This window comes from Motacilla alba, chromosome 3 (genome assembly GCF_015832195.1).
Source record: "Motacilla alba alba isolate MOTALB_02 chromosome 3, Motacilla_alba_V1.0_pri, whole genome shotgun sequence".
Taxonomy (NCBI): domain Eukaryota; kingdom Metazoa; phylum Chordata; class Aves; order Passeriformes; family Motacillidae; genus Motacilla; species Motacilla alba.
In genome coordinates, this window is record NC_052018.1 from 10273655 (window position 1) to 10417833 (window position 144179).

Below are 144179 nucleotides of genomic sequence, written 5' to 3' on the forward strand. Positions count from 1 at the left end.
TCTGAGAATAAACATACACCTTGTACTGCAAGGGTGCAAATGAACACATTTCAAGTTAATGGTTTGCAAAGTGGTTGAGAACTTGGTGGGAGGCATCCCAGTAATGCAGAGTATTTTGGTTTGCTTTTACTAAGTGACAGAGCTCTTCTTGTCTGGTTTAGCTATTTGTAGTGTATTCTTCTTTAAATTGCAAATGACACTGTAAGGCAATGCGGGAATCCTTTAGGAGTCCAAAGGTCTGGGTTTTTTTCCTGCACTACTGACACTCCTGTGTGCATCAACACATGTATTATGTATACGAATCCTTATTGAAAACAAAGGCGCAAAATATAGTTAAATCAACGTTAAAGGACAATTTCATATGACTACATCTAGTTAAGTATCCTTCTAGTAAAGCTATACATGTATTTCTCTAACTCTTCTCCTGTTTTAATGAAGGAACTTCTGAAGTGTAAATGCAAGGTTTTTGGAAGGGATTTTTTCAAACCTTTACTGTTCTTGCTCCTAGGAACGAATAATTTTTCATCTAATGTTGTAGGGAAAAAAAATTTAGAATGTCTTCCAACTTGATCATGTAAAAAAAAATTTTGTAAGGCACCTCATATAATGAGAATTAATTAACTGGTATGTCAATAGCCTCAGTCAATTCCTAGAGGAAAGTCTATTTCCAATCCCAGATTCATTGTTACTGAGTTCTAACTGATTCCACCTAAAGTAATAAGGAATCTAATTAATAATGATAAGAACTGGAGGTTATTCCTGTGGAAGCTAAGGTAGTCTGATTGCTTTGGATTTTTTTTCCCATTGTCTTGTTATGTTTTGACTGATATTAGCAGTAAGGAGCAGCCTCAGATAGGAGCAGCAGCAGATAGTTTAGTCAAATGAATTTTCACAATTATAATTTGTCAAAACTGAGTATGGAAAAGGGCAACTCACTGCTCCCTTCCCAAAGGGAGAGGTCAAAGAAGGAGTAAAAAATACAAGTTCTGCCTTCTCCTCATTTGGAGTAGCAGAGCTTTGCTGCTCAAGCTGTCACCTAATATATTCCCTACCCGAACAATTCGCACTTACCTTTGACACGGCAATGGGTGGTTGCCATCTACTGGTCCCGAGCAATAATGCAACATGGCTCAGTCCGCATTTGGGTTTGGTATTTTGCATTCCTGCCTGAAAAGAAAGCCCACTGTAAGTCAACATTAAGATAGCACAAATAGCTATATTCGAGCTGGGAATGAACAGTCTCCTTAATGTCTTTATGGTTTGTTTTTTTTTTGGTTTTTTTTTTTTTTTTTTTTTTTTACCTCAGGAGTAACTGTGAGGACTAGAGAAAACTAATTTAAAGTAAAGGTCAAAGTCAGTGGTAAAAACTAGGCAAAACATGTGGGCAAATATTTTGCAATATTTAATTTTAGGTCCCAGGAGTGATATTTGGAACACAGTTATGGGCTTGGTTTCCCTGTCCCACGCTTGGAAAAGAGTTACAAATCTCTAGATGGGATTCAAAATAACCTGTAATCTGAGGGTGGAGTGGCAAAAACCATTGCCCATAACATTCTTTGGAGGTAGACACCAATACTATACTTATAAATTTGTGCAGGGATCAAGATTTTTTCTTTTTTAATTAAAAAAAACCCACCAAACAACAAACATCAAGTTGGATGAGAGGTACTAAAGGTTAGAGAATTCATCCAGGGCATAAGATGTGGGTTTGCTGGCCTTCTCTACTTAAGAACATGGAAACCCACAAATTCAGCTTGAATACTCTCACCTCAAGATCTGAGCTGCAGTTGCAGGCAGATCTTGATGCCTGCGCTTGCCATATAAGTAGAGATGCCTGACTGAAAACAGAGAGGAAATAAAGGCCAGGAAAGTGGAGCTCTGAAATACATCTCGAGCCCAGAAGAAAAATTGGGGCAGACAGACAACATACGCCAGATATCCCGTGTGAAAACAGACAAAGGAAAGAGGGCTCATTGAGATGTATCTGCCTGGGGAACGGGTGCCCCACGTGTTTGACTCTAATGCTCTATGTCCCCAGTGCATCCTGGCTCTTCTCACATCTGAGCCTTGAAAGAGTGCAGCTTTGGGCCTCCACCCCACTGGAGATGGCCTGGACCCACCAGCTTTTTTCATGATGTGCCCAGGGGCCAGCAGTGTGTGGGTGCCTCAAAGGCAGCATTGCCTCTGGCATCAAACCAGGGCTCCTTGTGCAGTAGAGCTCTGGCTGGGATTTTAAAAATGCCAATGGGATCTGCAACTAGCAAAACAAAAACACAGCTTGGGCTACTGGGAGTAGGATGGTGGGGTAGAAATGACATTTCTGAGGATGCAGGACAGCCCTAGGGTTCACAAGAAACATCACTAAAACTGAGCTTGTTTATGTTTAGAGTAACTGCCTTTCCCTGTCATGTTACAATAGCGGATCTGAAGTTGGGGGTTAAGAGTGAATCTTAAACCCAATAATTTATCATGAGCTGAGTTAGTACTCCCTCTCTGGGTCTGCTGACAGCCTGTAGCTGAGCTTGAGCCTCCCTGCTCCTGCTGAGCAAGGGCTCAGCATATTCTGGTTCTGCAACTATTAAACTTTGAAATACTTGCTTTTGTTTTATAGATATTCTTTATTAAAATGTATTTTGCCCATGTTTCCAATTAGGCACTGAATATTTTGTGTTCGAGAGGAAGCTGATAGTGCCATACTAAACCCCTTAAAAACAATGGGATCCAGGTAGAAAGAAATCTCAAAGGTTCGGGAGCAGGCTGTCCCTATGTGCCAAAAGATGAGTCAGTGGGAAAGAAAACCAGCCTGACTGAATAGGGAGGTTTTGCTGAAATTCAGGGGGAAAAAAAGAGAGTTTATGACCTTTGGAAGAAGGGGCAGGCAACTCAGGAAGAATACAAAGAAGTCATTGGGTCACGTAGAGAGAAAATTCGAAAGGTGAAAGCTCAGCTAGAACTCAATCTAGCCACCACTGTGAAAGATAATAAAAGAGTGTTGAGGATGAGAGGAAATGGCCACAAGCTGCATCAAAGAAAGTCCACGTTGGATATCACGAAGAATTTTTTCACCCTTTTTTTTGAAAACGTGGTTAAGCATTGGACTGGGCTGTAGAGGGAAGTGGTGGAATCACCATCCCTGGTGGTGACTAAGAACAACAGGTCATGGCACTTAGTGCTAGGTGACATGGTGGTGTTTGGTCAAAGGTTGGACTTGATGGTCTTGGAGGTCCAACCTTAATGATTCTATGATTTTATGATACTAGCTGCTCTAAAAGATACTGATGGAGTGAGATGAAACATTGATGAAATGAGAACCACAGGTGAAAAGAAATAATTACAACTTGGGAAAACTACTGATCCCACTGTTGCTTGCGTGGGTCGAGTTCATCTATCAAGGGCTCTTGGTACTCTTTCTTCCAGCAACTAAGGGAAATTATACAAATTTCTTCCTTCATTCTTTATTTCCTGGGTTTATAGCTATATATGTATACAATGTGTGTATGTATGTGTGTGAGCGCGCACACACAATCTGTCCTGTTTTCTTTTCCAAGCAATTCAGCCTTAATAATTTATTTGCATTAGTTTGTACTCTTAAGAACTCCTTTTAAATGTTAGAATTAAGTTTAATTAATTTATTAAGTTTAATTCAAGATTAGATTATCTTGTCCTATACAAAGTCTTTATCAGATGAATGTTATCATTACCAAAATACAAATAAACATTTTCATGAAAACGTACTAGCAAACAAGATTAAAAATAGAACTTAAACATGCCAAAATTCTATTTAATCACTGAAATGCATTCCTATGTTTTTGAGTAGATGCACAATAATACCTTCACTAACACAAGATAGTTTTATTATTTTTAAGATAAACTTTTACAACACGTGCTTAGATTTTAACCTGTAAATCTATATTCATTCTGTTGGGTAGCATTCTATAATAGATTAGTTTTCTCTGTACAATTCCTGTCAGAAACAGCATAATAACACTGACCCAAGTAATTCCAGTTTTCCTCACAGTAACTGCAGGTACTAAACCGAATTCCTTAAAAACTTCATGAAAACTGATTCCTCTTTTTGAATGAAACTTTGGACCAGAAGTGACATTTAGGGCACACAGAAGCAGCTCCCTTCCCCAGCCTGCCCCACTGCTGCCATGTCTTCCCAATGACCCCGAGGCCTGAAGGGCTGCTTGCCCACCTGCCTCTTTTCTTCTTAATCACAGAAGTGAGGGAAGCCCCAGCTTTGGTAGCGTGGCACGGCAGAGGACCTGCCCTACTACTAGGGGACTAGGAAAAGCACATGGAAAACAACAGCCAGGAAGGAAAATAGAGTAAGGTTGCTTGCAGCAGCTGGTGAAAGTTTTGTGAGTTGCCTCCACCTGTTTGCTTTCCCTGGGCCGGAGTCGGGAGTGCAGGGTGGGGCTGGGTGGCTTATCCCTGCCTGGCACTGCTGCTGTCAACACGTGTGAGGCAGATCACCCTTCCACTGCTCTCCCCCCACGCAGGGGTGGGATGTGCTTCAGCTCGCAGTCAGGGCCAGCATGAGGGCAGGGTTTGCCCCTACATGCCCAAAACACTTTCTTTGTGGAGTGGCTATAAGCTGTGCGATGGGCTCTGGGCCGTCCATGCTTCCAGCCCTATGAAGTGATCTCCTGGGATAAGCTTAGCCAGGGTCAAGGGGGCTCAGTCAGTGTCCCTACCAGTAACTGCCTAGCTTCTCAAAGAGCTAGGACAAGGGGGTAATTTTAATTTTAATGCTGTTTCACTAAAACAGCTCTTAGACTGTCAAATATAAAGGAAAAAACAGTGTTTGCCTGGAAAAGTCAAGTAAGTTATGACACTCTTTAACATCTCTGGCTGCTGCTTTATGAAGTTGCAACAAACATGTATTTTCCAACTAATGCTTCATCTTGTGCATTTTTACCAACAGAAAAACTAATGATCTTGGGAAGATAGTGATGTGTTGAGACTAATTCCTCCCATCTGTATGCTTTGGTTAAAGCTAAAAATGGATATAAATAAAAGGAAGGATGAAATGGATTAAGCATCTTTTCTTGGCCTTCCAGGGGAAGTTTATATGCATGGGAGATGGGAACCAGGTTTTCATTCCACTCGGTAAATTTTCACTCAAGATCTTAGGAAGGAAAGAACTGTGCTAAAAGGTTTGGAGGACTCTTCCTGGTCTAGAGATCACAGATCCTTAATCACCCTTGTCAAAGATGCAGTCAGCATGATGTAACATGGATGTACAGGAATCACTCTTAAGTAGTATTGTTCTCTTGAATGAAAATTGGATGCATCTACAGATTATGTCCTCTAATTCTTAGTCCTTAGCCAAAATGAGTGGAAAGGCACCTCTTATTTACACATAAAAAACTTCCTGATTTGCAATCCACTAACAGGATGTATTACAAGGGAAGAAGTTTTCCAGACAAACTGGATTTCCGTCTGGAGCCAGCTCAAGCCAGTAGGCAAAGCAAGCTGCAGGGTGTGGTCTCGTGCCTACTTTTCCTGTGCCAGGGAAATGGGAATTGATTATTCCAATTTGAGGAGCTAATCTCTGCTTTCTACTTGCAAGGCTCTTCATTTCAGGTGTCACAGAGACAGCAAAGGTATAGCTGGCTGGGTGGTGGAGTCCTCCCCCAGCAGCTCCCACAGGAAAACAAAGAAATTCTCTTCCCTCTCGCCCTGCCTTTTCCATTTTCTGCTCCAGATGCTGCCTCACCCTTGGGTCCCCACCCCAGCACTCGGGGTGCAGATGCACAAACAGCTGTTGGGCCCTGATAATAGATTAGCTGAAGACAAGGGTCCCGTACTACAAGAGAGGGAGAGCTGACTCACAAAAAGAACTTCAATTTTGTAATATTTAAAAACACACTGTTCCAGCTCAATGAATTTCTTGTTTTGTTCTGTATTTGACTAACTGCCTAGGAAGAAGGATGCATCAGAAATAAGAGAAGTACTTTAGAAGTCTGTAAAAGCTGCAGATATAATTAAAGGTAAGCCCACAGAGGTATGAAAACACTGTTATTATTTATGTAATATGTGCATAACATTGGCACCTACTTTTCAGTATTACAGTGCTCAACCATTTGTTTATGCTCAGGAAGCAAGATGGAATTTCCCTTCCTCAGTCTGTGTCTGGCATTCTATACTCACTGTGCTGTGTTTTGCTGCTCTGAAGTCATGTTTGGCATAGAAGGAGGTTTGGGTTCTCTGTGTGGAAATGGGGGCCAGTGGGTATGTCTTCATGCTATAATGATGAGTCAGAACAGAGGTCTGAACTAGCTCTGAGCTGATACATCTGTGCTCCATTTTGGTATTTAAATGATGTGTCCAGTCATCTTGTTGCTTGTGGTTGGGCCCCCTTGACACTGTATAAGAACAGGAAATTCTTGTGAGCTTCAGGTGCAGTTAAGATAGAAGAAAAAATTATAGCCTAGTGATTACTCCAGAAGAGCAGAGATGACTGCAGATGTCCAAATGTTACCCTAAGCAAAGTCCACTTGGTGTTAAGGCTGCTGGTTCAGAGCCCTGTCAGAAGAACCTTTGCAATTGGGAGGATCAGTATTTGATATGGCAAGAGGTAGAATGGTGTTAATGAACCTAAGACATGAAATTATGTAAGTCAAAGTACTGTTGCAGATCTTTCTTCTTTGTTTATCCTTTGCACTACAGCTTTGCATTTTTGAAGATACAGAGAAGTTCTAGTTTATGTAAGTTAAGGTGGTGAAACTTGATGCAAAAAAAATCAAAATTTTTGGATATGCTCTTAGGAATCTTAAAATATATTTCCCTAGGAGAAAAAAAAAAAAAAAGCATTCTTCCCACTCTTCCTTTTTCTTATATGGCTGAATTGTCATCCTAAGTGTGCAAAAAAACCACTCCTCCCTATTATTCAGAGTTCTCGTGCTTGCTTCCATTGCCTCGGATATTTCTTTGAACTTTTCTCCCCCTTTTAGAAATTAGAATGTTTACTCATTACTGCTTAATACATGAAAGGATTGACAATTAATTTGATGCCCAATTCTGAGGTTTCATTCTTTGTACTGGGTATCATATTCAATCTTGAGCTCTAACAGCCACTGCCTGCCTCTGTCATGGAGAGTTCCTGTTACTTAATTCTCCACTGGAAAGAAAAATATACTTCTATTGGGACATGCAGGCTCTTTTTTTAAAGATAAGCATTGATGCCACTCTGTTGTGAATGAAGTGAATGTGAATATAAAACCCAGCTGGCATTATTTCTGGCTTTGCTCTCCACAGCTATTCACATTCATTCATGTATGTGAGGTGATGCCATCAGTGAATCTTGTTGTCTTACAATGGCAGTCTCTGGTGGCTGTGAATCTGAGGCATCTTTATGAAGTTTGTTCAGACCTCAGCCAATTATGAAAGGATGAATGACTTGGGGACCAAAGCCATCCTGCAAGAGGAACAAGTTTCTTCCATCATTATAGCATAGACTTTCTTAGCAAAGTATTTCCAAGAGAGATATTTCTTTCCTGGGACAAGTTCAGGATGATCTGTTCTGCGGGGCTGTGCATGCCACTCGCTGACACCTCCTCTCATGCATTTCTTTTAAACATCTTGTTCTTGTTCTTGCAGAATTATAATCTTGCTAATAATGTCTACAGGAGCAATGGCCATGTGTGCAACTGAATGTCAAGGCAGCATTTTAGAACAGTAGTATAGTAATGAGTCATTCAAAAATGGGATTTGTGACAAAATTTACTATAATACAATTGTGAAATTTCTGTAGGTGCTAAACTAATGTACACTAGCTCAGTATGTTATGCCAGTTGCTATCTAGTCCATAAAAAAAAAAAAAAACCAGATTATGTGGCTTTCCTTCAAGAAATTTAGAGGTGCACATACAGGTAGGGGGAAACAAATGGAAATAATACCACAATTTTGAGGAATAGAGCAGACTGGCCTTTTCAGCATACTTAGAGGCTGGCTGTCATCAAATGTGTTTATGGAAATAATACTAGGGGAAGGCCTTTTTGTACCAGTTTTTGTGTTAAATGGAAAATTTGAAGGATAAGTAACTCAGAAGAGTTCTTCCCACACATGGGATTAAAAGCTTAAAACCTGTAGTTTTAAACATTAAAACTAGACAATGGATGCAATTGCATAATGTGGGTCAAATGTTTCCATATCAGAAGAGAGGGTTGAGACGGGCTGTGAAGGTTGAGGGAATTCAGATGACAGTATCAGTACAAGGAGAAACTGCAGAGGCTGAACAGGTTAGTGGTCAACAGCAACAGAGCAGAAGATCGGCCCTGACTTAGCACATGAATGGCTGTGGCAGGGACAGGCTGTGCTTGTGAAGCAATGGTGGGGCAAAACCATGCATGAATGGGAAAGTCCCGCTGTGAAAAGAGTCTGCAGCTCCTAAGCCTGTTTCTCTGCAGCTACAGATTAGCCAAGGGTGAGCCTTGGCTCACTGGGACAGAGTTCTTACTGCAGTAAACCCTCCTATGTGTTATGGTAAAACATGAAATACAAATTCCTACACCAATACATCTAGCAGCACGTCTAGTGACTGTACCATTTCAGATTCATTGATTTTATTAATTAATTTTAAGTCTCTTGACAAAATGGAATGCAGAACCCAATGCATTAGGTGCCTAGATTTGGTACGCAGCGGGGATGTGGGAAAGTTAACCTCAGGATGGGATCTGCTCCTGCAAATGCATGAAATGTACATCCAGATCATCATATTTTACCAAGATGTAGCTTACAAGGGGCATGCTAAGGATATAAAGCACCATTCCAAGGCCCTGCTCTGGAACTTGGACAGATAACTCCAATGGCTCCCGAGCTGCAGGGCTGTCCCTCAGTGAAGGTGTAGGTCATTAACTGCAGCTGCTGCTGCTGTTTCATAGAACTCAGAGGTTCACACACCCATGACTGCTCCTCTTAAGATGTAGGATGGCAACCAGACTGGGGATTAGACAGGGGATAGTTAGACTTGGGTTTGGACTAGAGGGTCATTAAATCCCTTCCAACCCAAACAACTCGAGGCTTCTCTGACTGTAAGGCCAGCCAGCAGAAGATCTGAGATGACGATATAGACTTCTTCCCTGAAGAACAGACCAGCTGCAGCAGAGGGCAGCCAAAGTAGGCTGCTGATCTGGGGACTCTTTCCAAGGAAGTCATGCCTGTAAATCTTGAGCAAAGGAATCAAATCTGGGTGCTCCCCCATGCTGGGAGTGGAGGATGTCACACACCCTGCTTTAAAAGAGTAAAAGCTTTTGCAGGGACCTGGATTTTTTGTGGAGATGGTTTGAGAGTGTCTGCTGCATCTAGTTGTTTCATTTTCATGGCAGAATACCTTTGTTTTAATTAACACAGGTTAAATATTTGCTGCCCTGATAGATCCAACAGCGCTGTTTGTCAAAACTGCCGGGGGACATGAATGTCATGGCACAGCAGGATAAATTCTGTTTATGTCCAGAGTTTTAGGTCCTGAAGTTTGTGACTTTAGAGAATGTAGACCTCTTCATGATTAGGCACTAGCTGAGCAGGGGTGGTTAGGGCTGCAGCTTTCAGTTTCTGTGAGTGCCCCTCAGTTAAGTGCCTTACCCAAGATGTCAGAGGAAGACTGTGGAGGAAGGCAAAGGTATGCAAGCTTTCCATATGCTTGGCTACTGTTTTAAACTGTAGACTGTGTATCTGCTTAGTATTTTTCACTGGAGACACTTATTCACCAAAGCATTACTGTGTTGGAGGAATTTATCTGAAACGTCTGGAGTGTAAGCAGAGCGCAGATAGCTGTTAATACATCCTTAGCAAAAGGAATAGCTACGAAAAACATTTTGTAATGGACTGATATCAAATAAAACTATCTAAAGCATTAAGTATTTTTAAAGTTTCCACTCTGAACAAAGTTAAAAGAGAAAGGCATTTCTTGAACTATTTTAGCATGAGTCAAAAACTTTAGTGCCATTATTAAATTGTGAGATGTGTGGTGGTGGAATTGTTTTATTCTTAAAAAAAAAAAAAAACTTTAGAAAATGATAAAATAATTGTATTTATCAGATCAAATCCCAAACTAATTGCACTTAAACATTTTTTCTGTTTCATGATCAGATTGGGTTTTTCTGAGAAAAAGCACACTGAGAAGCACACTGATCTGGAAATCATTCAAGCTTATGCTTATCAAATGCATGTTGAGTTCTTTGATTTGATGAAGATTTGATGCTTTATACAACTGATTATAATTATTGAGGACAAACAGGGTCCCCAGAAGGGTAAGAGCTAGAGAGCTGGTATAATGTAGACCAGCTGCTCTAAGTGTTCAGGATGCCAAGAGCATAACAGGGTTTCCTTCAGTCCCAGCTGGTCTGCATGAAGGGAAGGGCTGGCTTGGAGGCTGTGACTTAGAGGCCTTCCCTCCTCAGTAAGCACAGGAATTGGCTTTTCAGCCCTGCAGCCTCCCTGGAGACAGCCCCAGGTGGCAGTGGGACAGGACACTGGGGATCACAGAGATTAGCCAAATGAGTGGCAGCAGGCTGCAGACATCTGAGTATTTAGCTGACTAGTATTAGACTCAAGAAATCATTTTCATTTCTTGCAGAAATGTTTCTATCTTTATCAGGAGCTGGGAACTTTTATGTTCTTACCCATGTCTATAAATACTGAAAACAGTGAGGATTTTCTCCTTTGAGACATCTCTATTTTTAAGAACACAGTTGGTAGTCACAGACATCTCATCCACACAACTGCTGCGCCAGCAGAAGCACCAGTTCAGGTGCTATTCCTGCAGCCCCGCTCGCCTGGATCACTGCGGCAGGCAGGGCCTGGCTCCTCCCCGCCCGCACATCGAGGGGTCGGGTCAGCAGCAGCGACTGTGCAGCGCCCACGGGACCCAGAGCCAGGTTTTGGCTGAAGGTTTGGCCTGTGGATGGCATCTGTCACTGTTTCCTGCAATAGAGCATTCTCTAACCAGGCTCTTGAAGAATGGCTAAAAAGGCCAAATAGGGGATTTTCTTGTGAATTGTGTGTTTTAAAATGTCACTGACGTGCAGAGATCCCTCTATTTTCTAGGGGCTGTGGAATATGCAGAATTTATGCTCATATTGATTGAGGTTATCAAGACACAGTGCTGGCAATGCCTACCAGCACCAGAACTGTATTTACCAGCAGCACCTCCCTGCTGTACCAGTGATCCCATCTTTAACTCTCTCATGAGAAGGGAATAATTGGCTCTGCCCAAAATCACCACACAGTAACTATTGGCATAGAAGTTAATTAATGCATCAGTAACTGCTGAGATGTGTTTTTGTTTGGTGTAACACACACGTGCAAACACACATCCCATGGGTGGTGCAGGTGTGGGGACCTCGGGAGTCACCAGGGACCACTGGGGACCCCTCAAACAGGCCTCACCTCCCCTTTGTCTCCCAGGCCCTCAGGTGGGCACCACCTCCCACCGCCACACTTCTGGAAAGGCCTAAAATCACAGGATCACACAGCTGTTAGGGTTGGAAGGGACCTCTGGAGATCATCTAGTGCAGCCCTGCCAAGGCAGGGTCACAGGAATGTCTCTGGAGATGAAGATTTCATGGCCTCCCTGGGGAGCCTTTTCCAGTGCTCTGCCACCCTCGATGTAAATAAAGTTCTTCCTCATGTTGAGGTGGAACTTCTTGTGTTTTAGTTCTTATGTTTTAGTGGCACTGGGCACCCCTTAAAAGCCTGGCACCAGCCAGGCACTTCGGGCTGGAGGAGACTGAGGGGAGACCTCATTTCAGTCTTCAACATCCTCATGAGGGCAAGTGGAGGGGCAAGCAGCAATCTCTTCTCTCTGGTGACCAGTGACAGGATCCAAGGGAGTGGCTTGAAGCTGAGTTAGGGGATGTTTAAGTTACACATCAGGAAAAGGTTTTTCACTCAGAGGTTGGCTGGACACTGGGACAGGCTCCCCAAGACAGTGGTCAGAGCACAAAGCCTAAGAGAGTTCAAGAAGCACTCGGACAACATTTTAAGGCACATGGTGTGACTCTTGGGATGTCCTGTGCAGGGCCAAGAGTTGGACTTCTTGATCCTGATGGCTGCCTTCAAACTCAGCAAATTCTATGATTCTGTGATCCTCTTGACACCTGCCTTTGAAATACTTATGTGCATTAATGAGATCGCCTCTGTTTTCTCTTGACTGAAGAGGCCCAGCTCCCACAGTGTCTTACACAGGAGATGCTCCCGACCCCACATCATCTTTGTGGCCTCCGCTGGACCCTCTCCGGAAGTTCCTTGTCTTTCTGGCACTGAGGAGCCCAGACCTGGACACAGTGGGTGAAAGTGAGTACAAACACACACAGCCCAACACTACCGCTGTCGTGCGGCGGGAAGGGCAGGCACAGGGACATGCCGCTGCCGCGGTGCCCGCGCCGAGGGGCGGCGGGCGGCGCATGCGCGGCGGAAGGGGCCGGGGACCGCCGCCTCCTCCCTCCGCCTCCCCGCGGGCCGGGCCGGGGCGCGCAGGCGCGGCGGGGCCGGGGCGGGCAGGGGCGGCGGGGCCGAGCGGCGGCGGCGGCCGGGGGGAGCGGCCGGGGAGGTTCAGCCGCACTCTCGCTGTCCCTGTCCCTCCGCGCCATGTTGTTGTGAGTCCCGGGCGGGCGGGAGGGGAGGCAGGAAGGAGCGGCGCCCAGCGGGAGCGGCGGGAGGAGGAGGAGGAGGAAGAAGGGGCCGGCGGGCGGGCAGGCGTGTCCCAGCGGCCGCTCCGGCTCTATCGCCGCCAGCCAGCCCGTGAGTACCCCCGGGGGGCCGGCGCCGCGCTGGGAAGGCCGCAGGCGGGCGGAGCGGGCGGGCGGGCCCCCCTTCCTCCAGCCCCCTTTTGTCTGCGGGCTCGGCTGCGCGCCGAGGGAGGGGAGAGGGAGGGGAGGAGGAGGGAGGGGGCCATGTTGTGGCAGGTCACCGGGCGGCGCGGGGCCTGCGCGGCGGCCTCGCCGCCTTTGTGTCCGCCCGGGAGCGGCGCCGAGGTGGGGACGGAGCGAGCGCCGTGAGGGGCGGTGGCGCCGGGGGAGCGAGGGAGGGAGGGGCGGCATTGTGCGCTCGGAGGGGCTCGGGGGGAGCCGACCCCGGCCCGGCGGGATGTGCGGGGCCGGGTTGGTGCCCGGAGGAGCGGCGGGGGCCCGGGGCGGACGAGGGCGGACGCAGCAGCGGGGCTACAATGGGCTCCTGCTCGGGGGGAGCGGAGACGGGGGCGGCGCTCGGACCCCACGGGCCATTGCGTGGCTCGGATCACACGGGCTTTGTTCGAACGTACGAAAAACTTGTGTTATTTTTTAGTGCTCTTAAAGATAATAACCGCTTCCTGAGAGTGCAGTGAGAAGGCCAAATGCCTTTGGTGGATGGTGGCACACAATGAAGCGGTAGGGTTTGATTCGGCTTCAAACCAGCCCGTGCAGACCACAAAAACAAAAAGTTTAGGAAAATGCCTCCTGTCCTGAGTGGATCGTGCGTACAGCGGACAGTCTGGGGCTATCTCCGTGGCAGTTATTGTGCGAAGATTTTTGGTTTTTGTTTTGGCATTGTTTTCTTTCTTGTATTTCCTAAGCTCAGATCCTTATTGCTTTGAGAGAAAATATTTTTGGGACGATTTATATTCTTCTAGTTTACAGTTTTTAGCAAGATGGCTTAATACCAAAATGTGCAGCGTGTTTGAGATGTGATAAAGAGCTTCTTATCACCTGATTTCGGGATGCTTTTTTCTAAGCAATTAGATGTGCATGAGCAATGTGAATCAGTAAAACTCTTGATTCGCCTAATATTCCCTACATATGCTGCATGTCAACAAAATACTTTGAGGTTTATTTTACTTTCTCTTTGTTGCATCTCCAACTATGAGATCAGGCCTTCATAGTTTCAGTGAGTTGATGGAGTAGCTCTTCAGGTATGTGGGATATGAATTAATTCGAAATATAATTACTATGCCATGTTACCGTTTTTACACATAAAGCATAGTTTTGTGTTATATTTAGTCACGTCTAGGTTTAAAACCAGATGTTAACAACAGTCACAGTTTTGTTGAGAAGCTGAGGGAAATGTTGCCTGCTTTGCTCAACAGCTCTGTGTCAGCGCGAGTATAAATATGCTAGGGAAGTGGGAGAAGGAAACTCGCATTAAAAGGGAAATGCTAATTTAGTGATGGTGTAGTTTGGGTTATATGGGTGGAAATGACACCAAATCACCTGACAGTTTTCTGAAGTGTTCAGAGTTGAAAATTTGGAATTTGGCCCAGCAGAATGGTTAGTAGGCAAATGCATGTGAGAAACTGCTTGATAATGCACATTCTGCAGTTTATTACGTGGATGTTGTGCATAGGAAAGTCCATATTATTTGAATACTCTTTATTCTGCATTAATAACAATGGTTTGTTTTTTTTTTTTCCTGGAGTATCACTCTGTAGTAATAAATCTCCTGTGTTAGGGATGTTGGCACAGTGCTGAGGCAATTGTAATTGTATCTGGTATCGTGATTGAGCTAATAGTGCAAGCAGTTGGCTGAAAGAGCTGGACTCGCCTGCCTTTTTATGAGAAGATGCCTCTTGTTATGACAGTTTATATTAAATCTTCCAGTGGATTGTGGAGTACGCTGAAGGCTTTATGTAGCTGTTTTCCTTGGGTGTTTCTCTGCAGTGTTCTCAGTGGGCCAGATGTTGCAGATGTTTAGGGCAAGCGTGTTAACAGAATGTCAGCTTGCTGGAACTGTGAACTAGATCTGATTTTTAAACAGCACTTTCTAGTTCACTTGTAGATATTGCCCCCTCTCCTTCATTTAGTGATATTTGAGTGTGCACTGAATAATCAGCATGTGTAGAAGCATTCTCCTTGATAATTTCATCTTTTTCTTTGTACAGTGGTTTCCAAAATCCCCAAATTATTACACCAAGTTCTTATACACAGAGGCAAGTAAGACAGTAGAGGGTTTGAATTCCTGCTTTCATGTCTTCCTGCTTTTTTTTTTTTTCTGAATGTGGAATTATATGAAAATCAACTGTCTGTTGCACTAAGAAGAAACCTAAATTCTCTTGAATGTTAAATTCTGTGTTGAGAATCTCCTGTAAAATGAGCATTAGTACATTGTATTTTCTTTTTACAAAGTTTGATAGAAACTCTACAGAGGAAACAACATAATACAGTAGACATGGTGTATAAATGCTTCTCCTTGTGTGTATCAAAGTGTAGGCATGTAAGGGAGTTATCAATCTTCTTTCTCTTTGAGTAATTTAGGTGAAAATGTTTGCCTCATTTAATTGGGTTTTCCCCACCTGTAACATGTCTGTTGTCTTGCTTATTGCACATAAGCCAGTGCCCAGGCCTTTGTCTTGGCAATGAGGAAAGAAATCTTGCCTTTAAAAGCTCCCGGAACAAATAACACCAATTGTGTAGTGTTCCTAAGTAGAGAAGTTGGAGGCACTTCACAGTCATTTAGTGGAAAAACATTTTAAATTATATCAAAACGTGTAAAGGATTCAGTTCTAGCTGCTTCAGTGTCATTTCAAACAAGTTATATAGAATTTATTCAATGGCTTGCGTGCTGAAACTTTACAGCAAGATTTAGTTTGGATCTCACTCAGTGTACCTGCTGTGGCTTTTAGAATAGTAGGCAAGAGCTGATATGTGAAATGTTTAGCTTAGAAATAAAGACCAGTTACCTCTAAAGATTATATTTCATTATTTCTTAACAGATACTTTTTCTAAACATGGTTATGTAAGAGCCGCTGTAGGTATGTAGAAGAAGTACATCTGAGGAGGTTATGACAACCATCTTAGGAGTTAAAAAGGAAATGACTAACTCCATAGCAAAAGCATCTCAGTAGTAAGCCACACTTGACTTTTTTTGCCAGTTCTCTGTATATGCATCTATTTGCACTAAACTTGAGTGGTGATATGATCTGCTGTCCTCTGCAGGCTGTGCTAAAAACACATCTGCAACCTTTCTAGGCTGGCTTACTTTTTGACACCAAATATTTGTGTACCTTGGACTAAGTAATCTGGTTTATGTTTTGTAGTTGTGGTCATTTTTAATTTAACTTTTCATGCAACTCCAGGATGGGTTACCTCTTGTTTCATTGAGGTGTTGGCAAAAGTCTCAGTTACAGGTAATAAGTCTGTCTGTCTGTCTTGTCTTTCCATATAATGCTTTCAGTATGTAAATCCTAGTGGAAGTAAGTGGAGTCATGTCAGATCTATATGTTCATAACTTCGCTCTTAGATTTCATCCATGGTTTTTTTAGGAAGAACTTTGGGTGGTGGATTGAACTAGTCATATAGTCATTTTGCATGGCTGATAGGAAGTTTCATGTAGAATTAGATCATAAATCTTTTCAAAAAGGAAGTGAATTTTTAAAAGCTGCATTAAGTTCTGTGACTCTTCACATGTGTGTATTGATTAAATACAAAGCTAGACTTGCTGGAAATTACTTTGTGTAGTTGATCCAAAAATAAGGAGTCTAGCTTGACTCATATATTTCAAGTATCTTCTGTTTGTCTCCTCTCTGATATATATTGATTAAATTTTAGTTCTGGCATGGTACAGTGGTGAGTTAATCTCGTAATCTGAAGAAGTTGCAGAACTCATATTACTACAGTATTTTGACAATAGGCAAGTATCTCCTGTAACAGTACTGATAAGACAAAGTAGATTTAGATCTTGCATTACTCACAAAACCAAGATTGTTCAAGATGGAAAAAAAATACTACCATATAACTGTCTATATATTATATTTTTCCTTAAAGATGCGACATTTGGTAGTCTGTAAGACTCAGTGAATAAGGTAGAACTGTGTAGAGGGATTAAAGGTCTGATTTATTTTCTCTATATTTGAGATCTAAGTGTTGTAGTCTGATTAAATATCTATCCACATATGTTAGATTTTAATTGGACTCGCCACTTTCCTTTAGCATGAAAAATAAGACATTTCTTAGACTTGAGTATTTTTTTCTCTCTTAAGAAATGCTTATTTTAGATTGTAGGTGTTATTTTGTGCTTTATTTATGTCCGTTCAGATACGAAAAGACTGATAATACATCAGTTATGGTAGATCAGGAATGTGTGGAGATCATTAAGTGTGTGTGTTTAGGCAGGGACAGGTGTTTTTTCCTGAGGGGATTTTGTTGATACCAGAGTGTTTTGCTGTTGTCATTTGTAATTATTTTAAGCCAAGTCTTAAATGTTTCACAAGTGAGCTGATGAATTTAATTTTAATCTGAGTCTGAAATCTTTGTTTTGTGAAGACCCCCACATGTACTGTTGTGTGGATTAGAGACATTTAATGTCAGTTACTATATTAGAATGTTGTGTGGCTTAACACATCTGAAAGAACAATTGAGGCTGGGGTGTAAGAGTGAGATGTGGTTCCCATAGAAAAGTTAGTTTTCTGTGCTACGTTGATACATAGTCTCCTAATTATAGAATCAGACATAGCAGTATAACAGAATTAGTGGTTTTACACATCATGCTGAGTAATAATGTAAAAGAAACTGCTGCCTTTGTGATTGAAAATTGTATTTTGATTTCTTTTAGTAAGGAAATATGTGGGCAAGCATTTATAATGTATGGAGCTCTACCATTTTAATATACTATTTTGTAGAAACCTCTGTGGTGCTTTTTTTTCTTGTAGAATCCTAGTTTGGCAGTGGCATTTAAGATTTAAATTTTAAATCAGTAAACATATTTCCCAATAAGTATTGTTCTTGTATTGCTTGGGCTTCTTTTTTTTTCCCTAGTCCTAATTTATAAGAGCTATATATTTAGAGATATGTAGGAGAGCCTTTTCTGTTATCAAAAGTTTTTCTTTTTAGCTTTCTATGTGGAGTGAGCATTTCTTGTGTCCTCCTAGGCATGGATGAAGTGTCCTGGCTGGACATCAGAGGAATGATGCATTGGTGTGCAAGCCAGCGGGGTTGGAGTAGGGGGTGCCCCTCCTGGAGCAGTAGCTGCAGTAACATCAGGGCCCAGTTCAGGTGGAAACGCTCCTCACACCATCCCTGTAACTGTGGTGTCAGGTGCTTCCAGTATCCAGGTACCCCTCAGTGGATGTTCTCCATGCCACCGTTGGAATTTCTTCCAGGAGCAGGCTGGAGGGCAGCTGTGTCTGACAAACCCTGCTGGCCCACAGGAGATGGCGTTCACATAGGTCATCCAGTAGGTGGTAGATTTGTTTTTCATTGAAACAGTTACTGTGTTTTGTGTCAAATCCACGTCTTTAAGAACAACATGTGTGAGTTAAACTGATTTTTCAGTGCTGTAATAATACAACCTAAAACTTGCCATTCATTTTGTTAAAGCAGTTATACATGAAACTGCATAAAATAATTCTGAAATGTTCAGTTGAAACCATTTTTTAACTTGCATAAGCATATCATATTTCTCTGAGTGCCTGTTTTTTATCAGAATATGATAAAACAATTAGTTTTGAATTTATGCAAAACACTTGGTTCAGTTTGAAAAGGCACTCTGTCATGGTAGGCTTTATGAGAAATAATATGCATTTAGTACTGAGTCTTAGTTGTTACACTTAGAGATAAGAATGTTTTATTCAGGTGAATTAGAAATAGAATTAAGTGTTTAAACTAAGAAATAGTTTAAAATGTAACTCTCCTTTTGCATATGGTAACCTAGAAGAAAAACAAAATCCAGTTTTAAGCCTTTTGCCCTCAAATGTTTGATACAGCTTCCCAACTTTCTTTTAAAAACTTTTGTTTGGATTTGAAGGTAGGAATTGCTTTCTCCCCTAGGATTCTGGTAGCATGCCAAAGTTCAGGTCCACCAGGAACTTCTTGCACCTTCCCAAGCCCAAGGACAAAGGGACTGTACTCAAAAAATGTAGTAAGTATAAGAGCAAATGTAAATAAACAAAATTTGCTGACCTTACAAGCAGGAATGCCTTTTTTATCTTCTTCTTCACCTGTTCTTTTTCATTCTTTAATTTCTTTTGGCATTTTGTTTCTGGCTTTCCCTTTTACTATTTCCTTCCTCTTATATTGACCTACATAGCAGAATAGAAAACACTTTACCTGATATCCTGCTTCATGCTGTAGCCCATTCTTTATTACTTGCGCAGAGGCTATAAAGCAGTTTTGTAAATCTAAAATTCGACAATATTTTATTTGTCCATTTGGATACACTTCCTGAGAATGAAAATGATGAGTTTTTCCTCACTAGTGGAAGTTGCACAGGTAATGAATGGTGCTGATTTTCACTAGCATTTCTCATGGCTGATATGTTTGTAGGTAGAATTGTTCACGGATAAGTAAGTGCTGAATAACAGTTGCATCTCTCTTCTGCTATCTGGTTTCCATCCCTAGTGATCAGAGCCATGCCTTTATCAGCAGCTTTGTTCAGTTCAGTCAGGTCCATCAAAATACTTCTGGATTCCTCTTGCAGGGGAATGGCACCTCATAGGTGTTTTCTGGTAACTTGAATGGGGATGCAGAGGAGCTGCTCTTAAATTTTGAAGTGCTTCAGTGATTCTGTGCATGATGAAGATTTGGTGAAGGGGAAACTGCTCTTTGCTGTGCATTATCCATGTGGCAATAGTAGTTTTCAGCTTACTGTCGTCATCATCTTACTGTTGTGCCATTTTTTGACTCGTTTGCTCTCATTCTTCAGTAGCAATATAAACCAGCAGAAATCAAGGACAGATCAGGGGACTTCTCCATTTCAGTTCTTTGATTTGAGTTCTGTGTACCAGTGTTCTTTGGGATTTAGTTAAGATGGAGGTTACTGTTTTGTTGGAAGTGTATTTTTGTTTATTGGGGGGGGTTTGTTTGTTGGTTTTGTTGTTGTTTTGGGGATTTTATTTTTGAAAACTATAGAGTTAGATGTACTGAAGAAATGGGTTTTCTAAAATCTGTATTTATGCAAACAGTGGAAGGAGTTTAGCTGGGATTAATGTTCTGTGTCTACTACCCAGACTGTGTAGGTTAATATATTAAAAATAGAATTTTTTTGTGCAAAGAAGAAATGGAAGGAAAACTAATAGAAGCAAATATAGGAGATAAACATCTTGTAACATCTGATGTTCAAAGAATCACTGAATGGTTTGGGTTGGAAGGGACCTTAAAGATCATCCAGTTGCAACCCCCCCTACTCCGCCATGGGCAGGAACACATTCCCCTAAATCAATTTGCTCAAAGCCCCATCCAGCCTGGCCTCAAGCACTTCCAAGGATAGGGCAGCCACAGCTTCCCTGTGCAGCTGATGCCAGCACTGCCTCACCATCCTCACAGTAAAGAATTTCTTCCAAATACCTGCTATAAACCTGCCCTCTGCCAGTTTTTGCCCTGTCCCTCCATGCCTTGGTCCAGCTTTCCTGTAACCCGTCTGGGTACTGGAAGGTGCACTAAGGTCTCCTCAGAGCCTTTTCTTTTCCAGGCTGAACAACCCCAGCTCTCCACCAAAACCCCAAGAACTTCTCCCCAGCATTGTGCTCCACTGAGTTTCCCAGGGATTTGTTGCAGGGTGGTAGAAATGCTGCAGCCTTCTTTGAAGTGTCTCCTTCAGAAGCCACTTGGAGTAAGGCCACAAGAACAGCCGTTTCAAGTCCGTGCACACACACAGGCCACAGGTAGCTCAGCAGAGGAAAGACAGGAAGGATCCTTGTATGATGTATTCCAGTGAAGGTATATTGCATCCACCACACCAAAGGGAGCAGGGACAAAGACCAGAGCATTTGCTGTGCACAAGGTTAAGTAGGGGAGGGCACAGGGGCAGTGCAAAGGGCATTGGCTTACAGGAGAGACTGGGCTGGCCACCAGGGCTACCACAACCAGTGCGGGAACAGGGAAAGGAGAAACCGGGGGCACTTGGGACATATGGAGAAAGGAACTGGGATAGAACAGTGTTAAGCACGAGTCCATGGGGGAGTCCTTTCTGTCTGCCCAAGTGGGGAAGACTATGGTAAGTCTCTCCAAGGCAGTGCTCTGGGGATTTTCCTGAGGGGGAAGAATTCAGAGGATTCCACAGGGATAGTCTTCTGGCAAGTAAGTCCCATGAGCCTGAGGCCTTAACTGGTGATTTCAAGTTAATAGAGAATGTGGAAAAACCTTATATCCACTTTCATACCAGAAGATACCTGATACTTTTTGACTGACACTGGGTGATATGTAGAAGTTAGTTGAAATAGTTGTTGGGAGCCATAAGACAAACAGATCAAATTGGCTGGAGTCACTAATGGATTGTGAAGAATCTTCAAATTAGTTAAAGTGCTGGAGAATCTCTGTAGGAGAATAAGAAGTTGATAAATATACTTCATTAACTGCAAGAAATGAATTCCTGGGAAGACTAATGAAACATTATCTTGGTCTTCTGAAAGCCATCTGAAATATCTTCAGAAGAACCGAACATAAGGCATACAATGTCTTTAGTAAAGATAATTACTGGTCTGCTAGGATATTTAATTTTTACTGTGGTTAAAGACTGAGGAGTTACTTGTCAGTGTCCCTCATAAGGGATTATTGAGGAATGAACTGTGGGAATTATCACTGAAGTGTCAATAGTTGGAAGGCAGTTCATGCCATTAATAAGATGCTTTAACTTTTGGTCAGTCCTGAAGTGATCAAGTAGTTGGACTAGATTATTCCTTCCAGCTGAAATACTCTATTATAAGTAGCATTGGAGGCCTTTGGTAGCCCAGGCAAAGATCAAGTGGGTTATCCTAGAGATCCATGGTAGTATTGAGGATTAGTGTACCCTCATTTGGAAATTAACAAGACTAATGAAAGAACTCCAAGTGGCACAAACATAGAAGAGCAGGAAATTCAAACACACCACAAGTGGATTCAACACTTGGTTGAATTGGAAAATTCTTTTGCTAAGAGTACACTTGACACGTTGGTGTCCAAATTAACCAACCACTGGCTCAGAACAAACATCATTGTCTTACAGAACATTTCAGCATAAGAGGCAGAGAAACATGCCAGTTGTTACTATTCTCAGTCTGATATGTTCTATATCTGCTTCAGCTGCAGCAATAAAAATTGAAGTGGTGGACAACAGTTACTGATGGCCAACACTTCAGAGACTTGAGCTACTTTGCAGGCAGAGGGGGAGTCTCTAAACAATAATTTGCAGCATAGAAGAGGGCAGAGGCTAGAGGAACATGCTTTGCATGAGAGGTGATAGCCAGAAGTCTTTGGACACTCAGTTGAATAGTAGTGCATGCAGAACTCCTCAGTACAAGATGCCAAAGCCAGCACTGTTAATTTGAGTCAGGACACCACCACTGACACCTTCCATATAAAAACAGTTGTGACCATCCAGTCACTGACAAGGTTAAGTATAAACTTCTTTACCTAGAGATAATCATCCCTGACTGTCATTAATCTTTCTTTAAAATATTTAATAGTGAAAAGAGTTATAAGGGATAACAAACTAAGTATGAAAACTATTTCACTTGAGGCTTTGACATTTTTTTCTTTCCCTCAACATCAAAAAAGCATTTCAGTCTCTGGTAGCAGAGCATTTGAGGAAGACTGCTGTGTGCTGTGGCATCATCCTTTTGTTCACATCCCCTTGGGGCTGCAGATAGGTTAGTGATCTGTTTGTCGTTAATATATATCATTTCAGGAATGAAGAATTGTCTAGGATAGAAAGGTTTAGTGATCATCAATCAGTATGTAATATTTGGATTTACAGGGAAGAAGTTTTTTGTGAAGTCCGGATATATTTTCTAGGATGTTGGACTACTTGCAGATGTTCTTCCCACATGCTGAAGCAAGCAGCTACAGCAGCGTGATACTGCCCGAGCTACTTGTCCTGTCTTTTCCTAGTTCAACTCCATCTACTTCCCTCCCTCATGGCAAAGGTAGTTAAAGACTTCATTAGTTTAATCTAAATACTTTAGGTTGTGAATTTTAACATGACCTGGGTGTCTTTGTGTCTTGCTTTTGAGGAAGCAAGAGTTGATAGGCAAGACTGACAGAGAAAAGCTTTGGCTGTTGCAGCCTTTTTCAAAAATCCGAAGGGTAGTGGTGCTATTAACAAAAGAACATAAATTGTGTCTTTACCCAGAGTTTCAATTGAGCTGCAGTTGCTGCAACTTATTTGTGTTAGAATTGACAAACATCTCAAAGTTTTGTGAGTAGCTGCTGTAACAAAGAAAAACCCTTCCTTGGAGGGGAAGAGGAGAGAACAAAGGAAAGAGTCTTACTGAGTTCAAGAGCTTTTTGGCACTTTTGTGGTCTGGAGGAGAAGCTGTATGTCTCATTATTTGCAAGTATCCATCCTGACTTCCTTGGGGGTCTATTAGAACCAATATAGGCATGAGAAAATGTATAGATGCTATTAAACTAGCAAAATGTGCAAATACTTAACAGGATGAAATGGACAATTCCTAGCAAAAATTCTGCCTTGGTTTTAATAAGATTATTTTGTTTGTTGTTCAAATAAGATAGACTAATATGTTTGTGCAATAGGAATTGGGAAATCATTTTCCCATCTGAGACCTCACAGTCATGTAGCCATCCCTTGAAACAATTAACATAATCTCTTCATTCAAATTGAGAACAACATAATCTGTTTCCTGACCTTACAGTGGGAATTGCGTTTCCTCAATCATTAGTTCTTCCTTTTATAGATTTTACTTAAAACTGTCCCTAGAAATCTAAATATGCTTGCAGTCCATTTTTTTAATTTCCTATCTTTGTTTGCAACTTTTACTTCAGCTTAAAAGTGAAGTGTAATTGTGAAGTACCACTATTTTAAAGTGATTTCAAACAAATTTTCATCAACAGATTTTTAAGAGTTTTTCAAGTGTTAATCACCTATATAGCACATAAATACTTCGTTAGCTTTTCATTGTAATAGCTCAAGTTTTATCTTAGCTGATTGATGGGGTTATTCTCTCTGTAAAGTTAACATCCCTCTGAAGCTCTTCTGAAGATCATTTATTTCTGTTTCTGCAAGCAACGAGTTCTCTAACAACTTTTTTGTAAGTATTATCTTTCCATGCTTGGGTTTGCTCTGGTTTAATTTTGAGTTTGCCATTGTCATCAATTAGTTCCAGTAGCATTTAGCTCCACCAAACTAGAAACCCAGATTATGGTTGTTGAACGTATGATTTAAGCAGCTTCTCAAACTTGCAAATAACTAAAACTTTCCAAGCCTCACAAACTAGGAAAAGAAATCTTAGACTGGCAGGGTTTTCCGTTGTGCCTAGAGGAGAGCTGAAGGGGAGGGAATTTGATTCCTGTTTTGGAAAATCTGTTCCTTGTTAAAAAGTCTAGTTCAATAAGTTCCTGGTGAGATTTTTCTGTCATAGTAGTGCTGTATGAGATGGGGCAAAGACTGTGAGTTTCTTGAGTGAATTGTAAGTTGGGCCTTTTTTTCTATTAAAAAAATGAAATGTCTTGAAACTTCATTAGTGAGATGTCACCTTATTGCCTGCCTGCTTGTGACTGTCGGTTTTGGTAGCAGACATAGCTGGAAAGAGGAAATATGTTTGTCTTTCCCTTCTCTTTGATTTGAAGTAGCTGAAAAAGTAGTATTTTGTGATGTAGTGCAACGTGGTTTCATATACTTGGACTGAAAGAAAAGCACTGAGAAATTTTTGGTGATATGCATTAAAGCACTTCCCTGGATAGAGAGAGGAAAATTACAGCACTGAATTTTGCAGATACTTGGGTTGTATTTTTAGTATTTTCCAGCATGTAGTGCATGGAATAGGCAGCTTAATGTGAGCTGTCATCAGGGCAGGGAAAAGGAGAGTTATTGCAGTCACCTGACTGTGCAAGCAAGTTTGTTCTGTGTGACTTCTATTCTTTAGAGACTTTTTCTTAATCACTCCTTCCAGTCACATTTGCTGTGTCTGCACAGTTTCTGACCTTTTCAGCAGCATTTCGAGCTGCAGGTAATGGTTTTGGCTGTGAGGAGAGCTTGACTGGTTCCCCCCCACTGCTTATTGTCTCGTGTGGTGTCAAGTGCTGAGCTGCTACCTCGTGCATGTGGACTTTGTGTTAGTTGTGTCTTTATTGAATATCTTCACCAGTGTCCTTGTGCTGTCCAACATACTCCTTTATAGTTCCACCTGGAACTATAGGATGTCTCCCAAATACCTGGCAAGCATTGTCAAATGTCTTCATGTGAATGACTGCTTTATCTCCCTTTACCAATTTGGTTTCTTGTTGTATCAGTCTTTGTAATATGTCTTACACTTAAGGTTCTTTGAAGCAGAGTCCTTCATACTTTAGTGCTTATTCAGTAATTAGCATTGGGAGAGCCTGGTTTGATATTACAGCAAACAAATGGCATGTGGTCAACTGTGCATTATCTTATTTACATATAGATAAACTTTAATGTGTGCTTCTGCAGCAGTGGCTCTGCACAGAGTCCATTCAGGTCTTTGAGGAATTACTGGCAGGAGCATAAACCTGAGCAGTAGTGCTGCTTCCAGAGGGAGTGTGGGCTGGGGGCGGCCTTGGAGCACTAGGGCAGGGACCAGAGACCTCAGCTGGTGGTGTATGGAGCCAGCCGGAGTTTTTTTGCATTCATTCCCATGTGCTGCAGGTTCTAGATAAGATTGTGAGTGAGGCCTTGTTTAAGCATGGTTATTATGTAGTTGTGGAATTTTGTCCTAAAGTTAAAACTTGTTTTAGGCATTCTAGTTTTGCATGACATCCGGGTGGTGGGAGCCAGAAAACTTGGCTAAAAAAGGCTGCATTTAGGCTTTCAAGCCTTCTGCATTTGCAGCAAATTTCTTGATAAGTTCTTATTCATTCCCTTACATTATTCATGGTGTAAAGAAAATAAAAATATGGGTTAGGGTTAGTTCTTTTGCTTAATCTAAGTTCTTCTCTCTGGGTTTGGAATGCTGTTTTCCTTTTTCTTAAATGTGATTTAAAATTGGTGGATTTGAAAGTATGACACTGCTGTGTTGCACAGAGGAGCTACATTTAGCTTTCTGAACTACCTTGTCTTGGTACCAGTTACATTAAAGTCAGGGTGAAGAAGGCCCTTGTGTGTCTTTGTGAAGAGTTATGTGAAAGCTTTTTTCTCTTCAGTGTAAAGATGAAGAGAAAAGCAAAGTGGATAAATGGTGAAGGGAAGCCTGTAGTTGGGTAAATGATTTCAGGGAATACTTTATTTTGTGTGAAGATGAATAACCTGGAATTTAGACATCTAACCAGAGATTTTGCTCATAAAATCTGATGGTTTTTAGATGATAATTTAAATGTGGCTTGTTTCTATTCACAATTTCTGCTTTTGCCTGCCCTACGTACTGTGCCTGTTCGTATACTGACAGTGGATTTTACATGTAACTGCTTTTAAATTTTTGGCTTCTTAAATGAAAAAGCTGAAGTATTTGGCTTTAAGGCCAATGAAGCACAGATGTATCAATAGCAATCTTTGAACTAATTTTTGTTAAAAAGCTTTTTTTGCTTCAATTTCAATTCTAAATAGCCTGCTTAATTTAATTTTTTACTTTTGTTTACTGTCCTTGGTATAAAGTCTTTGATGTTATTTTAGACTGTCTTTTATTTCCTTTGGAGGACTATGCTAGCCAGCACTTAATGAGATAGTAATGTCCAAAGCTAGGCTGCAACTCTTAGTGAATTAGAAGTGACACTTACCGAGTTAAAAGTCTCTAGTTAGAGTTGACTGGTTTTTCCAGCTTTTAGGCAATTGTAGAAATCTACGGTTAGTTTAAATGCATGTTGTCCAAAGAGAACATCCTTAGAAAACGGCTGAATTCGTTGATAACAGCAATTTCTTTAAATGTCCGTTCACCTGCTGTAGATAGATAAGTAGAAAACACATATGCTTCCTTGTAGCAAAGGAGGAACTAAAAAAATACACTAAAAGAAGTTAGTTTTACTGTTCCCTGACTCTCCTTGAGGTTATACAGAGTTGAAAAGTGCAAAAAAAATCAGGGTAGATTTTGAAGCAGACTGGGTTTTTCACTGTTATTTTACGCTGGGGGTATAGAGAAGTTGTGTGTTGTGTCAGCACCTTTCTTTGCAAGAGCTAGTTATTTGTAGTGGAATGAGGAGTCATGAAGAGTCTAAAAATTCCCTTTTTTTTTTTTTTTTTTTTTTTTGTTTGGGGTGGTTTTTTTGTACTACAGTTGTTCAGTTCATTGCCTAAGAACTAGGTGGTTTCGTCTTTGGTTGTAGCACTCACTTTGGGAAGATCAGACTGTTGGTATCGCCTAGTTTCTTCTTGCCTGCTCAGGAGGGAAAAAAAAAAAGCAAAACTGAAAGGCCAACAGCTTGTTCAAATGATATTGGATGATGAGGGAGAAGAATTCATGATGCTGGAAACTTCTGAGCAGAATTACTGAGAGAACTTCAGTTTTTCCATGTAGTGTTACTGAAAACAAAATCCTTGAGAAATTAATATTTTGTGTGGCAAATGAATCTTCCAAATTCTGGAGGAAACAAAATGAAAGTAAATGCTCTGAAGAAGGGGATTGTTACTTATCAGTTGCTGGAGGTAGGAGGAACATTTGTGATATCAGCTCTACAATAACACAAAACTGTTTCCTGGAAATTCTGTTGGAGTGACTTCTGGAATTTCCTCAGCCTCAGTTTTAATAGGTGTGGTGTCCATGTGTATGTCCATGCATATGAAATAATTTTCTTTGTATAAACGATGCCATGTATAAATGAATGATGTTCCATGGGATTCCTTAGGGTCACATTAAGATGGTGTTAAAACCCCACAATTTGTCAAACAGAAATTTATAAGTCTGGGTTGCTTTTTTTTTTAGCTTTTCAGACATTTGCGTAGGGGAGGAGATGTTCTGTTTCAGATTCCTTGGTAATAAACAGAACAGTGTAGATAGTTGAGATTTCTAAAGAAAACGCATCAGCAAAAAGAATATTGTTTAAAATGTAGAAAATTAATGTATGGAAATTCTATTTGATTCGAAGCCTATGGCTCCAGTGTTCCAGTTCTTGTTAACACATTTAGAACAAGCTTGTTGACTCTATTAGAATGAAAGCTATGTTTCATTAATCATTACAAAATACAGCGAGATAAATTGTCCCTAGTTCCTGCTTGTGTGTAGATATCTTCAGAGTTTATACAGAGTTTTCATCTTCAGAAAAGGCAAAGTTTTAAGCCTTTTTTAATAGTATATTTCCTAGAAAGCACTCAAAGTTTTTTTAAACTTTTTTAATTTACTAAGTAAAGTTTTTGAATGAGAGCAAACGATGAATTAAAGAAAGCTGATGTCTCAGAACAGCAGCACATCAAATTAATGTCACACTTCTGGGTAGAAGTAGCTGGATTGTTATTACTCACTGACAGAGCCTTTCTGTGTAGAACAGGATAATAATGGTTAGAAATTTGGCTCTTAAATTCCTCTAAACTTCTGTTACACAACTTATTGTAGCACTTGCTACTGCTACCAGAAAGGGGATGCTGGCTAACCTGCTTAACAAGAAATGTAGATATTTAAAATTAGGAAAAGAAGAGTTTAGTCGTATGCGTATAAGTAATCAGCACCAATTAAATTAAGCATGTTTAGACAGAAACTGCAGCTCATATTTAATTTCACAACTTTGGTTCCAAATTTCTGAATATATTTTGTGTCTTCCTTTTTTGTTTCTGGTATATTTATGAAGGATCATTGGAGTGAGAGTTGCAGAATAATGTGTGCACTAAAGGAAGGTGAAGAGTCTTACCAGAAACTACATGGGATTGGTACCTAAACTATTTCATATTGATGATTAAACCTGTATGAAAAAATTTCTTGTATGAAAAATCGTTCTTCAGTTTGATTTCTGAGCAGTAAAGAACCAGTCAGCCACTTTTTTTAATAATTACTTTTTCTTGTAGCTCATTTAAATAATCTAAAAGGTGTATGGGAAATATTATTTCAATCACTTGTTCTAATTAAATTATTAAAAATAATTTCCTGTTTACAGAAGCTCTCACTGGACAAGTTTTTATGGGCTTTTTCTTCCATTTTGTGAAATTATATTACATACTTTTTATCACTTTTCTAGATTTTTATTTTGCGAACTTCTGTTACCCTCCCTGCTGTGCTGTACATTTCTTAGAAACTCTTTTGAATGGATAACTTCTTACACAATTAAAAAACTGAAAAACCTGTTAAGGTTATTTAGTCTAAACTATATGCCCTGTTTATTTAGGAATACATCACTTCAGCTTTTCAAATGGTGCAAACAGTGTAACTGTTAGGAATGGTTATGAAATCTGGTTTCAGTACAAATGCATTAATTTATGTGAGCCTGGTAGCTCTGGCAGTATTTGGCTGTACAGATTAAAATCCTGAGCTTGAGGACATTTGACAGTAGTTTAGGAAAACTTGCACAAACAGTTCTGCCGGTCTTAGGGCAAAGCTTGAACTGGTTGGGTGGGAAAGAGAATCATGAAAGCCTGTGCAAAGAAGAGGCAAGTTTCTTATGTGATGGAAGCGTTCATTTTTAGGGGAAGCAAGTGCAATTTCTTAGAATCCTTAGCTGGCTTTGAATGAATCATCATGTAGTTCTGAACCAGGGGGCAAGATGTCCATCATTTTCCTCTGCTTTTCTTTGTGGGTAGTGATGATATAATAATAATTTCTCTGTATCATCTCTTGGGAGAAGACTATGCAAGTAAATGAGTATTTTCCAAACTTGATGGTGACTTGTGAGATACTATCCAGCATAGTTTGACATATATATAACATACATGCATTTTTATACATGCTGTTGATAAAAACCTAGAGAATTCATTTCTCCTCTGTACAGGCTTCGAGGTTATTGATATTCCTGTTGAAAGCAAGCAAGCAAAGAATATGAGTTGGCTTTTTCAGCAGGCTGGACTCTGCTTTGGCTGGGGGTATTCCCCTGCCCCTTTAATGTGCTGCAGAAGCCCCACCTCAAAATCTGCTCTTTTCTGTCATGGACAACATTCTTAGTGCTGCTAGGATTGCTCCTCAAACTACAATGCAAAGCTCACAAGGAAATAAAGCACAAGAGCCTTAAGATCCAGGGTGATTGCTGGGCCAAGGCAACTAAATTGAGAAATTTGATCTTGTTAGAATATTTGGATGTACTGTGAGTCATAGAGTGCAGAAGTATAGTACTGCTCAGTCTGAGAATGAGTTAAGAAGCCAAAAATACTGCAGTTGAAGAATTATTCACTTCCCTGCAAAAGTTTTGGTTGGTTTTAGAACACTCTATTTTAACAGAGTGAAAATTGGAAGTGCTTACTGGATGAAGATGTACTTTTGAGATTGTAACCATAGAAATATTTGTTAGAACTCAAAATTTATTGCCTAAGTCTTGTGTCAGAAGTGCCTTACACCTTCATTGTTTGGACTGCTTAAGGAGCCTGGACATTTTGGAGTATTTTGTGAAATTTTTGGTTGTGTTACTGTTCTGTGTGGCCCTCAGAAAACCTTGCTTCTTATCAAAACATAGCACCTGTTGACTTTGAATTACTTGGGAGCAGCAACTTTCATTAACCAGTTTGGTAGTAAGTGAACCTCTGGTTCTCTGATGCTTCCAACAGGTATGAGAAGATGCATCTACTCAAAAGCAGCTTTAATCAAACAAATGTCTTGTTTTCTTTTAATGTTACAGAAAATAGTTGGTGCTTAGGGTACAGAAAGTTCAGTTGTGCTTCTCATAGTTTCCTGTTCAGCTGCTCAACAGCTTTTGTTGTCTGGGTGCACTGTGGGTTGGCCTCTTGATCAAAGTAAGGATGTTTTATGTCATTTTGGCAAAACTATTATAGAGTAGAAATCTCATAACAGGTTTGGAGATGTGCAGGTTAGGCTGGTGGTATAGTTATTCTTTCTTGTCCTTTGTTATGGATCTGTTCTAGATTTTTGTCTAATATTTGTATCAAAAATAGTATTTTTATTTAGTAATTTCAAGTTGGCCACCTGTCTGAACGGTTTTTGTTGAGCTGTCTTTTTGGGAGCTTTATAAATGTCTTGTCATGGCTTTTACAGCCAAGTATCTGACATGGCTTTACAATACAGTGTTCAGCTTCATGGAGGATTGGCAGAATTGCTATGTATTGGGTTTTCAAAATGGTTTAAGCTGATCATAATGTTAAGTCTCTGCCATAAGCATATATATTGCATAAGATAAATGCTACAGAAGAGCCACCTCCTGTAGAAAAATGCTGGAAGGGTATTTTGCATTGAAGACATTCAGTAAAATTAAGAAAAAAGCAGAAGCATTTGCAGTGTAAACAGGAGATTCCCTTTCTTTCCAGTCCCAGTGCTGTAATTACTAAGTGTTCTGTGTTGAATTTCTGGCCTGGGACACAACTTCAACTGCAAAATATTCTTCTTTGTCACAGTGGTTAGGGTATGCACCTGAGAGGGGAGGGATGGCATTTGGCATTTCTTATTGCAGAAAAAGTGGGTTTCCTACTTTCTGATAATCTGCTTTAACCACTTTTGATGTATAAAATAAAGTCATACTTTTCACTTTGATACTGTATTTTTCGTTACTGTTTTCCACAGGCCTTTTTTCAAAGAAGGGGCTGTTCTTTGCTTTTGCAAGAAAATGGTTACAAGTTTATTTCTGGCAAGATTCAGGGTTATTTGAGATAGTAGTTGTCCCAAGCTCTGGATGCTTGGATTTCAGAAATGGATATTACTGTAAGCAGTGTTTCCAGTCAAGAGTCTGCCTCCCAGACTCTGCCCTGAGCTACTGAGGGTGAGGTTTCATGTTTCTGGTTGAGTTACCGTGTAGGCAGCACTGAGTGGATGCTCCTGTCCCACCTTGCTCCACGCCAGGTTCTTCTTGTTGCTCTTCCCCAGTCAAATGTAGTGGCCTCTTCTCTGTGGTGTTTTAGTGTAGTGGTCTCTTCTCTGTGGTGTTTTAGTGTAGTGGCCTCTTCTCTGTGGTGTTTTTACCACAGTGGTCTCTCCTCTGGGTGATGTGGTGAAATTCTCGTGCATGGAAAAGGAGCAAAAAACCCTCCTGAATCAAACAGTTACCTCGATGGTTACTGAGTTCATTTATGGGGAGTGCTCAAAACTGTTGGGTGAAGGGTGGCAGGACTGTCCTCAACAGAGTCTCAACAGAGTAAAGGAACGGTTTTTGCATAGGCCTCTAGATTTATAAAAAAATATTTTTAATTTCAAGGAGAGAGAGGAAATGTAAACTTTAGGAAGAAAGAGTCTACTAAAACATAATTTTGTTTTTAAACAGATTTTGTGTTAAAATCTCATTGCTAATGCTGCAATGAAAAATGGACTAAGATGTGCTGGTATGCTCTATCTAGAGCCTGTAGAAGATGAGAATTTTCGCTTGATAATGTTAAGGGGGAAAAAAATAATGAATGCTTAAGCCATTTTACCTACTTCACAGCAGTATGTGAGGAACTGTTTTACCTAAAGGCAGCTCAGTGTGTAATATCTGTTTGTGCATAATCTGGGGGCCCTGCAGAATGATCTGCTGTGTATTGGAAGTTTGAAACCATTGTCCAACCCCTTGCCATGGGCAGGGACATCTTGTGCTAGACCAGGTTGCTCAGAGCCCCGTCCAGCCTGGCCTTTAGCAGCTCCAGGGATGAGGCCGTGATGTAATCAAACAAAACCAGAAAAAAAACCTTGTAAATGTTGAGCAGTATGTTCCACAGGCCTCTTTTTGACTTATGAATTATTCTGTATAACAGGGCATGAATAAAAATAGAATAAGGGTTGGGGTTTTTTTATGTTCTGAATTTGTGTTTAAAAAAGAACTAAAATGTTTATTTCTGGAACCTATGAGTTAGGTTAATGCTGGTATTGAATTAGAGAAAATAAAACTCCTTGTTAATACAGATAATCCAAACCAAAGTTTTTTCCTTTGGGGAAAGGACATGTCTTTATACATAGGAGATCCAGCTGGGTGTCCTTCTGGATGTTTCCTTCTGTTGTTGTAATGATAGGGCTGGGTTAGTCTTGAAGAAAGACGTGGAGATACTGGTGCTGCTTGTGCTTTCTCCAGGTTGTAAACGATCTGTGAAACACAAATTTATGATACAGGGCAGGATCTTGTGGGCTGTTGTTTTTGGTGGGAAAAAGGACTATTTTTTCTCTTGCTGCTGGTTAGCAATAGATAACGCTAACATAAATTACAGATTTTTTAGAAGGAGGCTGATGAGAAAAATTAATGCTCATTGTGCTAAAATGTATTTACAGTTTCATAAAACTCTTATAATGGTCTTGGAACTGCTTAGAGGAAAAAAGGAGCTAGCTGTGCTCTTACCCTGACTCTTGGATTGTCTTTTCTCAGAGACATGGAAGGAGGGGTGGTCATGGTTTTGGACTTCACTTAATTGTGAAAAATAAGCATTTATTATTAGGTCTTGCAACACTAGAAAAACACAAAAAAATAAAACCACCACCACTGAAAGTTAAAACCAACAAAAAAACCCAAACAACCCACCCAAAAACCACCACAACCAAAAAAAATGATGCCTCTTTCAAGCTTGGTTGTTTGCTATCAGTGGTTTGGGTAGTGTTTATGGTAAATATAGTTTGTGAAGCTTTACCTGCGTATTTGTTTAGAGATCATTAGATCAAAACTACCTATTGAGACAGAAGCACCTAAATTAATATTGGTTTGTAATTGCAACTAAAGTGCATGACCTCAGCATGAACAGTGGCCTAGGTAAGACTTCAAGGTTTGAGTTTCTGATTTTTCTTTTTAAGTAATTGCTCTTCTACCGTTATATTTTCTGTGTGCGTGCACAAATATATGATTATCCCTTGGAGCTAATAAAAGTTTTGCATAAAATATTAATCTATTTTTTAAAATACTCGTTTGAAGAAAATTAACTTTTTTAAGGATATGTTAAAATCTGCTTTCAGTTTTTAAAAAAACTAAAATCAACCTATTGGGTGTCAACATTACTGGAATAAGGCCAGTGTGCTGATGTGCCTACCCCATAATTCCATCTGAAACTAAATTTGCTCTTCAGTATCTCAATGAAATTGTTGGGAAGTGATTTCAGACTCCATCTTAACTAAAATATTGTTCTTCTTGAAGGAATATTTCTTTGAGCTGTGAAATTTCTTTGTCAAAAGCACAGAGACAATCTCAGAAGTTAATGGCTTAGAATGATTGAGGCAGTAACAATAGTTTGGGAGTAAAATTTTGAGAGTGGGGTATCTGTTGGCCACTTTTCCAATGCTAAGAAAGAGTTGTTTGTGCCAGAATGTTGAAAGCACCAGATTGTTTCTTTGCCTAGTATTTGAGCATCTGTTGAAAAGTGTTAGTTATGTGTTATCAGCTGTGTGGAGTAACTTCAGTTTGGTTTATTGGCTGGTGTAAACAGATGGATTTACTGGTGAAAGTAACTCCTCAAGAGAGTAGTGTTGGGAGGAAAACTATTTTTTCCTTTGAACTTGATTAACTTTGCCTGCTGGATGTCACTATAGGGAGAGAAGAGAAGGGAAAGAAACAACTCTGAATTTCCTTATTTTATTTTGTTTCTAAACTTATCCTGGCTTTGAAAAGTCCTTATGGAAACCATTTTCTCAGAAAAGAATGAACCCAGTGCATTGTGTCTGCGCCATGGAAAAAGGAGGTGGTTTGTTGCAGCAGCAACTCTTACTTTAGTAAAATACCTTTCATATTTACAACAATTAGAAAAACCCAAACTAAACACCTACCTTTGGAGAAGGAAAAATGTGATTTCCTGGAAGAAAACATGAGGAATTGTGATAATGCACTCAGTTACTAGATTTTAAAAGCACCACATTGCTAGTAGGTTTTGTGACCTGCCTTGTGAGCTTTTCTTTGTTTGCTGCCAGGTGTGCTCAGTAACAATGTGCAACAGTTCCTCTCCTTTCTAAAGGATTTTGTATGGCCAAATCTTTAATTTCACCTCTTTCTTTCACATTCATTACAAATGTGCTATTGGCTACCGTTCCTATAGTGAGCAATGTCTGTACAGATATGTGGAGATTAAACTGATTAAAAGTCTCTTGGAATTCCTTGCATGTTATTATATTAGCAGGGTACATTAAATTGGTCACTAGCTATATCTGGTAATGAAATCCAGACTCGTGTTCAGACTAAATTGGGAAGCACATTTTTTGTGTGCTTTCCATATTCAGAAATCTTCAGGAGTACTGAAAACTGTAACTTTTGTAAATATATTTGACTAACGGATTTTTCTTTTGGTTTTCCCTCTGCAGGTTCGATCTGTGGATGAGATGAATCATGAGTTTCAGGCTCTTGCCCTAGAATCTCGGGGAATGGGAGAGGTAATTATCGAGGGCAGAAAATCCAGTCAGTGGTTTGGAAATACTGGTACAGTTTAAAAAGTCTAAATAATACAACATGAAGCAAAGAGCTTCTCTTAAGAACAAGTTAATTGTTTTGGTCTTAGGAGAAGAGAAACTAATTACATTAAAAGAACATTTGGATTGTTATTGACTGGTTCTGCTGTGTCTGTGTCATTCTTGTTAGATGAGTGATAGTTCTAGGGAAGTGAAAGGGTAAGTTTTTGTAGGAGTGTACAGTTCTATGAAAGGGGGCGTGTTTTTAGTCTCACTGTATCTAAGCTAGTGGAACTTGCTACTCCTGAGAAGCCCAGGAGACTGGGATTTGGAAAAAAGGTTTGGCTCCAGAAAAATGAACTGGCATACCCTGCAGAAATGTGTGGTAATTTACTATTTTTTCACTGGTAATTACTCCTTAAAAGATTTTAACTAGGCTGAAGAGTGCTGTTATGTAATTTAGCTGGAGGGAAGAAGGACTGTTTCTTTTGACTGATTTAATTTGTTTGGGTTTCTTTAAGTCAGTGTACTTTAAGGTTGAGGGAAAGAATTTAAGAACATGAAGGATGACTTGGCTTCTTCAAAAGCAGTTCCCTGAACTGTTTAGAAGGTTATTGACAGGTATTATGGTTATTTGCCCTGACAGGAACCTGGTAGAGAAATTCACGTTGAACTAAGATTTCAAATGTGTATCCTTTTCTCTTGCTGGGTATTTACCTAATTCAGTTGATGGTTGAACCAGTGACAATATTGCAGCCTAACTTTCTTAAAATGATGGTAGGAGTCTTTATGGAAACCATAACTACTGATGAAAAATAAGTGCTGTGTTTTAGTTGCTGAATGTTTCTGAGCTGACACATGGCCATTCCTACTTGATTTTTTTTTTATTTTAATGGAGCATTCAAGCAATCACTTGGCTTTTCAGCAATTTTTGCTTCATCCAGGGTTGTCTTTAAACCATCTCCCATTTGAAAAAATAATAGATGGAGCACTGTTCATTAGAAACCTGAGTAGCCACACTGCTCCCATCCCAGTTCTTAAAACTTCTTTTGAAAAGTAAAAGTGTTAGTGAAGTATGTGTGATAGTACCAGCGGTGTGATAGAGTGGATGGTTAAAATTCAGGGTGGTATTTGGTCTTCTGATACCCACAAAGTGCTGTAAGAAGATTGAAAGCAGTGAAAGTGAAGGATGGCACAAATGCCTGGGAATTACAGTAAATATGACTGTTCATACCAATCTTCATTTTAGGTTATCTCAGATGGAGGGATGTATTTCTGCATGACTAGGATTCTGTTAGTTTGTTTTCATGGCATTCTGTAGATCTGTAAAGATGTTTAAGAAAACCACCCTCAAAGAGTCAGAGTTTTGATGCAGTACTGCAGCATCAGAAATTGATACTATATCATGACCCTGCTCTCACCAGGTTATTTCGTCTTTCGTTTCAATGGAGTCTTTCAGGTATCTTGAGGTAATACAGGTTCACATAGCTAGGTTGACTTACTCAGTAATTTTCTTGATATATTACACAACAGTAAAGTAGTTCTGGGATACATTCCATGGCTGTTTTAATCTTCCTTTTGATTATAGCCTTCTAGAATATTAAAGAACATGTCCTTATAAAGTAAGGTAGAATTGGTGGAGGCTCCTACATGCTTTCCTCCATATGCTTTGAAAGGTATGAAAGAGAGGTCATGTCAAGTGAACTCTTTCTGGCTATTGGGAAATGATGTTCCTTATTTTCTCTGTCTGCCAGGATTTTTCTCTGAACTGGAATTAATTTCTTTTTCAGAATTCTGATCCTTACTGATACTTTTCTTCACAACTGGGTATCAATACTTGGCATTAAGAGTTAATGCCAAAGAGTTAATGCCAACTGTTAAGTCTGTGTTGCAGACGTCTCTCTCTACATGTGTTTCACACTTTTAGCTTGGTCAAATTGTAACATTGGTTATTCACAGATGATGCTTCTGGCTCCAGCTCCCAAAATCCATGGTGATCTGTAAGGTCACTTTAGTAGTCTGAAGAAGTAAGATGAATGGTGCTGTTTCTCTCTAGGCATCTGTTTGGTATATCAGGGCAAGCCAGAATGGGCTGCAGGAGTTTAGTGCGACCCACTACAGCCACACAAAACTTAGTGCCAAACAGAACAGAAAACTAAATCTTCTTTTGATAATGTCTGTTGGTTTAGCTTCCAGGGTCGAAGCATACAGAGTTCATTTTAGGAACAAAGTGTTCATTTCTAGTGTCAAAACTTCTTTTGGAGAAATTCAGCTGAGATGTTCTTTGAGCTCTCTAGGAATAACTTCTGATCTTAAAGATAAATTTTTAAAAAATAATTTAAAAATCCTTCATTCGAGAGTCAGCAACGGAGACCGTGCAGTTTCATATCAGAGAGCTGGTTAAGAGGCAGCATTAGCATAACTGCTTGTTGTTATTTGCGTGTAGTAAAGAATTTTGTTTGTCTTTGTCTGGCAAACACCTAACAGGGATCGGTGCTGGTACTGAAAAGGACACATTTAGTGTACTTTTGGGAGAGTTTAGTTAGAAATATTACAACCTTCTCCGTTATTTTTACTTATAATTGGATGTATCATTGTAAAGTTTGTGTTTTATTGCACTAAATGCAGAAAATGTTGAGGAAAACATATACTATCAAAGAGTAAAGCACAATGATTTTAACTATCTGTATTGATTTGAGATGACTTCTAGATGAAGTCTTCTTCGGTAGAACTGATCAAACACATCGTTTTTCCTGTCTGTTTAGTTTTTCTGAAAAGTACTTCTTTTATTTGAATTCCACAATTAAAATAATTGACAACTCATAGGGCTGTTTATTTGACAATCCAAGAGCTAATACTTTAATTCAAAAAGAGCATAGTGTATGCCATACCCATCTGTCAAAATAAATAATAAATCTAAATCAGTGGCTCTCAGGGAGTTGCAATATTGTTAACTTCGTAAAATTGCATTATTTAAGTATTTGAGGGACTTTGTTGTGTAGAAATTTTGTGAAAATCATTTCAGTAAATCTGTTTAATCTTCAGTAGTTTAAATTTAGCCTCTCAGTATGGAACATGCATTATGTTTTGTGTTAAAGATACTTTTTATTCTTTGTGTACCAAAGTACATGAAGACTGAAAGCAGTTGAATTTGAGAGTAAGTAGTTAAAACAAAAAAAGGCAAACCTCGAAAAACCCAAACCAAGCCTTAAAAAACCCACATGAACAACAACAGCATCAAAATTTCCCCTAAAACAACTTGTACTTTTGCAATGAGTATTATTGCTTCTTTTTCCCAGGGGACAGTTTTCCCTCTCATGCAAATCATATGAATGAATTTTGGTATCAAAACCAGTATTGCAGTCTTCTGCTCTAAATTTGCTTATTGTTCTTAACACTGAGTTGTCTGAACATACCTGTCTGATAGTAGAATTTACTAATTTCTGAGTAAGTATACTTCAGGTAATCCTCATTTTATGGCACTTGAGGTATTACTAGATTTGTTTTATTCTGATAGGGTTGTGTTAGGTGGTGACACCTTCACTTAGGTGTTTCAAAGCTCTCAGCTGGACGCTTAATTGAAATTGGCTTAGACAACATTTAAAATAAAATTATTCCCAAAAGCAAGATTTTGTAGATAACATTGAATGCTTGCTTTCTGTTCTACTACTCTCCTACAAAATGAAAATTAGGTAGTATTGCAAACCTGTTACAAATAGAAAGCTGAAAAAGATGTGTATATTCCAAAGGCAGATCTGGATTTTGTTATCTTCTGCCTTTAGTTAAAATGCAACTGTAAGATTCCAGTAATCTGTTTCCCTGCCTTCAGATGGGTAACTTCAGCCCTTAAATTTGAGGTAAACTTAATATCCTGCTGCTTACAAATTATGTTTGGTTGACACCTGGTGGTGATTCTACAATGCATTTGAGAGCGGGCATCTCTGTCAGGACAGATCACAACAGTACAGCGCTTCTTGCAAGCATAACATTCTCCTGTAGTTTTGTTGAGCTTTGGCTGTTTATCGTCCTCCCACCTGAATCCTTGTCTGTTAATGAATTTCTGTAAGGAACCCAGGGATTTGAGGTTAACCAGTCAAACACCTTCATTTCTGGTAAGAGCTCTGGGCAGGACAGAAAAACAGCAATCCTTAATTTGTCCAGAGGAGTTCTTGTCACCTCTGTTGCACTGTTAATGCTGGGGCCTGCAAGTGGCAATCTTACCCACCTCCTCGTGAGGCTGTTTTTACAAGCACTTTCAGTACCACACTAAGAACACTGTTACATTAACTGTATTCTGAACTGACTCCTGTTAGTAGCTTCATAAAGGCTCATGCTAACCAGCTGTGAATTTCAGAAAGGTTTTTTAGTCACTTAAGTTACAGAAGAAGCAGATTTCCAGAATGTATTCATTTATTGCAGACAACTTTATCAGATTATGTTTTTTTTTCTAATTTCACAAAATTTAAAATTCTAAATACAGCATTACATTATGCAGAGTCTGATGGATTGTGCAGCTTTCTTCCCTACGTTTTGAAAGTTGTTTTCACTTTCTGTTGATGTACCTTGTAAAGTACCTATTCTGTCTAAGAATACATTTTTTTAGTTACATGTAGGGAAAATATGACATGTAGAGTTTGGCAGTTGTACTGTTACTGATGGGAAAAGGTACAGGAATAAACTAGTAAAATCAAAGTGAAAAGGATGCTAGTATTTGAGGAATTCTTGTTTGTGTGGTGCTTCTGTCATGTCACACTAAGTCTTTCTGTTGTTGAAGACAGTACAAGAAGTGATACTGATCTAACATGACACCTTCTGTTTTGCAAGTAGGAATGAAAAAAACCATACATCTAAATAACAGTGTTGGTATGTGGAACTTCACATATGAATGTCACAGATTTTTAACAGCCCTATGGTCTAAAGGAGCTGACTTGCTACCATATGTATTAGTCACTTTCTAAAATTTGGAACACGATGCATTTCCAAGTGAAGAGAACTTCACAATGAACTGCTGCTCTTTCTGGTTATCACAATATTAGTTAACAGCCAGACTTTTGCGTCTTTGGCAGGAAGGCACTGTTAGTTAAGGCTTCTGAGAAGATTATCTTGACTTAACACAGGGATTAATTTGATTTGCTTTTTTCACAGCTGCTTCTATATTTCTTCTTCATAACTTCAGAATCTCAGTACTGTTGGGGTTATTTTAGCAATTCCTTTTTTACAAAAAAAAAAAAGAGGCAGAGCAAATTTTTACAAGGGCGCGTAGTGGTAGAATGAGGGAAAGTGGCTTTAAATTAAAAGAGGAGAGGTTTTTTTATTAGCTATAAGGAAGAAATTCTTTACTGTGGGGGTGGTGAGGCCCTGGAATAGGCTGCACAGAGAAGCTGTGGCTGCCCTATCCATGGAATTGTTCAAGACCAGGTCAGATGAGGCCCTGAGTAACCTGCTCTAGTAAGTGACGATCCTGCCCGTGGCAGGGAAGTTGGAATTAGATGATCTTTAAGATCCCTTCCAACCTGAAGCATTTTGTGATTCCATGATGTAAAACTAATTACTTGCATATCCTCTTATATCCTCCTGCTATTTTTGCCCATCTATAAGCATATTTAAATAAAGCCATCTTCTTTTTTAACAGCTTTTACCTGCCAAAAAGTTTTGGGAACCTGATGATTCAGCAAAAGATGGACAAAAAGGGATATTCCTTGGTGACGAGTGGAGAGAGACTGCATGGGGAACTCCTCGTAAGTGATTGTTGTATATGTACTGAAAAATCAGTTGTGGTTACTGAATGTTATTCAAAGCAAAGTTTGTAACAGAATATTAAATTTTATTTTCATTTTAGTTGTGAAAATGTAAACTGCATGGTGATTGTATTTCAATAACACTTTTCGAAACTGTGATTTGGAGTTTTTTATTTAATTTTTGTCTTAATATTGCTGTTGTAATGACATGCACAAACATTGCAAGTTGTATTTTAAAAAATACTACAGTTTTATTTATTTATTTGTTTTTAACAGACCATTCTATGTCCCAGCCTATTATGGTACAGAGAAAGCCTGGACAGGGTTTTCATGGAAACAGTGAAGTAAATGCTGTATTGTCTCCACGATCAGAAAGTGGTGGCCTTGGAGTGAGCATGGTAGAATATGTGTTAAGTTCCTCTCCAGCTGATAAATTGGATTCCCGGTTTAGGAAAGGAGCTTTTGTAAGTAATACAGTGTGTTAAGCTTGCCTGGTTACATGCTATGGTCTTTGTTACATGGCTGTATTTTCAGTTCTCTTTGTCTGTTTTTAATTTTTAACTCTTTAGAAGGAAGTAGTTGCTATCTGTCTGTCTTCCTTGGTTGGAGGGGGCAGAAGAGGGAAGTGGTTTGGGAATCTTAACTAAATAGCTGTCTTAAAGTGCTTTCCTAAAATCTTTATTTAAAGGTAGGAAAAAGACTGCAAATCGCTTAATTTAAAATGTGTGATGAGCTTTATTCTAGATCTGTGTTTTCATGCGGGTGTGTTTTGTAACTGGATGCTTTAATTGTATAATACAAACTTTTCTCTTAATTCAAAGTGTTACTGCTTTAACAGCGCCGCTATAGTTAAGGTTGAGTTAGCTCTTCCATTATAAATCTTGGCATTCCTTTTCACATTTTGGCAGTTATTAATTGCATGTGGTTGAAACTTGATGATCAAGTGACCCACCAAATGCAATTTCATTGACAACAAACTGTTTGTGTTGTTTACGTGCACTGTAGTGTAGAATTAGGTCACCTTGTGGTGCTCCTATTGTGTTCTGTTCAATATTCAGAATCAAACAGATTCTTTTTCCTCAGGGCACTAGAGATGCTGAAACAGATGGACCTGAGAAAGGAGATCAGAAAGGCAAGGCTTCTCCATTTGAGGAGGACAAAAACAGAGATCTTAAACAAGGAGATGATGAGGATGTTACTAAAATAAATGGCAGAGGTTTGCCAAATGGAATGGATGCCGATTGCAAAGATTTTAAGTAAGCTTTTAACTGTTTCTCAAGAAGACAAGCATGTCTCTTAAGGGCATTATTACAGTTCTGGTTTGTGTGTCAGCTTTAAACATTACCCAGCTGCAGACTGATTCTTCCCCTCTCAAGTCCTCCCTTTCCCACCGTGCCACATGTTTCTTAGGATGTCATTAATGTGTGTGTCACTTCTCATGAGACAAATTCATCTTAACATAGTAACTATTAAAAGTAAATGGGTACCTTCTGAATGTGGTGCATTAAAGAGGGATGAAAACTTTAACCCTTTTAATGTCAAACTAAATTTCTTTCTCTCTCTGCTTCTTTTTAATGCTCTTTTGCATCTGAGTGTTGTAGAGAGTAAGTCCTACAGAATTTTAACTGTACTTCTGATTCTGCTAGTGGATACCACAGCCTAACACAACTAATCATTTCCCCATAAGTCTTTATAGAATCCATATCTTTGACTAAGGTCAAGCAATGTATTTTCCTATTCATATAATTAAATGTCACCCATGGAATGGTGTTGTGGTTTGGTTGTTTTTGTAGGGAAAAATAGATTGCACCAAGCTCAAGCTTTTGAACAGTGAACTCTTATATGACAGCACAGCCAGTCTGGTTTTTTTTTTTCCTAACACTAAACTGCATTTTAAATTGGGTATTTTTTAAGGGCTGATTCTTCTTTCTTGAATGACTGTGATGCATTTGTGTCATACAGAAGAATTAAAAAGATAGAGAACTAGAGTGCTGCTCATAAATTTGTATTAATGTGATGAACATGACCAGGTAGTTGTGGTTTCATTAGTTCATTACTGAACAAGTATATTAAAATGCATGTTTGAATCCCATATGTATTTCCCACTCTTTAAAAAATGTATTTACCTGAAGCTAAAGAGGGATTCTTCAGGTCTGTTTTTCAAGGCGTATCATTGAAAATAATACAATTCCAAGCATACCAGAGAGCTCACATTGGCTCCTTTCAGTTGTGTGCTGCAATATACACAATAAACAAAGTTACCTTCATTGTTACCCATAGCAAATACAGAATAACTTCTGTCCTGTTTTTCTTTACCAGTATCTACTTCAATTTTGAAATAGGTGTTTGTGAAGTACCTTTTGTATTATTGAAAGAGAGAAGTTATTGAAAAATACACAAATGCAAAAAAGCATCCAAAGCCAGTAAACCTCTCAAAAAAAATAAAAAAAATAAGGCCATCTAAATGAAATGGGCCATACAAAGTGGTGGTATAGAGCCCTCCAAACTGTGGTTTATAATTGAAGTATTGACACAACTTTAACTATAGCAACAGAACAGCACCAATGTAAGGAGCAACCTGTATTAGCTAACCATAAGTATTAACAAAGAAACTTCATCCTGTCCTCCTCATTGTATTTTTATTGTACTTGTAGCATTTTTAAACTAAGTATGTACTGAAATAACTGCCTTTTTTCCTTTTGTTCTTCACTTTGTTGATGCTGTATTTCACTTGGGAAAAATAGGGAATATTAAATGTCTTTAAATTCAAGTTTTCAGCAAGACATGGTTGCTTGCTAGGATACTTAGATGGTAAGCCAGCATGCTATATGCAATCCTCATGAGATTGCTTTTTACATTAAAAAAACCTCTTGTCAAAAACCTGTTCCTTACTTTGACATATTTTGTCCAGAGTAATAAATTATACAGTGTTGCTGCAATAAACTCCCTAAGAGGCTGATTTCTAGCTGTACAGACTTAAGTGTTGTTATCAGCCATTACCTAAGTGCTAGTAGGTTTCTTTGCATGTCATGGGCTTCAGTGAGGAACAGATACTTTGGCTCTGGAGCCCTGAAGAGGAAGCAGAACAGGTAGTACTGAGGCTGTGTCTCTGACCTAGAATTAGCAGTACAGCAGACTGGTCTGGCACTGTACTGCTGGAATAAACATAGGTTCTTCCTGCAAGATGGCATTTGGTATTTGAGACCAGTTTTCACAAATAAAGCAAACTAAACTTGAAGTTCTGCACTTCCTGAGAAACAATATATAATCGTAAAGTTCTCCCAACACAGTAATGTTAGTGGATCATAGATTTTCTCACACAACTCTTTACTAGAAGTTAACTTACATTTTTGCCAGTAAAAATTGATAGTCTAAACAATATGGCCTCCCACAGAAGGTAGGATACCACTAAAGGTATCCTAAATCTAACCAAATAGTGCTGGGAATCTCTTCAGGATGTTATTCTGACATCTCACCTCTTCAGTTTGCCTGTAGGTGTTTATAGGTGTACAAAGTCCCCTGTAGGCTGCCAGTCAGATGAGAGAGCAATTCAGCTTTTATGTATAATACTCTATCTTTGATGTTGTATATTCTGTTCAAGGTTATATTAGGAACACTTTTTTCCTCACCAGTCATCATTGTAGTATAGTCTATTAAATGAGTTGTGTAGGAAATTACATGTTTTAGTCACATGCTAAATTAAGTGGTTATTAGTTCATTTTACTCAAGGTGAAAATACACTGCTTGCTTTTCAGATGTAAAAAATAGTTACTATACTGTATGTTTGTCTTTTCCAGTTGAAATTTTGCTGTGTTTTTCTGTTCTTTGGCATGAAATGCCCTTAGCCATTTCTTTTTTTTTTTAATTTCTCTGCAGTACCTTTCACGTCACTACCAAAATACAATAAAGAGTCATCCCAAAATTTGCAGGTGACAACAGTTCACTCCATTTGACTCAAAACAGCCTCACAAATCAGTTTGCTTTCCTCACAAGTGTTTTGAAGAGCTCTGTAGTCAGTCTTAAACTTACAAAAAAAACAAAATTATGCTTTTAGAGTTAAACACATCCTTTATCTTGAGCCATCATTGCATGCTGGTTGAAAATGATAAAATTAGTCTGTCACTTCCCTTTGTAAAGTCTCTTAAGTTCAGAGCTGCTTTGAAAGTAGAAATACTGTACTCTGTCCATGGACAGCTTTATTTAAGACTGAAGAGTCTGTCTTAAATTTCTTCTGAACAGTCGTACCCCTGGAAGTCGACAGGCCTCCCCAACAGAAGTAGCTGAACGCCTGGGCCCCAATCCCAGCACCACAGAAGGATTAGGTCCACTTCCTAATCCTACAGCCCACAAGCCTCTGGTAGAAGAATTTTCAAATCCAGAAAATCAGAATCTAGATGCCATGGAACAAGTTGGTCTGGATTCTCTACAGTTTGACTATCCTGGCAATCAGGTACAAATGGACTCTTCAGGAGCTACTGTAGGACTTTTTGACTACAATTCTCAGCAGCAGGTTAGTAATGGACTGTGGAAAATTGATCCTGTACATTGTTGATTATCCTCTTGATAATCAGTCAGTTCAATATGCAGTGCATTGAATATTATTTTGTCTGTAACTTAGTCAAGGGCAAATAACTGTCTAATTAGTCTAGAAGAATATTGTTGCATAATTTTCTAGTTTAGTAACTTGCTATTACAGAAGCTTGGTTTGACATATTTTTTTCCGTAAGCAAATCCAAGTATGTTATAGCCCTGACTTGAAAACTGAAATGCATTTTTTTTTCCCCAATAGCTTTTCCAGAGGACTAATGCTCTGACTGTTCAGCAGTTGACAGCAGCCCAGCAGCAGCAATATGCACTGGCTGCAGCTCAGCAGCCACACATAGGTGAGGTTTCTGTACAATGCAGCAAGTGCCTGGCGAAAGTGGGTGTGTTGCTTTGATGGACTCCTTTCAATTTACCCAGTCTTCTCATTCCAATAGATAGTGATCACTTGGCCTGTTGCAATGGTTCTCATGAAAACTGCTCAGAATGACTGCCTATGACTGTACTGTCCTTAGTGGAGGTTTTCTGTTGTAAATTTTCCCATTTGGACAGTTGTATACAAATAAATAAAACTTACATTTGCTTCTGTAGCATAGTAATTGAATGTTGGTAGGAGTAAAAGTTAAAAATGCTTACTGCTATAAGCAGTAATAGAAACACTAGCTTTATATACTAAAAACCAGTATGCGACTCTAAGATTCTATTGCGGTTTAGTATTTTTAGTAATCCAGTTAAAAACCATTGTACAGTAGAATTTTGAAATTATACTGTTCAAGTTTCAATTTTTCCATGTTAATGGCACCATTTAAAGAGCTCTTTCTTCTTGCAGGTACCCTAATGAGCTAATTATTTAGCAGGCATTTTTTCAGTGTCTTTAGTTTAGTGAGTTAGTTAAATACATCAAGTTCTTCAAGGGCTGCAACTCAACAAGGAGCCTTCATTTCAGTGACAACAATTTTATGTTCCACTGTGGAGAAGCTGTTTGTGTTTAGGGGAGGGAGGTTGGAACACACATGGAAGCAAGTCCTTGTTTAAGGAAGGGAGGTAGTCGGGGTTTAAAGGTTTCTACCCTCTCCATTTCCATGGGACTGTTGAGGTCTGTGCACAAGCATATTTCCTCTGTGAGAAAAAAAGGATTCTCAGGATCAAAAGGGCAGGCAAAAGTAGGAAGCATCTCCAGTGACTTGTGTCCATGCTCTCCTGCAAATAAGTTTCCCCACCAGCTTGTTGTTTAGGTAGGTTGTGAGGTCTGCTCAGACCGGGATCAGCAGCCTATAGCTGGGATTGAAAAGTGGCAGCTCTTCACAAATACAGGCTGAGAGCTGGAAGCATGGCACATTGAGATGTTTGTGTAAGTCCGCAGGTCCTGCCTTTTGACTTCTAAACTTTGGAGAAGCCTCTACTGTATATGAAGTGCTGACTAAGTAGTCAGCTGAAATTTTTCTCTTTAAAATGCAGCCTCTTCTCATGTGCATATTGATACAAATTTATCAAATATTTGGAAGGGGGTACATAGTTCGGTGTGCCTTGCTTGCTGCAACAGTTGCTGATTCAGTGTTGGATAAAGTCTGTGAATCTGACTTACTGGGGAAACTCTGGGTAGTGATGCTTTGTTTGCTGGAGTTTCTGTAGTTGTCTCCTTGCATCACAATTCCTATATCAAATTAGGATTCTTGGGAAGTAAGATTAGCATCTCATATCTGGCCGTTTAAAAGCTAGGTATCTGGTTAAATTTTTTCCTGATTGTCAATGAAGAGAGATTTTTGTCTCTAGCAGGTAGTTTGTTTCATCTGGCTGATTCACTCCACACACTAGATGATTTGTCTGCTACAGATTTCCTTGCAAGATTAGTTTGACTTTCAGATAGGTTAAGTTGGGCAAGATAAATTCCACTTGGAATAATCCCTTCTGTGTAAAGATGGATAGACACATATGAGATAAATCTCCTTGGAGTCTTTAGTCCAACAAAACAAAGCTGTTAGGCCTTGGGATTAGTAAGAAAGGACTGATGAGAAGACACAGAAGTGTTGATTTCTCTAATTATGTACCTGGTCCAAAGTACAAGCAGTTCTGATTTTAACAGATAGGCTGTGTGATTTGGGTGGTGTGAATATGATGCTGCTTGCTAAGAATGTTGGCTGTAATGAAACTCTGTTTGTTACTGCAGCAGGCGTATTCTCCGCAGGCTTGGCCCCAGCTGCTTTTGTGCCAAACCCATATATTATCAGCGCTGCTCCTCCAGGGACTGACCCGTACACCGCAGCTGGATTAGCTGCAGCAGCTACCCTAGCAGGTAACTGAACACTGGGAAGTGTCTGTCTTGATAATTCAACAGAACAAAAAAAAAGGGAAAAAAAAAAAAGTGAAATCTATCCTGTTTATTCTCTGCAAATGTAGTTCTAGGAAGGAGAGACTTGTAAAAAAATGAATACTGCCATTTTGAAAATTCTTACTACAGTGGAAAATATTTCAGTTTGTTATATATGGATTCCAAGTTTCTCTTGCCACTGGACTTTCATATACAAAAATCAGGCCTTTTTTCTGTTCTAAAAGTGTTTATCCTTAATAAGGTGAATCTGACTTTGACAGTATTATTTTCAAAATGTGTGACAGCTATTGTATTTTTTTACTCAGTGCATTAATTTTCTAATTCCAGTTTTTCTCATTCCCAGTGGGCATGAGAATAAAGATGGTCTCCAGCATGCTGAAACACCCAGACAAGAGAGAAACACAGGAAAATCTCTTTAAAAGTTACTAGATATCACTGTGAAACAACATAACTAAGTATTCAAGTCCCAGCTAGTGCTCAGACTTGAGCATAATATTAAAAAATAAACCTTACCTTGTTTCCACATGGTGTTTCACAGGGAAGGCAGTAGAAAAAACTAAAAGACATGTGTACATAACGGTTTATATGTACAATCCCATGATACAGAGAGATTATTCTTCTACAGGTTCTTCATCAATAGACTGGAGGGGTTAAGTGTGCCCAGTTTGAAGAGCATCCTGTATATGTGGGGAGGCACAGGCATAGTGTTTATAAGCAAGGGTGTCATACAGAAAGGAGGAATCACAGATGATCAGTCTCAGTACATCACTATCAGGAGGATAAATTTTGTTCATACTGTGGTGTTCTGAAATGATCTTTTCTTCCAACCATGAAAACTGATTTTGAATGTTTTTTGGTACACAGACTCTGAATGCTTTAAGGTTTTTCTTTGTCATCTGAGTCTCCTAAGGATCTTCATTTTTTCATAGAGAAGACAGGACGTGGTGTGAATTTTTAAAACTAACCCATTTGTAGTCATGTGTCATTTTAGCTAATGTGGGAATTCTTTCTTTTTAATACTGATTTCTGAAACTGAGAAGATGGATCAATGGGGGATGCTACAAACAGTATTTTAAGCAGCTGCACTAGATGGAATAATCACGCTTTCTGGTTTTAGGTCCTGCTGTGGTTCCACCTCAGTATTATGGTGTTCCATGGGGGGTGTATCCAGCCAATTTATTCCAGCAGCAAGCTGCAGCAGCAAATACCACAGCAAATCAGCAAGCGGCTTCCCAGGCACAGCAGGGACAGCAACCGGTATGTTCAGCATGAAAAGCAGAGGTGCCTTACCTTAACATCCTAGTGTGTAAGGGTCAGCTGCTGGAAAATTTTACATAATTCAGATGTTGCATTTTATTGTATAACAAATGAGTGTTAAAAACTCTCAATTTCCTTATTCATGGTCACTGTCTCACACACCACGTTAAAGTTATTCTACAGTCTCATTTCTTACGACAATAAGCATTTTAAATGGTTCCTTTCTTCCAGTTGCTGTGCTACTATGTGTGTAGGTGATGCTTCCTGTGTAGTAAATTAATGTAAAGTTTAATCTAGAAAACTGACATAAGAGGATGAAAAGATAGATTCTGGCAATTTTTGGAGGATATTGTTTCTTTTAAGCTTTGGGAAAAACTGATCTGTGTTTTCATAAAGTAGCTGGAAGATTGAATGTTACACATTTTTCTGTCCCTTCAAAAAGTAGGGAAATAAAGGTGTTACCAGTAGTTTAGTTGCTTCACAGGAAGGAAGGATTGCCCAGCTTATTTTTCTGTGACATTAATTGTATTGCAGGATCACCATGTGCCATATGGTGTTTTTGCCTTGGTGAAGCAAGAGTGAGCAGTTTTTACAAGAACCTGTTGAAAATTCAGTTTCTTTAAGCATTCTTGAAAAATGATAATTTTCTGTTGTTACTCTGGATACATTTTTAAACTATTGTATGAGTTTTCACTATAAATGACTGGCAATTTTGACAAAGGCAAACCCCACATTTTACAATAACTTTACACTTGAATTGAATGTAAGCCTTTCAAATTTTTTACCAGCAGTATGGTTAATTTCAGTGCCATTCTTAGAAATGTAAATTAAGAAGTCTGAGATACCTTTAATTCCAGGGGTTTCATCAGCGTTATGTTCAGGTGAATATTTCTTTCTGATTTCTACTGATTGTTTTTATCAGTTACCTGTATTGCTAACTGAATGTATATTGTCTCTGCAGTTTCTTTTTTGTTTTCTCTATAAAATTAATACTGATTTATGCAAATAACATCTATAGTTCTTTGTGGGAATACATTGTGAGTTCTATTTCTCCCTTATTTCAGACCTGAAAAAGTTGATTTTAACCAAGAGGAATAGAGTAGTTGCAGGAATTTACATTGCTTTTCAATCAGATTACTGGAGATTTGCTGTCAGAGCATAATAAAATATGCCTGCATTGCATGGTGATGGAGTGTCATGTGAATGTTTAAAATTTAGTGGGTGCATTATTTACAGCACTCTTGGCAGCAGAGTGTTAATTATTTAGACAAGTTACTACAAGTGCTGAAATACTCAGATTTACATCATTCAATTGCCTGGAAGTAATGTCAACAAACATGTTTATCAAGGAAGGTCAGGTGTTCAGTTAATAAATAATGTAGGTCGTAAAATGTATCACTCTTGCAGATTTTCTTCCTTCCTTTATACTCATTACCGTTGATGGAACGTACCTGAATCCTGATGTCCAAAGCAGGGCAGATATTTTATGGTCACGTTGGTCAACAAAATGGCATATACCTTTTATTCTTCGTATGTGTGTATTCTTGAAACCAACAAGGTGCAGGATTCCCAAAGTGAAGATCAGGGCTGAGAGGCATCATATACTCAAAGCAGCTGTTCTAGACCTTTGTTAGCACATAATAGATTGGCTTCCTTACCTTTTAAGGAAGGGGTGTTGTGTCGGCCTTTTCCAGGTCCTGCGAGCTGGAGCAACTCAGCGCCCGCTCACTCCCAACCAAGGGCAGCAAGGGCAGCAGGCAGAGTCACTTGCAGCAGCTGCAGCAGCAAATCCAGCTTTGGCTTTTGGTCAGGGTCTTGCTACAGGCATGCCAGGTATGTATGTTATCAGTGGATTAAGAGACTCGCAGAAAGTAAGAATATTGGTGTTATTAGGTAACAGATTAATAAAGTCCTGTTCCATTTATGATAAGCTGCTTAGAATTGAGTTTTATAGTTTTGTGTTATTCAATTGGTTTAAAATACTGGCACAGTATTTTAAGAGCACAAGAATCTCCTCTAGCATTTGTTATTTGGAGCATTTTCTCTGTATTTGCTGTTACAAATGTATGCGCAAAAAATACAGATTTTTGCAAGGTAATTTCATATATAGTGAAGGAACTACATGCTGTCTTTAAAAGTCATTTGTTCTCTGGTTCCTGTGCAACAGGAAGTATTAAGTTTTGCCAGAATAACTTTTATTTGGGACATAATATAATCTAAAATTCAGAATCCAGAATTAAGACATTTTTAAAAAAATATTTCTTGATCATATCTGAAGATCACAAAATGCTTGGAAGCACTCCAGATGTTGGAGCCTCAGATTCTTTTAGTGTGCATGGCTTCTGACTTCCTGAGGAGTGGTTCATGTGTTGTGGAGTGGTTAGCTTGAAGTTCAGCAGCTAAGTGTTTGGTACAGTTACCTGAGTAAGAGCAACTTCAGTGTACTTGGCCATTCTTCAGTATGAAAGTTAAGGTTTTTACACAGTTAAGTTGGATCATGTTCATCCATTCCTTTGACTTGTACAAGTTTTCTCCTTGGTCAACACCACTGTGAGATGTCCTGCAGCCTGGAACCAGAGTTGTTTGCTGGATGCTCTGGGGCTGCATTGTGCACTTGGCCTCCTGTGAGCACATTTTAGATTCTAGCTGCAGAGCAGACTGGCTATGGTGTTTTTCCTGTCTGTTTTCTTTTATAACTGTAATTTCTATTTCTTCTCATGCAGTAGTTATCTTCAGCTTTTAGCATATTTCTGCTAAAAATGAGGAATCAGCAAAGTGCAGTCCTGGCACCTGCCAAGTGTTACTTCTGCACCTCACTGAAGCAGTGGATAAGGCCTACAAGCAATGAGGCATGTGAGAGATGTTGTAACCATCTTTGCACAAGCCTCAAAGGCTTAGCTGTAACTTTTTTTTTTTTTTTTGAGAGGGGGTGTGGTGTATGTTTGTTTATGGCTACTTATTAGTGCTTACTTTGGATCTGGAGTAGTAGCTGTCTTAAGAGGAGTAGTAGCTGTTTTAAGAGTAGTTCTTAAAACCCATAAACCCACCCCTCCCACCCCCCAGGTGGATGATTGAAAGTAATACTGAGTGGTCAGGTACATAACCTCAGTAGTGCAAGAGCTTGTCCTTCAAAGAAGATACTCGAAGACTTTTTTCCTCTTCCACAAGCCCCAAAAGGTTTTCTGTGAGGGCAGGAGCCTTTTTATTCAGTTTCTATTGTAGGTTCCTGCTTTTTCCCATCTGATGCTGCTAGCCTGGATGGCCAGAGGAGAACTTTATTCTCGTGAATGTATTTCAGACTGTTGTATAATAGGAATTGTGTGCAACTGACTTAAGCTTTACCAACCACACTGTTACAGGGAATAGAGTTCAAAATATAAAAACTTTTTTTCAGTCATCATCAGATGGGTTTGTAGTGACTCCTATGAGTGCTGATGATTCCTCTTTTTAGGGTAAGAAGAATATAGAATGAGGAAATGAATACCTGCCTTTATATGTGGGAATCTTGTTAATGGGTTTGGTGTCTGTATTTGAGGGAGATGCTTGGGCTCCATTTATAAGCAAAGAGACATAGGAACTTTTGCTCTTGATTTGTCTGTCTCTGTTTTAGTTTCCTGATTTAGGTAAAGTCAGTTTGGCTCCAGAGATGCCTTTTTCTATTACCTTACTATAAAATTTAATCAAGATGACTAAATAATATCTAGATACCAAAATGTGACTCAGTGAATCCCAGACAACATCCACTGAGCAACACATGTAATGTAATAAACAAGATTTTGTGTGGAATTCATGTTTCAATGGACTAAGCCGTTTTACAAGAACATGAAGGTCCAAATTGAGATTCAAGCTTTTAAATACTCTTTACAGAGAGAATATTTGTATTTTGGCTTCACTGTGAACTAGCAAGTCAGAGTATATTAGCATGTCCATGCTGCTGTCCTGAAATTATTTGAGCTGCTTTCTCCTTGTCACAGCCTTTGTGTTGGATGAAATCCATGTTATCCCAACTATTTGATGGCTTTATTTTGAAATTAGATATTTCAGGTGTTTCTTTGTTAGCTGTTTAGGAAGAGTGTATTCCTGTGTCACTTAAGATACCCATCTCATTCTATGTGCAGAGAGAAATGGCCTGAAATCCAGGTTACTTTTTACACAGAGTCACTGTTAAGTCTCCTTTCAGAAAATCATAGAATGATAGAATGGTTTGGGTTGGAAGGGGCCTTACAGATCATCTTGTTCTAACCCCTTGCCATGGACAGGGAACCTTCCACTAGACCAGGTTTCTCAGAGCCCCATCTACCCTAGTCTTGAACACCTCCAGGGTCGAGGTGGCAGCAGCCTCTCTGGGCAACCTGTTCTAGTGCCTCACCACCCTCACAGTTAAGAATTTGTTCCCAATATCCAATGCAAAGCTGCACTCTTCCATTTGGAAGCCATTCACTCTTGTTCTATCACTCTATGCCCTTGTAAAAAGTCTCCAGCCTTCCTATAGGCCCTCTGGGTACTGGAAGGCTGATAAAAGGTAAAACTTACGGTTCTATTTTAAAACCATTTAATGTGAAATGCATTTTGCATTGAAGTTACACAACACTATTTAAAATTCTTCCTATCCTAATTGAGCAAGTCATTCAGTAACAAAGATTGTTAAAAACCAGAGTGTTTCTGCCTTAATATATGTGCAAGAAAGTGTCAGAGGGTATTCGCAAATTCATAGGGCAATTAGTATACAGTCTGCTTATGACTGAAACCAGTTCTCATCACAGGCAACTTCTGGACTTGGCTTAATCATCCAAAGTCAGGAGGCTACTTGAGACTTCAGCTGTCTTAAGGAGTCAGTGGAGATCTCCCTCATGCAGCTGCTGTAAAGAGACTGCAGAGCTGCTCAGCTTACCCTAAAATAGACGTCTATAACAGCAGGTCAGCCAAATCCCACCAGAGGCTCCACTGACTGCACTGACTAGGTCAGATACATCTTAGTTTTACGGAGCTTACACAGTAAAGCTGCCATGATGCATCTGGCTTGTAGGTGGACATGTAAAGTGAGTAGTCTGGGAAAAAAACTCCCATGTATTAAGCATTAAAATCATCAATTTCTGTCCATTGGCATAGCACTTTTGGTTTTATTACCTAGAGGAATTTGAAGTGTGACATTGCTGTGGGTAGTATGAAATAGAAGTCAGATTTCATTATGGCAGTTATACAGTATAGGCAAAGTTACAGTGGTTGTAGAAAGTATAAATGGGTTACTGGCTGGATAATAAGTTCTGAATTTGATTTGTGAGAGGATGTGCAGAGATAAGGCTGAGCATGTCTTTATCAGTACAAGCAAAAGGTTATAGGGGTTCAGGTTTTGGACAAAGAGTTGGGGAGGGAAGAGGATGGCATTTTTAAAAGAAGCAGGTAATTGAGTTGATAGTAAGGAGTGTCACATCTGTTAAATTGTGTAGAGAGAAGTGGCAAACTGGCATGTGTTTGGATGTCATCACTGAGGGAAGTTGCACTACTGGATGGATAAGGGCAGTACTAAGGATGAGCTGCATGAGCCAGGAGAACAGATTTCATTTCCTCTCATTCTTTAGATATATTCAAGGTTTGTGTAATAAGAATCAGAAAGATTTCAGAGTGTGGTTTCTGGAGACATTTAGAAATCATTTCAGCAAAACACCATAGTTATAAACTAGATTGTTTACTTTCACATTTCCTGCTGATACAGAGACAGTAAGTATAGATAGAGCAATTGAACTCTAAAATAAAAGGTGTGATTAGGAACTGATTAGGAATCAGTATGTTTTAGTTTTTGACTACATGGGAACACCACAATGAACTTGAATGTGAAGGCACTGTGAAGTGAGATTGATAATTGTTAATTTTGAGGGGAAATTGCACAGCCACAGGGAGAGATGATAATGTGATGGAAGGTAATAAAAACTGAAACAGGAAGAGAGGGAATTAGAGAAGAGATCTGCCAAGTCATCACCTTATTTGATAAGAGAGAAGGCAGGGGAAGTTTCTAGATTTGTGCTCAGCTTTCTGGGATGAGGCACAATTTGTGGAATAGAGGAAAGGAAAGGAGAAGCTCTAAGTTTGTTGTGAGAGCTCTTCTTCAGTTACTTAATTTGGTCTTGGATGGTCTCTCTGAAATTTTACTTTTGATATTAAAGCAAAAAATTTTATACCTTTGAGGCTGCAGATGCACTTAGCAAGGTTTTAGCAATTTCACAAATAGTCAGTCCTATGTTGCTTTGTTATGGTAGATTTAAGTAGAAAGCTGAGGCCTATTTTGGTTCAGAATGTATTTCAGAAATTGGAAAGAGAGATGAACCCATCAGTTCTCATTCATAGCTTGAACCTTCTGTGACAGTATCTGGATGCTATTGACCTTGCTTATCATTACTTATTTTAAATCTACTGTCTGTGGATGGATCACAGGTTCATATAATGTCAGGGAAGTATCCAGAGGACTTGGGCATACTAATGTAAAGAGCAGGGGCAAATTGCTTCCATTTTTTAAATTTACAGTCATAAGAATAAATTATTTTTGAAAATCTCATATTAATGTATTAAACTGCATTAGTATTAATTTCAGTAAATTTAATTTATGCAAAGTTTAAGTTATCTCTGGTACTTTGCATTGGAAGATAGGCTTGTTTACCTTGTGGGCCTGAAGTCATACAAAAAGCTGTATATTAGTTTCAGGTGAGCGGAAGGGTGTAAACATAAAATCAGTGGGTATTTTATGCAGTTATACTTAAACAGTTACAGCATTATCCGTGGGTTTGTGCATTTGAAGAGGGTAGGTGGGCAGAGTAAACACTGGTAAGCATTAGCCAATTCTGAGTTCTGAAAAAGTGGTTTTATAAGATACAGTAGAACCAACATGTTATCGGTTGAACCTGCTACGGGTAAAAGCAGAAATAATGTAGATACTAGTAATTAAACATTGCTAATGTGTGCAGGAACATGTGTCATTGTAATGAGCTTTTGTACTGTGTCACTAATCTGATCTTCTGTGTTATCTGCAGAACTACAGTAAAACAGACAATAGTTTGTCACCTTTCCCTACCTTGGGAATGTAGCAACTTTTCTTAGTAGTGGAAGGGGTAGAGCAGAGCACATTTTTGTAGGTGGAGGAGGCAGTGGCACCTCTAGCCAAGTATTTCTGTCTAGTTCAAGTGTAAGAACCTGTTTTGGTTGGTTTTAACTCACCAAATTTTCAGACAAATTATGTGGAGGACAACTGTCTTCTTGTACTGTTGGTGGGAAAGAGAAGGTAAATGTGCCTGGAATGCAAAGCGAGTAGTGAGCAGTGAGAACAAAAAGGTTTAGAATTATAGCAGTGATGATTTTTCATAACCAGTAAAATGCATTTGCCTCCAGAACTGTGAATTGAACCTAAAGGTTTGGATTTTCATTGCTCCTGTCCTGTTCAGTGCTACCTGCGTCTCCTTCATATCTTCATATTTTCTTACTGTATGAGAATTTGGACCTGTGTATCCATCTTCCCTGCAGAGTCCTGTAACCACCAGGCCACAAGACAGATGATGTTTCCAGCTCTTTATTTGGATTTTATCTAGGCAGAGGAGATTAGAGATATTTTAAAATTTAGGAGGAGAAAATATGACTTGGAAGGCTGGTGATTGTGGTACTTACCTTAAATCAGAGGTCCGGTTATGTTCAGGTCCTTATGCATTTCAGAGAGAAATCTGCTAGACCTAGTTCTAAACATACAAGGCAACTGATGGGAACAGCTGACTTAAAATAGAATGCAAAATCTTTGTTCTTACATGTACAAAAATAGATGCGTGACTTTTGCAATCTCTTTTCTTAATAGTGTTAGTATATTTTTGAACATGGGAAGAATATTGATATTCTGTTGGGTTTTGTTTTACTGCTTCAGAAGAATAGTCAACCTAACAACTAGAAATTGTTGTATTTTAAATATCCGTACCCTTTCTTAGATTATCATAGCTTATCTTCCATTTTTGAGGGATTCTTACTCCATTTCATCTACTTCACTATAAAGTGTCAAGAGCTTTAAAATTAATTCTCTTGCTCTTGTTCTAAATAAAGGGGTTTTTTTGTTTGGCTTTCTTTTGTCTCTTTCGCTTTTCTTCATTCATGTATTGTATCCTGTATTCCTTCCTACTGCTTGCCTTTCTCCTGTTTCAACTCCTCCTTCTCTTCATCAATTCCAGTTCTTAACTGTCAACTGAATTAAGTGTTATGCTTGGATTACAGTCTTTTTTATTCCTGTGAAACTGGCTGGCCCAAGGTACTCCTGCACACACAGCATTCCTTTCCTAATGTGTTTTTTGCAGATGGACTTTAAATGTGGTTAGGTAATGTGTGGAATTGCCAGACTTGCATTTAGCTCAGCCTTTTAATTGTGCTCGTCTCAAGAGCTTCTCGATGTGCAAAGGAGTACAAGAGAAAAGTATTTTAAACTGCTGAAAGAAATTGATTTGATAATGGTCCAAATCTGCCAGTTGTGCTGTACACTGTACCTTCTCGCTGTGGTGTTAGAAACTTTACCCTTGACAGTAAGTTCAACTTAAGACAACTAATTTTAGTGGTTATTACAGTTGTAAAAAATTACTTGAAGCATTTCTAAATCTTATTTTGTTCCAGTATTTTATGATCTTTACTGTTTTTTCTTTGATGTCCAGTTGATATTCAAAGACTGTGGCAGAAATGCTGGTTTGTAGTTTGTGGTTAGAATATTTCAAGGAGAGAGGAAATGCTGACTGTATGAGACAGTCTGTAGCACTGATCCTTGTTTCCTGTGTGGTGCAGGTTACCAGGTGCTGGCTCCCACTGCCTATTACGATCAGACTGGTGCCTTAGTAGTAGGCCCTGGAGCAAGAACTGGCCTTGGTGCACCGGTCAGGTTGGTGGCCTCAACTCCTGTTCTAATCAGTTCTGCAGCAGCACAAGCAGGTAAATATTTAATCCTGCACAGAGGTTTCTTTCACTTCTCTGCTGATTCTTAACAGTAATGTTGATTAATATTTGACATCGTTGTTTTCTATGAATCTGTGAAGTTTTCTAGTTGTGAAGGATATACTGTGCATGCTTGCTTTTTTATTCTGTCTTCTGTTCTTTCTCACAGATGGGATTTTCCATTTTTAATTGGAATTTACAGTCCTCTTCCCATACATACACAGGCATGTTTCTGCAAATGTTACTTGTCAGATAGGACCATTTTCTCCTTCCTCTCCCCATGCATATAACATGCACTTCTCATCAATCCCCTAAATGGTGTCCTCTAGGTAGCATCATTTCATTGCTTCGGCCTGGCAGAAGATGGACTGCTCTGGAATCTTGCTATGCTTTTCTCATGAAACTTATTTTCTCCTGAAAAATGTGGCAAGGAGAAAGATATGTATAGAATGGAAAGCAAAAGAGGAGAATTAGTTGTATCAAAACTCTCTAGTTTCCTTCTTTTTTGCCAGTTGTAAGATAGTATTACTTTACTGAACCATTTATTGCATTTGTTAAATTAAAATCTAGAATATTAACCCTGGATTAATTAACTTAATCTGTTCAGAAAATTAGATTTTAAGTTAATCTGTCAGCTTCTTTCTCTGTGCAGAATTTGCTTCTGACAGTAGCTGAAGATGTCTTTGAATGACTCTTAGCTGCAATTTTGCCACTGCAACTTTGGATATAAAAAGTTCAGTAAACAGTAATGTCTTATATGTTTACACTGGGAATTCCCTCAATTACATTAGCAGTTCTGCAGCTTTGATTAGCCTAAAACATGTGCTGTCTTCACCTTTTTTCCTTGAGTAATTAAGATTGTATAATACTATTAAGTCTCTTAGTCCTTTAATATGTGAATTTCTGCTTGTTTTAAGAGGGCTTCAAGAAAATACAATTTAGTTCTGAATAATCCATTTTCAGTCAGAAATGTTTGAGAGAGTAATTGTGATTGAAAACATGTGTTTTACAGCTGCAGCTGCTTCAGCTGGAGGAACAGCAAACAATCTCGCGGGAGCCACGAACGGTCTATTTCGGCCCCTTGGTGCCCAGCCACAGCAACAGCAACAGCAAACAAATAGTAGCCTACAATCCAATTCATTTTATGGCAGTAACTCTTTGACCAGTAACTCCCAGAGCAGTTCCCTTTTTTCACATGGTCCTGGCCAACCAGGAAGCACATCTCTTGGCTTTGGAAGTAGCAGCTCTTTAGGAGCAGCTATCGGCTCTGCACTTGGTGGATTTGGCTCATCAGGTAGGTTGTTAATATAGTGAGGACCTTCTGTGAGACTTTTGTGCTAAGCAAAAAAATGTATCTGTATCAGGCATCATGTATATGCATACATTTCTAAAAAGAATGCAAAAATAGGTTATATAAGTTTAAAACAAATTGTAGGAGGAAAAAAAAGTTTGAAATTCACTTGGGTTCTGTATAGAAGATGCATTTTTGAACAATATCCTGTAGTCATCCTTGTAATTTCTCCAAAATATTTTTCCATACTGATCACTGAACTGTGCCCCAGAAGTTTGTTACTGTTTTTCAGTAAGCTGCTTTTATTTTCAAGAAAGTCTTCATTCTGTGGTTAAAGTAACAATTGATGATAGTGAAGATATATATTCTTTTGTTTAAATAATGATACCAAAAAAATTCCTAATTTTATTTTTAACAAATTAAACAGCATATGACTTTCTAAATTTGATCTAATATAAAAGCACTTGTTTCCATAACATTTTAAAAGGATTTATAAAACAAAAATACCTAATACCAAAGAAGAGTCCTTGTTAGCTCTAACAGGTTTAATCTTAGATATAGTTAAGCCTAAACAGTTCTGTGCATGTCTGGGGCCTTTAATTATTTCAGCAGATACTCCTAAGTATTACCAACCTGTTTGTATTTAAAAAAAAAAAAATCATTCTGTCACATTTCTACTCTAAAGCAGAAATATCATATTCATGCAGTTTTTAAACATGCAAGGTAGGTTTTCTTATATTTCAGATTCAGTTTTAGTAAGGCAAGATAAACGTTTTTTGAGAATGTCTCCTTTTGCTATTAATCTCTAAGTTTACAGCACTGAATTGCTTCTTATTACTAATATTATTTTAATGAAATCAGGGGAGCATGTTTGATCTTGCATATCTTGCAGATGGGTAGAAATTGGGGGAATTTTGTGCACTCTAACAGTATTCTTTGCAAAATTAAGGAAAATAAGCGCTAAAGAAAGTAATTTTTTTAAAATTACAAAATGGCCTAATATATGGGGGAGAAAAAACAGAAGGAAAAGCACACCCTTCGGTGTTAAGTCATGGTAGTTGTTATTTGGTAACTGTGTGACTAGTGACATCAAATACATTGCGTACCAACACAGAGTTTTTTTCTCAGTGTTGATTTTCATAAAATAACCAGAAAAATTATTTACTTTAACAAAACTAATGCTAGGAAGTCCAAAATGAGGTTTTTTCACTGATCCTGTCCAGTATTTGATTTTAAAGAGGAGACCCAAAACATCCCATGTTCAATTAAAAAAAAAAAAATTGAGGCTACTCAGTAGTGTAGGTTTTCTTAATTTTTCCTTAATTTGCAGCAAGTAAATTTTATTTACAAAATTGTGCTGTCCAATATTACGTAATATATTGTCCTGAGCTATTTGTAAGGTTTCAGTGAATCCTTAGCAGCTGTGTTTCTCTCTAGGTACAGTTTCATTACAGTGGTAGATAGTCATAATAAATATATATTTAATACTGTGCAGCTATTTAAGATTTCTAGATAGAATAGATATAAGTGATGAAAGTTTTTATCCTGCATTATCTGAAGAACTTCCATAGAACAAAAATTTTAGTTGTGTATCTACTTAAGAAAATCAGCATAGCTTTTGCTGGCACAGGAGATTAAGCCTTTTTCTTGTTGCAAAGGTCAGTTGCAGTGCTTTATCCAAAGCCCTCAGCACAGAGAGCACATGCTGAAATCTTGGAGCAGTATCCAGGGTGATTTAATTAGCGTAGTAGCTTGCACAGGGAAGCAGGAACCCTATGCTTTTGCAGTTAGAGAAGTGCTGATGAAAGGTGCTATCTAAACCTGAAATATTTTTAGTAGTATTATTAAAATAAAAGTATGTTGAAAGTGCTCTTCTGCCAAGTATAAATTGTACTTGCCCTAATAGCCACTTAAAAAATGCTTCCTGGTTATTTATTTATTTTTTTAGAGTTCTGGCCTGTATGTATATATGAATTGAATTACACAGATGAGCACTTAAACAAGTGGTATTCATGCATGTTGAGGCAAATTGAAAGTTGAATTTTTTATGTGTCACGGTTTCAGCTTCTTTGTAACTCCCATCAGTGTGTTGAAAATGTTGAATTTCAGTTAAAATATAGCCATGAAGACTGATAGATGGCAGAACACATTTTGCCCTTACGTTTTCAGTTTTTGCAGGGGGCAAAAATAGCTGCAAAAAATGTGAAGGTGAGCATGTTCTAGCTTGAATGACTGAACAAACAACTGAAAGTGGCAAACATACCATATAAATGACTGTATGTACTCACAGTCTCTGTTCTTTTATAATAAAGTTATTCATACTCCATTTTAAAGGTTTAGGTACATGATGATAAGTCACTGCAGCTTAACAGGTAGCCAAGAATTAGATCAACTGTGGCAGCTTTCCAGATGCCGCCTTCTGGCTTGTAACAACTGTAAAGGAATTGGATTAGCTTAGTGAGGGGGAAAGAGAAGTAAGCTAATGTAACTTATCTTCTGGGTTTTGTGAGCTTTGCTTGTTTTGTGTGTAAAAATGCAGCTCAGCTGCTTTGTGGTAACTTGTTAAGCTGCAGTAATTTAGCCGGGTAAGAAACGCTGAAAGATGGAAAAATGGCAGTCCATCATGTAGCATTGTATTAACATTTATATGGTTTACTGAGCCAGAGCCTGTAGAGCTGGTCTCAAAGCTTGAGATTTCTTTCAACTGTTGCCTTAATTTGCTCTTCTGGTTTCTTACTCTCAATCTCCTTGCCTAGTTAGTCCAGTATCTTTTCCTTCTGGTTTCTCCTCTAGTATGTCTTCCTTCCCAGTTTCCAGGCAACATTTATCTCCTGCTTCCCTCCTAAGTATATTTTTGTTTCTACTTGTACTGTGTGATGTTCCCATCATCAGCTTACTATTCAGTCTTTTTGCCCCACAGTCACATACACCTTCTACAGCCTAACTTTTCTTCAGATCTGCTTTCTTCTCATCCTCAGTCCCACTGAAAGTGCTTGCCAGTTTTTCTTGCAGTCTCTTTGTTGGCTCCTTTGTCTTGCCTTTCTCTCGTCCTCCTTCTGGCTTCCTTTTTTCTCTTTCCCCTCTCCCTAGTCTACTTCTTGTGTTTGGCTTTTGTCACCCCGGCACTTGAAATAGAAAATTTCCTTTCCTCATTGCCTCATGGGCCTTTCCAACATAAGGTGGAATCTTGGACAGCAGTTTCAAAGTCTGTTTTTGACATGGCACACTGAAGTTCAGTTGCAGGCACGCCAGCCGTGCTGTGTATGGTCAGGAGTTTAAGTTTTCAGCTATGAGTCTGTAGCAGATCTGTGCTGAAGTTGGATGAACTGTGATTTTGCAAAGATTTTTAGTCCAGTCTGAGTGTGAAAATAAAGGTCTCCTGTCGCTGGCATATTTGGTCTGAGTGCATGAAAGCATCAACTTTTCAAAGAGGTCGCTAGATTATTTTTGTAAGGATAAAGCACCTTTCTTTGCCAGTATTTCTGAAATGGCAGTGTTCAGACAAAAGTTATATTAAAAATTTTGTCCAAGCAAATTCCTGCCATAAAAAATATTAGCCAAGTTGTTAATGTTATGAGAAAACAAATTAGTGTCTTAAAAATGGGAAGTTTCAGGCGACCTTTATATTGTTCCATGCCGCCAGCTTTAGTAGGAAGGTACTTGAAAAGGATAAAGGTTATATAAGTAAAAATTCTGACCTTTCCTTTTTAAGTTGAAGTAGTCAATAGTAGTAAGCAATTTTCCAAATTCAGCTTAACAGAGATATTTGTTGTTAAAATATTCATAATCTTGGTTTGGTTCATGATTATAATAATGTTCAGTGATTAAAACAGGCACTCTAGTTTAATACTTCACTAGGATGCAGCAGATACTAAAATTTAACGTTTCTAAAAACTTTTTATTGTTCTCCTAATTTGTCCTAGACTGCTCATTGCCCTGCTGAATGCTGCTGTGCAGGATAACCAGTCCTTCACTAATACACTGTTATCCAAAGCCTCTAGTCTAATTTGGCTTTCAGAAACACTGATAGCAGTAAAATCACTGATAGCAGTTTTTAATTTCTCACTTAATTTTCCTATCTCTGCTGTGCTTCTCATCTTCTTTCTTGGCCTATTCCCTCTTTATAATATCTTTTCAAAACACTTCTTTCAGAGTCATAATTCTCATGGGGCATTTAAAGTAGTCATTTTTTTCCTACAGGTGAGGGGTTCACAAACAAGGAAGTTCAGAAACAGCTGAACAGCAATATAAATTATTTTGTGAACCCTTAAACAACAACTAATTTCCTCTAGACTTTTTCCTGAAATGAGAGTCACTGTCTGACTAATAATTTATGGTGGAAAAAAATTATCAAATAATTTAGTGGCAATATTTTTAGAATCATTTATCCTATAAAGTGACAGTGTAATCTAATCTTATAAATTCCATATTTGTCCCAAAGCCTGAAGTAAGGCATTTAAAACAGAGTACTGCAATATTACTGTGAGAAGTCTAGTGTGAAATGTTGAAAGACATGGACGTTGGTGAAATTATTTGCCAGTGGTATGTTTATACCCACTTAGATTTACTTAAAAGCATGTGTGGTTATCACAGTGATTGTCTTTGTCATAACGATTGCTGTAATTATTGTGATCGCATCTGTTGTTGCCCAGCTGTAGTTGGGGATAGGTTTTATTCAGTTGACACTGTGTAATTAGGGTCTTTTTATTTCTTCTTCAGTTGGCAGTTCTGCAAGTAGTAGTGCCACAAGGAGAGATTCTCTATCTACTAGCTCTGACTTGTACAAAAGATCTAGTAGCAGCCTAGCACCCATAGGGCAGCCATTTTACAATAGTCTGGGATTTTCCTCCTCTCCAAGTCCAATAGGCATGCCTCTGCCAAGCCAAACGCCAGGACATTCACTTACGCCACCGCCATCACTTTCATCACATGGATCCTCATCCAGTTTGCATTTAGGTAAAAAAAACAAAAACAAAAAACCAAAAAAACACTTTTTGTTTGTATGTGTGTATGTATTTCTATGTGTAAAATATATGTTGCATAAGAGATGTCACGTTACCTTTGCTGTTAAACAGTTTTGTAATGAAGAGGGGCCGTTCCTGAAAGGTGAAGAGCATGTTCAGATGCTCATTGATTTGACAGTGGAGGGCACTCAGCTTTTGGCAGTATTGGGCCAACAACTGATTTTTCTTCCCTTGCAGAAACCCAGTAGAGAGCCCAGTAAGAATTATTGGTCCTTTTTCTGTTATGTTTCCACAGTATGACAAGCAAAGGTGCATTATTTTTGTTTCTTCTCCGCTGTGTTGCCACTTTAAGGACATGTTAGATGATGTGTTTAACAGTGATGTGACTTTCATTAATGCCCCTTGCCATGATAAAGTAGAAAAGTGAGCAGTGCTCTCTCTCAGTGTAAAATGTACTGAAAGGTGATTTTTGAATCAGTCAACCTCATGGCCCAGTTACTCTGCCAGGAAGACAGTAATTCATCACCAGGCTGATGGAAGGAGACAAAAAAACATTTGTCAAAGAAGTAGCAAAGACATTGTTAGTGGTGGCTCTCTGTTACTGGATTGATTTTGTAAGGAATGCTGAAAATAATTTCTCAAATGTTTTTTTTTGGCTAGCAAGATGACATGGGAGCTCAACCTTTCTTTAAAAAATAAATTTAAAAAAAAAAGATAAAAGATCTAAAGAAACCCCACCACTGTATACAGTATATTTAGAAGATAATGCCTCTAACCTGAGGTTATCTAGTACAGTTTTTCTTTTCTGCTGCAAATATTTGCAGTCATTAAAGTTGGATGCTAAAATCATACAGTGAAACTGGATGTAATTCAAGATTGAGTTGCCAGTTGCTCCAGTAACTGTCCAATGCACAGTTCCATGCTTGCAGTAGGCAGCATAATCTCCTATACTTCTAAGTGCAAATAAAACAGGAAACAAAATTTTTAAATGCCTACCAGAAGACACCTTTAGTGAGAAATGTGTGAGTGATTTGTATAACAAAGGTAAATAATTAAAATATATTACATTTGCAGTACAGTATCCCCTTCAAGGTTAAGTGCTGAATACCCAAAATAAAACTGGGCAAGGGGATGTTTCAGCACGTTTTATTTTTTTTTACTTACCTTTTTTCCTTTTTCAGGTCTACAAAGTGCACCTTTGGGCTGAGACCAAGCATGGAAAGTTTCAGCCCAAATGGAGGCTTTTGAGAAAGTTCTGAACATCTGACAATGGGGTTATCATGGAAATCTTTTTCTTTCTTTCTTTTCAAAGTACTCTCACCATAGTTTTCATATTGCTGAAAACTATACTTAAACCAAATTTTGGAAGGCATTATCTAAAATTTAAAACATTCAAAGTTTTGTTTGTTTCACATATGATAAATGTTAAAAGACTTTTTTTCAGTTCTGAGAAATAGACTGTGATCAGTACAGAGGATTGCCTCTATCAGCAGAAATTGTTAAATACTGACTTTGACCCATTTTGAACTGTTTGGCAGTGTCAACTAAGCCTAATAGCTTGTTAAAATCATGTACTAGATCAGTGTGTAACTGCCAGAATATACAGTTGTACTCTGAAAATTGACACAACCTTGTTGGCTTCCATGTGTCCTCTTCATCATCCAAGTGAAGTGGACCTTGATTACTGATAAACTTTTTGGTATATTACAAAATCAGCCTGAAATTTGGAAATTGAGGACTTTTGGATATTTGCTTTCACAAAAAATATAGAAAAATGCAGTAATCTTTTTTAGCCTTTCTGCCCTGTGCCATATTTTTGCACAGTTGCATTCAAAGTGCACCATCTAAGAGTTTAAGACCATTTCTGCAGTTAATTGTCTGTCTTGTTATATTTATTCTGGTGTGTTCATCAACCACTCTTGGAAGCATGTTTTGTTCTCACATACAAAACATAAAAAAATCAAAGGTTTCTCACCAAGTGAGAAGTTAAACCTGAAATCAAACAGGGAGTGTATTTTAAGAAGGGTATGGTTATCATGTAGTCACTTTTCAGAGTAGAACAACATTGTAAGTTCATGTCTGCATGCAGTTTCCATTGGTATTCTGATAATGCCTGTCAAATGCAGCTCTCCCTCCACCTTCCAAACTTGTCTTGCCTGCTTGTATCAACAGGTTCAGCTAAGTTTAACTCTTGTTTTAAAATGGGCATCAAACTCGGTTGCTCCTGTTTCAGCCACCAGAATCTAGAGCACAACACTGGGAAAGGGTGCATGGTTTTATAACCCCTTTGTCAGACACTGCTGCAATTTGTAGCTTAAAAGAACAATTTCCCTTTGACAAGAAATTTGTGATATTTTACTGTTTTTATCTCTTCTCACCAACTTTTATCCAACGTCCTAAAATAGGAATGTGCTAATGACTTTGTGCTAGTGTCAGTTTTCCTGTATTTGAAGGGATTTTTTAAGTTGTTTGTAACTGCTTCCTTACTGTAATCAGCTGGAGCAGTAAGGTCATGAATTTGAACTACCCTTTCACTCCCAAGTACAAGGAACTGCAAGAAAAAGTGGTTTTCCATTGTCATAAAAAATCATTTTAGATTGGTAGTCATTACCCTGTTTGATGGTACATTGCAGCATTTTAAGAATAGAGTTCTGGTGTAGAGTAGGATTTCTAAAATCTGGACTTTTGGAGGTAATTGTTTCCTGTGTGTTGCAAGCCAGGCTTGTTAGCAGTTGGGATTGATGTTTCACCTTCAGAGATGGTCATTCTGGGTGAGAGTAAAGGCCCCTTGGCAAGGCAGTGTGGGGAGCTTTGCATTGCCTCAGCTGTGTCCCTCCTCTGTAGAGCTGCAGTGAACCAGTCGCTATAAACACGTGCATTGATTCCTGAAATATACATAGAGCTGTGTAATTCTATTTTCCATATGAAGATGAAACTTTAAGCTTAGGAGGAGCTGAAGGTACTTTTTTACAGATGAACAAATACTTAATGAAATTAAGTTTAAAGGATTTATATTCATGTATGTGTGTTACTAGAAAATACTGCTGACACATGTAAATAAGTTACTCTGCAGCAGACATGTTTTCTGTCTTTATTAGAAATAATTGAAAAAATACTTTGATAAATACTAACAGACTAATGCTGTCAAAATAACTGTGCCTGGATCTAGTCTTTAATGTTTCTCCATGTTCTCCCTAACATTAAATATGTTAAGGAGTCAATAATTTAACATGCTTTGTGTCCTTGAAACTTGGGCTCTGATTTAGATGATCTATATCCCCTTTATATCTCTCTGCCTTTTCCTCCCTATGGATTAGCCATGAGGGTTTAGTTTCAATTAAACTGTAAAACAACTCAGTATTACTCAGTGCTTTTGAGATTTTTGTTGTATGAGATCAGAAATGGTAGCTAATTGATTATCTGAAGAATGAACTACACACTTCATTCCCCAAGAGTTTGGAATTGTGTGGCTATACTGATGTCTAATAAGTACTTTAATTTTTCAGTGCTTTATTCATTAGGGTATGTTCCCCAAATAACTTACAAGATACAGGCTGTTACTTTCCTAGTTTGGTGAAGAAAATAGGCCATTGCACTCACAATTATGTCTGCATGTAAGAAGTATTGAAGACAATATGCCTTTATTTCGGGAATTTTACTGTTTTTCAAACCTGCAGAGTTGCCACTGAGCCATAACATTGCTGTAATTAAAGGTTATGTGAAAATAAAAGCTAATTACTAATTAAATTACTCTTTTTATAATAGTATCCAGTGTTTTACAAGGTTCTGCTTTCTGAGTACCACAGGTTCTTCTGGGCACAGTGGATGTGCTTTCTTAATACAGCCTTCCTGTATTATTGTCCTGCTTAACGTGATTGTCTGAAATAGTCTCACAGGCTAGACAGGAGCCTCCCAGTTGCAGCATAGTTGTCTTGCAAGTCTTAAAAAGTGATGGTTCCCAAATTAGACTGAAAAAGGCTTAATAATTCTCAGCAGGAAATGTATATTACACATATATAGCACATTTGTTAAAAGCTACCAGATTTCTTAATTTCTATTTAAGTTGCTGGATAAATTGTTGCATCTAATTTATAGATATGGAGACTCAGTAAAAAAAAAAAAAAAAAGCAAAAAACAAAAGCTGAAACAATTCCTGATTCACATGTTCAGTTCTATGATTGTGTATGTTGACTGAGCATATGATCAAAACTGCCCTATTCGTTTCTGTGACATAATTGAGCATGTGATCAGTGGAGTAATAGTGATCCTGCAACAGGAGAGTAGCCTGTTACTTCCTTTCGGATGGGCTCTGGTGCCCTCTCGTGATATTAAATAGTGTTACTGCACAGCACGTACAGGGGAGCCAGGATTGCACTGGTGTGCAATGTTTACATAGTCCAGATGAGAAATACCATCATTTCAGCTGCATAACTTTTTTTGTTCTTTAGAAGTCCATTCCTAGAGGAGAAATTATGGCAGAGCATCACTCTGCACGCTGCTTCACCTGCAGTTTTTTTTGCACCTTTTGTTTGTTAGTACCATAGTGTTTGTCAATGGAAACTAAAAACGATAGTTACAAAAATTTGATTTTTCTGGCTGTACAGAATTAAGAGGCTTTAATTTAAGAGAAAACCTAGTAGTTTTTAAAAGATATTGTGGGGCATAAAGTATTTATTGATGTTTTTCACAGCATTTTGAAGACTAATTATAAAATAAGTACTAATTATTTCTATTTTAGGGCGTAGTAGTATACAGTGCAATAAATGTGATGCTTGATGTGTCTTGCAGAGCACTGACATCTCAGATTCAGGTATTAGAATTTGACCTTTTGAGAAAGATAACTTCACCATTAATACATTGCCAGTCCACTGTAACGCTGTTGTTGCCTGCCCTTACAAATACTTGGAACCAAAAGAAGGATTGGCTAGGGCACAGTCAGCTGAGTTTTTTCTTTTTTTTTTTCTTTATTTTTGTCTTTTTCTTTTTTTTTGCCTTTTTTTTTTTGCCTTTTTTAAAAATTAAGTTTGTAATAAAGCACCATTCAAACAGCACATACTGCAATTTGTTTTAAATTCAAATGTAAATATTTATTCTGTTGATTTTGAAAGGACTTTAATTACAATGTCACTTCCTAGATAGGGAGACAAAATGCTTTCCTTTTCCAGTTCATAGTCAATACTTTCAGAGAATGTTTGGGTTTTTTCTTTCCTTAGTTTGTTTTTAGTAGTAGAATTGAGGTTTCTGTATGGGAATTGTCTTTGAGTATTTCTGCTTGTAGTATAGAAAGAGTATTCCTCTAAAAAATCATACAGCAGTTGGGAAAAATGCTTTGGATGCTTTTTATGATAGTTGCTGCCTGTTGTGAAGTGGAGGGAAGAGACATGCTGGAGGAGTTCAGAGTGACACACACTGATCAGAGAGCAGGGTGTGAGGAGGACTGTAGAGTGACAAGAGCTGTAGGTGGAATCACTTGCAAACAGAAGTAGGACCTAGAGACAGGAAGGCAATTCAGTTCTTAGAAAGCAAGGAAGGATGAAGTGAGAGTGATGAGTGTTTGTGCAGTGAGGAAAGGACTTGATGTTTCTAAAAGGAGCTTCACTTTGATACATCTGTGGTTGTTGGATAATTAAGTAGAGCATTCTTAGTTACCTGGTTGGAAATGTGACATACTTAGTGCTGAGAAGAGGTACCAGATATAAAGCTGAAGTTATCAAATAACCTGCAGGACAGGTACAGCTTGGCAAGAGGCACCACATGTGCCTTCCCAAAAATGCCCTTTACGTGCTGTAAGCTTGAAAAGTATCTCAGTAGGGACTGAAGGGTAGTTCAGATTTCATGGTCTGTTTTGACCCAATTGGCTAACTTCAAGACTACTAACAAGGGTGTAAGCCAGTATGACTCATGAAGTGGAAATCTGCCCACTAAGCCTAAGGCCCACCCAGTTCTAAAGTTTCTGTAAGGCTGAGTGGGTGCTCACTCTACCTACCTTAATATATTCTTCTTATGACAGTTTCTTTTCCTGGTGCCCTTCATGTAAAAATGAGGAGGAGAATGGTTTTATTTATTGCAAGATAAAGCTATTTAACTCCTCCAACCGTAATGAGGTAAATATAAATAACAAGACAGCACTGTTGTTTTCTTTGGCTCCAGGGTGTATCCGTAGTTTTAGTTCACTTGCTGTTTTGCTGTTGCTTACTTTCCCCTCACGGCTGTGACTGACTGAGCTGCTTCCTTGTAGGAGGACTGACAAATGGTAGTGGTCGCTATATTTCTGCAGCCCCCGGAGCCGAAGCCAAGTATCGCAGTGCGGCGAGCACCTCCAGTCTCTTTAGCTCCACCAGCCAGCTCTTCCCTCCCTCACGCCTCCGCTACAGCAGGTCTGACATTATGCCTTCTGGACGCAGCCGATTGCTGGAAGATTTCAGAAACAATCGTTTCCCTAATCTTCAGCTAAGGGACCTTGTTGGACATATTGTTGAATTTTCCCAAGACCAGCATGGTTCTAGGTAATTATTATAAGAACAGTTAATAATATTTTACTGCTTTGATACTGTTTTATTAATGTGAAACTTTTGAATGAGGTGCTTGTCATCTTAACTCAAAGCATCCTAATTGGAGCGCACACTCTCAGGCTGACCTTCACTAAGAAATTTCATGGTAAAAGCAGTATTAATTTAGCTGTCTGTAGAAGTTCTCCGTGTAGAAATAGCCTCATAACTAGACTTGTAAACTCAAGTATTAAGGTATCAAAAAGGCGTTGATTAAGAAAACAAAGTATGTGGCATCTGGAATGTAAAACTGTTTTTGTCAGTACATCATCAGGTACTTAGTTACTGTTATTCTTTTCATCTTTAACGCTTTTCAAATGAAAGTTTTCAAGTCTTAATTTTACTAAAATTTATCCTTTTTATGCAGAGGCACTACTTTCATTTTAATAAATTTTATAAATGTTGACTGCTTTCTTTAGAGTGTGGAGGTGTCTCATTGAAACAGTGTTTGAGAGGTTTTCCTGTTGTTGATGCAAAGCATAACATACCTATTTTTGCACTTAGATTTATACAGCAAAAGCTGGAGCGAGCTACTCCAGCTGAGCGCCAGATGGTATTTAATGAGATCCTGCAAGCTGCCTATCAGTTGATGACTGATGTATTTGGAAACTATGTAATACAGAAGTTCTTTGAGGTAAGCATAGCACTAAGTGTGTGGACGGTCATGCAAATAAAGTGCTATAAATCTGATTAAATATAACTGCTCTTTCCTTAACATCATAGCGGAATTCTAAATGACTTCCACAGAACCCAAGTGTGTAACTCTGCATAGGTGTTTTCTGTTCTGTATCCAGTGGTTTTTGCCATAATGAACATGGTTTCTCCTTATATTGATGGTGTGTGCATGTGTTGGTGAACACTATGCACATTGAGGCTTCACAAACCTCTGAGTAGAACTTGGAGAGACTTTCAGCAGATAAAAGGGAACATAAATATTTGAAAAATGCTTCTTATTGGTTACTGCATCATGGTACAGAACGGTCTGGAAAATGCACTTGCGCTCCAACAGCTGTGTGAACCTCATCCAGTGCTTTGTATGAGGAAACTCCCATAAAATGTATAGAGGCAGACGAATTTTGAGTAAGGGGTATCCATCATAAGATACATCCAATATTACTACAACTAGTATTTAAAACAGATTTGTCTTCTCTTAAAAACTATGTGGTAAAAAAAAAAAAAGGCTTCATCAAAGAATTACAAGATTTGGCTTGCAGAGAGAAGAAAAAAGTAATACCTGTGTCCTGGGAAAAGTTATTTGTAGGAAAGGTGTCTAGTATAGTGTACTTTAAATCAAGGGCCGTATCAAAGACTTGAGAAGGGAAGGTGATGGTGGAAAATGTCCAGTAAGAAACAAGATACTTGCTGTAAACAAGAATGTAATTTTTAATAATCTATAATATAATGTGCTCATTTTTTTACTTCTTTTTTAATAACCAGTCAAAATATCTTCTGTAAAGTGTCACTGACATATGATATACAAGATCTTGATTTTGCTTAAGGGTCATCATTTGCTATTTTTTCCATACTGTTAAGTTGGATGAGTACACAGTTAATCATTGTTAGCTGAGTGTTTTCATCTTAATTCTGCAGAACGCTTCTCAAGAACAAAAGTGCACGTGGCCTTACATGTAATAGGGGACCTCATTTTACTGTATAGGTAGGCAGGTGAAGTTGTTGGTCGGGCTTTCTTCAGAGCTGACTACTGGTGTGGAGTTTTGACAATTGTCAGCAAAGCTGCACGGATATTGCTGTGCCACCAGCTGGTCACTTCTGTGTCCTCTCTTACAAGATGTGAGATACACTGCACAAGTTTTGAGATAGAAAATCTGATTTGGATTCATACAAAATAGTGACCTGTGATCAGTTTGCCAGTATAATTTATTTGAAAAAGTGGTTTATTGCACTTAAATATTCCTACAGACAGACAGATATAAGCTGTGTGATTTCTTCTGTTGTCTTTCAAGGTCATGCATTTGGTAGCAGGTATGTGAACTGGATGTGGAATATTACAAAATGTTGCATTTAGAAAAGAAAAGCTTCTGGTAAATATCCCCACCAAAATACAAAGTGAAAAATTATTCCAATGTTACAGTCATGTACATCTTGACTATACTTACTCTGACATGTAAATTCCAGCATGCTGTAATATGTCTTCATTTGTTAACAGCATATTTCTTTTCTTTTAGTTTGGAAGCCTGGATCAAAAGTTAGCCCTAGCAACACGCATCCGTGGTCACGTTCTGCCACTGGCCCTGCAGATGTACGGCTGTCGTGTTATCCAGAAAGCGCTCGAGTCAATCTCACCTGACCAGCAGGTAATTGTAAGTTAGAGCAATGCTTTTTAAATTTTATTTATTTTTATTGTATCCCTCTTTTTACTTGATTAAATTGATGATTATTCCCTTCATCATGAAATATCCTGGGGGCTAAAATAGTTGTTTAAATGAAAGTTCTGAGGTACACAGTTAACACCAGTGAATATGAAGGTTGGAGTCAGGATGAAATTAAATTTTTCCCCATTTAAGGAGGGTGGGGTGGGGGAAGTACCATCATAAAGACAAGGATACTCTTTGTTTTTCCAGAATGAAATGGTGAAAGAGCTGGATGGCCATGTTCTGAAGTGTGTGAAGGATCAAAATGGAAACCACGTCGTACAAAAATGCATTGAGTGTGTTCAGCCCCAGTCACTCCAGTTCATCATTGATGCATTCAAAGGACAGGTAGTGTCAGTGGTTCATTTCCTCTTTGCAGGTTGCTTAGATTTCACAGAAGAAGATTTGCAGGTCTTTGTCCATCATTTGCATGTACAAGATAGCATTTGCCACTTCGCAGTCAGCTTATTTTAAGTAGAGTGAGAAAGGGAATAATGGCATGGAAAAGCTATTGAAGAGACAGTTAACATGCTGTAAAAAAATGAATCTGTTTGAGATAAGGCTCTAGAAATACATATGTGTATGGATTATAAATAATAATAAATATTTATGAAATAGAAATACCTAAAAAGGACTTTGCATGCCCAGGCTTTCTGTTTGTGTTTTGTGATACCACCATTTCACATTTCCTTCACGGCTCTTGGCAGGGCCATTTTTTATACAATAATAATAAACATGGTCTCTAGTATACATTTTTCATTAAAAATTACATTTTCCTCTTCTGTTGCTTGTGTTGCACAAGTGTGTCTTTCAGTGTTTCCCAATGAATGTCAGTCCTTAAGGAACTGCAGTGATGAAATTCATTAATCTGTTCCCTACATATGGACTAGTGTGAAGGGGGTGTAGTATTTGTTTACTTCATATTGGGGTTTTTGTTTGGTTTCCAAAAAAACATTATTACTGTAAGATTGATATTGTGCTGCAGGCTAGTGAATGTGCTGCAGCTAAATAAAATTTTAATCCTCTGAGACAAGCGTATACTTTTATAGGTTGAGAAGAATCATAAAAATCTTACTAACTTGGCTATATAACTAAATTTTACTTTAATGAATGGCCAAATGTATTTCCTAATAAAATCTACAATATCTTTCTCATTTTACACAACAGCAATACCTGAATTATTGTTGTACATAGTACTAAATTGCATACCAAGGTTTCTAGGGTTTGGTCTTTTTACACCAAAAAGTGTCTATGAGGTACATGAGATGCATTTTTAAAATTGTAAGTAGAGCTCCTTGACTAAAGTGTGACTTTATGTACTGAACATCCATCCTAAGCACCAAGTAATTATATATGGAAAATAGTAGCTAACATGAAATGGCAAATGAAAAATGCCACACTTTTATTACTTATTTTCTTATTACTAATTTTCTCCTGTGTTTGAGTTGATGTCTAGTTCAGTCCTGACCACCAGTGAAATTTTTGGAATTAATCCCCAAATCACAAATGTAGCTTTGGGAGAAGGAAGCAGAAGAAATAAGCAAGATTTGGCTGTATGTTTTGAGTAGTTATTTACAAACTTTATATCTCTAACTGGGAGCCTGTTATGTATGCTGGAACATCAAATTGGTGAAAGTCAGCCCCCATTATTGAATTCCTTTTTATAAGTGTCAAAGTCTTAAAATTTGAAAAGAAAGTAAAAAGGAAAGCTTGAAAGTTGAACAGCAATTAACTAAGGGTCATACATCCAGGCTTTCTCTGCAGCTATGTAGGCTAGAAACATTGTAATGAACTCTTGGGTCCTTAGTTGTATGTTTTCTGGAGTCCTTCACACACAAAAACCTGCTTTTTTGACTTTTCCTAGAAATGAAGTTCTGGTCTTGAAAGACAAAACTTTTTTTTCAATAGTAGTTGGTATGTTCAGTTCCATTTTGAATGCAGCAATATTGCAATAGATGTGAGCTTCGGTTGGTTTAACTTCAGTTTGCAATCCTGTTTTCAAGGTATTTGTGCTTTCAACTCATCCATATGGTTGTAGAGTAATCCAGCGCATTCTGGAGCACTGCACTGCTGAGCAGACTTTGCCAATCTTAGAAGAGCTGCATCAACACACAGAACAGCTAGTGCAGGTCAGTGCTTGTAGGCTCATTTTTAATGCACTTCAGAGTTTTTTGTTATCATCATTTACACCTGTATTCTAGTTTTAATGCATTTGCCTCTTTTTGGTTTTGTAGACATTGATTTTTTTGTTTTTCTTTCCTTCTATAGTTTTAATGACAATGAATTTGGAAGTTGGGAGGCAAAGAAGATGTAAAAAGCATTGTTCTTACACTTTTGACTGTAGCTTGGTTTACAGCTGTATAAAAAAGCATGATCTTATATTTGAGGATTTATTTCTTTAAGAGGATAAAAGATACTGTAGCAAAACACTGGTTTTACAAATTATTTACATTTTTCATGTAAAATTTGTGGTCCATTAAGTAATGCTTGGTGAAATATTTCTTGCATCACTTTGCTTCTGTAACGTTGATGTTACTGTTTTTTCCTTATATCCATGCAAATAGTAATTTCATACTTTATGCTCATGTACAAAAGCTGTCAGTATTCATTACTTGGTATGAACACAAAAGAAAATTTAAGTAATCATATTTTCAGGATCAATATGGAAATTACGTTATTCAACATGTACTGGAGCATGGTCGTCCTGAAGACAAAAGCAAAATCGTTTCAGAAATAAGAGGAAAAGTTCTAGCTCTGAGTCAGCACAAATTTGCCAGGTATTGCACAACTTTCTTATACTAAAGATTCATTAACTTTGTAAAGTTGTAATACTGGATTTATTTCTTGTGTTACAAAAGGGATACAACTTTTTTTTTTTTATTGTTTATCTTACCTCCTGAAATTCCATATTTTTATAGAGATGAATAGTAGTGATATTTTTATACTAGGTTTGGGGAAGAGAAGAGGCAAATGTTGTGTAGCAAAGCAAAGGAGGTTCTGTGGGTTTATGGATGGCTTTTGTTCACTTTGTGCAAGTGCAGGGAACAGGTTCCAAGTTTTCATGTAAGGATGCCCAGAGCCAGGTGAAAAGCTCTGCTGGAACTTGAGTCATGTGCTGATGACAATAAGCTGGAACTTGCTGACTCAATCCAGCCTAGCAATTTTGAAGTATAACAAGGCTAGCTTTAAAAAATGGTAGTTCAGTCTGACAAGGATTTTCTGCCTTGGAAAGTCTGAAAGACTGCTGTAAGAGGCCTGAACTATTCTGAAATTGAACCTCAAACTCCTCCTTTTGTGCTTTTTGCTGAAATATTGATTATGTGCCTTTTGTGAAGGAAAAATACACCTGAGAATTCATTCTAGGTGATTTAGTGAGACTAACCTTGTCATCAAAATGATGTAGAAATGCACTGTGACGTTATGGGGGCATTTGTTTTAAAAATTGCTAGCAAACCAGTTTATTTGGATTTTATTTTTCTTTACCTGAATAGAACTCTTCATAACGGTCTAACTTGCTTAATTTCTAAAGCATAGATTTAGGACTGGGATCATTTTGCTCTGTTACAAGCTTTGATGGCCTTTCCAGCTTCTGAAATAAACTGGAAGGTCAGAGACTTGCTCTACAAAAAAATATTTGATGGAATCTCTGATGTAGGCATGCTCTTGGAAAGTGCATTTATTCAAAAAGCAAGAGTCTTCATACGTGGCATTCTCTGTTGTGTTTTCAAAGGGCCCACAACCAAAATAGATGTGATAAAACACATCTGCAATCTGAAGTCCAGTACACCTATGTAGGTTCAGTGAAAAAGTCTCTCCTACCAAATAATCAGAAAATAACCCTGTCACATGGGTGAAGTAATAGTGCTGTGGTGACTAATTTCCTCAGTCATTAGACTGGAAATTTGGAAATGAGGAATTGATGCATTTGCAATATGCTTTTTACTGGCGTTGAGAACCCTGAAGAACTGATAAACTTCCAGAGAAGTTGATAATAGTTACCTGAAAGAATGTTACACCCCCGGTCCCGTCATGGACTTCCCTTATTTTTCAGCAACGTGGTAGAAAAATGCGTGACCCACGCGTCGCGCGCGGAGCGAGCCCTGCTGATCGACGAGGTGTGCTGCCAGAACGACGGCCCTCACAGTGCCTTATACACCATGATGAAGGACCAGTACGCCAACTACGTGGTGCAGAAGATGATCGACATGGCCGAGCCCGCCCAGAGGAAGATCATAATGCACAAGGTATGTGTGAGCACACTTGCAGTGATTCAGAAACACGTCTGTGAGCTTTTCTGCCACAGCAGCTCTCCCTGCAGATGTAAAACTCAACGCTTGATGTGTAACCATGACATTCAGTGGAGCTTGGTAAAGCAGAAAACATTCAGGTCTCTGAGCAATGAGCTGAGAAAGGAAAGTTTCAAGAGCTGAATTTTATCTCCTCTCTTTGTGCCAGCTTTTATGTGAAAATACTTCTAACAGGAAAATGTAGTATCTGCCGTCACTATTAATATAACAGCAGAAATACTGGTTTCTCTTTTTATTTCCTGGTTGTGGGTATAAATCCACTCTGCAGTTCCCCCAAAAAGATTCCCACACTTCTTAGCATAGAGGCACATTTCTACTTAAGAATATGCAGGCATGGAGAAGTGTGCTGTTGCCGTAATGGCCAGAGGCTGTTTAATACAGGGCCCAGGGTATTCCTGCAGGAGCTCCGCTTCCCCCAGTCACCAAGAGGGCTCTCCCACAAAGTACTGCCTCCCTTTTCCTGCAACGGGAACATCAGTTATTTGATGAGTCAAAATCACCAGTTTTACATCTTTCCAGAAACTTCCAGCACCTCAAAATACAGGCTTCTGGCATCTTTGTGCATAATTTTTTCAAAGTGTATCACCTCTACTTTAAAGCGTGGATGTTAAAAAAGCCAAACGTTTTTCTTATTACAGATTCGACCCCACATCACGACTCTGCGTAAATACACCTATGGCAAACACATTCTGGCCAAGCTGGAGAAGTATTACCTGAAGAACAGTGCTGATCTGGGGCCAATTGGTGGACCACCAAATGGGATGCTGTAAAAGACAAAGAGAAACAGAAGAAAAATTAAATTGTGAATTATCAAAACCTACAACTTAACTCTAAATGTTCTGATTTTTTTAAATCTATTTATTGACTTTGTTCATCCATTTGTAAAATTTTTATTCTTGTGTATATTTTTGGGGAGTGAATTGTTAAAAAAAAAATATCTCCAGCCCTGATCCGGAGACCTATCAGATTGGATGGCTGGCAAAGCACAGTATGCCTGTATATGATGTAATTGTATCAAAATAGTTGTCACATATTTTGTAAATTTTTACCTTGTAAAGTCACTGAAATAGTTTTTAAAGGGAAAAAGTACAGTATTCTTTTAATACACTGGCTTGCAATCTGGTAGGTCTACCCAGCATCATAGCACAACAGGTTTATAGAGTTGTATATAGAATTAATCCTTATTTTTCCCTTTTGTGTGAAGTCTTTTATACCAGATTAAAATTGATCAGCTGCATAAACATTATTTAACATGTTGAAAAGTTAAGTTGTATTTTGGTGGTTCACAACATCCTATCCAAATTTCAAACAGGGCACAGCAAATTAAAGTAGGGAAGAACAAAACAATGGAAACTTTAAAAGACTAGGTTTTGGCACTTGCTGTGGATACAGATTTTTTTAAATCATGCCCTAAGGTTTTCTCTAGCAATGTATTAAAAATAAAGTGCTGTATATACTTATATATTTAATTGTTGTACAAGGTAGAGGAATTAATATGATGGTGGTACTTCCATTCAGCAAAGTACTCTGTTGGAAAAGGAGCGAACGCTGTATTAACTTTACAGTCAGTTTTACAATGCAGGAAGAGTAGAGATAATGTATTTTTTTATTTTGCATATAGAACTGTAAGGATTTGAAAGTGTTGAGCATTTATTTTGCTTTCTCACTGTAGATGCAAAAAATAGGTAATGATAAAGAGAAGGGGCCACTGAAAAGTAAACTTGATAGCTCAACATTTAAGCATGATTGATTAAATATTCAGATAGCTTTTTGCTTCCTATAAATATATGCATTGTATACGTGTAGTTAATAGGTGTAAGTTTACAGTTTGAAAACAAATCTCTCGTTTCGATGTTTATTACAAAGCCTTGCTAATTTAGTAGTGATGCTTACCTTGGTTGTACAGATGTACATTTGTAAACCTTCATGCTGTAAATGTAATTTGTTTTACTCCTTTTTGGGACAAAAATTTGCATTTTAGTGTATATTCATATCCTCATTCCCTTCTTTCCCCCGGCATATAGTGTTGTATAATGTAAATTTATTTCAGCAAATCAAGAGTGATTTTTTTAAAATTCTATCTTTATATGGTTTCAAAAATACGAACCGGCTTTCTTTTTATCTATTGTGAGAAACATTATGTTTTGTTTATAACATAGCTGTTGAATCTGTTCATATGGACACTTTGGGAAATCAATCTGTTCAAATTTTAAATCAGGATAAATAAGCATAGTAAGAAGTGGACTGAAATATTTGGTTATTACAGAAACCAATGCTTCTTCCATCTTAATAAATGTGGCATGAATTTTTTGTACAGAAGAGTACTGTATTTTTGAATAGCCTTCTCGCAGCGTAAAGCAAATATGTATGATACTGTCGATTTTTTTCTCTGGACATATGACATTGTAACAGTAACATAAAGATGATGTACATATACAAGCGGCCTTATGTACATTTCCCAATGATCTTTTTAAGGCAGAATTGTGACCATATGTGTATAATTAAAATCCTTTTTAATCCTTTGCCTATGGAAATATTTTGGTAAAAGCTTACTTTGTATATTCAGTTTCTGAAAGATAAAGAAAGTGCTTTGTATGTTGTTGAAGTAAGTATTTTGTGTAAAATGTTCATTTGGATGGCTTAACCTAAAGTTTTGATCAACGTGGTAGTTTGGAAACAACGTCTTGAGCATTGATCAAATAAAAGGCTGTTTTGGTAGGGGTGTGATCATGAGAAAGAAAATAGTAGTGGTACAAACTTGTATGAGGAATTCTGTCATGTTACTGTTGGTACCAGGGTTACATAGCTGTTACTCTAGCAGACATCTGAGGCGCTGCGTTTCTAATGGTAGTGATAACTCCTTAATAGGCAAATGGCAACGTTTCTTCCGGCCTCCTTCCAGTGCCTGCATGAAGTGAAGTAGTAGGCCTCGTTATTTTGAGTAAGCACAATTCTAATTGCCAAGTAGTTTTTGCATGGCAGTTCACAAAAGTCCTCCCCAGAGGTACCTGCCCAGTCACTGGAGCCAGAGCTTTCCTGTAGTCACCCAAAGGATGACTTCTGAGCCACTTCCTTGGACACATCAATTCTCAGTGACTATCTTTACCCTGTGAACCTGTGCCGTGTGTTATAATCCGCAGAGCCGGCATTCCTTCAACACGTAAGACAGTACATCAGGCTTTTGGGGATGTCCAGGCAGAAACTGATCATGTCCCTGTACTTTGTCCCTGCAGCACTCATGCCATGGTTGAATTTAAACAGTCCTGTAACTGTCATCCTTGGTGCTTTCAATATCTTGAGTATAATCTTCCACTTGCTCTCCTGAGATCATTTGTGCACAAATTCTATCCAGGAACATGAAAATCACTGGATTTCCTTTCAACTATTTTAGGGTTTGGGTAGAACCACTAGACTTTTTGCTCAAGTATTGCTTTTTGATATAGATTGTTTACGGACCAGTTTGATTAGGTTTGACTCCAGGTGGCTCGTATTGAATAATGTAATGTTCACGTGTATATACTGTAAAAATCAAAATGAAAATGTGTGAATAACACTGTGTGAAATATATCTGGTCTTGCGTTTTTCCTGTAGGAAAGCAGCCATATTCTCACGGGACTTACCTGTGTCTGTGGAGCTCAGCTTTGGGAAGGTGCTCGCTCATTTGTTCTGATGGGAGCTGGGCAATTACTGAAGAACCCTGGATTAGATCATTAAATTTTCAGAGTGCACTTTTGAGCAGCTAAACCTTCCTATTTTATACAGTGTCTTTATTGATGACCAGTTAAGGCTACAGCCTGGTGACAGTTTCTTCGTACATCCCTGGATTCAGGGATGAGTTCAGGAACATTTGAGAGGGTTAGCTTTCAAATGAGAGAAGAAATTGTTAGCTCTCTGTGGCATCCCTGGATCCACACTCATTTCTGTTACTGCCCAGGAGGTTTTTCAAAAGACCATTTTTAGCTGAAGGTGTGGAGTGAAGTGGACTGACAGCACAGGAAATGAGCCTGGTGGGAAATAACTCACCTAAGGGGCCCCTGTGGACAGAATAGTCATAATGCCCATCCCTCCATCCCTGACTTCTCCATCAGAGCATGGAGAAAATTGAGGTTTTGGGGTCGTAATGCTTAGATGTTTTAAAGTGCTGATGCAAATTCAGAAACCAATTTAGTCACTGTTCTCTCTTCTCTAAGGGACGTGCATTTGGAGCGATGCTAATGGCTCACCACAGCACAGTACACAGCAGTGAGGTTGGGCTCCATGAGAGTGTTTGATGCTCAGTATTCCAGTAACTGGGAAAGTGGGTTAACAGTGGGATGACAGTAACTCCCACTGTGTCATTCGGGGAAGCTGAGAGAACGCAAAAGCATTTTAGTATCTAGTGACTGGTCGCTGAAACTGCAGATTGCAAGTAAGTCATGCACCTGGGGAGAAAACTCAGGGCAAACGACAGAGCAGCGCTTCGCCCCTGCAGCCAGGGCAGCCACAGCGCTCCGGTGAGGAATTCTGCATGGAGCGGTGCCTGAGCACAGATCCTGCCCCCGTGGTGATAGAGTTCTCTGCTGCTGCTTGAGGAAGGAAATGGGAACACCATGAGCTGTGTGATCTCGGCTGTTGCAGCCCAGGGCAGGGCAGGAGTGGCTGTTGGTTTGTTGACACAGCGGTTCACATCATTCCAAGCTGCCATACCACCCGAAGTCTCATTAGTCTGTGGGCAGCACTGATGTGATGAGCTACAGGCAGTGCTTTACTCAGCCCAAACAGTCTCAGATACACAGGCACTATCTGTGCCCAAAGGATGCTGATTGAAGCACCTCTTGGCTTGGGAATGAGGAAGCTTGGTTCCTGTCAGGGATATATCGCTCTTGGGGCTCTGCTTGGTTCCTGATGTTGGGCTAGAGAGGTGTGGGAGAACTTGGCAAGTGTAGATCCTGCCACCCAGGAAGAGACAATCTGAGAGGTGCTGCAGAGTGAGCCTGGGGTGTTTGCTCTCCTGTGCAGCAGAGCACCCCAGGCCACCCCAACTCCATCATCAGAAGGGGTTAAAAGCCAGAACTGTTGTCACAGAAAGAGTCACACATGGAAAAGATGGAAGGATGTCAGTCCATCCAGTGCTGATAGTGCTCCAGAGCCGATACAGGACATGGGCCTTCCTGAGCTAGTGCAGGAAAGGAGGTAACGGCTTTAGCCAGGAGAATGAACCAGATCCCAACGTCATACGTTAGGTGTTAGAACACAGAGGCTGTGGGGTGGGGGAGCAGCCCCCCTACATCGAGGCAGGGAGGGGTAGGGAAGACCAAGCTTAGGGATTTTCCTGAGCTGCTGGTGCTCCTCAGTGAGGAGGTGCACGAGCGTTTCCTCTGTTGGACGGAGCCTGCTCCCTCTGAGCTCTGTGGTTGGGGAACTTGCCCAGCAAAGGAGATGCTTGAATTAGTTTCCATTACCAGCCTCAGGGTTTTGAACCCACCTCCCTCACTTCACAAGCATTTTCCTAACCACAAGGAGCTGGGCGGGTTTACTTTCTACTCCTGAATTAGGGCTGGGCTTTTAGCACAGCTTGAACCATTCATTGCATCACAAAGAGCACAAGATGGAGCATGACTCCTGAAGCATGCAGGTGGGAGTTGGAAGTTCTGCACCTGAGATCCTTGTCTCCACCTCGATTCTCCCAGACTCACTTAATGCAAAATATATCTCGGGAGCAGCATTCCCCCATCATTATCAGACCGGAAACTTTCCAGAGGCTTTATAAAAGGCAGTTGAAATGCAGGAAGACCTATTCTAAAGACCCTCTTCCTTTCATTAATAAGAACAAACATTGGAATAAAACGTTCACCTTCTCACCAGCATCGGTACTCTGGGCACAGGAGGCCTTCTGTCTCTTTATCTTCTGCTTGCACAGTGCCTACCCAACCCTAAACTCCCCAGATCTGCAAACAAGAGCCGGGGCACATCACAGGTGACACAGCTGGTGTACAAGAACATCGGGCGGGCGGGGAGAAACCCCTCACATAGCTGAGCCCTAATGAGCTTCGTTTGAGCTTCAGACCTGCCTGGAGGGTTCAGATTTCCTGGCAGCTGCACAGCACCGCAGCCCTTCCTCAGCCTGGCTGCTGGATCTTTTCCCAGCCCAGCCTCGGGGAGCGAGGCAGCCCTTCCCCAGCACAGCCGTGCTCAGGTGGTGGAGGCTGGGGGAAGGCTGCCTGCTCGTCTGCTGATCACAGGCCAGGTTCACATGCTGCAGCTTCACAAACACTCGCCCCGAGTACCGGCTGCAGGTCGTGCCCACAGCAGCACAGAGCTGCCCCAGCACCCGAGTGCTGCTGAGGGGTGTCACTCGTGGGCACTGGGGCGGCATTGGCCAAGCCTGCTGAGGTCCCTCTCCTTACAGGTCATGTTGGCTGAGCCTTCTCAGGCTGTGAGGCCACTGTCTGCGCCTGTCAAAGGGCTTTCCTCAGTGTTGGGGAAGCAGAACAGTCACAGGTGTCAGGTCCCAAAGTAAAGATTCCCAAAGACATACAACTGCTTACTGAGGGCTAATGGAAACTAAGAAAGGAAGTGTCATGGCAAGGGAACACACACAGGTGGTGGCAGAAACACACAGGTGGTGGCAGAAAGCACTAGCCAGCCTGGCTAGCAAGGGAGATGATGACAACACACTTCACAGCTATACTCTCTTCTCCCAAATATAGGCACTCCATTCCTTGTCTAAACTGGAGGATCAAAAATTAGAAGTTCCCTGGTGGGAATGAAGACCTCTCTTTCCTCTCCTGTGTAATCCTTATCTCCCTTTCTCTTACACAGCTAAAATACAGCATCAGAGAGTATTCCCATTCCTCCCTGCACAGGATCAATTCAGGAGAGGTTTTGGGAGGCCATCTGTTCATACAGGCTGGATCTTGGAGAAGGATTCAGCCCCGTTGCCTGGGCTGTTTTGGTGGGTCTGCCTAGATGTTGTTCCTTGCTCCACACCTGTGTGTGAACTGGATCCAGAGCTGGTACAAAACCAAGAGCAATCACTCAATAAGCAAGAATCAGAGGGCTGAAGCTGGGCTGGGAAGCTGAGGATGGGCACACAGTGCAAATCACAGAGTCCATTCCAGCCCCTTGCATGGAGGGGTGGAGCAGAGTTCAACCCTGTCAGAGATCCAAGCTATACACTGATCTCTTACAAGTGGGCATTTGGCTCTTAAAAAGCCTTTTTGTATGAAGGCTCACCATCTTAAGTACTCCAAAACTCACATGATGTCTCCTGTTTCCTTGAAACATCATGTGGCTCATAAGAACTAAGGGTTTGATTATTCATCCCAGTTTGGGAGTCATACAAGTTCACATCCTGCAGGGAAAGGGTCTATCATGCAGCCCTACCCCATGTGCCACCCCCTCCACATGCAGGGAACAAAAAGTCCAGAGCTCTGATCAGGGTGTTCAAGGTGACTCAGCCCACATTTCTGGGAAGTGCTGCATGGCCCCCACTGGCCCCTTGCAGAAGGGATACCCCCACAAGGGCCATGCAGCTACACCCCACCAGCGAGGCTATGGGGGAAATACCATCCCAGCTTAAAACCAAATCTGTTTAAATGTGCATGCTCCCAGGCAGACTCATACACTGGGAACAGATCCTCTTGCACACTTAGGGATCTGGTGCCATTGGAGGGACCCTTAAGCATCCAAGACACTGGTCAGGGGAACATTTCCTAGGAGCTTGCCTCAGCCAAACCTTCTATTCCAGCAGAACGTCTCAGATGGCACTGGACACCTTAATATACACAGATGGTCTCTTCACTTAGCACGTACCAGAAATCAGCAAGCAACATTTTATCAAGCAGTGGTTAAAAGGGAGAGGAAGAGAAGGGAGGGAGGGAAGACAAGGCAGGGCTAGGCCCAAAGGGTTTGTTGGGAGTGAGAGTGAGAACAACTTCATACTGAAGAATGGAATGGGATGAGAGGTGGTGAAATAAAGCATCTACATCTACACACACACACAAAACTACTGTAACCACAGTGCAATAAACAACCATAAGGACCTTTCGGATTACAAATAATGGGAGAAGGGGAGGGGAAGGCAGAAGGAGCACCTTGAAAACCAAATGGTGTTTTCAAAAAGTACATAAAATAGCAATAATAGTAAAAAGACACTTTATGCATTGCAAAACCTTCAGTCCAGGCCTCCCTGTGAAGTATAGTTAATTTCACTGTCACCTAAAAAGAAACCAAACTAAAACAAAGGAAACATAATAAAATTTGATGCAATTGAAATATCTGTGTTCACCCCATCTGTGTTGCAAATATCTTCGTTCACCCAAAGTCAGTGCTGTCAGAGCGGAGCAGGCATCAGGCACACATTCCACACTAAGCTGAAACCCATGGTAACCCCACAGCTTTCTCTGCCCCACAGACATGTAGGTCAGCAGTGCAGGACCCCACCACTGCCAGCCAGGGTTACAGCCCTTGCTCCCTCCTTCCCTCCAGCTCCTCACCCATGTATGTGCCCTGCCATGCCCCTGCCCTGCTCCCTGTGGCCCCGTGCCCACCTCCCACCGGGGCAGGTGCTCCCATGGAGGTGGGTGACCCAGGAAGGTGCTGGCAGGCAGACGCTGGAGCACAGCTTGGTCTCTGCCTCAGCCTTGCACCTGCGCCACCCCTGCAGCACACGAGCACCCCCCGGGGCAGGAGCATCCCCAGCCCCAGGAGCTGGGGAAAGGCGTTCTCCCAGCGAACGCATGGGAAGGCCAGGATGAGGGATGAGACAGGATGGGTGGGAGCGGTGGTGAATCAATGCTCTGACAGCCAGGGCCAGGAGGCACTTGCACCGCCTGGAGGGGTCGGCCAGCAGTGACTGCGCTCAGCCCTCAGCCCATGTCTGCGGAAGGGGGTAAGTGGCCTTGAAATGCTAAATGAAGGGTGATAATTGCAGCGAAATGCATCCGTTTGGTTAATCAGGAAGAAAACCTGTTGTATCGTATCAATTTCACCCCATAGTCACGACTGGTGGCAAGAGGAAATGGTAAAACCTGTGGCTGGCCCCAGAGCCATCGTTCCTCAAAGAGCCTCAGCCAGTCTGGGGTCCAGATCACCTCAGCTTGATGAATACATAAAAAACCAACAGTATTTTTTACATTGTTCCAAATATCTGTTCTAATCAGCTGTTACTGAAACAGAACTAAAATCTCTGATGCAGCCTAGCCCTGCTCTCACAACTGCTCTGCTGCAGCATCTGCTTCTCCCAAGACCAGCTTTTTTGCATACGTAGGAGTATTAAACCTGCTTTGGCAGAATTCCTGAAGTTAGACGTGCTTACTCAAATTCTCCATGCAGCAGAAACACCTAACTCAAGATACTTGGCTGTTTGAAGGTGACAGTCTTGAAACTTATAGTCAACAGGTTTCGTGTGGACCTAATACTTCCATATTTTGGCTAAAACACTTTCCTTTTCTCCTTTGTTTGGAACTTTTTAACAAGCAGTACCGCTCTAGTTTGTGCAAAAACTGATAGCTAACTTCAAGGGTATGTTGTATATGGTCAGAGAGGAGCAGGGACCACATTCCACAAGGAGAACTTTTATTAAAGTTTTGTGCAAGTTGTTCAAGTATAACCTATCATAAGATAGAGCATAAGCCTCTATCACAAATCAGGACAATAAAGGAATAGAGAGAAAATACAGGAGGCCTTTGACAAGAGATTATACCTCATTCGATCTGGAGTCCCCATCTCCCCCAGGCAAATAATGGGGCCCTGTGACACTGCCAGAGCCAGCTGTAGGATTAAAAATACACATATTTTATTGTCCTTTATTGAGGCACTAGAAAAGCACCAAGTATCACAGTTCCTATTTTGCAGGGTGGCAGGCAGCTGTACAGGGTCCAACTTCTCTCATGGTCAGAGGGTTTGCAGCTCAGGCGATCTGCAAAACTTCTTCTCAGCACTTCCCCACTGAACACGTGAAGAAAGCTCCTGTCCCCAGGGGGACAACAGGATCAATGGAAACCTCCCCTGGAGGAGCGGGGCAGCTGCCAGAGGGGAAGCAGCAGGTACCAAGCAGGGGGTGCTGTGGAAACAGGGTAGCTCTGTCCTCCCTGTGCCGCTTGCCTTCTCTCCAAAGCTCCCAGCACTGCCTGCCTGTATGCTCCTGGGAGTCATGATACCCTTCTCTCCATGCTCATTTTCATGCCAGGGCAAATCCCATTCTGTGCTCAAATTATTTAGGGTCACAGAGGTCGAGGGATCATGCACTGCAAGCCAGCATGAGTCACCATGAGTGAGCTGCCCTGAGCTGGCCACAGAGGTAAGAGCATCACAGAGAGGCAGCAGAGCATCTCCCTGGGCAAGGGAAAAAACAACAAAAAAAGTGGTTATTCAGGTGAGTGCTTTCAGAAATACCTGCCTAGTCCACAAGCTCTGAAAGTGGTGGGCGAAAATTGTTGAACAGTGAAAGCAGCATCCAGTACTACAGGAAAAGGCCTCATTAAAGAGAGAGCGAGTCAGTCTTTTCTTGTGGGCAACACCCATGTAACTTCAGGCTAATGGGAAACCCCTCCGTAGGTTTTCATACACCAGCCCCCAAAATCCAGCTCTGAGGCTCTCTGGAATGAGCATGCAGGATCCTACCAGGCCCTCACATGCAACATCAAAGCAATGCAGCTGCTTTTATTACAGCTGTTTATGAAAACTATCACAAAAGTGGCATGCCACTGCCAGCTGAGCTTTTGCCAAAGGAAGCTCTGCTTAATTAGGTCAAGAATTATTTGGTTAGTGGCACAGACATATTTATATATAGTTTTCAGTGTCCACACAGAAGTTCTCACTAGCAGAACAAAGGGAAAGGGGATAGAGGAGAAAGAAAAAGGTCAGCAAACTCTTGGGAGAGGCAGCCAAGTTGATTCAATTAGCAACTATAAAGCCAACACTACAGCTACCCTAACACTTGGACCATTGCACTGTGCATTGTTTTAGCGGAAAAAAAACCCCAACCTCCGATTTTCTACAAGAAGATTTATTCTTGTCCAAGCAAGCAAGGTCATCCTTTCCATCAGAGCATTACACCGGGGAGAAGAAAGGAGATCAGAGCAGACATTGCCTCAGGCTAACTGCACACTCCACACCTTAGGGTGGGCCACAGGGAGTCTCCTCCGGTCTCTCACTTCCTGGGAGTGAAAGCCAGGAGGAGATGGAGTTGCTCAGAGATGTCTGACTCACTGCAAAGGCGGCCGGACAGAACAGGCAAAATCAGATATCACTGCACACGCAAGCTGGGTGCGTTCAGGTGATCCTGCTGCAAGTCACAGCTGCATGTGAAAGGGTCAGAATCAATTATTTCTACATCAGTGCAAAAGGACACCCAAACCAAAACGCACAGGATTTGCCAAGGCATGCAAGGAGTTAGGAAGAGCTAATTGTATTTGGTGCCACCAGCCTGAACAAAGAGAAATGGCCTGGTGAATAGGGGACCTGATGAACAGTGGCCCCTGTGTCTGGGGACCCAGAAGATGAGTAGCACAGTGACTGGACGCCAAATGTTGCATGCTGGCAGACAAGCTGTTGGTAATCTGAGGCTGAAGATCCAGCTTGCTTCCTCTTCAGACTCGTTCTTAATGCTTGCATTGGTTTAATGACTGGGCAGATTGCTCCTTTGTTACTGCATGGAGTTAGAAAGAGAAGGATGTGGTGTGGGCCATGGATAATAGAGGCACTGGCCTGAGGAACTTGAAAGGGGAAGAAGACGAGAAGCTCCAGGCTAGCAGCAAATGAAACTTTGCAAATCTTCCTGGTCTACACAGTCTCCAAACAGGCCACCAACCACACTGTCCTAACCTACTCCTGTGAGAACAGTCCTTCCTCTTCCATCTGCAGGTATTAGCTCTCTGATCAAAGCTTCTTGCTGCCAGCTTACCATTCTGAGGCACCATGCATGGGAAAAACCCTGATGTCGAAGGGACTGTCAGTACTTTGCCCTTCCTAGAAACCATCCCTCTTTTTTGGGTGCATCTCCCACCTCACTCCAATAAATTTCTATGGCAGACTGAATCTGGATGCATTTAACTCAACATATTTAACATCCTTTTACTGCCCCATGTGTCCAGAGGCATCTTCTTTCCTCTCTGTCCTGTTCAGCAATCACCACAGAAATTCAGGGTTTCACCTAAAGCCTTGCCTACACGTTATACCTGAGAAGTGAAACACGAGAGCTGTGGGTTTCCTGTTCTTACAAATCCCCTTTAGCCAACTGAGCTACCACACAGGGGGAAAACCAGACTTCTTTCTCTGTCACAAAAGCAACAACAGAGAAAATGGTAACCATCACCTCGGGAGCCAACTACCTGAAGCCAACCAGAAATAAAACATGTGAGCAGTGAGCTGTCAACCCCAGCAGGGGGGCAGCCTGGACACCTACAGCAATCTCAATACTTGCACATACTCTAACCTCCCACTGTGTGTTAGGGAATATATTTCTCTTCTCCATGCCAAGATGTCAGCCTGTAGCATACTTAAACAAGTTTGCAGCTGATGAAATCATTGAGATGTCATGTGTGAGTCTGTCCAGCTTGATGGCACAGGTACAGTCCAGCCTTTGTTAAGGAACTCAAAGCAGAATCTAACCCTTTTTCTACCCCACCTGGTCACAGACCATTAATAAACCATCCAAGGACACATGGCTCCAGGCTTCAGGAGTCATCCATCAGTCACCTGCTCCGCAGGCTGCACTGCTGCCGACCTGCAGCTTCGAGGTGAGGACACAGAGTAACAGTGGCACATCCTCACACACCACTGTGGGTGGGTCTGACACCTGGAAAGCCAGGCAGGCAGCTCCTGCTGCTGTGTGATACTCACATTCATCGGGGGTAGGGGACGATGGCTTCTGCTCCAGAGCCCGGTGCAGAAGGGTGGTGGCTGCCCAAGAGCAGCAGTTGCCATCCCTGCTCCCAGCTTGCCTCTGGTGGTAGCAGAAGCAGCGAGCAGGATTCCTTCCGTGGCTGTGTTTCCTCTCTTCCCATGGCAGCACACAGTTCAAACCAGCTCCTTTTCCCCAAGGAGACTGAGTTCAATTGGGCTACACTGCTGGAAGCCCTTGATCCAATTCTGGGAAATCCCCACAGCTCCACTGTACTGGGCAGAGGCAACCAACTTCTATGATCCCCTGAGCTCCGGGCTGCCAAGAAACTCCTCTCCATACAAGTCTCATCTGGCTTTTCAGCATGGAGTTCTTTTGACTGAAACCACAATACTTAACATGCTTCAATGATCAAGCGGAGGGCACGGGAATGTCACTGAAAACACTTGGCTTCCAAACGCTGCATTGTTCTTTTCTCACCCCATTCACAGAACCCGACCAGAACATCCCAATCAAGCTCTAAACCTTTTCTGGCCAAGCCAACAAGAAGCACCACAGTCTTATTTGATTGAGGACACACACAGGCCCACGCTGGCATGAAACCCACGCGCCACTCACCCCCAGAAGTGCCTTGCTACCGCTCCCTCCCTCCACTGCACTGCCAGGGTTCACCAGATGCAGCCTTGGCCAAACTGACCCCTGCTCCACCAAAATCTGCTGAGAAGGCTGGCTGTGCCCAGCAGGCATTTCCTGATCCCCAGTAATGACCATGCAGATGGATGTCACCACCCACCCACCAGGTCTGGGAGACATTTTCAGCCTCGTGCTCTGCAGGCCCCAGCACCAAGCACCTCTGACCCAAGCCCTGTCCCAAAAGTCTCATGTCCAATGTTCTGGTTGCACCGGGTTCAAGACATGGCAGGAAGAAGAACCTGGTGGCCGCGGCTCACGTGAGGGAAAGGCAGGGTGGTAGGAGCTGCATGAGTAATTTAAGAGAGAGGGAAAGAAAGCAAGGTAATTAAAGACGTGATAAAATCTCAACAGTTTTAGCCACATTGAATATCCAATTAGGTCTATAAAGCCTTTGGGCCACAGCTGTGGGAAGGGATCCTGGGTCTGGCACAGATTGACCAACACCCACCGAGAGCCTCCAGAGCAACCAAGAAACACCAGTTAAGGCTCTTTTTTGGTTACCCCTCTCCCCAGCAGCTCCAGGGCAGCAGGGCCCAATGGCTGCAGCCTTAACCACATCCCTCATCCATCCAGCTGTGCCATGGCCATGCTGTGCCCATTGGCCGTGCGGCCAGTGTGCGCTGCTACAGCTTCCAGCAGCTGTAAAAATTCCTAAAAACTGCTGCTTTTTTTTTTTTTAATAATATTTGCACACACATTCAGCTGCATTGTTTATAGCAAACATTTCAACATGTGCTGGCACAAGCAGAGAAAATAAAACAAGACAAATGAATGGACTGGAACAGGAACTCCAGCCCTGACCCCGTGGAAGGGTGATACAATTCGTCCTGCGGTGTGTTTTTGCTGGATGGTTGTTGCCTCATTTTTGCCATCCTCGGTGGGACGTGCAAAGACCAAGCCACAGCAGCACTGAAGTCGCTTTTAACTCCAGAAAAAAAAAAAGGGCGAGTTGCAGGAGGGCGCTTCTTTCAAAGCGGCATTTTTTGCCGCAAACCTCTCGCAGCATTTTAGGCTGCCAGAAATCCTGTTCCGAGCGGCAGAAAAACGTGTGCACGAAGGCACGGGCAGAGGCTATGGGGCCAGCCCCGGGGACCCGCGGCCAGGAGGGAAAACACCTCACTTCCCCAAACACGTATTTTCTGGGGGAGAAGCCCCCGCTGGGGGTGACTGGCAGCTAGGAAAGTTGCCCTGGGTGTGGGGCCACCGGGGAGCGCTCCCGCCCCTCTCTCCGACGCGGCGCCGGGGGAGAACAGCCGAGCGCCCCCGGGCTATTCCCACAGTGAAACGGGAAGGGAGGGCTTTTAACAGTATCATTAGTATTATTATTTTGAATTATTATTTTTAGCGAGAGGGAAGGAAGCTCGGCGGGAGCAATGCCTCTGCCAGAGAGGAAATCTGGGAATGCAGTGGAAGGGAAGCGGCGGCTGCGGGGGGACCGGCCGGGGAGCGGGGCAGAGCGGCCGGGGAGGGGGCAGCGGCGCAGGTAGCGCGGCGGCAGGAAGCGGGGGCGGGCGGCGGGCAGGGCAGGGCGTGCCGGCCGGGCCGGGGCTGGGGAGCCGGGCTGAGCCGAGGGGAGGGGAGCGGAGGCGGGGCCGGCCGGGGGGTGGCCGTAAGGTGAAGGTTGTTGCAGTGGGTTCATTAAAAGACAGAGTTCAACTCCTCGCCATCGCAGAGTGCTGCCGGGAGGCTGGTTCGGCTACGTGCGAAGCGGGAAAAGGAGGGGAATAAAACAAAACAAACAAAAAAACCAAAAAGAAACCAGAAAAGGGAGCAAACCCGCAGCTACTTAAAACAATTCTAAGAGGAGCAGAGCAAAAGCGGCGTTGGAGACGGCGGGAAGCAGGGGCAGGCTGCGCGCTCCCGAGGCCCGGCGAGGAGGAAGGATGATAAACGTGGTGGCCGTGTGGCTGGTGGCCCTCTGCTTCCAGGCTGCTGTCCCGGTGAGCCGAGCGGAGCGGGGCGGGCGCGGCGCACGTGGGGCGGCGGGGCCCGGGTGGAGCGGGGCCGGGGCCGGCGCGGCGGGGCAGGGTGGGCCGGGCCGGGCCGGGCTGGGGGGACCGCCCGGCTCCCCGCTTCGACGGGCTCCCGCAGGGGAGCGCAGCGGTGCCCAGCCGTGCCGGGGTGGAGGGCTGCGGCGGCCTTTGTGCTGGCGGCGGGCCCCAGCCCGGCTGCCCCGGCAGCCTTAATTCAAACCAGACCCGCCGCGGCGGCTCCCGACCTGCCGGCGGCTCCGCCCCGGGGCGCCGCGGGGCGGGCGGGCGGCGCTCCCCGCACCCCCCCGGCCGCGGGACCCCTCGGTGCGCTCGGGAGGGCCGGCGGGGGGTGGAGGGTAGGATGCTGCCCGTGTCGCGCCCCGGAGGCGGTGAGCGGCGGGTCCGGGGGAGCGCTGGCGTGTGGCCCTTTGTGGTTCGGCTGTGGCCAAGTCACGGGTGACTCCTGAACCTGCGGCGCTCCTGCCGTGCCCCGGCACGGTCCCGGGGAGTGCGGGTCGGGGGCTCCCCGCCGCCTTTGTGCCTGAGAGCCCCAGCCCAGGCAGGGTACGCCCGGACTCTGCTTTCTGCCGCTGAAACAAAGGTCCCGGTGCTGCCCGGCCGGGGCACGGCCGCGGCGCTGCCGGTGCTCCCCGGAGCGTGGTGACCCCGCGGCAGCGAGGCCTGTCCCGGCCGCCGTGTCCCGGGAGCAGCTCTCGGGGCTGACGGAGCCGTGGGGTGCGCTGGTCCCGCAGCAGCGGCAGCCGCCAGGTGTCATCCGCGGACAGGGGATGGCTCTGCTCCTGCTCCCGCCCCGCCCGCGAGAGCCTTTCCGCGGAAACTTGGCCCCGCAGCGCCGTGAAGCGCTGTGCGCGCTGCCTCAGGTCTGTGCTGGCAGCCTGGGCGGCGTCGAGCCCCGTGTGCGGTCGGAGGGTGCGGGGCAGGAGAGCTTGTGGCCGCCCCTCGAGGGGCACAAACCTCGAGTGCCGTCCCTTTCTTCTGAGATGAGGGACACGCTTCTTTGCTTCCCATGCGGTCCCCCACTAGACCTGAGTATGCACCGGTTGTGGAGTCTTCCCCTTTGGATGAGTTAGGAGGAAAAAGTGGCGGCAGGGCCGTCAAAGTACAACTGGTGGGTTTTTTCTTTCTGAAATGATTGATTTAAAACTTGCTTAGGGGTAAACTGCAGCACCAGTCGGATAAGGAGTGGCAGAACAAAGTGCGCGGTGGGATCTGAGCTGCTCAAAATACCTCTGATTTTGCTGTACCATTCTGTCTGTGAACTTTGCCTATAGTTCTGGACGTGGACCCTCCTGGCCCACATGGCAATGAGTCGTTATGAGATGGCTAAAAATTACAAACATGTGAGTGTAGGCAGCACTGTTCCATGGAAGGAAGGCTCTGCTCTCAACTTCTGAGTAAGCTTCTGCTTAATGAAGTGGGGAAACTGCAGTTAATTTGCAGCCTCTGCACTCTATTTGGATAAAATTCCCCTGTGATAAATATTCCTTCCCAGAAATGAGAAGGACATGAAGTAAATGCTTGTCTGGAGTTCTCGTGTGCCTGCAAGATGCTCAGGCCTGGCTGGCACTGCAGTTTGAGGGGTTTCAGGGGTGAGCACACGGAGGAGCAGAAGTCCTGGGGCTCTCCAGGGTGACTCAGCACGGAGGCTGTTTCCCTTCTGGTGATCACATGGCTTTTTTCCCGTGTCAGTGACAGAGACTAATCTGCCTTTCCCACCCATCTGGAATAATTATGATTTTGCATTGAGTATCTGAAAACCTCTTGTGTTGAAGCAGAGTGACCTTGCACGGTACTTTGAATCTGCCAGACTGCAGTGCTGTGGGCATTGCCATGGTTGTGTTGGGTTCTTGGTGGTCTGATTGTTGGGATGGATGCCACTGCTGCTGGCACATGGCTTGGCCCTTGGCTCTTCCTGTGGAACTTGGCTCATCTATGCATATTGTCATTGGAATAATAAACAAGAGCAAGAAACTGGCCAAACAATAGTTGTTTTCTTCCTGAGTACTCTTACCTGCAGGAATGACTGGGGAGGTTCCTGGTCTCCTTCAAGGTGACACTTTATTGCTCAAAACACTCTTTATGAGAGTAATTGTTCTCTGCCATTATGATGGAGACATGGGCTTCCTTGAAATGAGAAGGCTGATACATCTTACCATTTTAACAGTTTAACCTTGTTATTCTCTAAAATAGAAACTTTTACAAGGTTTAACACTGCCCAGAAGCCAACTGGTCTTGCTGCAGGAGGGCAGTGGGCAATCCAGCCCCTATGGTGAGCGGAGGAGGGTTCTGATTGTTTTGTTTGGTGTAGGTGCATGCTGGTGGTTGACAGAAGCTTACCAGAGCAGGCCAAACCTTTTTCCAAGGGTAATGTCATTCCTATCTGAACATAAACTAGTTAGAAGAAATTGGGTAGTCCAATTTGCTTGTTAAACATGCAGGCAGTGGATAAGGAGGAAATGCTTCTTTTCTGTAGTATGCACAGAGCAGTGTCTCAGTATTCATCTAGCACTGTAAACAGAGCTTCTCCATCCGAGCACTGACTTGCTGGTGGCCACCTCCCAGTGAAATGGTGACTGCTGTATCTGGTCAGCTCTGAGTAGAGCAGCAGCAAATGGGCTGGAGTTTGTATGGTGTAAGGGGGCTCTGGTGCAGTTTTGTAGTCTTTGTTCCAGGTTTCTCTCAGTTTCAAGTGGTGAGAAGAGCTAACATTTTAATGGCAGCACTCTGAAATTTCTGGAAACAAACAATCCTCTCTAACAACCTGAGACAAGTTACAGCAAGTGCAAGAAATCTATAAGCCTTCTAAAATTAAGTTAGTGCACAAACCTGAAAGGTAGGCTGCTGTTTTAGCAGCAAAATCAGTCCATTTTAAGTATGTGTTTTGCATTGCCTGTACTCAGATGTCTCCAGGTGGCCTGTATACCAGCACTCTGTCCTAACCTTGTTTGAAGTGATTCCTGTGTCCAAGAACCATACTAATACCCCTGAGAGGGGCATTCCACACTTGTTTTTGGCATCTGAGGAGCTGGGATTTTAGGCCCTCCTTACAGGGAGGAGGGAACTTCTTGGGAGAGAGAAGATAGGGCCTTTTCCTGAGTAGGTGCTGCCAATTATAAAATTGCAATGCTTCAGGATTGCAGCGTTAGTGTTTTCATCCTAATAGCTTTGAGATAATAAAGAGTAGAAGACGTCTAATACAGCACTCCTTGACAGCTGAAGATTGATGGGCTTGCTATGTTCAAATGGCACTAGTCCCTCAGGACAGCGTTCAGCTGATGCTGAAGCACCTAAATGTAGGTGTCTGTGTGTGCTGGGTGCTTAAGCCCTCATTAGAGTCAAGGCGATGTAATCAGTGGAGCCAAAGAGAGCGATTATCTGACCAGCCCCTGCACGTCTGCTCCAAGGTGAGTTGCATTGTCAAGGCGGTATTGGCTAGATCTCAAGTTGCCTGTAAGAGGAGCACAACACCTTTAGTCCCGTACCTTTATCTGAGAGTGATTTAGCTCAAAGTGATGGACTTTTTATCTGTGGAAATTTATGGTAACTCTCTCCATAAACAAACAGACTGGACAGTTGTTCCTGCCAAGAGAGCTAGCAAAGCAGTGGGGAACATCAGCTGCTGGCTAGAGCAGCAGCTCTCTTCTAGTGTAACTGTAGTTTTGTTCTGCTAAAGAATGTGGAAGAAATTAGGGGTCATAGCTGGGTCCCATCTCAGCATTCTGAAGTGAGCTGAATATATATGACCAGAAACATAAGTGGTTGTATTTGGAGGGGATGGTTGTGAGCTGTTGAGAAAGCATCAGAGCTCTGTAATATTTAAAGACACTGTTTATTTGCGGATTAGATGTGAGGAGCTTTTGTTAGTCTGTAGACTTTGATATAGAAAGTGAACTTACAGTAGGGAAGTTGTTTTGACCAACTGTGCAGGGACTTCTGATGTTTCTTACAGGCTCATTTCTGAGTTGAGAAGGTACTCTAAAATGCAGAAGGCATGTGGTGCCTCCTTTGGAGTGCTGAGCGTCAGCTTTGTTAACAGATCTCCAAATTAGGGCTGATAAGTGTGCTTCACCTGAGCTGCTGCTCTGCTGGCTGCTGGTGTACCACAGCGATCAGCCTTATCTGGCCTGGCTAGAAACTTGGGACAGTGCACTTTCTGCTGTGGGGATGCTCATGGAAAAGGTACTGCTCTGTGAAGCCTCACCTCAAGGTGAGATAGCATTTGGACCTCCTACAAGCAACTCTTGTGGGGCAACATCTGCTAATGTGGTGGTTTCCCAAGCTCTCTGTTTCTCAAGCAGTGCTTGGCTGCAGTCGGCGTTCTGGGTCTTGTGGAACCGGCACGGGTCCAATGGAGTCTGTTAGCTTGGGCTCCTTGCCATGCTCGACTGTAATGTTTGTATCTTGCTGCTGAGACCAGTCTCACCAGTGAGGCTTGCTTTGCTGGATGGGAACCAGTGTGTTAGTGGGATTTGGATGGAGTTGGCAATAGAACTTCCCGTTGAGTCACTGGAGCTGCAGTAACAACTGAGTCATGGAGGTGTTGTAAGTCATGGCTTTCCCTGCTAGACTTCTAGTTAGAAACTCCTTGGGGTATTTTCAGTTGAAGAACTCTTGCTGCTTCACCTCTGTGTCTTGCTGCTCTGCTCTCTGGCAGAAGTATTTTCTCCCATAGCCCATGTTTTTGCAACATAGTTCTCTTTAATGTCCACTCATTTGTGTCTTGGTGTTCAGGCTTTTCTAATAACTGAAAGGTCTTCTGGATTGCTCTTGCAGAATGACTCCTGACTAAATCAAGGGTGCTGATATAACATAGGAAACTGCCTGCCAACCAGCTTAAAATACTCATGGGTATCCTGCCTCGCATGCGGGCTCTGTGTTGTCATACTCCACTGTGTAGCTCTTCTACACTGCCTGTGCAGTAATGTCAATGTCTTGATTGCCAGTCATAGAAGCAAAGGCTGACAGTCTTGATTTTTGGCTGTGGGCAGTCCCAGGGCACACACTCCTGTCAGGCAACCTTCTGCAGAGTACAGCCAGTTCACACGACGACTCCTCAGAGTGCCCTGGCTCCATCACCTGAGCACACACAAACCATAGCTGGAGATTGGGGCTTGCTCTTTGTCTGCCTCTGCCATGTGATGAGGAGCTTGTTGCCTCTTTTAAATGTAAGGAAACTTGAACTCCGTTCCACTTGGAAGGGGAGAGTGCCGAGTGCTTTCTGGGCGGCACTGCAGACCGTGATTGTCCTGTGCTGTACACAGGAAAGCTCTTGCTAATTAGTTCCTAATGCTGGTGGCTGTACACATCCTGGTCAGAGGCAGGCAGCAGCTCCGGTCCAACCCCTTGCTTATATAGGGATTACTGGAGGAGCAGGCTGTAGATTGAAGCCAGAGGTGGGCAGGGGTGAGTGGAGCCAGTCTGCTTTCTAGAGAGCAAGTGGTGATTATTGTAACAAGTTCCAGATGAGAGCTCTTGTGAAGCTCCACGTCGTCCTAGCCGTGGTGCTGCTATGGCTGTGCTGGTAGGAAGGCTTTGTATGTTCTCTGGGGATCAGAGCTGGCAGCTACAGTGCTGTAGGAAGAGACTACCTGGCTCTTTCCTGTCCCAGAACAGGATCCCATACTGTCTTTTCCTATGCTTTGAGACCAGAAGAGTGGAGAAATACAAATATAGCTATGTATATATTTATATAGAGAGATATCTGTTCCTGTCACATGCTACTTGTTATCCAGCTGACAGCAGGGTCTGGAGGCTGTGTGCCCTGGCCCTGGCATGGTGATGTGGGAGATCTGATCTCTATCCTCTGCACAACCACAGGAGCTCAGAGCAGCCTGTTGATCTACCAAAACATCAGTCTCTGGTAAAAGCATCTGCAGAGGAGAGAACCTGTTATCCCATTGACCAGCTAATAGGGATCTTCTATAGGGACAGAGTCCAGGCTTTCTTCAGTCAGGAAGCTGATGGGTAAAAACCCAAACTAGAGGAACCACAAAGCTTGCTCGAATTCATATCTAACACAGATGCTAATATATGTGATATTCTTCACTCACTTGCTGTGCTCTGTTGCTTATGAAACTGTGACAGAGACTCTCACACCAGCAGATTTGATGGACAAACGAGATTTGTCCACCTCACTGGCTCTAGCAGCATGTAAGTGACACCTACATGCAGTGGAAAGTGGTGGTGAGGCTTGCATCGAAACTTGCCCAACAGCCTGCAGCTAGACAGCTTTGACTTCTAAATCTCTTTCTGTCCTAACGGAGGAATCATCTAGATCGTGACTACTTTCCCATCAGTGAACAAAGCACTGAACAAAAGAGGCTGACTCTGGCATGTCTGGGCAGTGGCAAGGAGTGCTGTGCTATCGTGCTCTCACATCGACTGACTCATGGCCTGCAGAAGAAAGCTGCTGGCTTAATCCTGCAGCAGCACCGGCTCCCTCTGAAGTGTGTTTAACCTGCAAAAAGTTCCCCAGTATGCATCTGTAGTTGCACTGAGCTGTGAAACGCTGGTGAGCTTCTTTCTACACAAGCTGGAAGATGCGATTATGAATAATTAGAAGTTATTACTCTGGTAGCTCAAGAGTGTTAAATGCTCAGTGTGCGCTCCCCCCCACACCCAGCATGCAGCCAGAAGGGGCTAAAAAGATTCACCAAATGTTCCTACCCTGGTGCTTGTAAGTAAATGTGGTAGGCTTACCCTGGCAGGGCCCCAGGTGCCCACCAAAGCTGCTCTGTCACTGCCCTTCTCAGCTGGGCAGGGAGAGAAAATACAACAAAAGACTTGTGGGTCAAGAGAAGGACAGGGAAAAATCCCTCACCAGTGAGCATCACAGGCAAAATGGACTCAACTTGGGGAAATGAATTTAATTTATTACCAGTCAACTCAGAGTAGGATAATGAGAAGTCAACCCAAATCTTAAAAACACCTTGTCCCCATTTTTCCTCTCCTTTTTTGGCTTTACTTTAATCCTGACTCTCCAGCTTTTCCCCCCAAGGAGTTCAGGGGATGGGGAATGGGGGCCATGGTTGGTTCATCACATGTTGTCTCTGCTGCTCCTTCTCCTCAGGGGGAGGACTCCTCACAGTGTTCCCCTGCTCCAGTGTGGGGTCCCTTGCAAAGGGTTTGTCTCCACAAACTTCTCCAGTGTGAGTCCTTCCCATGAGCTACAAGTCTAAATCACTGCTCCAGCCTGGATCCCTTCCATGGGGGGCAGTTGTTCAGGAACAGGCTGCTCCAGCTTGCGTCCCCCACAGAGTGACAGGTCCTGCCAGCAAACTTGGTCTGCTGTGGGCCTCTCTCTCAGTGAGGGCTACAGGTCCTGCAAGGAGCTTCTTCCAGCATGGGCTTCCCATGTGGTCACAGTCTCCTTTGGGTGTCCCCCTGCTCTGTTGTGGCATCCTCCACAGGCTGCAGGTGGATCTGTGCTCCACTGTGGACCTTCATGGGCTTCAGGGGCACAGCTGCACCAGGGGAATCTCTGCTCTGGGGCCTGGAGCTCATCCTGTCCCTCCTTCTTCACTGACCTTGGGGTCTGCAGGGTTGCTACTCTCACATATTCTCAGTTCCTCTCTTCAGAAGTGGCTGCAATTACTCCTGTGCAATAACTTTTTCTCCTTCTTGACTGTTATCAGAGGCACTGCTGCTGTCATTGATGGTCTCAGCCTTGGCCAGCAGTGGGTCTGTCCTGGCTGGCTGGCACTGGCTCTGTCAGGCATGGGGGAAGATCTGTCTTGTAAGAGAAGCCACTCCTGTAGTTCCCCTGCTACCAAAATCCTACCATGCAAACCCAGTACAGTAAAGCATGTTAGAGACACAAGGTGTCTTGTGACTAACTTAAACACTAGAGTCAAAATTGTGTAGGAAATCTAATTGTCTGGCCTAGTCTGTAATGCACCCCTCTCACCAGACTGCCTCCTGAGAACCTTCCTGTGCTTATTTGGGGGCATGCTGCTTGGCAAGGCTCTAAACTATGCCATAAATCATTCTAATAATATGATGGTATTGGTGGTGTTCTAGTGCCTGGGGATGTTCTCTGATATTATTTAATTTACTAGTATGATGTAGCCAGTGGGTCTCTGGCTGCAGGCCCAGAATATTATGAAGTTGAGAAAACTACAGTATCCAGTAAAAGAAAGTGAAAGTTCACAATAGAGGATCACAACTCTTCTCTTGGAAACTGAACCTGTTTTGGATAATTCAGAGAGATGAGCAAGTACAGTTGTGTGAGAACTCCTGTGTAATCCATCAGCTGAGGATTGTGAGGTGAATACTGCACACCTGGGACAGCATTCAGTGTTGTTGTGATGGTGCTGGTACATGCCAGTGGTTCAGCCTGTGCTTTTAGACTTGACCCATAAAATGGTCCCTCAGCATTTCGTGCTCTGCTTTATTTAGAAGTATAATGTGCTGGCTAGAGTTGGTAGTCACTGAGTAGACCCAGAAATTTATTCATTTATATTAAATATCTTCAGCTTAGTAATGTTTGAACAGTGTCTTACAGTTTTGATCTGTTATGTCACATCTTGGCTATACTGATGGCACCTCTTGACAGAAACTGGTCTGAACCAGGGGACATGCTGTGCTAGGAGTAACTTGGTAGTAAAGCATTCACCTTGCCTTGCAATTTTAGCACTGTTTGATTGACTTGTTGTGGTGCCCGTCAGTCTGTCAGCAGTGGCATTAGTGGTCTAATGGAACAGAAGTGGCTCTTGTCTCTTCACAGGTGTGTAAAACATAGGGATGTCCAAATCGCAGCTTGAAATCTTACAGTTGCCCATGTGAGGCAGGAGAGCATCCAGAGTGCACAAATGTGGTAGCATCTCCCACTAAACTCTAACCTCCCCAACTGATTTGGTGGCTGCTCTGAAAGAAGGCCATGGGGAGGACACGTGAACAAGCTGTATACCCAAAAATGAGAGCAGGAGGTGAGGCTTGGATAACAGCTGAGATCAAAAGGAAGCTCTGATTTATCTGGCCTTTGTAACAGTCCCTTGTTCAGGGCTCTGCTGTACAGATGTGGTACAAAACAGTATCTGCGTGACTGGGTCAGAGTCAGTTTGATCCAGTAGGTGTTTGGTCAAGAAATGCTTCCTGTCCTTTAATTAAATGAGTGGGACAGTAGGTGACTGGGGCACCATTGCAGCAGCAGGGGTTTTTGAGACTGTTTCTGGTGGGAGGATTTCATTTGGTGCTTCATCACTGAAATGATACTTCAACACCCTCATGACTCAGCGTGGAAGTACACCAGTCAGCTCTCATAATCTCACTGAGGTGTTGCATAATTTAACTGTGAATTGGGCAGCTGCTGTCAGAACTTTGTAGTATGTGCAGGATTAGCAGTGCTTTTGTAAACCTGAGCGCAGAGAGCATTATTGTCCTAGGAGGGAGCACTGTGAGCTTGGTCTGTGCCATTTCGTGTGGGTAGATCCCTGGCTGTGTGCTCCAGTGCTTGTGAGCATGTATGTTTCTCAGAGGGAATCCATGTAGTTTGAACTGGTTCTCCCTTAGAATAACTCAGTGGAATGTGGTCCAGCCTGTGCCCAAAGACCATCTGAGCTAATCCTGTTTATTCCAAGGAGACCAGTAGCACCCACAACACTTGCATGATGCTTTTCCTCAGGAGCTCTAGGACTGTTGTGGAAGAAGGGAGTAATCGTGAAAGTGCCTGTTTGAGCAGACTCTTGGGATAGGGGAACAGGGTTATCCTGATCTGGGATGTGCTTCCTGCTTCTGGTGGAGATGTTTCAGTCCTTTAGCGAATGGCTTAGTCATGGCAGTGTAACTGCATCTGTTACAGGGATGACTTCTGCATTATAAACAACCTTGGCTTAGTCAACACAGATCCTGTGGATAAGACAATGTGATAGCATGCCTCATAATGTAAGGAGAGACTTGATTTCATCAGATCTAAGCTGGCAATGGTGAGCCATAGAAACAAACATAAAAAGAACACCAAGAGTAGTAGAATACACTTGAGTTGGAGCTCCACAAGGATCATTGAATCTGCTGTGTGCCAGTGTAGGACCTGCCAAGGTGCAGGAACTGCCTTGCATTGGGTCAAACCCAAAATGTAAAGCTGTCTGCATGGTCTGTGTGAGTCCAACCACTGGCTGTCGATTGAGACTCACGAGTTCATTCCTAACAGACTGCTGCTGGCTGCTGTGAGCCTGCTGTGCAAGAACAGAGTCACGTAGAACTGCTTGGAGCTTAGCTGTGACCAGATCAGAAAGGTGCTGTGGAATGCCAACTCTTGGCTCATTTTGCTGCCCAAGTTTCGCTTCTGTAGCTCCCTTGCAAATAGTCAAGGTCTCCTGTAGCAGACTGACAAGCAACAGCACCAAGCAATCAGGTTCTGGGATGTCCCTGGTCCTGCCATCCGGTGGGCACATGTGACAGATTGCATTGGTGCCTGCTCAAGCCAGGCAGCTCCTTCTGGGTGCTTCCAGTCTCCTGATCCATCAGCTCTTCCGTGGGGGTTGTGGTTGAAAGGGCTGGTGGTGATGCTGCAACTGAGAAGTTGAGTGTTACATTTATAGTGAAATACAACATTCCAAGGGAACACAAGTCTGGGATGCATGTATGGAAAATACAGATTGTTAGCTGTCCTGCTTTAGGTCCTGTCACCCCAGGACATTAGCAAAAACTAATTTCACAAGCCTTGGAGACTTCGTTGTACATTCCTCTGAAGAAAATGTGGAATTTTCACAAAAGCAATCAAGGAGGCTTTGTCTTGGGTTGTTGAGGCTTGGGATGTCGTGATGTGAAGGAGCTGATGTAAGTTCTGTAAGTTAGACTGTGAGCAGATCAGCTGGGAAGATAAAGCAGAGTTTGATAGCAACGGGCCTTGCAGCTGGCAGGTGTTTCTGTCACTGAGGTGTAGGCAAACAGAAAGCAACTTCTGTTGTCTTGTGCATATCCGGTTGCTGTAGAACACATCCTCTTGTAAAACATTATCTGGGCAGTTCCACTGTAACTCTCTGTAACTAACTGGAACACCTGGTCAGCTTTTTTGTTGTTGTTAGGCCAAGTATTTGTAAGTTTAAGTAGTCTCACTTCAGTTTACCTATGGCTTTAGCTGAGACCTTTGGTACTCCAGGTCTGCAAGTTCATTTTTCTGCTGTGGTTTAAATAACATCCTAGCTGCTAGGAGCCACAAGTCCTGTCCTAAGTACAAGCTTTTTAGTTTGGTACGCTAGGGATTTTTATCTGAAACTTGGATTTCACTTATTTAATACAGCACTGCAAGCAATTTGCTCAAATTAGAAACATGCATCAGTAGTAGACTGAAAATGTTTTTGTGATCCTTCAAGAAATCTTAGAGCTTGGTCTCCTGTCTCCTTGGCATATCTCACATCAGGTAATTGCTGGACTTCAGGGTGGAGAAGAGGGAAACTCTTGAAATAAGAACCTGAGTCTTTTCCTATCCTCGTGTCTGGACACTGACTGCTGTTGCATTTTGTCTTGTCTGTTCCTGGCTGCATGTTGGCTTCCCTCCCTCAGGTGAAGCAGAATGGTGTCTTTCTCTCTCAGAATACCACGTAACATAGTGATGAGGTGGTTTTTGACTTCTGGGACCACATCTGCTTAGGTCAGAGCACTTGTGCAGCTGTAGCACTGCTTGTGGTAGTTTGCTGATCACATTAAAGCTGCCATGGAGCTCATTTGAAATGAGTAGTTCTTGGTAGTAGTTCCACCACTACTTGGTGGTAGTTCCACCAACTGAGTTGCACAGCATTTGTTTTCAGGAAACAGGCTCCCCCAGGCCAGAGGCACACGGGTTCTGGTGCTGCTGAGAGTCATCAGCGATGCACAGGGTGCCACCACTCTACTTTGAGGACTTGAGATGCCACAGACCACACACATCTTGCTTTCCTATAGCCACACCTCTGATTTCTGAGCTGGGACTTCCTGAGCTGAGTGGCTGAAGAGGACAAGAGCAAGCTGTACTCCTGTGGGACCAAAGTCCCTGAGCTGCCTCTGCCGTGCCCCGGCACTGGTGTGCTGCAGGCTTGTGCTCTGTCCTGCAGCCACGGCCGGGGCAGGAGGAGCGTGCGGGGCTGGGCCTCCCCCCCGGTGGACAAGCCAGTCCCAACTGGAACAAATGAGGGCACCACTCACCACCTGCAGCTGTTCCCTCAAAGCCAGCCTTGGACTCCATTCAGCAGCCTCAGGGCTGTAATGCCGATGGTTGCTTCGCTGGGAGCTGGGTGGTTTCTCAGGTGTGTGGAGGAAGGAGACTGGCTTCCCCAGCCCACACATGCTGCTAAGGAGCAGCCAGGCAGTCTGAAGCCCCTGTTGCACTGGTCAGGAACTCTGGTTCTGCAGTACATTTAACTGCAATGACAGTCCTCAGTGCTGGTCACTGAACAGGGTGAGTGGTGTCAAGATATGGGGCAAGGAAAGGAATTTGCCTCCACCACAGGTCAGCTGGTTGGGAATAATTGGCAAAGAATACTGAAGATGTAAGCTCAGTGTGTTTATATGTGCTGGAGGCAGCACTGCAAAATCCAGTCTGTTATTTAAAAAGTGGCCGTGGCTGCTGATGCCTTGTGTGAGGTGAGTTGCTCTTTCTCACCTGAACTCCACAGCAGGGGCTGCATGTGTACAAGAGGAAGAGGCAGCAGGCATTTAGATCCTGTCACTTCTAATCTCTTCTGCTGGCAAGAGGGTTGCATTTATCTGTGCTGTTGTTACCAGTATGTGTGGGTAATGTGTAGGTTTAGGCTGCTGGAGTCCTCTGCTGGATAGGTTTCCATTCCATAAAGATTTTCTGCTTGCCAGCATGCTCCCCTCTTTAGCCTTATTTTGTCAGGTTTCAGGGATGGGTGGCCCATCTCTAGCCTCTGCTGAAACCAAGCAATTCCTGGTCTGTTCCTTTCTAAACAAACAGATGAAGTGGCTGTTGCTGTAAGGATGAATCTTCCCTGCTGGTTTTGCTACACTAGGAAGTAAGTGCTGGTGGCTTTCAGTCAGAGGGTTTTAAGACAAGATAGGTTTGCCTAGTCTTGACTTAGGCAGCTCAGTGCTCATCTCTCAAGCCAGCATAAGTAGATTGAAATTAATTTCCCAGGATGGATGGGCCTCACTGAGTTGCACCTACTACTTTGCACAACCCTTTGAGCTTATACATTGGCTGTGGCTTTCTTTTGCTAGCTCAAGAATCAAATGCCTGAACTATCAAGTATGTTAAAGAGCTGCAGGGAAGGATCTTTAAAGAAAAGTGGTTTATAACATAAAACTGAACTGGCTGCTTCTCATGAGATTAGCTGCAGGGAAATGAGCTTTCTCATTAGACTGCATCTTCAAAGCACTTGAACGTGGGAGACAAAAGGGACCCCACTTTTGGCCATATTGTGACAGCCTGTCACTGATACAGAGTTAAGCTGTGTGCCTGTTGTGTGCCATGTCTGTGGATGTGTTGTTCTGTGGTGAGATTCAGTCTTTGGCCTGAGCTGCATTGCTTGACTGGAAGGAGCAGGTGAAAAAGCAGGAGCACAGGCTGTGTCTCACCTCTCTATTGGTGAGGGACTGAGCAGGCTTCTAGTGGAGCTGGCTGAGAGGGACTTGAGAGGCAGCTGAGCTCTTCTGCATCAGAACTGGCACAGTGCTCTGTGCACTGCTGGCACAGGGGGCTCCCCTGCACAGCTGCTGTGCTGTCCCTGCTGCCATGAGCACAGCCGTGAGCTTACCCTGCTGAGGAATCCGTAGCCCTCTGGGACTCCAGCTTTGCTCAGCCCTCTCTGATGGATGTTCAATGTACTCTTTGTCCAGCAATAGATGGCAATGGCAATTGCACTGGGCCTCCTGTAAAGTTCAGGTGGCCCAGGATAAAAGTAGAACTGCTCTGGTTTGAGCAAGACATCTGTCTAGCCTTTGCTGCTGTGTATTCCTGCTCCCAGGAGGACTGGAGGACTCAGAAGCACTGCTGTCAGACCTTGGAACAAACATTATCCATGAGCTAACACTGCAGAACTCTCCCTACAGCCCCTGTCCTTGCTCATTTTTGTATGAACCTGTGTGGCCCTCTGAGTCAGCCTCTGATTTGTGTGTTGCCTGCAGTCTGGTGATGTGCATTTCCATAATGCATGGCAGGCTGGGGAATGAGTGTCAGCATCCCAGAATGCAGGCTGTGAGCCTGTGTGAATGCTTAAGCAGCCCTGGCTGCCACGCTCTGCCCTGTGCCAACACAAACACTTGTGCATTCATGCACTGAGTAGGATTGGGAAACTGGTCCTGCTGGAAAATTCTTTGCATGATATTTTATCCTCTTCTTACCTTTTTTTTTTTTGGTTGTTTTTTGTTTGTGTTTCTTTTTTTTTTTTTTTTTTTGGGAGGGGGGCGTTGTTGGTTTGTTGTTTTTTTTTTTTCCCCTTTCTTTCTTTCTTTTTCCTTTTGTTTAGTTTAACCAGACCAGTTCCCTGCTCTGGTTCACCATGACAGTGCACAAACAGGCGTGCAGGGGATGGTCCAGGAAGCATGAAGTGACATGCTCTTGTGGGAGGTGGGAGTTAAAAGGGCCCTGCAGTACAATGTGAAACTTAACCTGATGGCGACAGGCTGGTTCATTTTTGCTCTTGGCATGTTGATTACTGTGCTTCTGCCCTACTTAATTAAGAAAGTTGCCCTGTCACTCTGAGGAGAAAATGTAAAGGTGCTTGGGCAATAGTGTGGAGCCTCTGGAAGCACTGGGACACTGGCTGCTCTGCCTGTGGAGTAACTGGATGCTCCTCCTTGGCCACTGCATCTTGTGCAGAGGATCAGGGTATGCTCCTACAGCTTGAAGAAAAGGAGGATCACAGCCTAGTGAACAGTGGGCAGTCTACAGTCTGTTTTTTTTCTCCCCATAGTGGAAGAGATCCTAAGAGCTCTCATCCTGTTTTGAGAAGCTGCTGGAAGGTGTTTCGCTGCCTTTGACAGCTGAGTACTGTGTGATGATCAGGGAGTTCAAACACAGCCAGGACTTCTCCCTCAAAGATAGTTCCTTTCTCAAGTTACCAGGCAAAAATAGAAGAGGAGGCCAGTAATAATGCAATTAACCAAGATTTTCCATACTTCTTTACACTAATAATGATGTGATAGGCAAGCAGCCAGATTAACTGGCTTGCTTACCTCTTTCTGCTAAAGTGGTGCTTGCCTTGCTGAGCAAAAGAGCCCCCTTTGCTTTCCACTTGCTTCTTTTTGGAAGGAGCACCTCTGAGCCATTCTCCAGCCTTGCTGCAGGTGACACAGGTGACACAGATTGATGGATGGAAGGGTGGGGATGCTGCAGCTTGTTGATACACATCTAAAGGTTGTTGAGGGTGCAGGGATACAGCACCATCTGAAACAGGGAGGGCATTAGGAAGTAAGAAGTGCTGGTGACTTAGTTTGTAGAATCATAGAAGGGTTTAGGTTGGAAGGGACCATAAAGTTCCAACACTCCTGTCATCACAGCAGTCCTTGATTGGAAAACTAGCCAGGGATAAAATACTGCTTAAATCTAGGCTGTCCAGCCTTTGAACTATGTGTAAGGTGGTTGGTAGCTGTCTTTGGCCTGTGCTGTTAGTCTGTATCTTTGGCTCCTCTAGGAAGAGAAATATTTCAATAACCTACATGATCACCAAGGAGCACCAGGGTTTATTTTGAGCAGCGGAGTAGCAGGAGAAACAACTGCTAGAGAATTTAGGTGAGGTGGTGCCACACTGCTGTTGAGTTCTAATGTAACAGGCTTGCATGCAAGCTTCACTCTTGACTTGCCATATAACAGCATCAGCTCTCTTTCTGCTATTCCAGAATTTATGGCTGACTGTTAAAGAGAAGGTCTGCATGGCCAACTTAATTCCAGAGTCTGTTTGTCTGTAAAAGAAGGGGGATAGGTGAGGGTGCTGCTGGTGGTTTTTATGTGGTTGTTTTGGGGTTTTTTTTTTTGGTTGTTGCGTGGTTTTCTTTTTAATTTTTTTTTCCACCTTAACCATTGAAGCTGTCTCCTGACCATGAACATCTGGGATTGGAGTTAATTGTCCATGGGCTATTAACTGCAGAATATTAGAGTTTAACAAAGCTAAAGTTTCCTTCAGCAGGTGGTTTTGTCTTCCCCCCACACTAATACCAATATTATATTGAGGTTAGAAGCTCTTTGGGCTGCTCTGCCTCAGATAGCATTTCTGCTCTTCATTGTGTAGGAAAAGGTGAAAGACAAACCTTTCTGTTTGAGTTTATTTAAGAATTAATTGTTAAAATCCTTTTGAAAGTATTCTTCTAGATGCTCTATTGTAGCCAAATTACAGGGCAAATGTTTGTCTTGCTCTTGTATATCTCTTAAACAAGAGCAAGCTATTGGTTTTCCTTCCCATGCAGTTGCAATACTCTCACGGGATGGTTAGGGAGCTGTTTGAGGTGGGACAACTCATTATGGTTCATTCTTTTTCAGCTGAGTAAGAAGGATTTATTAGGGGAAATAAATGTGCAAATTTAACAGCTTTATTCAGATAATGGAGGATTTCAAGTGTTTTTGACACTGCAGATCACTAACTGGATTAAGAAGAGTTGGATACAAATCATCCTTAATCTAGTTAAGGGCTTGTAGCAGCTTGTGGCAAAGCCAGTGGTTTTGCTTACCTCAAAGAGCAATTTGAGAAAAGCTCTTTCCTTTTGCATGTATCAAATTAAATAAATGTGGTTCCCAGTTGGGGTAGGGTTAGCTCAACTAATCAACTACAAATCTCCCCTTCATCATGAGAGAGTGCTTCAGATCTCTGCTGTAGCAGGAGGGAGCTCTGTAGCAGCTGATGGGATAAGTCCAGAAGGACCCATGCTTTGAGACTCTGACCAAGATGAAGTCTGAAGAATAGTTAAAAATTATACTTTTAAAAAATAAAAAAAAAGTCTGGACTATGTCAGCCTTCTGGATCCAATAATATTGCTAATGAGTTGTGAAAGCCTGGCCCATTGTTGATTAAATTGAAGATGCCACTAAGCAGCTTTCTGGTTGTCCCAGCAGAACTGAATAACTATTGTTCTGCAACAATACAGTGCTCAGCAAGAGCAGAAGCTAACAGTCACCCCAGGGTTTCCCCTAAACAGTCTGCTTTGATCCTTGTGGAAGAGGGTCTTCCACTGGTTAATGAGAACTGGTCAAAGCATGTCAAAAAACAGTTAAAAATTTTACCCCTCCAATGCAACTGAATTCAGTGACAGCAAATCAAAAGGACTGGACAAGTATTTCCAACCAGTTGTCTGAACTACTAACAAAACCATACAAGCTTGTTAAATGGTAAAAAAGCAACATGTTGTAGGTGCTGGATAAGAATGTAAAGATTTTTTTGACTAGAGTACATGAGATACCATCAGAGATCCTTCAAAGGATCCACTCTCTGAAAGGTAACCTTGTTTTAAGCTGGAATTATTTTCAGCTCTTTTGTATGATAGCATAACTCAGTGTTCTGTGCCCCTAATCCTCTTGGCTAATCAAAACCTTTCCCATTGGTGTAAGTCAGCTTCAATAAAAGGTAATTGAAAAACCTTGACCATGAGGTGTTTGTTCTTTGAACAGCACGGTCTGTCTTCCTGATGCAAATCCAAATTAGTTCAGTCCCTTCCAAAGCTGTCCTGAGTCAGTGTTTCCTAACCTTGCTGTGTCTGAAATCCTTCAGCAGCAGATTATTATAGAAGTGTGGCCTTTCTAGAGTACTTGTATTTTGTGGGGAGGTTACCATCTTTTATGTCCATTGAAGCTGTAATTTATGGAGCAAGAAACGTAGTCCTTATATAACCATACAGTTACATAAATTGGGCAAATGTTCCTTAATGCTCGTGTGTCATGAAATTGGATGATGTCATGAAATTACAGCACTTTGTGGATATTCTGACTGCTATCCACATGTGCAGGATCCTGTACTTCCCTTGAGTATTTGGGCCAAAGAAAGTCCTTCTCAGATCCCAAGCCTTAGGCTGCCTGGTTAAAGAGAGGTGCCACAATGCCCAGAGGAGCAGCTGGGACAAGGGGACAAGACCCTTGGGGACATGTAACTTCACTAAGTTCTCATATAAAATTGTGCAAAGCAGGCTTTACTGATCCTGATTCATGTTTTCTGTTATAAGTGCAGCAGCCAACCTTAGGGGTTGGTGGGTCGTGTTTGGAAGGTGGTGCTGAGCAGCTGCTGGACAGCTCTGCCCTGGAACACTTTGGGTGTCCCTTGGTTTAGACTGAGCTTCCCTCCTCTGAGGAGGATCTCACTATCCCTGCCCAGATACAGGACTCAAGTGGGTACATAACAAAGGCTGTGGAGAAGCAGAACTTACAGCAGCCTGGGAAGAGGCTCAGAGCTCAGGTGTGAGGGAAGGTTGACCTGGGTTGGACCCTGGTTAAGGGTAGGGTGGCTGGACACACTTCATAGGAACAAAGGAAATGTGGCACAACTGAACAAGCCTCACCTATTAACCCCTAAGGGGAAGGGGTGCAGGCTCAATAGTCAAGATCAAGAGTTGCCATTTTATTTCTTGACAGTCTGTGATCCTTTCAGGAGGATTGTTGAGGTCTGCAGATGATCAGTCTGTCCAGATGTTGTTGGAAATCTGTATGAGCTACCCCTGAATATTCAGATTTGAGGGGAAGGTAGCCTTGATCCTAGCTGAAGGTCTATGGTGATACAATCTTAAGCTGTATTGGCAGTGCCTTACTTCAATAAAAAGCTGGAGAGTTTGCTTTCTAGCTGCTTCAAGGAAGTTTTCCCACTGGGAGGAGAATGCAACCCCCACCTTTAGCAACACGTTCCCCTTTTGCCCTCAGCCAGGCTGAGTGAAAGAACAAAGGGTTGTGCTTGCCACTGCTGGTGTGAGAAGTGAGAGAGAAAAATGGTCTCCAACCCCCCATCAACAAAACAGTGCAATTTCTAAGGCCTCACTTATCTTCTGAACGTACTAGGAAGGGCACACGAGGGAGCTGAGCTTGGGCAGCCTGGCAGTTCTTTCTTTATTCTTTATGCACCAACAGTTCGTACTCTTTAATATTTGAAATGAAGTGAGATCAGCCTGTGTGAGTCACCACCCTTCGACACAAGAAGGAAAACACACGGGAAGTACTTATCTGACCTACTTTCTGTGGAAGGGTGCAAAAGCACAGTGCAAACAAGCAGGGACAAATCTAAACATCAAAATTACCTCATGACTTGCCGTTAAGCAAGAGATCGAAGGGCAGTTCACTCTAGGAATATGCTTGCAGAAGCTTAAGAAATAGTGCTTTGGGGGTTTATTTTCAGTAGGAAAAAAAAGAGCTAAAAATTATGTCTATATGAGGGGTTTTTGTTCCTATCTTTTTGTTATTTAAAAAAATCATATAACTACAATAATTGCCTAGAAAGGGTAAGATCTTGGGGCTGAATAGGCTGGTGGCAACTAGGTTATTTGTCTTCAGAGAGGTAGAATCTAATGGGCTAGTTAACCACCTTGGAAACTAGTTCTGTGGAAATGTGGGGAATGGATAAAGTATTAAGGATGGAAGAGAAGACTGGATAAACCTGGTATCTTAAGAATAACAAGAAGATAGGACCAATAAACACATCCATTGTAGCTAATAAAGTGACAACTCCAGAGCTGGATTGTTTTGACAGTACATACTGATGCTGGCTAACTTCTCCCTCGGATGAGGATGAATGTTATGTTCATTTTTAAGTGACACTATGCTAATGCAAGCTAGAGAAATACAGTGGGCCTGGCTGCAAAGCTGGCAAGAATGTGTCCTTTTTTTACATTATTAAATGAGACTTTGCACTTCTTGGGATCATAGGGATCCCACAGCTTGGATGATACGACATCTAAACTTGCAGATGGCAGTGCTGGAAAGGGGTGAAAAGGCGACTTGAGGATGGGATAGAAGTAAAAATTTGTGAAAACAGGGAATGTAGTTGGATGTCAAAAAGATGAAATTTGGAAGAAGGGACTTACAGGGTTTTGGTTTGAAATCTGAGAAGGGAAGATGACTGGTTAGGTAATGGTAGCCCTGCAGAAATAAACCTGAGGCTTGTCATGAGCTGAGAGTCAGGCATGTTGTAGTGATAGGAGCAGTAAGTGTATACAGCACAGGCCAATGAGATGCATGAAGTAACCATTCTGTAATTAGTAAACTAGTAAACACTGAAAGAGTGTTGTCATCTTTGGAGATCTGAATAGCTTTAAGTGTTGTACACTCTGACAAACAAGTGCCATAGAACAGGGGTTTGGCCTCTTGTTCCAGTAACTGAATTTCAGTGCTGGTTACTGCACTCCTTGGAGTGTAAATGGAGAAAGCTCAGGGCTTATTCTCCCACAGTGAAGGCTGGCTTCTATCTCTGGACTTATTTTGAGTGCCCACACGTAGCAAAAAGGGACTTGGACTCCCCTTCTAGCTAGCTAAGACCAAAGCTAGGTGCTTTGGTTTCAGGTATGTGAACAGTATTTGAGTCATAAAGGGAAAGAAGACAAACTATTTTGCCTCCCCTTCCCTTCTGCTCCTTAGAATTAATGCAGTGATTTGCAGGTGGAGTGGCTGGTAGATAGGGAAGACACAGTCAACACCTGAAACAGGCTGGTAAGGACTGGGCATTGCCTGCTCCCAGGATGCAAAACTGAATGGATTTCTTGTTTTCTTCTTTCCCAATGCAACTGCAGCCTGGAAGCAGTGCAGAGAGAGGAGACAGCAAGACTTACCTTTCCAACACCAAACATACTTACCAGAGCTACTCTTTTGGGGAGGGGAGCTGGAATGAGGGAGGAAGAAAAAATGCAATCTGAACAAAAAAAGTTCGTGGGTCCTCTAGGAACCCCTAGAAGACTCCGTGCAAGCAACCTGATCACTTCAATCTCATCACTGACACATCTTTTTGCTCTTCTCTTTAAAGCAAACTACAAATCTGAACCTTCCCCCTGAAGACCTTGATTCATCTGGTGATGAGGAAGATGCGTTCTCAGGTTCAGGTGCAGGTGAGTTATTAGCACTTGTGCTGATAGTGCTTGATCCTTCTAGGATGTGGCAACTGGAGTCTCAGTAAGCACCCAAGGGAAGGGGGGTGGAGGGAGGAATCCACACCCACCTACCCACCCCAGAATATGAGAGCTGGGAACAGAGAAAGGGCCTAATCTATTAATCTTGTATTCCTTGAGATTCTAACAATTAGTAGAAAATGAGCTGTAGGAGAATTGAGAGGGAGCAGAAGCAGAGGTAGACCCCATATGTCTGCTAATGTGAGATGTGTGAAGAATGTTAGGAAACTGAAGTGATTCTTCGCTCATGGGGAAGAGGGATCATAACAAGGCCCTTTATGAGCAGGTAGGAGATAATGTTTGAGGGTGTGTAAACCCCAGCCTACCACCATGTATCAAGTACAAACTTTATCTGTCATCAGATGTGCATGTTCCCGTGGGCCATAGGTTTTTATAAGTGGTAAGGGGGATTTAGGGTAGGGGGAAAAGTCCATAAAAATGATTGTTAAGCTGCATGAGAGATACCCTTGGTGTTCAGTACTGAAGTTGAGGGGATGCTAGTAAGAAAAGAGCAAGTTATTGAAAGCTGAAGCATGCCATACTTTTGCTTCCTTCCAGCCATAAGCTTGTATTTTAGATTACACTCTGCAGAAATCAGGACCCTGGAATCAGTTCCAAATGCGGTTGAGACTGAAGGTGTGACTGCTCTGAATCAATTTAAAAGTGTTTATGGAAAAAGACTCAGATATCCACCCTGAGGAACCAGTGCACTGAAAGGAGATTTCCCTTGTCAACCTCACCACAAACAGGCACTTTTGCCTTGGGGAGAAGCAGATGACTAACAAAGTATTGCTGAATACCACATTGGTCTGTCCCTTCCTTATTCCACTGAAAAGGATGAGGAATTACAAACTGAAGTTCTGTTATTATGAAAATTGACTCTGAAGGTTAAGAATCCTCCTTAGACTAGTGTCCTGAAGATATTATTAATAGGCCTCTAAACTGGCCAAGGATAATATTGTTTGTTTATTTGTTTTGCAGGTCCCCTGACTGATCAATCTCGCACCTGGAAAATCCCAGGAGAATCAACTAATTCCTCAATAGTGGCAGCACCAGTGGACTTCAGTGAACAGCCATTTCATGGGATTGAGAGCAGAACTGAAAAGGAAGCAATATCCTCTTCGGCAACCAGTAATCCATTGACAGAGGAGCCAGTTGTAGCTGTGAAGGATAAAGTATCCATCCTGGGCTCACCTGATGGGAAACCAACAAGCCATATAGTCACAACAACAGTGAGAAGTCCCACTGCTCACTTTCCTTCCGTGGTTCCTGTGACTCCTTCAGAAGCCTCTGCTGTGGTCCATGAGCTTGAACCTAAAATCCCCAGCTCTGATGTGCCAGACACCAAGGATGTGCCCGAGCCCCACTCTACTGTCCATGGTGAGGGAGATGTGGCTGCCACCCCTGCGGCCACAGCTCCGAGGGATGTCGTTCCTACACACGAGGAGGTTTCTGAAGATGGCTCTGGAGACCCGGTGAGGACTAGCAGTTCTGACACCCTTTGCAGGGAAATGTCTTTAGTAGTATGTACTAAGTTGGTTTGGTGGGAATGGGTGTTAAATAGTAAAAAACAGTGACTGCTTTAATAGGTGGAGGGTTTTAGATGAGAAGAAAGTCTCCAGAAACAGACATGATGAGAAACATGAATAACCTGCCTTGTATGTCCCAACAGGGAGACTTCATCTTGACTAAAGACGAGGAATTCCTCCCCACCCAGAACTCAGAAGTACTGGCTGACTCTGAGAGGAATGCCAAAGCAGCAGGAGCCTCGGGAATTATGGACAGAAAAGAAGTTCTTGGAGGTATCAGATATTTTGGATTTCTAGTTGGTAAAAGCAGATCCCAGGAGTCTCCTGGCAGCAGAAGCTGCAGTTGTGCAAATACATTCTGAGCAAGGATGCCAGTCTTTTATGTTAGACCTCTGGAATGAGGGTGATGATTCTGTGTTGTCAAAACCCTAACCAGGAGCAAATATTAGTCTGCTAATTGCAGCCAGCAGTGGCTGCTTTATCTGCAACTTTGTTTAAACCTCTTTCTTCACTCCTCTGAAAAGTTACAGTAAAATTTCTCTGTTGCTGCCTCAGTCAAAGTACCAGGGTTGAACACCATAGCCTTGTGAGCTTTGCAGCATTGCCCAGTGGGAGATCCCTGTCCTTAGGACTGGCTGCTGTATTTGAGCATGTTCTTGGTTTGGGAGGGGACAGAAGGACAAATTAATTTAAGTCATTAAGCCAGGGAAAGGTAAGGAACAATTTGGAACTTAAAATCATGGTAGCACTATCTGGTATGGCATCTAGAGTAATCTGTGTCTTTCTCTCCCCTTCCAGGTGTTATTGCTGGAGGACTCGTGGGCTTGGTGTTTGCAGTGTTTCTAGTTGCATTTATGCTGTACAGAATGAAGAAAAAAGATGAAGGCAGCTATTCACTGGATGAACCAAAACAGTCTAATGGAGGATACCAAAAACCACACAAACAAGAGGAATTCTATGCATAAACACTGATCTTCAGGACTCTTCTTATTCCATCTTTCTTGGACTCTTCTCCCCCTGCACGTGGACCTCCTAGTGTGCTTTGCATTAAACTTAAGCCATATGATCATTGGGTTATTTGCCCTTACCACTTTGCCATTGGAAATTTTATAACTACAAAGTAGATCTGGATTCATTGAACATTCCCTGCTTTCTTGCACAACTTGGTTTTTTTTTTTTGGTTGTTTTTTTTTAACAGAATTGGAACTGCAAGTTCCTAAACTCACTTTGGTTTGTCTAAAGACTGCTGGGACAGGCGGTGGGGAGAAAATAAGGGAGCACTGTATGTATAAAACTCTTGATATTTAGGGAAAGGGCTAGCAAGAATAACCAGTTACCAGTGCTCAAATTCTGTATAGCAGGGGTCCTTCCTATTTAACTCATAGATGTGTTTTGAGTGTAGCAAGTGGCTGTGCTGGGCAGACATTTGGTACACTGCTATCCTCTAGCTCTTTCTGACAGCTGTATTTGGAGCACTTAATGCCTATGAAACATCAAGCTGATCTTGAGCTCTGCCAAAAGGAGGTGTGAGGGTCAGGGTAAACAAATGACTGTCACGTGGTTTAAAATAACTTATATTTTGGAAGCATTATCCCATACTCAGAACCAGCTCCTCAGCAGCTGGTACATACACTAGCAAAAAACAAACCCCAAGAACCCCACAACTAAGCAGAGAGTTAACTTTACCAAGAGTGTTGGGCTGTCCCACTACCCTCTCTCTCACACTCTCTCTCTCTCTCTCTCGAGGCTTAGGTAAGAAGTAGATTTTTCCAAGCAGTCTCATCTCAGACATTTCCTTTCCTAGGTGCTGAGTCGAGGTTGGCTGTCCTGCTGTCTGATCTTACCCCGGGCACTAGCAGGTGACCGGGGCCGTGCTGTAGCACCTCCGGTCACCGCGGTTGGCTCGGAACGCGCTCTGCCCTCTGTGCCACAGGGTGCCGTGGCACACAGGGCTGGGAGGTGGGAAGCAGCACGTCATGACTGCAGCTAAGGAGTAGAGAAGCATCTGAGATGAGCCTGGGGAAGGCTGGGTGTAGGTGGCCTTAAACAGATACAACAGTTGGTGTGCTTGACTCTCACTACTCCGGAGCGGCTCCTTGGAAGCTGTTCCTGCACTTTGGAGAGAAGCCACTCCAGGGATGTCAGTCTAGTAAGGGCAGAAAAGCACCTCCTGAGCACAGTCTGGATGCCTGAAGCTGTGTGTGGTCAGTGTGCTGTCAGATGTCAGGCACTGGGGCCTCACTGGGAGTCTGGAGTTCTCCAGAGTCTCTCAAACCGTGCGAACACAAGCGTGGTGTTCTGTGCAAGCCTTACTTCTGCTCTGCCTTTGGGTAGCTTCTTGCCACTTCAGTTCCTCGTCACTCAGTGCAGAAGGTATGGGGTGGGTGGAGGAGTGTTTACAACTGATGTAAATATTTGTACTGTTGAGCCAGAGGGAATGATCAGAGTATATTGGACAATATTGCAACAGTTGGTACAAATGTTGCACGTTAGCAGACAAACTTAAAAACCTGTGTAATTTAAATGAAGTATAAAACACTCCTGAGCTGCCATGCAGCTAAAATTGGTGCCTTCGCTGCAAACACAAGGAAAAAACCCCAAAATATCTTGATTCCAAACTCTTCTTTATGCACGTGGAGAACTTGTGCATATGTGTAGCTGGCTGTTTTTTAAAGTAAAGCTGCAACAACCATTATGGTTTTTTTTGTTAGGATTGTTCTGTTTTCAGTTGTTTTTTTGTTTTGGTTTTTTTTTTTTTACTGAATGAATTTTTTATAGGTTAATGCAATGACCAGATGGTGTTAATTTCAGCTGTAATTCTTTGCTTTGTATAGGAATGTAGAAATGTTTGATAGGTCTATCTATGAAAAGGTTCTTGTAAAGCACAGGAAGATAAAGTAGTAAAATTCAGTTGTACCTCACAACCTTGTTAGGGGGAAAGGAAAAAACTGTATATTTTGGTAGTCTTAACTGACAGTTTGTGAAACAAACATGACATTCTGTGTTATTTAAGTGGTACAAATGAAATATGAGTTCTGACAGAAGATGGAACATTGGGTTATCTGTATGCCATGTAAAGGTATACTGCAATAAATGGCATTTTGGCAAGAATGTGTCTGGCACAGTCTGTCTATGAACATTGTTGTGTATAACACTTCAAAAAGTAGATGTTGTTTTTAAGACCACCTAGGCCTTTAAGGAATTTGGCTTACAGAACTGTGACTTTTGGGGCTAGAAACACAGAGATTCATCAGCATTTGAAGGGTCAGAGTGTGGCCTGCCTTCTCTCCCACCCTGCCCCAAGTGTCCTGGTTGCAGTGAGCTGCTCTGGCTGGAGGCACTGGTGTGGGATACAAATGGGCTCTGGAGACTTGAATGAAATGGCTTTGTTAGAGCCCTGCAACATTTCATGCTGGTTCTGATTTTGGGACCTCTCGTTGTGCAGAATGTCACCATCCCCAATATGGTGATATAAGTTGCAAATCTTCTGCAGGGTTTCCTCCAGCTCCTGGTCTTCTGCCCTCAGGAGTTTGAGAGCAGAGAGGGCTGTAGGAGGGCAGCCCCAAGCCTTCCCTAAAACCTGCCTTCCAAGATGAATTGGAGATTGTACCCCCAAGGAAGGAGAAGAGAGCAGGCCTGTCCTCAGCATTCTGCTGTGCAACATCAATTACTCTGGGGTGCTATGGCTTGGGTGGGAGGAGATGGAGCAACAGAAATAGAGGAAAATTATTCCCTTCACAAAGCAGGGAAATCAGGAGCTGCTGTCTGTCGGGGTGGGTCTTACTGCAGCTTTACAGTTATTTACCTTTGTAAGGTTTTGAACTGCAAGAAACTTATTTTTTGTTCTGTAAACTGGCCTCTGTATTTTTAGTTTGCTTATACTGGAACCATGGGGGCTATGTTTAGAGAAAAACCCAAACATTTGGAGGGAGCTTGGAAATCAGAAAATTTTGAATCCAGGCAAAAGGATTGAACTTAGAAGACTTGTTTCCATAGCTAAATACAGCTGAAAAGTGCTTTTAAACTTCATGCCAACTCTGCCAGTCCCTTAAACTGGCTAGACTTGTGTAAGATCAGAGTTGGCTGGTTTGTATTGCAGGGCCTTACCAGCTGTGAATTCACTTCCTTGGGGGCTACCAAGACTTTTGCTTCCCCTTTTCTAGTCAGTGATAATATGTGAAGTTAAGGCAGCAGGGAGGGAATAAAATGAAGTGCTAGGGGAAGTGAGAAATTCTACGTGAAAATCCTTGCAAGTGCAACACTTGTCTGATCCTCAGCGTGCACTTCAGAGATGTTTTGTTGTACCAAGAGAGAATTATTTACAGGAGGGCAGGTCTGCCTCCTGCTTTGGCTCAGGTTGGCCTGGGTTTTCCTGAGTCACATTTCTGTTCACTGTGCTTCCTGACTTTCTTCTTCATCCATGCTGGAGCAATTATCACATTTGCTCTTGTTCACAAGTGAGATGCAAAGAATGTGGCTGGCAGAAAAATTTGACCCCTTCTTTGTTCTGGAAAAATGAGCTGGAGGGTGTAAATGCACTGAATGTCAAAGAAGGCAAACTTTGAGACAAGGAGGACTTTTCACAGTTCTCACTTTGTCAGGTTGTATTAGAGCCTATAAAGGAAGCTAAAGCAAATCTAAAAGGCTGTGTAATCTTGTAATTGAAATAGAGAACAGGAGAAAAAAGAGAGCCACTCTACAGGGGTGCTGAGAAGAAAAACTATGTCAGGCATTTCATAAATGCCTTATCTGAGTCTTCATCAGGACCAGTGTGTATATTGATGAAAATGAGTAGTGGAATGAAGGTGCAGGGTGAAATTCGCTCTATTTGAGATAACTGCAAGACAAAAAAAAATCCCAAGCTTTTAAATATGCAAGAGGTGAGGTAGAGGTTCAAAACCAAATAGTTACTTAGCATTCTGGGGCAGTGTTTAGGTCATAAAACTGCAAGCCTGATGGACAGAATTTTTAATAAGTTTGTCAAGTTAGAGGACAGCAATTTTACTGCAGAAAATGAAATGCAGTGTCTTCACTACGGAAAGAGGAAAGGAAAAGGTGCAGCCTCAGCAGAATGCAGGGTCTTACAAAAGAATCTGATGGGTAGAGAAATTAAAAGGTAGGATGATCATATATAGCACAGAATAGATTCACCAAAAGTAGATTGTGTCTGACTAATCTGATATCTTGCTTTTTGATTGCAGGTTTTTTCCAATCTTTTCTAATTGAACTTCACTATAGCAAGTTATCAGTGCCACACAGAAAATGAATAATCAAAAGGAGGAATCTGGGGATTAGTGGAAGAATTGTAAAGTGGTGAGAAGTCAGCTAAGGAGCAGCAGACTATGCAAGGCAGAGAGTCAGTAGGGAGTTCATTTTGGGGACATCTTTCTAAATACTGTCTGACATAGAAGGAAATACACAGAATTACATTTGCTGTTGGGAATTTGGGCACCCTAGACAGTTTAGAGTATGAAGGATACATTCATATTCTGACAAGTAACATTTAGGGTCAACTTCAACACAACAAGGTCAGGCATGAAGAGGATAACAAAAGGAATTTCTGCTCGAACCAGGGAATAAAAGGGGAAGAAAAGGCTAGGTGAATTAGTCAATCTTAGAATAATTATGTGTGAAGTAGCTGAAAGAAATGAAAAAATAATACAGGATGTAGTAGCCAGCAAATATTTCCAGCAAGTAGAGGGAAATGTTGTCATCATTGTACAAAGAACTGGTGAGCCCTCTGCTTACCATCATCTACATGGTCTAGGGTTTACTCATGTTGGGAAGGAACAGAGGAAAAACATGAAAATTATGTGGGAGAATAGAGTGTTTTCCCACAGTAAACTAATGGTATTTGTTGGTCCAGCTCAGGAAAACACAGACTGACAGGTTGTACAGTGGCTGTCTGCATGCTTGTTGTGGTAAAGGACAGTACCAGGGATGGGGATGAACAATTTCGGCAAAAGAATAATATGGGAACAAGAAAAAAAGAAAAAATAAATTGGCAAGTAAAAACATTTAAAAAAATTAAAACTTGGAGAATAATTCTCTTAATGGTAAGGGGGAAAGATCCAAGTGTACTGAATACAAAGCTGGATGCTCAGGAAAATTCCAGTATAAAATGTTCCTGAGCCAGTGGGATGTCTTTCAGCCAACAGTCTGTGGAAAAAACACAGAGACCTGTTAAAAACCCTTCCTCTTTCTTACCCAGTTGTTTGGGTTTTTTTTTTGTTTGTTTGGTTGGTTGGTTGGTTTGGTTTGGATTTAAATTTACTCTAGTTTATTACTCTCCTCCTTCAGCATGGAAAAGCAGATAGGCAGCCTTCTGGAGCATTCTTTGAGATGATAATAGAAGATGATTTGCACCCATGTACCCTGCTTTGTGCACACACACATGTATACATGTACATGTGATTATGTGTATGCATCTGCAGGGACACACAACTGTGTGCTAATGAGAAATTAAAACAGGAACAAGGGAAGGGCAATCACTGAATCCCTAAACTTTAAAAAGTCAGAAAATATTAGGTGCTCTTAAAAGTAAAAAATCCTACTTTAAAATAGCATAGAACAAAGGATAAATAGGTGTGATTTAAAAATAAATATTAGGATTTGGACAGATCCTAGACCCCAGAGCACAGCTGTTCCAGTTTAACCAAAACCACGTGACACTGTTGTATAAAAATGTCCTCAGCATAAACCCCTACTTGTCTGAGCCAACCATCAAAGCATTCCTGGCCCCTGAGAACCTGTGTGGGAGAGAGTGGTATGCTTAACATGTGCCACAAGGCTAGGGGTCCCCAAACTGTGGTACCCCTCTAATATGCAATGCATTTGAAAATAGCGTGCAGAGAAAAACAATCAAAACCCCCAAGCCTCAAAAAACCCATCACCAAAACCTATCTCACCTGCCTTACCTCTGAAAGACATAGGCAGGAGCCAGCTGGATTCCTGCTGTGCACAGAGCTGGGGCTGCTGCAGGTGACTGAATGAGGGCAGGGACATTGAGGAAAGGAGTGGGGCAGCCTGGAAGAAACTTAGGCTGATGCCACCAGTGCATTTCTCCCTCTAAACAAAGCCTGAGAACCTGTGCCTTAGGATCTGGACAGCTGTTTCCTTCATGTGGCAAACCAGGTTGCATCTCCTCCTGAATGGACAGGGTTTGAGTGCCAGCAGAAACTCAGCAGGAGCTGAGAAATGCAGGTTCTGCATGACATACCTCTCTCTTCTGACTCCCGTCAGATTTGGAAGTAGTATATTCTGAGAGCAAGGAGCTGCTTCTCTGGATACTCCCTAAGCATGAGCTCATGCTGCTCATGAGCCTGCTGCTGTGCTTTGGGGATGTGCTGGGTGCCAGTGTGTGACCACAAGGAATCACAGAGTTTGTTGTTCTCACAGACACACGCTGCCTTACACAAAACCTTAGCTGAGGAAAGCTTCAAAGTGTTGAAGCTGAGGATGTCAGGATTGAAGCTGAAATAATTTCATAAAGCCATTAAAGAACATGGTTGTATTTTAACAAGCCCCCCCCCCCCAACCAGACTAGAACCCCTCAAAATAAAGCAAAAAAAAAAAAAAAAAAAAAAAAGGAAGACTTGGCACGTATCTAAACAAGGGAGCAGAGGGCCCACCTAATTGCTTATCTGTCCATACCTGGAGAAGATCTGAAAAGCTGACTTTGCTGGCAATCAAAAGCCATGTCAGTCATGGTCAGAGGCCTTCAAAGCCCACCTGAATGGACACCAGGGCCTGGCCAGCCCTTTAGGGACTGGCACATAGAGAGTAGGACTGCACGTGCAGCTACATGCAGCACACAGCCCTGCTGTCATTTCTCATTCAGAACATCCAGGCCTCAAGTTGCCTTTATGAGTAACTTGATGAAACAGTTGAGTGTTCAGTCTTCATAACACAGAGCAATGGTGCGAGAACTTCTAGGAGTTTTATTGTTCTCAGGGTGGCACAGAGAAAAATACGAATATGGCTGTTTCGGAGCAATATTACCTACCTTTTGGTCAGACTGAAAATGTGGCTTTGTTATTATTATTGCTATTAGTGTACTACTGGAGGAAAAGAGAGCTTGCAAATGCTCTTCAAAATGCTGTTTGAGTCTGCTCTTCCTGCTCAAATAGTGCAGTTAATGTTTGATAGCAGCTGCCTGAGAGCACAAGCCTTTGAACTGTTTATTGTTCTTGGGAGGTGGTTTGTCTTTTTTGTTATACACGTACATATACACTGGAGCCTGGCTGCAAGTTTCTCAGGCATGACATAAATGATTAGAGCCCTGCTCAGAAGTGTTGTCAGTTTTAAGGATTCTTTTCAGATGTTACCATCTCTACTTCCGACCCAAAGCCACCGTGCGCTCGCGCCGCTCCAAGGAGTGGTTGTGTGGTTACTGCACAGTGAGGATTAGTCACACATTAACCACAGCTGTAAAAACACATCTCTGGGAAAATCACAGCCAAACACTGAGCCTTTTGAGGCTGCTGCTCGTTTCCAAGGGGGTGGGTTTCTGTTCCATTTTGCTCCAGCATTGTGCAACAGACTGTTCGCTGGCATGTTCACTTTGCTGTTGAGGTGCATTGTAGCTTTTCCTCTGGCACTCCCCTACCTTCTCCACTTCCATGGGCCATGGTGGACAGAGGTCTTACAGGTAGAGCCGAGTCAGCCAGTGTCTCCAAACCAGCAGGTCCTGGCAGGGGAAGGGGTACTCACATTGTTCCAGTGTTAAGCCACATGATTCCAGTGCTACCTGAGGCAAAGCAGGTGATGTCAAAAGATGACTTAGGGCTTGAAACTTTTGGTCTGAGAGGAACAAGAGCACCCTTGTTCATTGCCAAGATGACAACTAAAAGCTATGGCAAGTTGCCTTGCTTTTTGCTCAACAGGATGTCCCCATTCATCACTGTTGTCCGTCTCTCAACATGTCCCATTCTGCACAGTTCTCAGCAAAGTATAAATCCTGCATTAAGTTTCCAAGTCCTCCTCTTCACACCTTCTCAGAGGCAGTAAAGCTGGAGAGCTTAGAGAAGAAGAAGAAAAAGGACAGCAGCATACCCCCTAGAAACATGTGACTTGTTAGAGCCACTCTGCATCGAGCTCTGGCCTCTGAATACGGCTGGTATTGACACAAGTCAAGGTTTCCAGAAGAGCATCCCAGATCATCATCCACCAGCCATCTATTCTGTTATCCCCCCCACTGCTGTTGGATTCCATGCAAAGGATGACAAACCTTCTTAAAAGGAATGTTTTTTGAGAGGAACAAAAAGGCAGTGCAAATGAGAAATATGCAATTAGGAATGCTTTCGCCAAAGCTGCTCTGGGCAAACAAAGACAAGCAGCACTCATGGAGAACATGTAATTACCATGTCCTCTGCCCCACCCTTTCCTTCTCAAGAGAAAATTTCTGTGTTTACTGATTTGCTTCAGGCCTGTGTCACATGTCCCATTGCAAGTCAGCAACCAACAAAGTCCCTTTCACATAAATAAGCGAGGTTCCTTTAGATTCCTATTGAGTATATCAAGGAGAACTGGGCACTGGGAACAAGGCAGTCCAGCTTCCTGGTGTTTCTGAAGGTGATGTCCCTGTGTTTGGGAACTGAAGCTGGGAATCCTCTACCAGTTTCTGCGGTTCCATTAAGATTTCTGAAGCCATGTCCTCACTCTGGCTCCTGCCTGGAAAGGGAATTTAGGCTGGGCTAGGAACTTACATGATACCATACTGTGAGAAGTTGTATTATTCTGGGGAAGTGTGTGTTTTCTATGCATTGAGCTCATTTCCCTCCTTACCAAGCACCACTGCCTCTAATGCCTGCACCAGCTTGTGTTCCTGCTACCCAGTAGCACATTTCAGACCATGCCTCCCCTTCCCTACCTGCAGTAATAGAAGGTTACCTGGGGCTCCTTATGTTTTCTCTGCATGAGGCAACACAAACTCCAACTTTGCCTTGAGCATGGAGGCATTAATATTGATCTAGGAAACACCTTACAGAAAAAAAAAAAAATCTGAAATTATTCCATACAGAGGGTTCCTACACTGATCCCCAGTTTCATAAATGGGAAAATAAATTCTGTACAACACAAAGTGGCCAGTTAGGCCACTTTGCATGTTATTTCAGCACTGCCTCTTGAGAAGTTTGCTTGTCTTCACATCAAGCCTCCAGCTCCTTTCTGTTGCATGCATCCACGTTAAACGAGGTGTGAGCAATGAGAAACGCCATGGTACAATCTTCACACAGCACTGCTGGTATTTCCCCTCCAGAGCACAGCCTTCTGTGCTGTGGTTCTTCTTCAGGTACACAAGGACTCAAGGGGGGCTGAAAAGTATGCTGAAGTTTCAGGAATAAGTGTTTAAGCTTTTTCCTGTCCCCCTGCCTTCCCTCACCCCCTTGAATACTAATGACAATACTGGACCCAAATATTCTCTTGTTTATTACAGAGAACAAATATATGTTTTCAGAAGTTCTTGCACTACATAGTAAATAAAGGCATCTGCAGGCTGGTCCCTGCAGTCTGGAGATGGTGCCAGACCTGAGGGTCTCTGAATCCCATATGCCTCTTGCCCCTGCAAGAGGAAAAGCATGGTCACATTCTGAGGGCTGGGCTGCTCTTTGCACTTCCAGCTGGCAGCATGGGGACAGACTGCCCATGGGCAAGAGAAGCTGCTGTCAAAACCTACAGGACAGGGTTCTCCGTGTCCGTAAACAAGAGGAAACAGAAAGAAAATGTTGGCCTGCTGTCCTACAGGAAAGCTGAATTAGTCATCGGTAACACTGGAAAGGCAGAGCTTCTCAACACTTCCTTCACTCCTGTCTTTACCAGGACAGGTAAAGACAAAGGTACCTTTGCTGGACCCTCAGGTCTTCAGAACAAAAATCCAGGCTGAGGCAAACACAGACCCACAGTCAGTGAAGGAGGAGTTGGTCTGTGAACAATTCCAGGAGCTTGGCCCCTGCACATGGATGGGCTCTGACAACATCCACCTGAGGGTGTCCAGAGACCTGGCTGATGTCAGGGTTGAGGTGACTGTAATCTTTGAGAAGTTGTGAAGATTGAAGGACATCCCAGAAGACTGGAAGAAGGTTAAGGTCACCCCCATTTTCAAGAAAGGCCTAAAAAAGGACCCAGGAATTTATGGGCCCATCAGTCTTACTTCAGTCCCTGGGAAAGTTATGCAGCAAATCCTCCTGGGGGCTATCACAAGTCAGATGAAACGTTTGATCGGGAAAAGCCAGCACAGATTCACCACAGGCAAATCGTGCTTGACAAACCTGACTGCCTTCTACAATAAAGTAACCTGCTTGGTTGATGTGGGGAGAGCAGTGGACATTGTTTACCTAGTTTTCTCAGAGGCTTTTGATACAATTTCCCACAGCCTCCTCCTAGAGAAGCTGATGTGTTACAGTCTAGACAAGCCATGGGAATAATCTCCCCAGGGAAGTGGTGAATTCCTCAGCACCGGACACTTCTGAGATTTTGCTCAACAGGGTAGAGGGCCATCTTGCCTGGACCAGGCTTTTGCCAAGAAAGGTTGGACCAGATGAACCTTGAGGTCCCTCCCAACCTGATATTCTGTGATTCTCTGACACACAACTAATCCACTTTGGATATTATATGTGGTAATGCTGTTCTCACCAAGGTCCATCAGCTGTGTTTTAATATCTTTCTCTATTAAGGGAAAAAAACATTGCCTTTCAGTAGTGATTGAAAAGTTTAGAGAGAAGGCTGGAAAGTTTTTACAATCCTACAGCAAAAGTCTGTATAGATGCACATAATTGATAAAACAAATTTGTTTGAAAGAATCTGTGCTCAGTCCTAACTGTAATCATAAATCTGTGCTCAATCCTAAATCCTTTTTTTTTCTGAAGCAAAAAAAGGCTGTGAGTGTCTATTTCTAAGGATTATTCTTCAGTTATCAGTCCCACATCTGTGGTCAGGGTGAAACCAACAGCTGGGTTTTGGTGGAGTTATCTTTCTGCCCTGCCTCTTGCCTACAACACTGCTGAGGTGCTTGGTCATACCCAGGGATGGATGGCTTTGACCAGAATGAGGCATCTCTCAAGTGCCCCATCCTGGGTGACCTCAGAGAATGAAAGTTTGTGAGGGGCTTGAAAATCATATTTATGTTGAAAGAGTTGTTCAGCTAAACCCTGACTGGTGCTTACATGAGACACAGAGATAACAAGGAAGATCTTCTAAATACACAGATGAAGGTATACACACCGAGACAAAAGTTTCATGGAACTTACTAAACCTGAACCAAATGTAATTTTCTTTTCTTGAAAAATTACCAAATATCAATTGTGATAGGCCATAACCAAGAGAAAGAAATGCAACACCTGAGATCAGTCATACTCTGCTTGCAGTGCTTTTCCCTTGGCTTTTTTGGTTGAAGCCTTGTGCTGCTTCATATACCCAGTGAGCATCACCTGTGGTGTGAGGTCTGACCCCATTCAGACACAATTAATGCTCACTTGTTGGCAAACATCACATACCACCAGGATCTGCCAGTACTTGCTGATTTTGTTGCTAAAAATGAAGTAGTTTTACAATAACGTTTGCAAAACAAAGTGTATCTGACTAAAGGAGAAAGAAAAAACAATAACTGAAGTTCAGGATGGGGCTCCTGCTCTGCAGTAGCTTACCAGGGCCACCAGGCAGGACAGTGCATGGAGATGTGAGCAGCTGCTGGTGGTGAATCAGCAACAGGCAGGAAGGAATCTGCTGAGGGGGCAGGAGCAGGACCTCATGCCAGCAGCCACTGTGGTTGGTGGAATTTCCTGTCTGTCCGTCCTGTAGTCAATGTCACCGTGCGGCTTTCGCAGTCCGGAGAGCTCAGGCTGAAGGAGCCTGTCCCATGCAGTTCTCATGTCCCTGTTGTTCTTGCATGGTTCTGCCTCTGCAAGGAAGGAAGGCCCAAGGGTTGCCCAAAGTCCTTCAGGAGCAAGAATCATGGTGAAACACAACACCAGCTCTGAAAGTCTTAATTGCTGAAACCTGGGCCTTTTTATGCTGCCCAGGGAACAGAACTCAGGAGGCAAAAGCTGGCTGATGGAGCTTCATGTGTGCCTGCTTTCCTGAGGGAAAGCCAGTCCAGGGGGAAAAGCTAGCTGGACTGTAAGCATGTCAAAATAACCAGCAAGGAGAAGGCCCTGGGGAGATCTTATAGCACCTTCCAGTACCAAAAAGGGCTTCAAGAGAGCTGAAAAAAGACCTTTTACAAGGGTGTGGAGTGATTGGACAAGGGGGAATGGCTTCACACGAGAGAGGGTAGGTTTAGGTTGGATGTTAAGAAGAAACTCTTTCCTGTGAGGATGGTGAAACACTGGAACATGCTGTGCAGAGAAGCTGTGAGTGCCTCATCCATAGAAGTGTTCAAGGCCAGGCTGGATGGGGCTTTGAGAAACCTGGGATAGTGGAAGGTGTCCCTGCCCATGACAGGAGAGTATCTGTATGTAACTAGATGTCTTTAAAGCCCCTTCCAACCCAAACCATCCTGTGATTCTATGTGCAAACCAGATTTACACGCAATCAAATTTCAGCAGCAGTAATTTGCAGGACATCTGTAGCCATTTCAGGATTCTAGGACATATAGCAGCTCTTCCATGCACTCCTGGCTGCAGACATCAGGTGAATACTGTGTGTGCTTGTGAGGTACAGGAGCACTTTGAGAGGTCCTCCTACACTGACCAAGATTAGAAGCACGGTAAAATGGATCGAATGAACATGATTAAGCAATGCTCCCTTCCTAGGGAAGAGACCCTGACATTTGTGATAGCCTGGTGTAGATAAGCTGAGTCAGGTACAACACCTACACCAAACCTGCACTCACAGGACTGTTAGCATAGTAGGAAGACTTTTCAAAGGTCTTTATTTTCCACGGGTTTCACAGAAACGGGAAAAGAAAGCAGACTCCATTAGTGCCTGACTGAGGGAGGCTGCAGAGTTCAGCCCACGTTAGATAACTGAATGAAGAGAGAAAGGGCTTTGTAATGAACGCTTCGAGCACAGGAAACGACCAATTAGTCCCGCTACTCACAGGGCGACTTGTTTTTCCTGTCAGCGCTCAGAAGACTCCTAACAGGGAGTGACAGGAGCGATTTGTAAAGGTCAGATGGGACCTGCGGGCGCGCTTGTCTCCGGCAGCAGCAGCAGAGGCAGCGCCGCTGCGGGCAGAGAGGGCAGTCCCGGTGCCCACCGTGCCAGGCGAGTCCTGCCCGCCTTCGGCAGCCCGGAGGTGACATGGCCTCTGACAGCAGTGAGCGGGGAAGGGATGTGTTTGTGGCAGCTTATGGCAGCGCACGGAGCTCCCGAAGTCTCCGGACAGTTCTTGAGCATCCTCCTGGAAAGCAGGAGTTTGACAGGGTGTGCGAGTGCTGGGGGACCCACGTGGGAAGCAGAGGGGCAGCTCATCTCTCACCGCCTCTGCCAGATGTGGTGAGCTTCTTTTTAGCTGATAAATGAAAAGTTTAATGTTGAATTCTGGGGCTAAAATATTGACATCCTGCAGTTCAAATTAGTATGACCAGGCTAGAGATGGTGATTTTTTTCACTTGCACAGGGCTCAGAATTCACTGGCATACAATGTGAATTACATGAAGTGTAATCTGACTCTTCCTTGTTTTTGCTAGAAAATTAAATGAACTACATTAAGACCCGCTTTGCCACCGGTGTACAATGTGTTTGCAATGCGAGATGGCATCCATAATAGAACTGTGTAAGTTCAGTAAGGCCATCTTTTTGTGAAAAAGAATTATGCAGGTAATGACAGATAATACATCTTCAAGCTTTCAGCCCTAGCAATTCCTGAGTCCTAAAAATGGTTACACCTAAGGACTAATAGAGACACTCAAGGCTGCAAGTGCCTGTCACTTGCCTCAGGAGCAATGCAGCTGGTTAATCGCTTGCCAGGCCACAGGTGAATAAATCCGGTGGAAAAGGTTTTAAGCAGAGTAGTGTTTCATTCGTACTTTGCAAAGCACTTCCTAAGAGCCAGGTAAAAAGCTTTACAGTGCTCAGTCACCATAGGAACCTGCCCTTGGGCTTTGGCTGTGCAGGGGCTGCCCGGAAAACCCACACTCCCATTCACACCGTGGCTGAAGCTATCCAAGACATGAAGGTGTTCAGTGAAGAATAAATAGCAAAGTGATGGTCTTTGTGGGCTTTATTTCTTCCTGAAAATGTATGAAGTTTATCTAGTCCCGTTGAAGAAACCATTGTGGTCCTTGACCATTGGAGGATGCAGATTAACTTTCTCCTTCTCCAGGATGTTGACAGCATCACTTAGGAAAATTTTTAAAAAAGTGTCTATGATTCTCTGTGGTGAAAGCATGAGTGGCTGTGCGGGTGTTACATTTCAGAATTATTTTTGTTTTGTCAGGTTTTCCTCGACCTTGTACTCTGAGTGTGCTCTGTCCCCTGAGCCATCTGCCTGTGTATTTCTTCTATCTCACCTTTGCAGATGCAGTTCTTAAGCTTTTACAGGCCACGTTTGCACAGCTTGACACCCTGCTTGGCCACAGCCATGAAGTTCCTGAGCTGAAAATTAATGAGATGAATCATTACATAAATTAAATAAAATTGTCAACTCTTTTTTTTTCCATCCATGCTATTTAGGATCAAATGCTACAAATATTTAGAAGGCATCAGGAATCAGAGAGCTAAACTGGGATGAATGAATTCTCCCCAGGTACATCTGTACTGGTCCATAAAATGAGGCTGGAGTAGGGGTTCAGCCACAGGCACACATGAACAACCATATCCAGCTGTTAACATGGACCCCATCACTGCTGGCTTGTGCTGCCCAGCACTGTTCCAACAGCCCCCTGAACCAGCCAGGGAACACCACAGGATGATGATTGTTCCCTGTGGTTGGCTCTTCCTCGGCCAGAGTGCACGGGGCAGGAACAGAGCTCAGCCATGTGGATGGGAGCTGCACTGGGCTGCTCTGCCCCAGAGCGAGCAAATGGTCCCTGGCTGATTTTATTTATTAATGAAGATTGAAGAGAGAAGTAAAACCTGGGTACACTCTGTTAAGTGATTTTAAAATTGAAGTAACTTGTAAATGTGCATTGTGGTTTAAGCTGGAAATTGAGTCCTATGAAGCAGCTCCCTTCCCCCATCCCAAGACAGAGGCAGACAAAAGGTAGAAATTCTGAGCTGAGGACAATTTACTAGAAACAGCAAAGAGATGAGAAAACAAACAGTGTCAGCAACAGCAACAATATTAATAACAAAATGTAGAAAAAGAGGGCAATTTACATGCAGAAGATATTCTCACTGACCTGAGCCCATGCTACACAGTTCTAGGGGACAGGAAAAAAATTGTCCCCTAGACCCTCTGCATGCACCTTTTCCTTCCTGACTGCAAGCCATCCCCCTTTCTTGTTGGAAGTGAGAATTCCATGGTTCTACCCCCTTCAGTGATGTGAGTGGTGTAGAATAACAACCCAGAGGTGCCCACACAGCTCCAGGATACACCCTGCTCATGGCCTTGGCCAAAACTAGGACAGTGTGAAATAGGGACTTTAAAAATATCAAGTGTAAATTATTTCCAGCTTACAGACATGATGAAGAAACTGGGGTGAGCACACTTTTTCCATGCCTTGGCAGAGGACAAGCACACCAGGGATAAATGTTGAGAACACAAAGCCCCAAAGCCTTCCCTTCATTTAGTGCCTGGATTCATGAAAGCTGAGTCTGTGCTAGAGCAGGTCATGGGGCACCGCAGTGCCCTGTCCCTTGCTGTGATGATGGGGCAGCAGCTGGGTGGTGGCACAGTCTCCCACTAGAGTCCCCACTGCCCCTCCTTCCCCTGGGAGCCAGGACACATCCATCTTGGCCCAGGAGTTCAGGATCATCACCAGCTACCTGAAGCCAGAGCGATCAAGGGAGCATTGACTGAATTTTTAAAGCAAAGATAGATTGTTTTGTTTGTTTGTTTGTTTTTTAAAGGTAGTCCACTAGCTTCTGTGGTGGCTGTTGAGGGACTTTTTATTTGTACTTTGCTCTAGCAGCCAGACTGCTAAACACATGCTGGGCTTGCTTATCTGTGTCTTGTATCTTACCTTGTATCTTCCATAACAAATGCAAGGCTCACCTTTCCAGCAGCACTGTTTGGAAGGGGTTTTTCTTTCACAAAACTCAGTTAAACATCTTTTAATAAGCATCTTTCAATATGTGCAAGTAGAAAAAGATGTGCCTTCAGTCTGTGATGTGCCAGCAGATAGATGAGTGTTCAGCAGGCGGGAAGGCTCAGAACTTCAGAAAAGGGTGACAACAACAACAAGCCTGAGGGGTGAGATGTTTGCCCAGACACTTTTAGTAAGGCAGCAAAGAGGAAAGAAATTATTTTTTTTTAATGCACTTCCATCCCTCTACAATTCAGAGGGATTTGAACTTCCAGAGTTCAAGAAGAGTTTGGGCAACTCTCTCAGGCACGTGGTGTGACTCTTGCGTTGGTCCTGTGCAGGGCCAGGAGTTGGACTAGATAATCCTTGTGGACTAGATAATCCTTGTGGACTAGATAATCCTTGTGGCTCCTTTTCAGCTCAGATTATTCTATGATTCTAATTCCATCTCTGCAGCACCAGCTTGAGGCACATCCCAGTGAGGCACAGTTTTCTGGGACCACTGCTCCACCCCTCCTCATGCTGGGATCTCAGCCATGAGGATGGATGCTGCCCCAGGGCAGGAGCTGGTTCTCAGCAGTTTCTGTGGTCCAAGGAGTGAGCAACAGGAAGGTTTGGGCAGGCAAGGGGCCCTGTGGGCTGCTGCATGAGCAGCTGTGGGCTTTGGGACAGAAGGGTACAAATACACAGGAGCATTGGTCCAGCCTGGGGTTCCAAACCACCATGCAGAAGAAAGGAGGGAGATGGCAGACCTGAGATCACATCTTATGCTATTTCCTGTGCCAAATCATGAATCTTTGTCTAATCCCAGTGGGGTTCAGGCCCCTGGGGTGCCTGTGCTGCAGCCAGGCCAGTTTGCAAAAACACAGCCCAAAGGGCTCCCAGAGTGGATGTCAGTAACCATCCAGCCTTGGCGCAATTTTGTTCCCAGGAAGTTGCAAAACCTGCCTGGGAAGACAGGCAAGTAACCAGGCTCCAGGCAGCCCAAGTGCTTCCTTAAAAGGCTCCTGGAACTGATCCATGAGTGTTGTCACACATGGGATTTTATGAAGTGCTCATCTCCATCCCTGAGCCTTCTCCTTTTGCAGTCACTGGTGAGATTTCACTGAGGGTATGGCAATGCCCAGGAGCATTCACACACACCCTCTGTGTAGAAATTCATGGCCTATGAGCTGTTATTATATGGCCCAGACCTTCCTGCAGCCTCATGGTTCCCTGGAGGGCTCCTTGCCCTCCTCCTCCTCCTCCTCCTCCTCCTCCTCCTCCTCCTCCTCCTCCTCCTCATTTCATCTAGCACACTGAGCATGGTGATGGGTGAACTGCTCTATAAATGACATCTGCTGTCAAAACAGCAAATACCAGCCTATTATTTATTATTTATTGCTAACCTGCTGTTTGTCTGGGTTAGTGGGATAATCAGCTGCTGATGGACTTGGTCAGTGATATTCAGTTAGCACAGGTTTGCAGAGTGGTGTTTTTTAAGACCTCAGAGAGTAAAGTGCAAGGTGTATCATTAACAGTGTTCTGACAATGTCTAGACTGCATTATTTTATATATGGCGTAACAGAATATGAAGGATGCTGCATTTTATGGTATGTGTGGAGGCAGCATTGAGCCAGGACTTCCAAGGTCACTGTCACATTTCACATCAAGAGATCTCTACCTCACTGCTGCATTGTTTCCAGCTGTGTAGAGACTGACACAGAGATCATTTTGACCATTAACAAAGAGCACCTCTTTTGGAAATGCAGCCAAGTCCTGAACTGAGAAAGCAAACATCAGCAGTGTATAATCAGGCTCCCAGCAGTTCAGGAGAGGAAGTAATAAATAACTTGTCTACCTAGAACAGCAGGAGGAACCCAGCAGGTTGCATGCAAGGACCCATCTGAGCACTAGGAAGGAAATTCAAATGGGTTCTCCAGGTGGAAAAAATAGGCTTGGCTGTTCCTGTAGACACAGCACCTGGGCAAAATTTTCATGTTTTTTTCCTAAACCTTTCCCTTTGGCAAAACAATGCACTGTCATGATTTGTCACACTGTTACTGACACAGAAAAACCATTACCAGCCAAATATGCCTAAGCATTCTGTGAAGCCAGGGTTACTTGGGTAAGTTTTGCTGAAATGAAGCAGGTATTTTCCAATCAAGCAGGTATTTTCCCAGGAATCGTGCACCAAGAAGAGCTGTGCTTAGTCCAGGTGTGGAAGGAACCGTGTGATGCATGTGCCTGCTTGCTTTTGAGTGCAGGGAGAGGCTGGGATATCTGCAGGAGCACAGGTGACTCCGTGTCTCAGACCTGGAGATCAGACTCTGAGTTCAGACCAAATCTACTTTTGGATAGTTTTGTTTCTCTCTGGAAGTCTCACACTCCAGGACTGGGGATCTGAACTACATCTTTTAAAAATATTTCACCCTGCTGGGGTAGGAGCTCAATGCTGGGAGCTTGCCACTCTCAAATGCACATTCCAACTTGGTAGTATATAAATGTGTCTCCATTTAATTCTCAGTTCAACGTGTTGTGCTTCCTTGTTGCCTCAACTTTAACAATGTATTTATTGCTTATAATAATACTGAATCTGTAACATGAATGAATGTTACATGACTGTTTTATTTCTGACTTTAAATAATGGCAAAAAAATTTAATAAAGTATATATTGCATTCCCATAAACTATATACACTATGCTTACCTATAAAGTGTGTTTTATTATGTTAGTATACACATTTTTTCATTGGAAGTTTTATCATGGCAAATTATTAAAGGTGCTGCAAATCATAGAATCACTATGTAGAATCACTTGTGTTTAATATCTGTTAGGACTTAGTCTTCAGAGCTTGTGCAGTACATTTGTGAAATAATTATCAAATATTGACTTGCTCTTATTCCTTTTAACTTCAATGGAAGTGTGACTGACAACAGTATTGTCATGTGTCAATATGTTTCATTGATAAAAAACATGTTCAAAATTCCTTCCTTATTTGTAGCTAGGAGCTCAGTTTTTGTATTGTTTACAGAGCTGAAAGGCAGTGTAGTGTCAGAGTGACTCATGAATGGAAGTTAAATAGATTACAGTGGGTGATAATGCAGCCTGAAAAGGCTGGGTAAATATAACCCCCAGAAGGGAAATGTACAATATTTTTTCCATGAAAGTTTAGCTGAACTTTGTGTTTATCACTCAGGAACGTAACAAGTTCTGGCTAGCTCCCGTGGTTTAGAAAATTTTCACCTTGCAATTTTGATGCTTTATTTCCAAGCTCCCTTGGGATTATTTAATTTAAATTTTGACTCTTTATTATAGTTTCTTCAGGTAGAACAAGATCAGATGTTTTATTTCAGTGTTCTGAAGTTTTGCTTTTGGGATTTTTTTCATGAAGAAAGCACACAACGAAAGTGTAGCTCCAAAGTATTCCTTCTCAGAGCTGCACGGCGCTTCACATCTGCCCTGACTTGCATAACCTTCTCTCTGCATTGAACAACCATCTTTAATGAGGGAGCTGTTAAAATGTGCTCTGTTCTGTAATGAGACACGTGGGCAAGGAAAGAAAAGATTTTCAATTGCTGTTAAGAAAACTCTGGCTTCCTCTGACTGTCTTTTTTTATCTTTTAAATTTCATATAATAAATTACTTTGGCTGCCTTTAGGAAAACAGCTCACATACCCCTTCCCTGTTGTTTCATTTTCATACATCCCTAGACTGCCTGATAACAAACATGTTTTTTAGGGAGGGAACAAAAGAAACAACTTGATTCCTGCACCATGGTCACTTTTGGTCAGAGGTTTCTCCCATCCAGAGTATATCCACCACGTTTATTTTCCTGCATGTGCTGTGGTACTCTGTGTGTTTATTCAGGGAGTGGTATGTCATCCACAGAAACACCCCTCCCAGGGGAAAGTTTTCACTCTTCAGGGGAAAATGACACTTGGATTTTCTGTGTGCACCTGTGAAAGTTGTTGCAGTTATTCTCCCTTTCTGTTGAAGTCAGTCTTGAGTAACACCACTTGAACCCTCTGTGAATGCAGGGGTGAAGAACCCTAACTTGGAAGTGTGGAAGAGGTTGGAAAATTGGTGCTACTTACAACTTGCCAGACATTATGTGCAAGAAAATATAAAAAGAAGAAGAAACCTCATAGTGGATGAATAATTACATGCATCCTTCTTGTACACTTAACTGCAAATAATAAAGTTGTCTGTGTAATCACATCTGGTAAAATGCCACTGTTTGGCCTCCCTCGTGTGTTGCAATGGGCTTTATACAGATGCAAGGGCCACAATTCACTTTCCAAGAGGCTTTCCCCCTTTTTGGGGAAATAAACCAATCAAAGGTATTCCAGGGTCTTTGTGGTATAACAGAGCACACTTTATATGGAGGCATGACTTTTGTCTTCGGATGTCAGTTTTTGAATCAGAGTTCCAGAGAATTGTTGAAAAAAGCACTCGGTAACAAGCACTGGAGATTTCAGCTTGAACCCTGCAAGGAGCAAGGCCAGCTTCAGAGCGAGACAAGATTGCCTACAGGATTTTTCCAGACAGGTTTTCAAAAATCTCTAAGGATACAGGCTCCACAGAACCTTCACATTAGCCAGGTTTTAAGTTCTGGAGACAAAAAAATCCTGAAATTACCCCAGAGTAATATTTGGAAAAATATGTAATTAATTAACTCTCATGTGTACTGCATATTATCTCTGCCACAAGGTCTAGTTTTTTATAGAAATGTGTTGAATTACAATCTGTTGGTGCTCATAAAGGTAAATGCATGAAAAAACACGAAGAGGTGTGATGTGTGGTTGAGATAAGCTGGGAGAACTGGGGGCACCTGTGAACTTCACCCCCACCCAGCAGATGGGTGATGTTTTGCAGGAGAGATCTCTGTTTCTGCTTCCTTTCCTCTCTGCTGAGCAAGGTTAGATTTAGATCTTACCTACGTGCGGGCTCTGCATGACTTTAATGACACTGGGTTCTCAGCACAATTATAAAAAGGGTTTATTTCTTTGTGCATTAAAAATCAGCAGGAAAGGGAGTAACCTCTGCTGCTACATGATAATTTAATACTGGGAATAATACTGGTATATGGATGAAAAACAATCCAAATGTAAATGGCATTATGGCAGCATTAAGAAAAGGAATGCTGGATGGGAATGCAGATTTATAATTATTTATTGTAGCAATGCAAGCAGATATCTATACTTAATTATTCCATGGGCAAGAGAGTAGTTTCAGCCAGAAAGGCTAAGGGAAGGTCATTGCAGCCAGACAGGCTGATGGTGCATTTACCTGAGGGGAAGAGAATAGGGGTTCAGCTGAACAAAGCCATTTACCTGTGAAATAAGTTTCCCTGTTCCTTGAAGAGGAAAACTTCCCTCATCACTGCACAAGAGGCAGGCACAGCACTCTTTGGAGATCTTGGGAAAAGCAGTAAAGTGCTGCCACCTCAGCATTCCCATGAAGAGTGTACCTATAATCCATATATGCATACATATATATATATAAATAGAAGTATATATTTGCATATATATTTGTATGCTCTGTAACCAGACTTCACAGCCTCCCTTTCACAGGAGTCCACTAAGGGTTGGAAATAATCTTGATATCTTCCATGATAACAAAAAATTCCATTTGTTCCCAGATGCCAATCCGCTGCAAACACTTATCACAATCTCTTGAGTACTCAAAACCTTTTTGGTACTTAAAATACATTTTGGTGCTTACAGCACATTCCAGCCACTGTAAGTTATCCTCAAATATGCAAATGTTTACATTCATGGAAACTTAAGTTTCTGCTTTTTCTTTCTTCCTATCTCGGTCTCACAACGACCAAATTCTTGTGCAGTGTTTGATAGTGCTCATTAACATCAGCAGTTTTATTTTGAGCCATGGCTGGAAAACCCGTGATAAATCCTGCACTGATCCCTCCTGCCTTCTGTGTTTTGACATGGGCAAGAAGTGTCAGGTGAAGCTCGGCCCACCTGCCTGAGCTGGGCAGGACACTGGTGCTTGTGCGTGGTTATTCATAGCGTGGGGTGCAGCTTCAGTGGGCAGCTTTTTAATAATGTAAGCCAAAAGTGAAAGGGTAATGTTTACCAAACCTGTTTCAAAGTGGCTGATTAATCAAATAAATGGGTGTTTATTGAGGCTGTTGCTAGGTACTTACTGTTATTGAGATAATTGTGTGACTCAGCTAAGCCAGACAAAGAACTCCACTGTTGCTCTAAAGTACCGACTGGGCAAGCCTGCATCTTACACCAGAGTAAGGGCAGAGACTTTGCTCTTTCTGCTTAGTTTTTTTTTCACAAAGCTAATCACTTAGTTCATTTATCTGACACATCATCCCCTTTTACAGCCAGCTTAAAATACCTTCTTCCCATAAACCCCAGAAACACTGACCCTTCTGCAGAACCCCCTCATTTCCATTACTGACACCAAGGTGTGGACAGACCTTTCTCTTGTGTATATATTATATTATATTATATTATTATATTATATTATATTATATTATATTATATTATATTATATTATATAATATTATATTATATTATATTATATTAATTATAGTATATTAATTATAGTATATATTATATTATATTATATTATATTATATTATATTATATTATATTATATTAATAGTATTCATGCCTTTTTCTGCTAAACAACTGTATAAACCATAAAGCCATCACCATTCAAAGCACTTGTTTACTAAATAACTGAGTACTTGATTAGACAGGCTATTAATGGAGATTTAATGATAGAAATTGCATATTACAACTCATGGCTTATGTTTTTCATCTAAAAAAAAATGGGAACTGTTTTTGAGACAGCTGCTAATGGGTATTGTGATAGAAAACTCTGCTTGCTTCTCAGAAGAAAGCTTGGAGTACATGAAGTCTGAGGTACAGGAAGAGATTTATATCTGCTGATTGGGGGGAACACTAAGAACTTATACCTGCCCTCCAACTAAATTCCTTTTCCTGTATCTTGGTTTTATTATTTTCATGTAATAGGCCTTTTCTCATTCCCAAGAAGCATGTCTGTGTTCTGCTGGTGGTGGTTTGCATACCTCAATGAGCAGTAAAGGGTATTTGAAATCACAGGGACGTGTTTACTTCAAGACATCAGTCTCAAGTTGTGCCAGTCCAAATCTGGAGTAATGTTACCAGCAGTGGTGTTATAATCAGATTTGCACTGATACATCTGGGAGGAGAATTTAACCCTTGCCAGTCATGTCCTGTAGCAGATTTGTTGGGGTTTTTTAATCTTTACCAAGATACATTATATATTATAAAGAAGCAGTATTTTACTTGCTGAAGGTTGTATTTTGATTAGAAAATCTTTTGGTGTATGTTAGAGAGATCGCTGCATTTTAGCAACAAACACTTTCACCTCCTGGAAATGCTCAATATTTATTTAAAATATTTCACTAACATTTTGTTCACTGTAACATCCAGGCATAACTGAGAAATTTAGGCCTTCCCTTGTAATAAATTCTGGAGGTTTCTAGGACAAGGTCTGAACCAGCCTTTGAACCAGGAAGCGGGCTCTGTTTGAACCCTTGCTTTTGATTTCTCAAATTAATGTTTTACTAGAAGAGTTTTCACTGGAGGAAGAGGGCAATCCTGCTGCTGATCTAACACTTCTTACACTCCCAAATATGTTATTGAAAAAAAATGTAATGCCTCTGATGGCTTTTTTTCCTTTCACTGGTTATGAGCATAAATCACATTGAGCCTGTACTGGAGTCTGGAGCCAGCCTCCCAGATATGGCAATTTATCAATGGTCTCTGTGGATGTCCAGAGTGGGAAAATCCCCATAGCAAGCCACTGTACAGAGGCAGGTTAATGAGAGATTAGTGAGTGTTAAAGGAAAGTAAGTGAAGGGTGGAGCAGAAATCCCCTCCAAGTTCTGCTCATGGCCCAGGGGGAAATTAGTAATAGCATTACCCCAACTCTCTCTGCCAACTCCCTCCAACCTCTCAGACATCACCTCTGTCATACTGGTACAAACAAAAAATAGTGGTTTTTCTCATATCATCACCTTGTGAAGGTGGCATAGATTGTCTCTGCTGGGATTGTTGCTGTCAGCAAGGCAGGAAGCCCAATGGGAAAACTGAAGAACATCTGGATGCAAGGTTCAATCATGTTCTGATTTTCTCCACAGGGCAGGAGCTGTTAGCAGAAGCCAGCTTTTTCTCCAGAAGCATGTGTCAAGTGGCCACCAGTGGAAGATGATAATGGTGTTAAGTCAAAAAGATATTTTTAATCCAAGAAAAGGTTAAGAGGAAACAGCTCTTCCTTGGCTGTCCCTTAATATGTCTCAGAATTGGGAAGCACATCTCCCTGCTGAGAGTGCAGCAAGAGCCTTTCCAGGGTCCCTTTTCCCATGTCCCTGCTATGGGGAACAGCAACCATGAGCTCCTTTCTCCTTGCAGCTTTGGGCAGGAGAGGAAAATAGCAGCCTTTTTGATAACAAAATATTTTACATGCCAGATACTAAAGATATGTAACCCACCTACCCAGCGGCTGCTAACAATCTTTTTTGACAATGGGCAATGTAATTTACTAGCAAGTTCAATAGCAACAAACTACCCTTGAAAACACTTCTCCTCAGGTAGAAATTTGGATTTTTAACTCAATTATTCTTGGGTTGTTTTTTTCAACCCAGAATTTGATTACATTGCATTTGCCCTGGAAACAGTGGGAAATGTATTTAGTGAAGGGGGTCTAGATACTGAAAATACTTAGTCCTTCAGTCCCTTGAGGCTTGGGCAAAAATGACATACTTCAACTGATAGCTGTTTCCTCTTCTAAATTTCCAAGGTAACCTTTGGTTTTGGGGTTATTTTTTTCTTCTTTAATTATCTTCTGTTTGCAAGCAAACAGAATGAAAGAGACTTTTTTTTTTTTTTTAATGAAAAGTTTCAGTTCTTCCAGCTAAATGCTTGCTTTTGCCTTCTATATGGCCCCGCCAGACCTTGCTTACAGACTGCAAATCCTCAAGGGATTAATTCTACCAGAAGACACGATTCCTTTCATTCCTTTTACATTACCCATTCAGTGGACAATGCTAAGCAGAGCTGGGAATGCTGCTCCACACCCTTGGTCCTCCCAGTCTAACATTTTCCCAGGGGCCAGCAGCCTGTTGGAAGTGGTAGCAGCCCTGCCACCTTCAACCTGAGCAAGCACAACTGGCTGGACTGCTGAAATGGTTTTGGATTTGGGCTGCCTTGCAGCAGCCTCATTATGCCACACCTAGGTCATGTGCAATATGAACTGTCTTGATGAAGGACAAATGGTTTGTTTTTGTTTTAACCCCGTAATCGGTTTGTGTATTTGCACAGTTTCAAGCATTGGGTGGAAGGAGGGAATGTATGAAGGGAAAGCTGCGTATGAACTTTGCTGCTGCTGACTGAGTTGTTTGTTGAATCTATTTAGCAGAAATTACAGCAGTCAGATGAAAACAAAGGCCAAAATATCTGACATTTGGTGCCATCTGATGCATAAGATGAAGGTGGGAAGGTGCTTCCTTGTTTTCTGCCAAGGTGGTGTATGTATTCGAGTTGTTTGGATAATGTTTGGATCATGAAGCGTCTCCTCTGGGAAGCACAGACCAGCTCGCACTGACACCAGCCTGTTCAGACACCTCTAGTGCAGGGAGCACCTGCAGATGCAGGGCATGGCCTGGGGGCAGCATCAGTGCCTGGGAACAGCCTCGGGAAGGGAGAAGGTCGAGGGCTGTGTGTTCAGAGTGTGCCCTGCTCACACTCCTGTAGCACCAAACCAGACCCGTGAGTGGAGACCCCCTGACCCTGCCTGAAGAGCCTGTCCAGATCTGCCCCCAGACAGAGCAAATAAGTCAGGCACGCGATCCTGGTGGCACTGGAGGCTTTCCTTACCTGCAGCAGGACTTCTGCAGGTATTCCTCACGCTGCGATGCAAAGGGATGCCCTGAGCTAACATATTTTGCAAGATGCACGTCCTTCACTGGGACAGTGCCTTTGTTTATGACTCTAAACTCTCTGTCTGGCTGTATCCCATGTCTCCCTGCAGTTGCATCAGTTTGGCTTTGTTAACCCTCACCTATGATTAACAGTCTGAGCTGCTGTGCAGAGTACACTGCACAGTGAACTGTGGGGTGAAGTTTGCAATATGCCCTCATTTCAACTTCAAAATACTAACCTCTTAAATAAAACCAGCTGCACAGAGCAATTAGCAAGCATGAAAATTAAAAAAAGCTTAACAATTCGATTTGGGAAGCTTCTGAAGACTCTGTGCTCCTGTCCCTGGGAACTACAGCTTTACAAGTTCAGTAAATAAATTAGTTTCTTTTTTCCCCCCTTATCCAGGCACAATTTTTTTTTTTCCATATAAGAAGATTTAAAAATAAACATTAGAGGGTCACATATACATGCACAGAAGCACACGCGTGCTTACACATCCCAATTAAACTGCAACTGCTTTAGCTGTAGGCAGATGCATTTGGAAATTGGAGAGTCCGTTTTGCTTAAGAGATACAGGAAGCATTTTGGGAAAGTGTTGAAGAGCATCTAAGTTGCAGGCTGAAGCAATATAGTGCTAAGGCACTTTTCTGTAGCAGAGCTAGTGCCACTTCATTGATAATGGCAGTGCTTGCAGTTTGCATTAAAGAGACCCTGGGTTTTTTCAGTAACTTGCAGAAGTAATGGGAAGAGAGTTCTCCTTGGGAATTTCACTACATTTCTTTTTCCCATCCAGAAGCCAATCCAATTCCCCCTCCAGCTGGAAATGAAGGAGCATGCTGAGACATCCTTATCACCTTTCAATTGATCACAGGGGTTTTCTGCGTCCATCTGGGACTTGACACCACTGTCTGGAGCACTGCTGCTTTTGCACCCCCTTTGCTGTCACTGTGTCACCCCGTCCCTACCACCACAGCCTGTCCAAGGACATTGGGGCGAGGCTGTCTGCTGGTTTTCCATCACACATCACTGTGTGTTTCATGGTGGAGAACTTTGGGGGTAGATATGGGGGCAGACTGGTGCTGCCCCCTCCTTCCTCCCTCCTCCCTTTTCTGTTCTCTTAAATTAAAAATTTGAATAGTTGTATTAAGCAGACACCTAGGGAAGAGCAAAAACTCATTGAGTGTACACAGTGTGTCTCCATGTACTTTCCCAGCTTCCACCTACTCCAAAATCAGGGATTTTCTGAGTCTGTTCAGCAAAGCTCTGTCTCAATCCTCTCCGTAAAGCCACATCAGCACATCCAACTGACTCAGAATGACGAAATCCTCCTGGAAGAGCTGCTCCTCAATCCAGCCAGGCCAGACTCAGATGCTGGAGGAGGAGGTGAATACACAAGTATTCAGACACCTGGGAAGCCAAATGACATCTCCATCTTGGTGGCAACTGGCACCTGCCATCATCCATGATCCTGAAGGTTGAAAACAAACTGTAATTTGCTGGGGAATGCTCAGCCCATTGCCTGGTCCCAGTGGGCTACCAGGGCTTTTTACCTCTGCCACAGAAGAAACAACCACAGAAAGGTCCCAGCTGCTCCTCCTACA

At 42.0% G+C, this 144179-nt stretch overlaps 2 protein-coding genes across 10 annotated transcripts; both read left to right on the forward strand.

Moving 5' to 3' along the window:
* The first annotated feature begins 5849 nt into the window (after window positions 1-5849).
* Window positions 5850-81053, forward strand: PUM2 (pumilio RNA binding family member 2). 9 transcript variants are annotated; one of them, XM_038130580.1, is made up of 22 exons: window positions 5850-5999; window positions 12167-12303; window positions 35114-35182; window positions 40830-40935; window positions 41212-41399; window positions 42019-42191; window positions 45175-45445; window positions 45725-45818; window positions 47645-47770; window positions 48924-49063; window positions 50758-50896; window positions 57857-58000; window positions 59016-59297; window positions 64014-64250; window positions 70497-70764; window positions 71311-71440; window positions 72993-73127; window positions 73389-73526; window positions 75182-75307; window positions 75834-75955; window positions 77230-77422; window positions 78124-78407. In XM_038130580.1, exons 3-22 carry the CDS (start codon window positions 35132-35134, stop codon window positions 78253-78255), a joined length of 3195 nt encoding a protein of 1064 aa, XP_037986508.1. In that variant the 5' UTR covers window positions 5850-5999; window positions 12167-12303; window positions 35114-35131; the 3' UTR covers window positions 78256-78407. The 9 variants fall into 9 exon arrangements, with proteins under 9 accessions (XP_037986508.1, XP_037986507.1, XP_037986505.1 ...); XM_038130579.1 differs by lacking the exons at window positions 5850-5999; window positions 12167-12303 and adding an exon at window positions 12542-12750; XM_038130577.1 differs by lacking the exons at window positions 5850-5999; window positions 12167-12303 and adding an exon at window positions 12904-12983.
* Window positions 81054-92601: 11548 nt separating this feature from the next.
* Window positions 92602-118635, forward strand: SDC1 (syndecan 1). Its single transcript, XM_038133114.1, has 5 exons — window positions 92602-92944; window positions 113854-113935; window positions 114977-115470; window positions 115668-115797; window positions 116323-118635. Exons 1-5 carry the CDS (start codon window positions 92888-92890, stop codon window positions 116487-116489), a joined length of 930 nt encoding a protein of 309 aa, XP_037989042.1. The 5' UTR covers window positions 92602-92887; the 3' UTR covers window positions 116490-118635.
* Window positions 118636-144179: the final 25544 nt, after the last annotated feature.

Bases quoted from the DNA above. Each gene is read 5' to 3' on its own strand.
- SDC1 (XM_038133114.1), top strand. From the start codon at position 92,888: ATGATAAACGTGGTGGCCGTGTGGCTGGTGGCCCTCTGCTTCCAGGCT. The intron at 92,945-113,853 runs GTGAGCCGAGCG...TTCTCTTTAAAG, and splicing joins GCTTCCAGGCTGCTGTCCCG to CAAACTACAAATCTGAACCT. The intron at 115,471-115,667 runs GTGAGGACTAGC...ATGTCCCAACAG, and splicing joins AAGATGGCTCTGGAGACCCG to GGAGACTTCATCTTGACTAA.
- PUM2 (XM_038130573.1), top strand. From the start codon at position 18,670: ATGTTTGATACAGCTTCCCAACTTTCTTTTAAAAACTTTTGTTTGGAT. The intron at 58,001-59,015 runs GTAAATATTTAA...TGTGTTTTACAG, and splicing joins TTCTGCAGCAGCACAAGCAG to CTGCAGCTGCTTCAGCTGGA. The intron at 71,441-72,992 runs GTAAGCATAGCA...CTTTTCTTTTAG, and splicing joins TAATACAGAAGTTCTTTGAG to TTTGGAAGCCTGGATCAAAA.